Source organism: Diospyros lotus, chromosome 4 (genome assembly GCF_014633365.1).
Source record: "Diospyros lotus cultivar Yz01 chromosome 4, ASM1463336v1, whole genome shotgun sequence".
In the NCBI taxonomy this organism is placed as follows: domain Eukaryota; kingdom Viridiplantae; phylum Streptophyta; class Magnoliopsida; order Ericales; family Ebenaceae; genus Diospyros; species Diospyros lotus.
Genome location: NC_068341.1, coordinates 30,060,965 through 30,188,019, shown reverse-complemented (window position 1 = coordinate 30,188,019; position 127,055 = coordinate 30,060,965). Strand labels below are relative to the sequence as shown.

The 127,055-nt window shown below is 36.8% G+C and overlaps 1 protein-coding gene, 1 long non-coding RNA gene, 1 other non-coding gene and 1 pseudogene across 3 annotated transcripts; 1 reads left to right on the top strand and 3 right to left on the bottom strand.

The window, feature by feature from the left end:
• Window positions 1-6,273: 6,273 nt before the first annotated feature.
• Window positions 6,274-68,154, bottom strand: LOC127799770 (uncharacterized; annotated as a pseudogene).
• On the top strand, window positions 41,800-41,904 carry LOC127800865 (small nucleolar RNA R71). The gene has a single exon (XR_008022887.1). It is a non-coding gene; the product is annotated as a small nucleolar RNA R71 (small nucleolar RNA).
• Window positions 68,153-87,209, bottom strand: LOC127799769 (uncharacterized). Its single transcript, XM_052333995.1, has 4 exons — window positions 87,092-87,209; window positions 86,556-86,645; window positions 77,770-77,854; window positions 68,153-69,495 (listed from the first exon to the last, which is right to left on the bottom strand). Exons 1-4 carry the CDS (start codon window positions 87,207-87,209, stop codon window positions 69,408-69,410), a joined length of 381 nt encoding a protein of 126 aa, XP_052189955.1. The 3' UTR covers window positions 68,153-69,407.
• A 3,979-nt stretch (window positions 87,210-91,188) lies between these two features.
• Window positions 91,189-95,271, bottom strand: LOC127800529 (uncharacterized). The gene is made up of 5 exons (XR_008022828.1): window positions 94,938-95,271; window positions 92,851-93,163; window positions 92,633-92,756; window positions 91,716-91,820; window positions 91,189-91,617 (listed from the first exon to the last, which is right to left on the bottom strand). It is a non-coding gene; the product is annotated as an uncharacterized LOC127800529 (long non-coding RNA).
• Window positions 95,272-127,055: the final 31,784 nt, after the last annotated feature.

Below are 127,055 nucleotides of genomic sequence, written 5' to 3'. Positions count from 1 at the left end.
TTGTCAAGAGTTGACAGGCATGCCATTAAGAGTTAACGAATCAGGTTTTGAATTAATTGGAGTAACTGTCAAGAGTTGATGGGCATGCCATTAAGAGTTAATGGGGGTCTCGGTTTCATCATGAGATGGTGAAAAGTGTCATTAAGAGTTAATGGTAGAGTCTAGATGCAATTTGGAGAAACTTAAAGCAAAGAGAAGAAACTATCAACAGCCCTATATGAACTATCAATAGTTTGCTGGAAATATGAAGGAAACTGTCAACAGTTTCCTTTGAACTGTCAACAGTTTTTATCGCGAACCAACACGTCTCTTTTGTTGTTTCTAAGTCGATTTGGACGACGCGTGGCTGAGGGCTTCGACAAGAAGGACGCCCTTCATCCTTGGAGGTCTGAGTGGTCTCTCATTTGTCCCCTCATGCTTCCTTGTGGTCTTTTGTCCATATTAAGCATTTTAGGGTTTTTGGTATTGCGTATAAAAGGGAAAAGAGAGCAGAAACGAGATAAAGCTTCTTGGCATTGGCTGCTGAGGTTTTTCTCTCGACCATTATGCCTTTCTCCTTTTTTCTTCCAATCCGAGAAACCCTAGCCTGTGTTTCCATTTGTTGCTTCATCTATTTCCTATTTGCTTGAGTACCAATGAAAGAGTTTATTGAATTGGGAACCCTTTGTTTGAACCCTATATCCAGCTTGAATCACCCATAGGAGATTTGTCTAACACATGGGTCTTCCTATGGGGTTCATCCACATGAGGAGTGTGGACTAACTAGGTCTCCCGTATTTTTGGAAGACAGGCTAGTCACCAGGCTTGCTGATTCGAGGCAGTAGGAGACGACTGCTCGGTGGACCGTTCGAGAGCTATTGGAGACAAGAGTTGTTGCCATTGGAGGTTTGTTCAACACCTGCATCGAAATCGATATCTCCATAAGGTATATTTCTAAACACCCTATGTAATGGTTTCAGTTTTATGCATATGATTGTATGAAATCGAGTCTTGTAAGGTGGTTTTTGTGCCTTATTTTTGCTGCGCACTTGATTTGTTTTTCAAAAAAGTTTTAAAATCCAAAAAACTTTACATTTGGTATACCAAGAGTTAGCGTTCCTCAATAACAATGTCTACCTATAGAAGTGCAATTTAGCCACATAATATATTTGTTTTTATGGGTCTTTTATGTTTGTCAAAATTCGGTGCTTACTGATACTGTATATGACATTATATAAGCCTTGGATTTGGTTAAAAGATGGTTTGATATTGTTTGGCAGATTATGGAGTGTAGTGTATGTTTATATTTTCAAGGGTTTTAGGAGGGATTCGAGCTTATGTGGAAATAGCGGTTTCCACTGGTATTGTGCCATTGACAAATTCTTTACATTCAGTTAATATTCCATCAATATTTAGTGTTTAGTGAGCATGAGTGATAGGACTTAATTATATATATATTTTTATTTAATTTTTTTTAATCATGTACTATTATTTTTACTTAAAATATGTGTTTATATAGATTTTGCATTATTTGAATCTCTTTTTTGTAAGAAGCAAGTAAAAAAAATTAAATTTGAAGATTTAGGTAGAAAAAGAAAAAGTATATATATTATAAATTAATTTATAAAGTTATTTCAAAATTAATATTATATTATACAGTATTATAAAGTTAAAAAGACGTCTACGTTGAGGGGAAGATTTGTGCTACGGCTCCATGCGCATATATACATAATATATAAAGGACTTGCGGGAAGGAATTAAGAGGAGCAGCGGCCGCATGCTATATACACACACACATATATATATATATAATAACAGGAGGAGATGGGAAGAAATTCAAGAAAAGACGCACAGGAGCAATTGGAGACGGAAGGAGGAATTGAAGAACGCCTCACGCACAGTAGCCAAGGTTGAAGATGGACGTGGGCAAACGGCGCAGATCTGTCCGACTCAGATCTGTTTTAGATTTGGAAGTTCTTTTTTTTCCTTTCAATTTTAATATTTATTTTTATTTTAATTATATCTAACTAAATTATTTTAGTTAAGATTCAAATAAATAATTATATAATTTAGATTAAATGAAATCTAAACCCTATTAGATTCATTAATTAGTTTTTCTCTTATAATAGAATTTAGTTTTTTCTTTATTTTTTTATTTATCTAATTAATTAATTAGTTTAACTTAAGTTAAATTAAAATTATTTTAATATTGTGAATATCTTGTGAGATTAACATTCGTTTTATCATTATATACATATTTGATTAGAGTACACTTGTCTGAATTAATTGTGTACAAATCACACATCAAGTTTTTGGCATTGTTACCGAAAACTAATTTATTGCATATCAAAACTACATAAGTTCAACTTAGATTGAACATCAATTTGTTTTACTTTAAGGTTTAAATATTTTTATTTTATTTTATTTTTATTACTATTATTTTTAGCTTTTATGAATTTTATTTTTTAATTTAATTCCTTCTTTTCTTTTTATTTATAAATTTTGTAAAGATTTTTATTTTTAATTCATTATTTTTTTCTTTTTCCTTGTAGGTTTCATGATGCATGACACGCACTAGAGGTAAAGAATTGATACCCTTTGATCAAAAAATTGAATTTTTTTTAAAAAAAGCAAAAGAAAGAGAAAAAGAATAAGATGGAGCAAGAACAAGAAGCTCAAAATAATCCAAGAAAGTGAGTATTATATTATTATGGTTTAAATCTAGGAATTTGGTGGGTGTCAAATCTAACAAATAATAAATTCTTGCTCTTAAAAATATAAATTGTGATAGTGATGAGCAAGGTCATACCCACAGAGATTGGTTAGATCCATTCCTTTGAAAAATTAAAATAAATAGAAGAAACGATTGTGGGTTTTTGAATTTTGAAATTTAAATAATTTAAAATAAAATAAATGCAGGCATATGAATTAATGGAAAATCAGTTTAAGCAAGTATCCAGTCCAAGGTATAATCTTAGAATTGATTCAAGAAATTGATCATCGATGCAAAAATAAAACCCTCCATTCTTTCACTAAATTGGTTATGGATATTAAAATGCTCTAATAACCTGTCTCTCTTTACTTTGCTGATAATCAAGACAAGCTCATTAATTATTTTCCTTGTTAATAAATAACCCTAAACAAGCTCTTAAGGTTTAATTTACCAATAACGTTAATTACTAGAAAGACGACCAATTCAAACCAATGAATACACAAGCTCGATTCATTTAAGCTAGATTATATATCTCCATAACATAAATTGAAATCTCATTTGTAATCAATTATGTTAATTGCCACCAATATTAGAACATCTAAACAATTACGGATTTGGATTTCTAATTGGCAATATATTATTCTGACAATTATACAACGAGCCATTTTGTATTAATTAATCGAAACAATAATTTCAACAAACATAGAAGATATATAAATAAAAAAAAAAAAGAGAATAATAAAAATCAATTCGATCTCACAATTAATGTAGAATCAAAACTTCGATTATCCTTGTAGTGAAATAAAAGTTTAGCAACCCATCAAAAATAAGAGAAAACACCTAAGGGAGAAAGAAAATGATTTGTTGTGTGCGCCACTACTGTGCTCGTGAATCTTCTGCTCCGCTCTCCTCAATTGCTCGACTTTGCTGCCTCTACGTACGTTTTGAGCTACTTTCATTGATGTATATATGCCTATGCAGTGCCCTTCGTCTTCAACTCCATGGGCCTTGAATTATCCAATCACATTGCACATGCGTGGGCCTCCAATTGAAATATCATATTATTATAATATTCTTGCTTTCAATTGCACCTTCAACGTCACAGCTTCCTAGACTTCAATTTTAACTTCAATTGCACATGTGGGCCTTTGATTAAAGTATTATATTCAGTCTTCAATTCAACTCCAATTCCAACTCTAATTTCATGCATGACTCAGTGCTTCACTTTTGCTCCAATTCTTCATTATCTTTCTTGCAAAATTAATATATAACTTTTATATAAATACATATAAGAAACTAATAATAAATAATAAATAATAAATGTGTGAGATTTATTTTTATTTTTCTATTTTTTTATTTTTTAAACATAATTTATTAAACTTTGTCACTAATATTTTATATATAAAATATTATTATAAACAAGCACTATAAGACTTAAAACATGCTAAATTGATTAAATGTTGAATAAAATTATAAAATTACGAATTTATCAAATTCCCCGACACTTAGCTTTTGCACGTGCTCGGGCAAAACAACAAGACATGACACAATCACACTAATTCCCCCAATGACACAAAAAACATCACATATCATAATCAAAGACAACCAAAGGAATCAAACATTATAATACGTCGTGAACTAAAAACACTCAACAAACTCAAATTAAAATAAACAAGAGATTTTCATTCAAAAAGCAATTAACAAGTATGGTAGACCCTCACACGTCACTCAAATGTTTAAGGATTGGAAAGATTCACTCAAAATTCAATTCATGCTCAATTACTACCATAAACTTGCTTGTTCATCCAATTTTTGTTGCCGATGTCACATGCCATACACAAATCCAATAGTCTTTAATAGGTTGTAATGGAGCTAAGGCAAATGTAGGATATAAAAGGGAAAAAGGTTAAAACCTAAGAAACTAATAGAACATTTAGAAACAACTTAGGTTAACTAGGCATGAAGGACCTGACACCTCAACCAATAATTAAACACTCTTCGTTTCTTCCTTATTCATTTCTTTAAAAAAAATCATATATTATGTCCCGGCGCTTCTTCTTCTTCTTTTTTCAACATATTTTTTTCTCTAAGCATTACTTGGTTTTTGACACAAATGTTGACATTTGTGATGAAGACACCCAGTTACTCCCCTAAATAATTGCTTAGGGTGCATATGCATACTTATATTTTGAACCACTGTTTGACATGAAGGATGATGCAGGAGCATACTATCAACCCCCAATTACAACTAAGTAGTTCAAAACATAGGAGTAGATAAATAGCAATAACTTTTTCTTTTTTTTGCTACAAGGACATAACATCATAAGCATTCCCCAAATACATTCCACTTCATCAATAATATAGTCATAACAAATCAACAATAGCATCTCCACACTCATTCAATTCATCGTCCTTTTCATAACTCATCAAATAATTTCAAGTGCTCTAGTAGTCCAAATGTGGGTAAACAAAATAAAGATAACAAATGAAAACGGTTTACGGCTTATTAACAAGGGTTGTTGAACAAAGAAAAGGACAATAGGCTCAAAATAGGTATACTAAAGTCAATTATGTAAGGTTGATTTTTTAAGTCAAGTGGTAATAAATCCTATATGGCATCTTCATCTTTATGCATGCATATGAATCTACAACTTTGACTAGTATTAGAAGCAAGTTTTATAGCAATCTTACATGAATGAACATCACTCCAAAAGAAAACACAAGATTGTCGTGCATGTTTCAATCTCAAAAGCTCAAAGGCTCATCCAATAATGGTTTTTTGGTCTACCAACACAAGTTAACACTCTTCAAAATCAAACTCGAGTCAATTCTAGCCTAAGTATGCAAGTATTTTGTTCAATCATGTTATAACATTCTCACCTCAAGTCAATCTAAGTTTATAACATGTGAATCCTTGAATATCATTGGGAAAACATCCTAGACATCCTAAAAAAAAAAAATCAAAAGGTATCCTCTACACTCTCTAAATGCAATCACTCCCCCACACTTAAAACTTACATTGTCCCCAATGTAAGGCTAAATGCAAGAAAATGGCACACAAAAAAAAAAAAAAAAAAATAATACATTTGAAAAGAAAAAGGGATAAAGAAAGCAAATCTAATCATCTTGGATTGCCTCCCAAGTGCCTTTGTTTAACGTCTTTAGCTAGACTTTGTCACTTCTCAATCTGTATAAGTTGGACAATCCAAATTAATTTGATCAATATTGTACACTTGAAAACCTTCATAAAAATGTTTCAAGCGATGGCCATTAACCTTAAAAGTTTTACTAGTGTCCAAGCTTTGTATTTCAACTGCACCATGAGAAAACACGTTAGTAATAAGAAAATGTCCTATCCATCTAGAACGCAATTTATCAGGAAATAATTTTAATCTAGAGTGATAAAGTAGAACTTTGTGACCAATAGAAAAATGTTTCCTGGAGATCATTTGATCATGGAAGGCCTTTGTCTTTTCTTTATAGATTCTCGAGCTCTCATAGGCATCATTACGGATTTCCTCCAACTCTTGCAATTGTAATTTCCTTTGTGCACCCGATTCATTCATTTTCATATTGCAATACTAGATAGCCCAATATGCTTTGTGCTCTAACTGCACCGGAAGGTGACACAATTTTCCAAATACCAAACGGTAAGGAGACATACTTATAGGAGTTTTGTATGCTGCTCTGTAAGCCCAAAGTGCATCATCAAGCCTTAGACTCCAATCCTTCCTATTTAGGTTAACAGTCTTCTCGAGTATGGATTTGATTTCTCTGTTGGATACCTCAGCTTGTCCACTTGTTTGTGGGTGATAAGCAATAGAGATGCGGTGGGTAACATTGTATTTCTTTAATAAAGTGGCCACAACTCTATTGCAAAAATGAGTCCCGCAATCACTGATCATAGCCTTTGGTGTCTCGAACTTAACAAAAATATGAGATTTGACAAAATCTACAACCACTTTAGCATCATCAGTTCGGGTAGCCTTAGCTTCTACCCACTTTGAAACATAATCCACAGCAAGAATGATGTAAACATTATTATAAGAAGAAAGGAAAGGGCCCATGAAATCAATACCCCACACATCAAATATTTCACAAACAAGAATAGCGGTAAGTGGCATTTGATCTCTATGCCCTATGTTTCCTGTTTTTTGACATTGTTCACAAGACTTGCAAAACATATATGAATCAAGGAACAAAGTAGGCCAAAACAATCCACACTCTAATATCTTACGGGCTGTTCTCTTAGGACCAAAATGTCCTCCACATGCATATGAATGACAAAATGTAAGAATGCATGGAATTTCTTGCTGAGATACACACTTGCGAATAATTTGGTCAGAACAATGTTTCCACAAGTAAGGGTCATCCCAAACATAATATTTAGCATCACTTTTTATTTTATTTTTTTTGAGCTCTAGACAAGTCATCTGGTAGTGTTCTAGTAACTAAATAATTAACTATATCAGCATACCAGGGGACTGTCTCTTGAAGAGAAAAGAGATACTCATCTGAGAAGTTGTCCTGTAACGGGGATGGCTCTTCATTTGTGGTTAATCTACTGAGATGATCAACAACCAAATTTTTTGTACCTTTTTTATCACGTATCTCCAGGTCAAATTCTTGCTGCAAGAGAATCCATCGAATGAGTCTAGGTTTTGCCTCCTTCTTTGAAAATAAGTACTTGAGAGCTGCATGATCAAAATAAATAATCACTTTAGTGCCAAGAAAATAAGAACGAAATTTTTCCAAAGCAAAAACAACAGCTAAAAGTTCTTTTTCAGTTGTGGAATAGTTGCTTTATGCATCATCAAGTGTCCTGGAGGCATAGTAAATGGCATGATGGGCTTTTCCAACTTTTTGTCCAAGCACAATACCAACTGCACGATTACTTGCATCACACATGATTTCAAATGGAAGACTCCAATTCGCAGGTTGGATAACTGGTGCTAAAGTGAGCATATCTTTCAATTTGTCAAATGCTCCTTTGCATGCCTCACCAAATTTGAAAACCATATCTTTTTGTAGTAGCCTACATAGGGGTTGAGTGATCTTGGAAAAGTCTTTGATAAAGCGCCGATAGAATCCTGCATGTCCAAGAAAAGAGCGAACTTCCCGCACATTTGTGGGGTAAGGCAAGGATTTAATGACTTCTATCTTAGCTTTATCAACTTCAATTCCCCTATAGGATACAATATAGCCTAGAATAATGCCCTGGTCAACCATAAAGTGACACTTCTCATAGTTCAAAACTAAGTTTGTTTCTATGCATCTTCTAAGCACTTTTGTGAGGTTAGTTAAACATGCATCAAAAGAATTACCATAGATTGTAAAATCATCCATAAATACCTCTATGATGCTCTCCACATAATCTGAAAATATACTAACCATGCACCTTTGAAATGTGTCAGGAGTGTTACGAAGTCCAAATGGCATTCGTCGATATGCAAAAGTTCCAAACGAGCACGTGAATGTAGTTTTATCTTGGTCCTCTGGTGCAACTGGAATCTGATGAAAACCTGAATAAACATTAAGACAACAATAATGAGTATGGACTACTAAACGTTCAAGCATTTGGACAATAAATGGGAGGGGGAAGTGATCTTTCCTAGTTGATGCATTTAACTTCCTATAATCGATACACACTCGCCATCCATTTTGAACATGAGTAAGCACCATCTCATCTTTAGAATTTTTAACCACTGTTATACCTGTTTTCTTTGGGACAACCTTAACTGGACTCACCCATTTGCTATCAGAAATTGGATAGATCATACCTGCATCTAGAAGTTTCAAGATTTCTTTCTTTACCACTTCCATCATGGGTGGATTCAATCTACGTTGGGCTTCTCTAGAAGGCTTGCAATCATTTTCCAGTAGTATTCTATGCATGCATGTAGAAGGGCTCAATCCTTTAATATCGGCCATGGTCCATCCAATAGCTTCTTTATACTCTCTAAGCACCCGAATTAATTTTTCTTCTTCCAAAGTAGAGAGCTTTGTGGAGATTATCATTGGAAGAGTTTCTCCTTTCCCTAAGAATACATACTTTAAATGACCTGGAAAGAGTTTCAATTCCAATTTTGGTGCCTGCACCACAAAAGGAAAGAGTTTTGGGTGAGAAAGAGGCAAATCAATTTCAGACACATTATACTTCACAGGTTTAAGTGACTCCAGTTCATGGATTGTATCTTGCAAGTCAGAATCCAATACAAATTTCTTCATAACTTTTTCTAATCCTTCAAGAGTGAAGTTCTTGCTAAGTGCAATTTTCAACTTATCATCATCAAGAAGATCAAAAATTTCTTATGCTAAAGGGTCAATAACATCCATAACATAAACAGGGGACACATCACTAGGATATCTCATGGCTTCATAAATATTAAATTTAATAATTTCACCATCAAATTCCATAGTGAGAATTCCATCATGCACATCAATTTTTGTTCTAGATGTTTTTAGAAATGGTCTTCCTAATAAGATTGGTGCTAGATTAGATGAGTCATCTTCTTCCATGTTAAGCACATAAAAATCAACAGGAAAAATCAATTCATTAACTTGCACTAAAACATCCTTAAGAACTCACTCAAGATACACATTAGATCTATCAGCAAGTTGAATAATCACACCTGTTTCTTTCAATGGACCAATATTCAAAGATGATTAAATAGAAAGAGGTATGACATTTATTAAAGCTCCTAGATTTAACATTGCTTCTTAATCCTGACATTACCTACTTTGTAAGGGATAGTGAACATACCTGGGTTCTTGCATTTGGGAGGTAATTTCTTTTGAAAGACGGTTGAAACATTCTCTCCCATACTTACCTTCTCATTACCTTTCAACTCTCTTTTGTTGGTGCACAATTCCTTGATAAATTTAGCATACGAGGCACCTGTTTAATTGCATAAAGTAATGAAATATTTACCTTAATTTTACAAAGGTTTCTAGGATTTCCTTCTCCTCATCATTTTTCTTGGATTTATTTAATCTAGTAGGAAAATGAGGATTTGTCACAAATGCCTTGGGTTGTTCAATATTAAGTCCTTTAGGCTTATCAGTTTGAGATTGGGGAACAACTTCTTTTTCAGTTTCTTCTCCTAAAATTCTTTGCTTCGTCTTGGTGGGTTCTTCTAACTCCTCAAGGTGATTACACTAGCATTTTGTTTTGGGTTAACAACAGTTTGTGAAGGTAATTTACCTTGAGTCTCCAACCTGCTCATTGAAGATGCCAATTGACTTACTTGATTCTCCAATTGCTCGATGCTTGTTCTTGTCTCCTGTTGAAATTGTTGTGTGTTAGTTGTAAGTGATTTAACAATTTCTTTTAGAGACATACTTGAACTTGAGGAAGGCTGTTGTGGTGGAATATGTGGTTTAGGCTGGTAATGTTGGAATTGTGGTCTTGCTCCATAATTGAAGTTAGGATGATCCCTCCACCCTGAATTGTAAGGATTGTACTTCCTTTGTGGTGGGCCTGGGAATCCTCCAATTGCATTGGCATGCTCTAAAGAATCTTTTTGAAGTGTAGGACACATATCCGTTGGATGACCAGTAGCAGCACAAATTCCACAAGCTTTAACTTGTTGCAAATTTTCTATAGCCAATTGTTGAACAAGAGAAGTTAGATTGGATATTTGATTTTCAAGAGAAGATATACTTATTTCATTCACCCTTCTCAAAGGGGTGTCTTGTCTGAATCCAAACTGTTGTGAATTAGCGGCCATGATGGAGATCAAATCTCTAGCGGCACTAGGGGTTTTATTCACTATAGCATCTCCACTAGCTGGGTCTATCATTTTCCTCTCCATAGGTAGTTGCCTTTCATAGAAATACTAAATGAGAATTTGTTCAAAAATTTCATGTTGAGGACAGCTGGCACACAATTGTTTAAATCTTTCCCAATACTCGTGAAGAGTTTCTGTATCTTTTTGCCTTATTCCACATATCTCCCTTTTGATGCTAGCAGCTCGTGAAGCAGGGAAAATTTTATCAAGAAACAATCTGACCATCCCAATCCATGTAGTTATAGAACCTGGAGGTAAGTAAAACCGCCAATCCTTTGCTGTATCGGCCAACGAGAATGGAAAAGTGTAATACCCCAGAATTTAATATAAAGCTTGGATGTTATAATAAAGTGAATGGTATTTTGTAAATGTGGAAAAGAGGTCAGGAGTACCTAGGAAAAGAATTAACAAGATAGGATCTTATGATTAAAGTATTTCAAATGGAAGTTTAGGGCCAAAGTATAAATAGAAATGGTTTCAAGGCATTAACGTAATAAGGAAAAGGAAGAAACCGGACCTAAGTGCAAATGCCACAACTTGTAAAAGGGTTAGTTTGTTCCATTTAGATGGAATAATTGCGATGATGATTCCTTATCCTAGAAGACATGAGTTGGAGAGATAGGATTGGATTTGGGAATTTTACCCTAAAGTCTTAAGGAAGAATGATTGTAATGATTAATTTTACCCTAAAATCTAAGATGACATAACTTGGAAGACTAGTATTGGCTTGCAAAAGAAGAAGATAATAGTGCTTATCCTAAAGGCCACGTGGGGGTGCATTTGGAGGCTTGGGATTGGAAGGAGTGGAGACTTGCATTGAAAGATAGAATCAAAGGAGGAAAAAATCAAAGATTGTAATGATAGCTAGGGTAGAAAATGAGGTAACTTAAGGGCTAAGAGAAATCTTGAGATTTGGGACTTGAGAGACTATAAAAGGAGAGGAGAAGAGGCCCACGTGAAACTAAAAGCATAGGAAAAGAACAAGTGCAACAAGGAAAGAAAGAAATCCAAAGAAAAAGCAAAGAAGGAAATATAGAGATACCTGGTCGGAAAGTAGCAAAAATAGAAAAGAAATCAAAGAGGTAAGCCAATTTTCTTTCTGTAGGGTTGTAGAGCACGAAAAAGGGGAGTCCATAGGTTCAAATGGAAGGTAAATCGGTGTAACGCCCCGCTCCCACTTACGGGTGTTACTCATGAACAATTACCCGAATTGTCCACCTGTTCGGCCTTTGGTGAAGGGTGGACCATGTTTCAAGAAGAAACGCCCTAAGTGGGAACTAGGCTTGTCCTTCCCTTCCCTCAACCCTAAGATTCACTAGCGGAATTGGGCTTTAACCACACTGCATTGGCTATAAAGAAAATCTCCTTAAGATGCCCAATTTCAATTTTCCCATTTATTTTTAATTCTTTTTCCATCCAAGAATTTCACTGGGCTCCAAAATCCACCATTTCAATCCATACATTGATTGATTACCAATTTTGGAGGAAAAACTCAAATTTTCATTTTTCGAATTTCAGCATTTATCTCCAAAAATGCCTGAAAAATCCCTTTTTTTGGAAAATTCATCCGGGGCCCAAAATCAATTTAGAAATGCCCCAAATTCCCCAATTTTTTAGAAATTTAAAAAAAAATTGGTCGGCGGGGCCCAGCTGCGCATTGGCAGCGGGCCTTGGCCGCAAGCCCACGCGAGTGCCCCCGCGCGGCCGCCCGCACCTGCGTGCGACCACCCGTGCACGCCCGCGCGCGCCTGTGCGGCCCAGCAGCAGCTTCTGCCATCTGCTGCTTCCAAAATCTTTTTTTTTTTTTTTTTTGTTGGGCCTTTCTAGCCCAAAATTTTCCAGAATTCCTACCCTCATACATGCTTCAAAACATCCACCTTTCACAACCCCAAAGCCTCATTTCACAACAAAAATCATTGGATTTAATTGCTTTGGTGCTTCCCACAACACACCAAAATAAGGCTTTCACCAAAACTTAGGCTTCAACATGCCATAAGCCACAATCTCATTTTCACAATAAGGCTAAACATTCTCAAAATATAAAATACACCCATGATCTTAAGTTTTAACAAGCCATTTCCAAACAAATAAATTACAAGACATGAACTAAACACAACAACATAGGCCTTTCAATGCTATACACTATTCTTGGATCTTCTTTCCATGCTTCACAAGCCATTCCACCTTGTCTTGATTTTTCCCATGCTTCCACAACCTATATGTGAGGGTAAAACCTCATGAGCTATTAAGCTCAATAAGGGTGCAATGCAAAATAAATATGAACATAATAAGATTATATGATGTCAAATGCATGCAAGTGTGGCTAGGTTTCTTTGCCCTCACAACCCTCTAAGGTTAGAGGCATCAACCCACCATTTCAACCATGTTCCCAAACTAACCTATGGCCATAAGTCTCATGAACATAAAAGAACATGCCAAATGTAACATATACATTTATGAAACATACTTACAAACCATTGCAAGACCACTCTCCCATGGGGCCATCCCTTACCTCTTCTTGAATCTTCAAATCTTAATTTCAAGAGAGCTTCCATCTTCATCTTCTCCCATCTAAGATGGCATTCAAACTAGAACTCACTTTACATTCAAGCATATTTAAAATAAAGAGAAGAAAGAACAAAGCTTACCTTGATCCCTTCTCTTCTTCTTCACTTTTTCTTCCATGGAAGACTTTCTCATCTCTCTTTCTTTCTTTCCTTCTTCATTCCTTTCTCCAAATGGCCAAAGGAAGACAAGTCCTCCTCACTTGCCCTTAAATACTACCCTTTCCCATTTTCAAGAATGGATCTCCACCATTCATTAAAAGCACAATCCATGTGCTTAAGGAGAATTAAATCTCCACCATTCATTTCAAATAAACAAGTCTCCTCTCTAGGAGAAAGCACAATCCATGCTCTTTATCTTGATTAATCTCATCCATTGGATTATTTTTCCCTTTTAAGACTTAAGCACAACCATTGGATCACTTGGAAATTTCCTTTTATTTCCAATTAATTTAATTTGACTATTTTCCAACCATCACATGAGAGACCATTTTGAAAGACATAAATACTTTCTTTCCCATTTAAATAAATCCCACAATTTTCAACCATTAATGGGTGACTAATTTTTCATTTCATTTGGATTTATTTAATTCTCCTTAATCATGCTTAATATTAAATGCTTGAAAGACTAATTAGAATTTCCTTTGCATTTAATTTAATCTCTTCATTTAACTTGGACTACACTAAGCCATGTGTCATTCCAAGACACTAACCTTGGCTTCCAAGCTCTAATCTCCTCCATCCATGTGGCATCACCACATTTATTCTCCAATATAGGGAAAATTAATTACTTTACCCCATAATTGAATATCCACCATTTTTCTCATTTTTCATAATTAAATTCCTTTATGGAATTAATTCCAAAATTCCCAAAATATTCTTTGTGAATTTTTTAACCCCATATATCTCCACATAATTGCAAAACTGAAATTTAATTCACTTACTCACCTAATTCTACATAGGAATTATTTTCAATTTATCAAAATACCCTTTTTAATGGACTTCACTATCCAAATTACCAAAATGCCCCTCTCATAGGGCACCATCATTCTCAAAATCTTTCACATTCACAAGGGCATTTTTGGAATTTTCTCACTTCCTTTCTCATTCTCTTAACACCGGTAACACTGGGTGTTACAATCGAGGTTAAAATGAATAAGATATAGCCGTTTTAATTTCTAGGTGCAGAGTCCGTAAGAAGGAAGGAGACGATGCGTACATCACACCCGCCAGCCACTGCTGCACGTGGCCACCCTTTTGGTGGTGCGTGAGGGCGCGTGACATGGTCTCTTCCTCTGTAATTTTGTGGTTTTGCTCCTTAAATCATTCTCTATGATTATATGTAAAAATATATTGGATTGGTGACTTGTACTGTATGAAACTACAGCTAAATCGGGCCAAAATTCTTATAAACGGTGAACCGTCAAGACCAACAGCTAGTGTGAGTGGTTTCTTGCATTAGTTGTGCTTCATATTGTTCATTTCTTGAATCATTTGTGTTGAATGTGGACCTACTCACTTGCTCTCTTTGTTTAGCATGTTTCTTATCTTATTTCATCACTTCATGGCATGTGGTTTTTGTGGCAAGCTAGTGGCCGCCATGAGTGGCTCTTGGAGTCATATATGCGTGTTTGAGGTGAGCATGGCATGCCTGGGGGTGATTGCAACACCCTGGCATGGCTTCCACAAAGGGGGTTCCATTTTGCATATTTGCATTTCATGCATGATCTATTTCTTTCTTAAAACCATCTCACTTAGATTTGTGTAATCTAACTTGGGTTGATGCTCCTGGAACGTTCCATGTTCCAGGTATGTTTGGTATGTTAGGAGCTAAGAAGGCGAGCGAGGCAAACGGGAAAGAAACTATGGACGCTTAATACTTTTCTGTTATTTTATGTAATCTTATTTAGAAGTGTTGTAATAATTCGAAGATTATACTTCTTTTTCTTATGTTAGACTTAAATCCTATCGTAATGAAAGGCTTGTGCATGTTATGCTTGTATGGGAACCCTTTCAAACTTTCTGGCAAGTTCGATCCATGGTTTTCGCTGTTTAGGGTTTCCTAACACCTCTTGGGTGATTGGGTGTATACCTACCTGTGATACTTGAGTCGAGGAGGTATTACAAAAAGCACGCAATTTGATTTGTTCTTCAGTCACTCCTTGTGGTTTCAGGCTTGAACACACCACGTGGAATTCCTTTAGATGCTTGTGGGGATCTTTATTCTCACGGCCATGGAATTTAGGAAGCAAATGGATCAATCCAGATTTTAATTCAAAATCTACCTCTAAGGTTGGATACTGAATGCAGAGTGGCTGTTGGTTCTCATTTGGTGCAGCCAATTCCCTTAAGGTTATTTCTTCGTTGGCCATCTCCTGTTCCGTTTCAATATCTCTAGATGAATCAACCAAGTCCACTGGTAAATCCAATCTGGGGGATGAAGATGGAGATACTTGTTTGCTTAATTTAACTTCCTTCCTCAACTTTTGAGCTTTCTTCTCAACCTCAGGATCATATTGGAGTTCACCTGTATGAGAAGAATGAGGCATAAAATAATTAAGAAAATAAAATAAAAATAAAAATAAAAAGAATAGATCTATTTGACACCAATCCCCAGTAACGATGTCAAAAATTTGGTGGGTGTCAAATCCAACAAATAATAAATTCTTGCTCTTAAAAATATAAATTGTGATAGTGATGAGCAAGGTCGTATTCACAGGGATTGGTTAAATCTATTCCTTTGAAAAATTAAAATAAATAGAAGAAACGATTGGGGGAGGGGGGGTTTGAATTTTGGAATTTAAACAATTTAAAATAAAACAAATGCAGGGATTTGAATTAACGGAAAATCAGTTTAAGCAAGTATCCAGTCTAAGGTATAATCTTAGAATTGATTCAAGGAATTGATCATCGATGCAAAAATAAAACCCTATATTCTTTCACTAAATTGGTTATGGATATTAACAAGCTCTAAAACCTGTCTCTCCTTACTTTGCTAATAATCAAGACAAGCTCATTGATTATTTTTCTTGTTAATAAACAACCCTAAATAAGCTCTTAAGGTTTAATTTACCAACAGCGTTAATTACTAGAAAGATGACCAATTTAAACCAATGAATACACAAGCTGGATTCATTTAAGTTAGATTATATATCTCCATAACATAAATTGAAGATCTATCCATAATTAATTATGTTAATTGCCACCAATATTAGAACATCTAAACAATTACGGATTCAGATTTCTAATTGGCGATATATTGTTCTGGCAATTATACAACGAACTCTTTTGTATTAATTAATCGAAACAATAATTTTAACAAACATAGAAGATATATAAATAGAGAAAGAATAAGAGAATAATGAAAATCAATTCAATCTCACAATTCCTGCAAAATCAAAACTTTGATTATCCTTGTACTAGAATAAAAGTTTAGCAACCCATCGAAAATAAAAGAAAACAGCTAAGGGAGAAAGAAAAGGATCTGTCGCATGCGCCACTACTGTGCCCGTGAATCTTCTGCTCCGTTCTCCTCAATTGCTCTGCTTTGCTGCCTCTACATTTTGTGCTGCTTTCATTAATGTATATATGCGTATGCAGTGCCCTTCTTCTTCAACTCCATGGGCCTTGAATTATCCAATCACATTGCACATGCGTGGGCCTCCAATTGAAATATCATTTTATTATAATATTCTTGCTTTCAATTGCACCTTCAAAGTCACAGCTTCCTGGACTTTAATTTTAACTTCAATCGCACATGTGGGCTCTTGATTAAAGTATTATATTCAGTCTTCAATTCAACTCCAATTACAACTCTAATTCCATGCCTGGCTCACTGCTTCACTTTTGCTCCAATTCTTCGTTATCTTTTCTGCAAAATTAATATATAACATTTATATAAATACATATAAGAAAATAATAATAAATAATAAATGTGTGAGATTTATTTTTATTTTTCTATTTTTTTTAAACATAATTTATTAAACTTTGCCACTAATGTCTTATATATAAAATATTATTATAAACAAGCACTATAAGACCTAAAACATGCTAAATAAACTAAATGCTAAGAGAATAAAATTATAAAATTATGAGTTTATCAAATTCCCCCACACTTAACTTTTGCACGTCCTCAGACAAAACAACAAGACATGTCACAATCACACTAATTCCCCCAATGACACCAAAAACATCACATATCATAATCAAAGACAACCAAAGGAATCAATATTATAATACGTCATGAACTTAAAACACTTAACAAACTCAAATTAAAATAAACAAGAGATTTTCATTCAAAAAACAATTAACAAGTATGGTAGACCCTTACACATCACTCAAATGTTTAAGGATTGAAAAAATTCACTCAAAATTCAATTCATGCTCAATTACTACCATAAACTTTCTTGTTCATCCAATCTTTGTTGTTGATGTCACATGCCATACACAAATCCAATGGTCTTTAATAATTAAGGTTGTAATGGGGCTAAGGAAAAGGTAGGATATAAAAGGGAAAAAGGTTAAGACCTAAAAAATTAGTAGAGTATTTAGAAACAACTTGGGTTAATTAGGCATGAAGGACCCAACACCTTAACCAATAATCAAACACTCTTCATTTCTTCCTTCCTTATTTCTTTCTTTAAAAAAATCATATATTATGTCTTGGCACCTTTTTTTTTCTCTTTTTCTCAACATATTCTTTTCTCTAAGCATTACTTGGTTTTTGACGCAAATGTTGACATTTATGATGAAGACACCCAATTACTTGGAAAAAAGGTTCAATTAGAGAAAGTGATATAGATTTTTCGAAATATAAAAGTTCTAGGCATTTTTTCACTTTTTATTATGTGAGAAGACTATGAAATGGGGAAACTTGTGATAGAATATAGTTGGAATATTCAAAGGATTTTGACAAAGTTTATTACTTTTGTTGCAAACTGTTTGATAGAAAACCTAGTGGGAGCCAATTTGGCAATGAAAGAACTAAAGATTGGAAAAATCTTAGTACTAAGTTGAAAAGTCATGAAACAAGTGGGGAGCACTTACTTAACATGAATGCTTGATTTGATTTAGAATTGGGATTTTTTAAGAGTAAAGAAATTGACAAGGATGTGCGAGTAAGAATTAATAAAGAAAAAGAACATTGAAGTAATGTTTTAAAAAGAATTATTGTCGTGCTCTAGCTGAAAATAATTTGGCATTTCGTGGAATTAATGAAAAGATTTATCATGTGAATGATAATTTTTTTTTAAGTATTATTGAGATTATAGCTAAATTTGATCCAATATTACAAGAACATGTTCGACATATTCAAAATGGTGGAATTCATAATCATTACTTGAGACATAATATCCAAAATGAATTGATACAGATGTTAGCATATGAAGTCAAGAGTATGAGTTTGAAGAAAATTAAAGAGGCAAAATATTTTTCCATTATACTTGATTGTACTCCAGATTTAAGTCACTAAGAACAAATGTCTCTCATATTAAGCTATGTGGATATTTCAACTAGTCCAATAATAATTAAAGAATACTTTGTAGGTTATTGTGACGCCCCGCTCCCACTTATCGGTGCCACTCGTGAATAATCATTCAAACTGCTCACATGCCAGGCCATTTGTGAAAGGCGGACTATGTTTCAACATGAAACGCCCTAGGTGGGAACTAGGGTTCGGCTTTCCCTTCCCTCAATCTCAGGATCAACTAGCAGATTTGGGCTTTAAATGTACCACACTTGGCTAATTAATTTTCATTAAGCTTGCCCAATCATCATGATTAGTATTTTAATTCTTTTTCTTTCCAAGAATTCCTCCGGGCTCCAAATATTTTTAAAATTCCAAACATCCCATTGGTTTTCCAAAATTTGAGGAAAAACTCATATAATTTAAGTTTCCATAAATTTTGGCATTTTCTCCAAAAATACCCAAAATTCCTTTATTTCTGAAAATTCCCCCAGTGCCTGCCGCGCTCGGTCGTACGCTCGCCTGCGCCCGCGCTCCCTGGCCCGAGCTGCGCCACCCATGTGCACCCATTACCGCCTGCTGTGGCCCCAGCAGCTACCACTAGCTTCTACACCCCCCTTTTTTTTTTCTTCTCTTGGGCTTCCCAACCCAAATTTTCCAAAAACATAATTTAATAAATAAATCCCACAAACGTCACATTTCCAACTAAAAATCATTCTTTTACAATACCAAAGTAAATCTCAACATACATCCAAAATTTCCTTCCATTTCACAAATGAGGCTTACACAAATCTATTGATGCTTACATAGCAAACATCAAAATAAAATACAACACATGAATCAAATATAACTAGAATAGGCTTTCCATAAGCCATGAACCCACAAAATAAATAAAACACATGCTTAGGCTTCTATAAGCCATAAATTAACAAAATCTACCATGAGCTTCCCAACTTTAAGTTTGCACCACTCTCTTTTTCTCTTGGCACATGAACAACCTACAAGTTGAGAGTAAAAACCTGATGAGCTATTAAGTTCAGTAAGGGTGCAATGACAGTAAATATGAACATGAATATAAAATGTAATGCCAATGCATGCAATGCAACAAAGTTAGGGTTTTCTCATTCTCACAACCACCTTGGTTTGAGGATTTAATCTACCCTACCCCACACAACCTCATGGCCATAAGTCCTTGAACACAAACAACATGCCAATGCACACATATTAAATCATGAACCATACTTACAACCTTGATAGCCACCATCTCGTGGGGCTATCCCTTACCTTAGCATTCTTTGAAGCTTCAAAAACTTCCTAACTTCATTGCCACTCTTCGCCTTAAGAGATTCCTTGAAACAAAATTTTTAAAGAAACTAAGCTACCATTAAATGGAACAAAAGGAACTTACATGCTCCCAAAGGAAGAATACTTACCTTATTCTCCATCTTCCTCCTTGGAAGACATTATTCCTTTCTCCATTCTTCTTCTTCCTCTCCACAAAATGGGAGACTTCTTCCATTTCTCTCACTAACTTTGCCAAAAAGATTAGGGTTTCCATAAACTAGCCCATTTATACTAGCACCCAATCCTTCAAGAATAATTCCTAGCCATTGGATTTATTTGGTGAGAATAAATCTCAACCACACAAATAGCTTTGTCCACGCCACTTAATCTTGTGAAATATCCACCATTGGATTATATCTCACTTTACAAGGTTAGATCTCAACCATCCAAAGAAAGCACAATCCATGTGCTTTTTGCCTTCTTTAATCTCATCCATCCATTTTGGAAGAACTAATCTCCACCCTTAAGAGAAAACACACTCTTAGCCTTTTTTTATCCACTTGGCAATCCATGCCAACTTGAAGGATTTTATCTATCCCTTAGATCAATTCCAATTTTCAAGAATAATCCTCCACCCTTGGATCATTTTGAATTTCCATTTCCTTTTCATTTAATTAAATCCCCATATTTTCCAAGGCATTAATGGTTGACTAATTACCATTTTCTTTTGGATTTTCTTTAATTTACCATAATCATGCCTCTCATTAAATGCTTGAAAGACTAATATCATTTCTTTTGCATTTATTTAAATATCTCCATTTTACTTGAACAAGGCTTTGCCAAGTGTCATCCCTAGACACTAACCTTGGCTTCTATGTTTCCATCCAAGCTATCCATGTGGCATTACCACATTAATTCACCAATTTAGGGAGAAATTAATTATTTCCTCACATAATTGAATATTCCTCATTTTCCCTATTTTCCATAACTAAATTCCTTTATGAAATTTCACTCCAAATTACTAAAATGCCCTTTGTGAATTATTAATTCCATTTATCTCCACATAAATACAAAATGGGGAATTTAATTCACTTACATACTTAATTCCACCTAGGAATTATTTTCAATTTACCAAAATACCCTTTATTGGACTTCACTATCCAAATTACCAAAATGCCCATCTCATAGGGCACCATTATTCTTAAGGATCCATCACCTTCTTAAGGTCATTTTTTAAAGTTTATCACTTCCTTTCTCATTCTCAAACTAGTAACACCTGGTGTTATAGTTGTTATACCCCTTCCTCTCTCTATGAGAGAGCTCCCTCAAAGAAAGGAACCCTCGGGGAGAGGGCCGCGAAAGCCTTCCCAAGCCTTCCGACAGGCTCTCTCCAAAAGCCTTTCGAAGGGGCAAGTCCAAGAGTCTACTCTCTCGGGAAGCCTCTCGGAGCATCCTTTCCGAGAGGCCAGCAAGGCCTCATACACATGTCCTAATCAATCATCAAGACGTGGACTTTTATAAAAGGCAAGACACAACAATATTGATGGGACCTAAACATCTGGTAATTAATCTCAATTATCTTAAATTTCCCTTTCCAAAGTCATTTTCATTTCCTTTCGCGGCTTTTCCTTTTCATGCATACTGACTTGATCGTCAAATCAGTTGTGTCCCTCCGAGAGAACCCTGTACTCTCTTCTAGGCCCTTGAAACACCTTCTCGAAAGAGTTGCATTTCCTTTCCGAAAGCCAATCTATTCCTCTCCGAGAGGTGTACCAGATCCCTTCCGAGAGCTGTTAACTGAATCAGGCACCAAGCTAGTCAATTCTTTTCGAGAGACCCATTTCTCTTCGAGAGACTAGTTCCCTACGAGAGGCTCCCTCTCTCTAAGAGACCCCTGTCTGCCAAGCTTTATCCTCCATTCCTTGACTCCTTTCTCTTAGGAAGCATTCTCTCCGAGAAAGCTCTTTCAACAGCTTTACTTTTGGACATCAACATCTCACACGACTTCAGACGACGGTTTCCCTCACCCTATAGAAGTTTTTATTGTTGTATTTTTAGCAACACCATAGGTTTTTTAAAAGTTGATGACATTTTTGAAGAAGACCTCTTTAGTGAACTAATAAGAGAAATTGAAAATTTAAATCTTGATGTTATTGATAAAAGCGGGCAAGGACATGATATCGATTTTAACATGAAGGGAAAGCAACAAGATGTGCAAAAAAGACTATTGGAGATAAATTCTGGAGCATTATATATACCATGTGGTTGTCATAGTCTTAATTTAGTAATTTTTTATATTGTCTCCTCTTATCTTAGAGCTGTATTATTTTTTTTGAGTTCTACAATGCATATATTCATTATTCTCTTCTTCACCCAAAAGATGGAAAATATTAAAGAATAACATATCTAATTTAACTGTTAAAGTATTATCACAAACTCACTGGAAAAGTTGTATTGAAAGTGTCAAGTCAATCAGATTTCAAGCTCCAAAAATACGAGATGTTTTGTTTGAATTAGCAGAAAGTAGTAGAAAGTAGTGATGATCCTAAAATAAAGAGTGAAGCTAAATGTCTTGCATTGTATCAATTAGAGAATTTTGAATTTTTGTTGGGCATGACTATTTGGTTTGATATTTTGTTTGCGATTAATTCAGTTAGTAAGAGCTTTTAAAGTGAAAATATGCATATTGACATTGCTATAGATCAATTAAAAGGTCTTCTTTATTTTTTTTGAAACTTATAGGGAAAAATGATTTCAATCTGCTATACTTTCTGCCAAAGAACTTGCAAATGAAATAGAAGTAAAACCTATATTTCGTGAAAAATCTGTGATTTGTAGGAAAAAACAATTTGATGAAAATGTCAAATTATTTTATTTACATGGTTGATCAAGTCATTTCTCCACTTTGAAATAGGTTTAAGCAATTTGGAATATATGAAAAAAATTAAATTTCTGTAATACCCGATATTACATGGTGTTGGAAAAATATGATTTCCAGCAATTTTAAAGGACCTTGGGTGGTCCGGAGAGCCCAAGAAATGAATTTCAAGAAATTAATTAATAAAATTGCCAAATCGACTGCAGGGAATGCCCCAGGATGTGGATGTCCAGGGAAGAGAGTATGAGATTGGTGAGAGTCTCGAGGTGAGGTTAATGACGCTAGAAGCGATCAGATCGGGGATAATTTTTGAAATAATTTCCATATAAACCTGAATGGGTGTCGATACCAAATGGTTGTAAGGGACCTCCAAGAAGTTAAGAGGACTCTAGGGGTGGTTCGATTTTGTGAGTAAGGAAACCCTAAAGTGTTTTCGGGTGGAATAAAGGTCCCATGCAGGCGTACGGATGAAATTGATATTACCGAGTAGATGCCGATTATTAATTTTGGGAAAATCAACAATTTGGAGACTTGATGGTATTTATTTTAAAGCTTGGAGGATCCAAGTGCAATTATAAGAATTCTCAAGTGAAATTATTAAATTCTTTAAGTGGAATTATGAGAAAATAAAAGGATTAAATGTGTAATTATGTGTATATATATATATATATAGGCGTGAGCTTGGGAGGAACCTTCCTATTCTTGTTTCTGAAATTTAAAATAAAAGAGAAAGAGAGAGAGAGAGAGAGCTCGGGAGGCTGGGAGCCGAGAGTAGGTGTAACACCCAGTGTAACCGGTGTTAAGAGAATAAGAAAGGAAGTGTGAAATTTCCAAAAATACCCTTGAGAAGGTGATGGATCCTTGAGAATTAGGGTGCCCTATGAGAGAAGTGTTTTGGTAATTTGGATAGTGAAATCTAATAAAGGGTATTTTGGTAAATTGGAAATAATTCCTATGTGGAATTAGGTGAGTAAGTGAATTTAATCCCAATTTTGTATTTATGTGGAGATATGGGATTAATAATTCATGAAAGGGGTATTTTGGTAATTTGGAGTGATTCCATAAAGGAAATTTAATTATGGAAAATAGGAAAAATGGTGGATATTGAATTATTTGAGAAAATAATTATGTTTTCCCTAAATTGGTGAATAAATGTGGTAATGCCACATGGATGGATGAGATGAGAACTTGAGAGCCAAGTATGGGTTTAAAAGGTGACACTTGGCAAAGTTTTGTTCAAGTATAAATGGGTGATTTAATTAAATGCAAAAAGAAATGATTTTGGTCTTTTAAGCATTTAATGAGAAGCATGATGGTATTGGATTAAAAAAAAATCCAAAAAAGAAAAGTAAATGGTCACCATTAATGCTTGAAATTATGGTGAATTAAATATATCCCAAGGAAAATGGGAAATTAGTCACCATTAATGTTTGATAAAAATGGTGATATAAATAAATGGAAACTGAAGGATTTATGTCTTTCAAAGTAGTCTCTTATGTAATGGGGTGAAAATAGTCCCATTAATTTAAATGGGAAGGAAATGAAAAATTGGAAGGATGAGATTGATTCTTGGAATTGGAAATGATCTAAGGGCCACCATTTAGTCTTGAAAGTTGGCAAGGATTGCCAACATATTAATGATTTAATTTAAAGACTAATTTTGGATGGCTAAGATTAATTCTTTGAAAGGCACATGGATTGTGTTTCCTTTTAAGGGTGGAGATTAAGTCTTGTAAAGGCAAAATAATCCAATTGTTGAAATTTAAAGAGAGGAAATGGCATGGATTGTGTTTCCTTGTGTGGTTGGGATTTTCTCTCATAAAGCAAATGGAAATCAAGGGCCAAGATGAAGTCTTGAAAGTGAGATTTCAAGACAAGAGTAGTATAAAAGGGAATAAAGTGCTTTAGTCTCAAATTTTTGCCATTTGAAGAGTCTTGAAGGAAGAAAGAAGAGTGATAGGAAGAAGTCTCTCATGGAAGAAATAAATGAAGAGAAGAAGGAAAGGAAAGAAGAAAAAGAAGAATGTAAGTATTCTTCCTTAGGCTTGTTTAAGTTTCTTCCACTTCTTTTATTGGTAGCTTAGCTTCTTTAAATTTTTGTTTTAAGGAGCTCTTAAGGAGAAGAGTGGGAAATGAAGCTAAGAGATTCTTGAAGCTTCAAAAAAAAGAATGAGGTAAGGGATAGCCCCATGGGATGGTGGCTTTGCAAGTTGTAAGTATGTATTTAAACTTTGAGTGTGTGCATTGACATGTTGTTTGTGCTCAAGGACCTATGGCCATGAGGTTGTGTGTGGTAGGGTAGTTTAAAGCCTCAAACCAAGGTGGTTGTGAGGATGTGGAAGCCCTAACCATGTTGCATACATGCATTTGGCATCACATATTATGTTTTTATTCATACTTATGTTCATTGCACCCTTATTGAGCTTTATGACTCATGAGGTTTTATCCTCCCCTTGTAGGTTGTTCTTATGTCAAAAGAGAAAAGGAAGAGTTGCAAGCTTGTGGTTGAAAGCTCATGGTGTTTATTTATTTGTTGTAAATTCATGGCTTATGGAAGCCTAAGTTGTGGTGTTGATTTAAGAAATGTAAAATTATTTGATTGGTGATGGCTTGTTAAAGCCCAAGTTTATGAGTGTATTTTCTATTGAAGTGTTGATTTTAAATTGAAATGAGATAGTGGCTTATGGCATGTTGAAGCCTAGGTTAAATCTCACTTTTGGTATGAATTGTTGTGGAAGCATCAAGAGTGTTGTTTAAGCCTTAATTATGGAGAAATAAAGGCAAAAATTGAATGAATACGAGGTATTTTATTTAATTTATTTTTCTGGAAAGTTTTGGTTAGGAAGACCCAAGAAAAAGAAAAAAAAATAAAAATAAAATAAGGTGAAGTTGCAGCAGCAGGGGGGCAGCAACCCCACGCGCGGGCAGGGCCGTTGGTCGGCCACGCGCGCGTGCGGGCGAGCAGGCACACGAGGGGCTGAGCGCGCGGGCGTGTGGCATGTGAGGCCAGCGCACAGCGAGGCCCCGGGTGCGTTAGCAGGCCCTGCCGGCCATTTTTTTTCAAAAAGTTGGAGTTTTGGGGGCATTTCTTAATTGATTTTTGGCCCTGGAGGAATTTTCAAATTTAAGGGATTTTTCGGGCATTTTGGAGAATAATGCTGAAATTTTGAAAAATTATAAATTTTGAGTGGACAGTGGTGGCAGATCTGCCATGGCAACCACAGCCAGAGGCGTTGCAGCGATGACAATGGAGCAACAGCGGCGACAGACCAGCAGTGGCGCGCGGTGGAGCACGCGGAGGCTGCAACGTTGATGGCTGGAGGAGCTAGAGCAGCTGGTTGCAGCGGGCCATGGCAGATGGTAGTGCTACCCGTGCGCAGGGGCGTCAGTCGCAATGGCTCGCTGTGGCTGCTCGCGGTGATGCCGATAACTGGTGGTGGCTTGACTGTTGGTGGAGATTGACCAGAGCCTAGAGACAGGTGATGGTGGCGGAGGCCAAGGTGGCCAGTGGTAAGCGCGCGCGTAGGAGCTGTGCGCGGGAGGAAGAAGAAGATGGGAAGAAAGAGAGGAAAAAAAAAAGAAAAAGAAAGGAAAAATAAAAGAAATATGGAAATAGGAAAAAAGGGAGAAAAAAATAGAAAAAAAGTCAAAAAATTCCAGACAAATGGGAAAAAATTCTAGAAATTAACTTAGGACTCAAGGAGTATGCTGAGAACTCAAAAATGGGGTTTTGAGCATAAAATGGCATCCCATGGGCGGTTGGCTGGATTTCTCCTCCAGAGGGTAAGGTAAATTAATTAAATTTCTTTTCGAGTTAAAGCATTATGTGATATAGTGTAATGTGAAGTGATGGTTGGATTATACCTGTGATTGGGATTGTTTGGAAGTTATTGATGGGTGGGTTTTTGCGGTGTTTGGCCAAGAACGAAGGCCCTGGTTTGGTTTAATTTATGATATTGTTGGGTTTTGTGATTGCATCTGGGGTGACCGAGGTGGCGGTGATCCTAGAAGAGTTCAAAATTTGGGCTAGCGTTCTTGCTCGTGGCAGAGAAGAGGCTTCGAGCCAGGTAAAGGATGACCCCAAGGGTGGTGGTCTTGTATGCATTTGTAAATGTTTTTATTTATGAGTTGCATGTAATAGTTAACACTTGCATGGTATGAGTTCTAGTGTACCTATGGCCATATGGAGGACTTGTTAGTTCCTAATAATGGCAAATATATCACAAGAGAGGGGGTGAATTGGGATTTGTATAAAGTTTCGATAATTTAAAACTTTAATTGATGGCAGAATACTAAGTTTCGAAATATAGGGGTTATGTTTTGAAATAAGACTTTCTATTAAGTAGGTTTTGAAACCTACTATATATGTTGCGAGATATACCTTACTGTTATAGCTTGTTTCGAAATATAGATTGTATATTTTGAAATACACTTTTCTATTTTGCTTGATTCGAAATCTTTTGGCTTGTATTTCAAACTAATGATCTTTGGAAAAAATGATTTACAAAAGTAAGAGTATACCAAAGATATTTGTATATCAAAGATATGTTTTATATGTATATATATGTTTAAGCTCAAGGAAACTTTATTTTGGTCTTTGAAAACAACTCTTTTAAAAGCATGAGCAATAGGCAATAATGATAAGCAAAAGCGAAATAATAATTACACACAAGATATATAGTGGTTCGGCACCCTGCCTAGTCCACTACCTTTAAGTTTACCCACTTGAAGGATTTTTCAATCCCAATCACTTTTACTAGTGATTAACCACAACAAAGTTTTACCACAGTTCACCCCAAAACCTTGTACAATGAGTTTTTATGGTTCAACTCAAACCTTTCACTAAGTGAGTTTTTACCAGCTTAACTCAAATCTTACAACAAGTGAGTTTTTATTAACTTAACTCAAACCTTACAACAAGTGAGTTTTAGGCTCAACTCAAACCTTTTCCACAATGAGTTTTAAGCTCAACTCAAACCTTACAACAATTACAACAATAACAAGATAAATAAAACTTATCTTTACAGCCCAATGAAATTTGTAGCAATGAAATGCCTCACCAATGGTTGCACAAACCTCTAAGCTTGAGGTGAGGAGAGCTGAAGAGATGAGACTCGTTGTTTACACTTGCTTCTCCTTTCACACTTTCAATGCACAAGATTAAGATGTAGATAGATCTTCTTTGAGAGCTTGAATAAATGATTTGATCACCACTTGTGCTTGTGTATGTGTCTCTAGTGTGTTTTCTTCTGTTGTAAGTTGTTCTTATCTTCAAACACTTGCTATTTATATCAAGAGATAGAAATCTAGTCGTTTTATAGTCGTTAGAGACAAGATAGAAAAGTAGATTTCGAAACATAGCACACATGTTTTGAAACATCACAATTTTACACTTAGGTTTCAAAACATACTCCTCATGTTTCGAAACATACAGCCTTTCCAGCTGTACTTGCACTTAGAGACAACATTGAGTGGGAGACAAAGTCTTATGCCCACTATGATTAATTAAAAGCACTTACATTCAAATTTGAATTTGAATCTCATAGCATGGAGAATGAATTAAACAATAATTGAGAAGCTTTTAGATAAATACAAAAATGCAAAACAAAAGCATCTCAGATTTCTGCTGATAGAATTGTCAAAGGTTTCAAAACATAGAATGAAGGTTTCGAAACATACTTCAGAGGTTTTGAAACATGATATACAAGTTTTGAAACATAGTCCAAAACCTGATTTGAAAACATATGCATTACATAGATGTTTTGAAATAACATATACACTTGAAAACATTGAAAACCTTTTCAAAGGGGTTTCAAAACATGACAGATTTTTAGAAGGATTTACTTGAAAGCATAATCCATAGCATGTATACATCATAACTTATTTACATGCACAGAAACATGTACAGAAACATGACAGATTTCAAGTAAATGTCCACATTTTCTTTTATTTCTATTTTATCTTCCATTTACTTTAATATATAAATGTAAATAAGAAAGTACCCCTATTTGGATTCAATAAAAATATCTAGAAAATCAAAATCCATAACAATAAGAAAGTAGAATTTGGGTTTTAGTATAAACTCAAGATTTAACAATAATACCATCTCCAAAATATATACTTTCTATTTAATAAAAAAATCATTAAAAATCGTTTTAATACCAATGGATATTAGATATCAAGATATTGGGAGATAGTTTTCTAAAAAGAAAATATTTTCTTATTTATCTCCTTATAAGGTGCTAACCTTCCAGACTTAGAAAAAATAAGGGTTTGTAAACCTCGATACTTGGAATTCATTTGGTTTTCATTTTCGCAAAGTAATACTTGATATTGAAATTGATATATGTTAAAAACCACAACCTTGACTTATGACTTAGGGATTAAGCTAATAGATGTTTTTTTCATCATCAAAACTATTATACAAAAAGGTGCAACATCAAGACTAGTGTGTGGGAAGGGTTGGTTGATGCCTTAACCTATAAAGGTTATGAGGGCAGGGAAGACTACCCATTTTGCATTGCATTTTTGCATTACATGCTCTCTCATACTTCATTTACTTATGCATTTGCACCCTTACTGAGTCTTTATGACTCATGAGGTTTTACCTCATGTTGTAGATGTTGCGAGCCTAGATGCAAGCAGGGATGGTGTCGGGAGGATGATGTGGCAACTAGTGTTTTCGCCTGAGTTTGTATGTGGTATATAGTCATATATGTAGTGATGTGATTTAATGTAAATGTTGTTGTACGCTAGATGTATCTAGTTGTTGTAATCATCATGGTGTGATGGGTGATTGTGAGATTGCTTGATGTATATGGTTTTAGTTGGTGAAGCCGAGTTTGGATCAGGTGAGGATCGAAAAGGTATGATCCCATAAATCCCAGTACTCAGTGGATGTTTGATGAGCTAGTTTTTTTCCTGGGTCACCTTTGGCTTACTGTGAGGGGAGCTGAAGAAAGGTGAAGCTCACTTGGGTTTCGGGTCCCGTTCTACTGTGTTTCCTTATCTATGTTTGGGACCAATTCTTTGAGTGGAGCAAAGGGAAGAACGAAGTCTAGTGCTCACCTAGGGCGTTTCCTGTTGAAACATAGTCCAACCCTTCAGTGTTGGTTTGTCATGTGAGTAATCCGGTCGATTATTCATTGATAGCGCCCGTAGGTGGGAGTGGGTCGTTACAATTTCTATGCAATTTCAAGAAATTAAAATCAATGGATGAAGATGTTTTAAAAGGGTATTGTTCAAATTTTGAAAACGTTCTTAAATATGATGGACTTTTTGATATAGATGGTTTTGATTTATTTTTAGAATTAAAAGTGTTAAGAGAAACTTTTCAAGAGGAAAAAAATAGTCCAATGAAAATTCTTCATTACATCAAAACAGTCAATTATTTTCTAAATGCTTATATTGCTTATAGAACATAATTCACAATTTGAGTTTCAGTACTTTTTGCAAAAAAGAGTTTTTCAAAATAGAAATTGATAAAGTCATATTTGAGGTCAACCATGTCACAAGAAAGATTGAATGAATTAATTATATTATCCATTGAATATAATTTATTAGATAAACTTGATTATGAAGATTTAATCAACAATTTTGCATCTCAAAAGGTAAGAAAAATTGATTTTTATAAAAAACTGAACATTGTTCAACACATGTTAGTGAAATAAAAATTTGCTTATTATTGGTAAAATTTATTTTTTTAGCTATCAGTTTAATGCTTTGTTTTGTTTCCTTTTATAAGAGAAATAGGAATGGATAGATTTTTGCTCGACTTGCAGTAACCTTCTTAGAGTTTCAAGAAAAAATTAGTTTTGTTTTTTCTTTGTTTATTATAGTAGATTGTTTAACTTCTTTTGATCTTTCAAACATTATATTTTAGTTGAAAATTGACTATCATTAAGAGATCATCGTATTTCGTAGTTGATTGAAGTTCCACTTTTTTATTTTTTTATTTTATGAAATGATAGAATTTTCTTGTAAAAATGTGTATTATTTATTTTTTTTGCAAAAAAATTAATACTCTTGAGAAGGCCCCAAGAAACTTTTTTGCCAAGGCCGCCCAAATTGGTTGAGCGGGATTTGATTGCAAGAATGAAAAAGACATATTACTGTTGCTCCCTTTGAGAATGGCCACTCAAGAGGAGGATGAATTGAGTTATTAAAACTTTTATCAATTTTAAAGAAGATTCTTGATTAATGAATTTATAAAAAATATATTTGGTAAATATGTATAAATGATGTTTGAGATATGAAAGTATATGCTACAAGATATAGCAGGACAAGTAAAAACAAGAAAATAGGAAATGCACGATATATAGTGGTTCAGTATATCCCACATAGTTACTCCACTCTCCCAAGGTCTAACCACCCTTGGGGTTCCACTAAATCTAATAACAATATCAAGGTTTCCACATTAGCTCTTCTTGAAAAGTAGATACACAAACCTAGATTTTAAGGGTTCTAAGCAACTAACACAATCCACAACAAATTTAATAGGCACAATACTTATCCACACTTGGACACAAATGAATCAACAAATAAGATCAATAATACAAGGAAAATGAACACAAATAAATTCAATAACCTCAGTTTGATGAAGAAATTTGAAATAGACTTGAGAACCCTTTTTCTCCACTTGCCTTGTGGCACTTTGATGGATGTGCAATGGAGCTTGAGAGCCTTTGGATTGCTTGGTGATTGAATGAGAGCTTCTAGAGAGTTGGTAGAAGCTTTAGATGTTCAAGAGTGCGAAACTTCTTCTTCATTTCAAGCATCATGTATTTATAAGCAAGGCTGGATGACTTGCATAATGTTCAAAAATATGATCCTTGGGCTCGGGCAGTCGACTTTCCTAAAGTTGGAGTTGACTGTCACTTGAACTGGAGTAGACTTTCAGAGGCTAGGAGTTGACTTCTGTAACGCCCCGCTCCCACTTACGGGTGTTACTCGTGAACAATCACCCGAATTGTCCACCTGCCCGGCCTTTGGCGAAGGATGGGCCATGTTTCAAGACGAAACACCCTAGGTGGGAACTAGGCTCGACCTTCCCTTCGCGGAATCCCAGGATTCGCTAGCAGAATTGGGCTTTAGCCACACTGCATTGGCTATAAGGAAAATCTCCTTCAGGCGCCCAATCGCCATTTTCTCGTTAATTCTTTTTCATCGAAGAATTTTACCGGGCTCCAAAAAAATCATCATTTAAACCAATCCATTGATGGATCACCAATTTTGGAGGAAAAACTCATCATTTTCAATTTTCCAAATTTTCGGTGTTTTCTCCAAAAATGCCCGAAAATCCATTTGCTTTGAAAATTCCTCCGGGGCCCAAAATCGATTTAGAAATGCCCCAATTTCTCCCAAAATTCCAATTTTTTTAAAAAAATTGGCCGGCGGGGCCCACTGGCACGCCCGGGGCCCCGCTGGGCGTTGGCTGCGCGGGCTGGCCGCGCATGCCGGGCAACCGCCCGCGCGCGCCCGTACGCGGGCGCGGCCGCCTGCGCGCGTGCCTGCCCGCGGGCGCGCTCGCGCGTAGGCAAAGCCACCCGCGCGCGGCCGCGGCAGCCCGCGCGCGCGCTGCCGCCCATGCGGCCCAGCCCGCGCGCAGGCTGCAGCCTGCTGCTGCTGATTTCCAGCAGCTTCCAGCTGCTGGTTTCCCTCCTTTTCGCTTCTTTTTTTTTTCTTTTCTTTGGGCTATAAAACCCCAAATTTTCCAAAAATTCCACTCCAAAAAAATGCATTGAAAATTTCCACATTTCCAATTTCCAAGCCTATTTTTACAACAAAAATTCTTTTCTCCAAACTCACAATTTATTCCAAAATAAATTACATTCATGGTTCTAGGCCTTCACAAGCCCTTGCAACCCTTAACATACATCACATGAAGCACTTACCAATAATAGGCTTCCCTAAGCCATTAAACCACAAATTGAACACCACAAACCTAGGCTTCTCAAGCCATAACCTTAGCTTTACAACAAAAATAAAATGATACACCATGAGCTTCAACCACAAGCTTCCAACACATTCCCTTTTCTTCTTTGGCATAAGAACAACCTACAAGGGGAGGATAAAACCTCATGAGCTCAAAAGCTCAGTAAGGGTGCATATGCAAAGTAAATACAAGCATAACAAGTCTATGTAATAACAAATGCATGCAAGTATGGTTAGGTCATTCCATCCTCACAACCCAACATGGTTTGAGGCATCAACCTACCACTTCTTCCCACCCCCCATGGCCATAGGTCTCATGAACAAGTAAAGCATGCAAAAAGATACATAAAGATTTATGCAACCTACTTACAATGTAATGCAAGGCCTCCACCACTTGGGGCCATCCCTTACCTTAACAATCTTCTCTTTGAAGCTTTAAATCTTCTTCTCAAGAGAGCTTCCCCATTCTCTTCTCCCATCTAGGATGGCATTAAAACAAAAACTCACTTTCCTTGCATATAAGATCACTAAGTAGAGAAGAGAAGAATGGAACTTACCTTGATTTGATCTTCCTTTCTTCTCCATTCTTTCATTTTCTCCCTTTCTTCTTCTTGGAAGACAACTCTTCCTTCCTCTCATTTTCTTTCTCTCTTTGAAATGGCAAAACTTGAGACAAGGGCTTACTTTCCCTTTAAATACTACTCTTGTCTTGAAATCTCAATTTCAAGACTTGATCTTAGCCCTTGATTTCCATTTTCTTTTTGAAAGAAAATCCCAACCACACAAGAAAGCACAATCCATGTGCTTTGGTCTTGATTACTCTCATCCATTGGATTTTATTCACTTTATAAGAGAAGATCTCAACCTTCAATTTAAAGCACAATCCAAGTGCTTTTGAAAGATTTAATCTCAACCACTCATCTCTTAATATTTGGCAATCCATGCCATTTCTTCTCTTTGAATCCTCACCTTTGGATTCATTCTACTTCTCAAGAATGCATCTAAGCCCTTAGATCACTTGCATTTTTCATTTATTTCTCATTTACTTAAATGAGACTATTTTCATAACCATCACATGAGAGACCACTTGAAAGACATAATACTTTCTTTCTCATTTAAATAAATCCCTCATATTTTCCAAGGCATTAATGGTGACCATTTACCATTTTCTTTTGGATTTACTTTAATCCATATAATTATGCCTCTCATTAAATGCTTACAAGACCAATTATCATAACTTTTGCATTTATTTAATTCACCCAATTATACTTGAACCACAAAATGCCAAGTGTCACAACAAGACACTAACCTTGGCTTCCAAGTTTAATCTCATATCTCCAAGTGGCATTACCACATTAATTCACAACTTAGGGAAAATATAATTATTCTCCTCAAATAATTTAATATCCACCATTTTCCCTATTTCAAAATTAAATTTCCTTTATGGAATTAAATTCCAAAATTCCCAATTACTCTTTGTGAATTTATTAATCCCATATATCTCCACATAAATACCAAATTGGGATTTTTATTCACTTACACACCTAATTCTTCATAGGAATTATTTTTAATTTACCAAAATACCCCTTTATTGGATTTCTCTATCCAAATTACCGAAATACCCTTCTCATGGGCATTCTCAATCTCAAGGATCATCACTTCCTCAAGGGCATTTTTGGAAGTATACTTACTTCTTTTCCTATTCTCTTAACACCGGTTACACCGGGTGTTACAACTTCCAACAAGCGGGAGTCGATTGTCCAGAAAGGCTCTTGACTAGGTGGCCAGCGATTGTCGAACCGCTCCAGAATTAGAGATCTATGAATCTCTTCTCTAGTTTGCAGCAAAGTGCACCCTAGGTCATCTCTCACAAGGAGCCTCACCTTCTTCTACCAACAAGGAGAACCAATACAAATAACAGTTTGTTTGGGGGGGGGGGTTTTGACAGAAAACTAATTAACAAAACAGAAAGATAAAGATGATGAAAAAATCAGTAAAAGATATGCAACCGGCTGTGTATTTGTCTCCTATGTGGAATCTTCCTTGTCCAACCTATATGTCTTGGCTTGCTAGATGTTTTGATCTCCGGAAAACAAACTCAAAGCATCCCCAACAACCGTCCAAGGATTAGAATGATTGGAAATAACAAAATGAATGCAGAAATCTCTTGCAAACAAAATGCAACCATTCACTCTCTATTCAACCTATCCGGACCTATGCAAGAACAACCGTTCAAGCACACAATATTCATTTCCGAGATGTTATACCAACCGGCTATAACATTCTGTTCTCTTAAGCATTTAACAGAAAGTGAAACCATGCAAGTTCACACAAACCTGCCATGAACTCCATGCATTCACAAATCTGCTCAAACTAAACCAAATAGAAATGAATAAGAAACAAACAACAAACCAGATTCTTGTAGCTCATCCGGGACTCAAATTCCACATGGATTCAAGACACACAACCGGTTACAAAATGTTCTAGCCTATCATTACAGCAAGGAAAACAGAATGGAACAAAAGATGTAGAAAACAGAAAAATGCTACAATAACAAAAACGGGCAGAATCCTCTCTATTTTCTCCTCTCCTTCTATATCATCTTTTTCTGAAAATTAATGCTAAGAGGCCTTAAATACATGGCTAAGAAAGGAAAGCTAGGAAGGCTAGGGTTGGGCCTGGCCCAACAGAAAACAAGTAAGCCCAAAAACAGCATAATTTGAGTAGCCCAAGTTTGCTCCTTGAAAGTAAGCCCAAGCTCCTTTAGCCACTTCTCTAGCCCATCCAATATTCCCTAAAGCCTGGATCCATAGAGGTAAGATAGAAAATAGTGTAAGGACAATTTGAAGCATAATAAAATAGAAACAATGAAATATCAGCAAAAATTACTTCAAATGGCCTAATAAGAATGAAGTGAAATGCCAAAATATGGTATAAATATGCATGCTATCAATTCCCCCATACTTAGACTTTTGCACTCCTGGGCAAAACACTAGACTCTATGACTCAAGAATAGAAATGTGGAAAAACACAAATTAGATGCAAGGTAGGTAAGTCTTCAAGAATTCATCATTCAAAGATCATCTTTCCTCTACTTCCAAGAAAACAAGTGACATGACAATTCATTCAATAAGACAAATCAAAAGTAGAAGCCTCTCACAGGACAAGTGTATGCTCAAAAATCTCTCAAGAGGTGGTGGTGACTGTTTCGCTCAAATTCACCCAATCACAATTCCACTACCATAAGCTTGTTTATCTTCTCAATCTCCACTATCCATGTCACATGCATGTCACAAATCAAAAGGGCTTATTCAGGGTTGTAATGTGGGGAAGAAAGAAATGGAAAGACAACAATGAAGGAAAACATGCCTTAGGTTGAGAAAACATTTCATGCAACTCCAAGATCAAGAGATAGAATTTCCAAGCATTATGAAGAACATTGCATCTTTATTCGGTTGAGTGCGTTTTACGCTCTGTCTCAACTTTGCTTTCTTCTTTTTCTCATCAATTTTTTTTTTTTTTGAAAGAGGTGAGTGCGTTTTCCTTCTCACCATTCTATCCTTTTCTTGCTTTTCTTTTTCTTTTTCATGGATGCAAATGGCCTTTGGCCTTATGACTTGCTCAATGAATTCAATCTCTCTCACTAGAATGCACTTACTATTCCTCTTCCTAAGGTTGGAAGGTCCAAAAAGGGTGTATGAGAATGAAGGGTAAAAATGATGGCTCTAAGTGGCAAGCGAAAGGGATTGATTGATTTTTTTTTTTTTTTTTTTTTTTTTTTTTTGTATAACAAAATGGCTAAATGGGGACAAGAAAGAATGCCTTAATCATGTTTGAGTCATGCATGAACAAATATAGCCTCAACCAAGAATCAAAACAAGTTCTAGAGTGGAGATCATGATAGGTGAATGCACACACAAGAAAGACAATAGGCTCAAAATCCTCACGGCTGTAGACTACCCAATCAATCTATCAAATTAAACTCATTGCCAAGTCACTCGAAATTAAGGAAGATAAGATCGAAGTTCTAATCATGATGGGTTCTTTTAGACTTAATTGCTTAACTTGCATTTCCACGCAAAACAAACTCAACTAAACCCAAGGAAAAAGAAATATGAAAAGATAAAGAAAATGTTGCTAAAATAAGAATGCTGCCTCCCCCCACACTTAGACTTTACATTGCCCTCAATGTAAACATGCAATTCCAATCAAGAATAAGACAAGTAAATGTAAAATACTAGGGAGAGAGAAACAGCCTGATGTATCAAATGTAGGTGGCGTTGAGGAGATGCAGCTCCTCCACAATATGCTCCTGAAAGCTCTCGTAGAATGGCTTAAGTCGCTGCCCGTTCACTGTGAATTGCTTTGCATTGGACTCGTCCTTGATTGCAACTGCACCAAAGGGAAAAACATGAATAACTATGAAAGGACCAGTCCAACGAGAACGTAACTTACCGGGCATCAACTTGAGACGGGAATTGTATAGCAGAACTTTCTGGCCAACTTCGAATGTCTTCCTCACAATAAGCTTGTCATGCACAGCCTTGGTCTTCTCCTTGTAGATGCGTGAGTTCTCATATGCGTCCATCCTAATCTCCTCAAGCTCTTGAAGTTGGAGCTTTCTTTGGGTCCCCGATTGACTGATGTCCATATTGCATTGCTTCACCGCCCAATATGCCTTATGCTCCACCTCCACCGGCAAGTGACACGCTTTTCCAAAAACCAACCTATAAGGGGACATGCCGATGGGGGTTTTGTAGGCCGTGCGGTAGGCCCAAAGTGCATCTTCTAATCTCGTGCTCCAGTCTTTCCTATTGGGCTGGACAGTCTTCTCCAAAATCTGCTTGATCTCCCTATTTGAGACTTCAGCTTGCCCATTAGTCTGTGGATGATAAGCAGTCGCCACTTTGTGTAATATCCCATATTTACGAAGTAGGGTGTCCATCTTTCTATTGCAAAAGTGGGATCCTTGGTCGCTGATGATGGCCCTAGGCATGCCAAACCTGCAAAAGATGTGAGAACGAACAAAATCTGCAACCACAGAAGCATCATCAGTCCTGGTGGCTTTAGCTTCCACCCACTTAGAAACATAATCCACAGCTAACAGAATGTACAAATAACCAAATGACACAGGAAATGGACCCATGAAGTCAATGCCCCAAACATCAAAGATTTCACAAAACAATAAGGGTTGTTGAGGCATTTCATTCCTACGTGATATAGTGCCTGTGTGTTGACAACGTGTGCAATTCTTACAGAACTCATATGAATCCTTAAAGAGTGAAGGCCAATATAATCCAGAATCTAGGACTTTCCTAGCTGTACGTTGGGGACCAAAGTGACCACCACATGCAAGTGTGTGACAAAAATTTAAGACAGATGCAAACTCATGGTTAGGCACACATCTCCTAATGACCTGGTCACTACACATGCGCCACAGATAGGGATCATCTCACACATAATACCGAGCCTGACTCTTAAATTTATTTAGCTGTTCCTTCTTAAAATATGCAGGTAATTCAGAAGCAACTAAATAATTGACTAAATCAGCATACCAGGGCTCAACACCATGAATGTGGTATAATAACTCATCTGGGAAATCATCCCTGATAGGCTGGGAGTCCATGACTGTGGAATCTGAAGAAGGAGGGACCCTGCTCAAATGATCAGCTACTAGGTTCTCGGCTCCACTCTTGTCTTTTATCTCCACATTGAACTCCTGAAGTAGGAGCATCCATCGTATCAACCTGGGCTTAGCATCGGGCTTCTTCAATAGGTATTTTAGGGCTGCATGGTCAGAAAACACGACAACATTAGAACCCAGAAGATAGGAGCGAAATTTATCTAAAGCAAACACAATAGCTAAAAGCTCCTTCTCAGTCGTGGTGTAGTTTGCTTGAGCAGCATCCAAGGTGCGCGAGGCATAGGCAATGACATGTGACTTCTTCTCCACACGTTGTGAAAGGACGGCGCCCACTGCAAAGTTGGAGGCGTCGCACATCAGCTCGAAGGGTAACTCCCAGTCGGGTGGCTGTATGATGGGTGGAGAAATCAATCGACTCTTCAGTTCCTCGAATGCTCGCTTGCACTGCTCATCAAAGTGGAAGGTTACTTCTTTCTGGAGAAGGTGGGAAAGTGGAAGTGCAATCTTGCTGAAATCCTTGATGAACCTCCTGTAAAATCCTGCATGGCCAAGGAAAGAACGCACCTCCCTCACAGAGGTGGGGTAAGGCAATGAAGCAATAACATCAACCTTAGACCGATCCACTTCTATACCCTTCTTAGACAGAACATGCCCTAAAACAATTCCTTGTTCTACCATGAAATGACATTTTTCGAAATTTAAAACAAGGTTCTTTTCAATGCATCTCTCTAGGACTCTACCCAAGCTAACCAAGCAATCATCAAAAGAAGTACCATAAACTGAAAAATCATCCATGAATACTTCCATGCAATGCTCTAGAAAATCTGAAAATATACTTACCATGCATCGCTGAAAGGTACCTGGAGCATTACATAGACCGAAAGGCATTCTTCTATAAGCGAATGTGCCAAAGGGGCAGGTGAAGGTGGTCTTCTCTTGATCCTCTGGGGCTATGCAAATCTGAAAGTATCCAGAAAAACCGTCAAGGAAACAATAGTGTGACTTACCAGCCAACCTCTCCAACATCTGATCAATGAATGGAAGGGGGAAATGATCTTTTCTGGTTGCTTGGTTCAGCTTTCTATAATCAATGCAGACTCTCCAACTGTTCTGCACTCTCATGGGGATGAGCTCATTGTGCTCATTTGGGACCACCGTGATGCCCGTCTTTTTTGGAACAACCTGCACGGGACTCACCCACTTGCTGTCAGAAATAGGGTAAATAATACCGGCTGCAAGTAATTTACTTACCTCCTGTTTTACCACATCAAGGATGGTTGGGTTAAGTCTTCTTTGAGGCTGCCTTGCTGGTTTTGCTCCTTCCTCCAATAAGATACGATGCATGCAAACAGATGGGCTGATTCCAGTTATGTCCGCTAAAGTCCACCCAATTGCTTTCTTATTATTTTTCAGCACATCCAGCAACTTTCTCTCTTGGTCAGGCTGCAAGTTGTTTGCAATGATGACTGGCAGCTTCTCATCTTTCTCCAAGAATGCATACTTGAGGTGCTGAGGCAAAGGCTTGCACTGAATGGTGGGTGGCTGCTGCAAAGAGAGGGCTGATCTATTTGACTGGAACTCTAACTCCAAGGCACTATCAACCTGCTCAACAAGGTTAGCAGCACTATCTTCCACTTGGGAAATGTTAGCATCAAAATCAAACTCATGTCTATGCAAAAATTCAGCAATCTCTAAGCATGCAGCACATTGACTCTCTCCATCACTACAATTAGTGCAATTAATCGTATCTGGGAACTCATGCACAGTGGGGAATTCATCAATTAAATCAGAAGACTCAGAACATGCTTCATTCACTAACAGGTCAACTCTATTTACTTGAAAAGTGGAATGATCCTCGGCAGGGAATTTCATGGCATCAAGTATCTTGAAGTTAATTGTGTTACCAGCAAATTCCATGGAAAGTGTACCCTCATGCACATTGATAATAGTTCTAGCAGTTTTTAAGAATGGTCTCCCTAGGATCAAGGGTGCATGCTCAAGTGTGCTGTTATCTTCCATATTCAAAACATAAAAATCTGCTGGAAAGATTAAATCCTTAACCTTAACCAGCACATCTTCTAGGACTCCAGTGGGGTGTGCAGTACTTCTATTGGCTAGTTGGACAACCACTCCTGTTGGCTTCAAAGGACCACACTGCAATGAAGCATAAATAGAGTTAGGCATGACATTAATGGATGCACCTAAATCTAGTAAAGCATTGCTAAATTGCATGTCTCCTATAGTACAAGGAATGGAGAACATCCCTGGATCTTTACACTTTGCTGGCATGGCAGGTTGGATAAGGGCAGAGACATTTCTCCCAAGGTTGATCTTCTCATTCCCCATAAGCTTCCTCTTGTGAGTACACAAATCCTTGAGAAATTTTGCATACTTGGGGATCTGTCTAATGGCTTCAAGGAGGGGAATGTTGACTTCAACTTTCTGGAATGTTTCCAGAATCTCTTTATCCACTTCGGCCTCTGCTCTTTTCTTGTTTTGTGTTGCTCGATGTGGGAATGGCAGGGGCTGGATGTTGGAAGACTCTCCTTGTTCTTGATAGCTGGAGTTTGGTTGCTTGGCTTCTTGGACTGAGGAGGGTTGCTGCTCTTTGCTACCCTCTACATTCTGCTTCTCTACATGCTGCTCCATGTTTGATGATGGTGGAGGGGTTTGGTTGATTACTTCTTTCCCATTTCGAAGCATGATGGCACTAACATTACCCCTTGGATTGGCAACTGGTTGTGAAGGAAGCTGCCCCGAACCTTGACTCCTTAACTCATTGATGTTTGTGGCTAGCTGGCCTATTTGGGTCTCCAAATTTTGAATTGTGGTTTCTGTTTTCTGTTGGAATTGGAGTGTGTTGGCTGCTAGTTGCTTAACAAGATCATCTAAGGTAGGTTCTGACTTGGGTAATGGTGGTGCTTGTTGCATGGCTTGATTCTGCCTTGGTGGTGGAGCATGGTTGCTTGAAGGATGGAACCTCTGCTGAAATGGTTGATTCTGGTATGGCTGCTGTTGGTGCACATGTTGATTGGAAGGGCTGCCATATCTGAGGTTTGGATGGTCTCTCCAACCTGGATTGTAGGTGGCTGAGTATGGATCATACTTGTGTTGTGGATGCTGCTGGAAAGGTGGATTGTGCTGCTGGAAAGGTCTACCAGGGAAGATGCCAGCAACAGATTCATTATTTTCTTGCAACTGTGGGCATTGATCTGTTGTATGGGATGGCAAGGAGCAAATGCCACAAAGTTGCTGCTGGGGTTGCTTTCTCTCTAATGCCAACTGCCTGACCATGGAAGCCAATTCCTCAAGCTTGTTTTCCATCCTTTGCTGGTCCATAGTGGCAGCCACATTGACTTCATTGATGGCTTTTGTAGGAGTGTTAATTCTGGTGCCAAATTGCTGGGCATTTTGTGCCATCTTTGATATCAGCTCTTGTGCAGCTGCTGGGGTCTTCTCTGCCAAAGCTCCTCCACTTGCAGCATCTACCAAGTACCTGTCCATGGGGATTAGACCTTCATAGAGATACTGAATTAGGAGTTGGTCACTTATCTGATGGTGAGGACAGCTGGAACACAACTTCTTGAACCTCTCCCAATACTCATGTAGAGTTTCACCACTCATCTGCCTTATACCACAAATTTCCTTCCTTATTGATGCTGTTCTGGAGGCTGGAAAGAATTTTTCCAGGAAGATCCTTTTCAATCCATCCCAGCTGGTAATAGCAGCTGGTGGTAGGTAGTAGAGCCAATCTTTGGCGGATCCATCAAGTGAGAATGGAAAGGCTCTTAGCTTGATTTGCTCTTCATCTACTCCTTGTGGCCGCATGGTTGAGCAAACCACATGAAACTCTTTCAGATGCTTGTGTGGATCCTCTCCTGCAAGGCCATGAAACTTGGGCAACAAATGGATCAGTCCAGACTTAAGTTCGAAGTTGGCATCTAGCTGTGGGTATTGAATACATAGGGGCTGGTAATGCACATCAGGTGCAGCCAGCTCTCTAATAGTTCTACCATCCAAATGACCATGATTTGCATTATTTCCATGATTTCCATTATTGCCATTACCATTATTTCCATTATTTGCATTGTTTGCATTATCTCCATTACCATTATCTGCCATATTGATGAATGCTGGAATAGGTTCGGATGAAGTATTAGAAGTACTGTTAGGGTCAATCCTATCCCGAGACTTAAGTTCTCTAGCTTGCCTTCTAAGAGTAGTCTCTAATTCAAGATCCAAATCAAGTAATTTTTCCTTAGAGGATCTGGTCATGCACTTAGAGATCAGCTCAAAAACAGCACACAAAATGGCCTATGCATACCAAGAACTCAAAAACTCAAAAACACAAAAAAAAAAACACAAGCACAAAAACACAAAAACAGGTCAAACAATAAGCCCTTAGATGATTTTTTTTATGCAATTTTTCACAGAATTTCAACACAAAAACACTGAGGGACCTAAAAACACTAAAAACCACACAAAATTAAGCACTAAGAAACACAAAATGGCCCAAAAAGTGGTCTAAACGTTGGAATTTGGCCAAAAAAGGGTCTCCTCACTGCATAGCAGTGACTCTTTATCCCCACACCCCCTTTTCTTTGGACACCAAAAATCAGCTCAATCGGAGAAAGTAGGAAGCTGTGAACAGTAACTGTCAAAATCGTTTTCTTATCAAATCAGCTCCTATTTTGCCTCAAAGACCACTCTAAATGCAAGAAAACATCAAGGAAAGCATATGGACATGAAAGAACATCAAGTAAGGATGAGAAAGGAAGAGGATAGCACCGGTATCTCGAGCTCAATCCTTAAATAATGCTATCTGTTATGGAGATGGTCAAAACAGCTGTTGAATGGGAAAGCTGCTGGGGTCTTCTCCTCTTGGTTGCAGCTGCAGGGTTGTCTATCTGCCAAACGAAAAGAAGATTAGTGGGAACGTTAAAAGGAATGCTAGAAGTGAAAATAAAAGGAATGCTAAAAGGGAAAAATAAAAGGAATGTCCTCTGTCAGGTGATCTGCTGTCAGATGCAGAAAAGGTGGGATTCAGCTTTCTAAGAATGGTTATGCTCTCCTGATCTGCTGCAGGCTTGTCTACTTGCTGTGTGAGCTTGCTTTTCAGCGCCTATCAGAGCACATGAAGACCAGAGAAGGACTGCAGGTGTGCTACTGAAAACCAGAGAAGGACTGCAGGTGTTTTGTGCTTTTTCAGTTGCTGCAGGGCTGCAGGGTTGCTTTTCCAGAAGATCAGGTCGTCCAGCCCTCTCCAACAGCCACTTCTTTGTTCAAAAATAATACTAGAAACAAGAAAACAGAAAAGGAAAACACAAACACACAAAAAGAAGATCGAAAAGGTAAATAAGGCTTTTCTGTTGCTGCTTGCTATCAGTTCATCTCAAGAACAGAACAGAATTTCTCTTCACCAAGAACACAAAAACTGATAACCTTATCAACAGCTGATAACCTTATCACCAAGAACACAAAACAGAGAAAACACTCGAACAAGAAAACAAAACAAAAAGAGAATAGGGTCGGTCCTCTATGTTTTTAGAAGAAAAACTTGGCTCCCCGGCAACGGCGCCAAAATTCTGGCCAGCGATTGTCGAACCGCTCCAGAATTAGAGATCTATGAATCTCTTCTCTAGTTTGCAGCAAAGTGCACCCTAGGTCATCTCTCACAAGGAGCCTCACCTTCTTCTACCAACAAGGAGAACCAATACAAATAACAGTTTGTTTGGGGGGGGGGGGTTTGACAGAAAACTAATTAACAAAACAGAAAGATAAAGATGATGAAAAAATCAGTAAAAGATATGCAACCGGCTGTGTATTTGTCTCCTATGTGGAATCTTCCTTGTCCAACCTATATGTCTTGGCTTGCTAGATGTTTTGATCTCCGGAAAACAAACTCAAAGCATCCCCAACAACCGTCCAAGGATTAGAATGATTGGAAATAACAAAATGAATGCAGAAATCTCTTGCAAACAAAATGCAACCATTCACTCTCTATTCAACCTATCCGGACCTATGCAAGAACAACCGTTCAAGCACACAATATTCATTTCCGAGATGTTATACCAACCGGCTATAACATTCTGTTCTCTTAAGCATTTAACAGAAAGTGAAACCATGCAAGTTCACACAAACCTGCCATGAACTCCATGCATTCACAAATCTGCTCAAACTAAACCAAATAGAAATGAATAAGAAACAAACAACAAACCAGATTCTTGTAGCTCATCCGGGACTCAAATTCCACATGGATTCAAGACACACAACCGGTTACAAAATGTTCTAGCCTATCATTACAGCAAGGAAAACAGAATGGAACAAAAGATGTAGAAAACAGAAAAATGCTACAATAACAAAAACGGGCAGAATCCTCTCTATTTTCTCCTCTCCTTCTATATCATCTTTTTCTGAAAATTAATGCTAAGAGGCCTTAAATACATGGCTAAGAAAGGAAAGCTAGGAAGGCTAGGGTTGGGCCTGGCCCAACAGAAAACAAGTAAGCCCAAAAACAGCATAATTTGAGTAGCCCAAGTTTGCTCCTTGAAAGTAAGCCCAAGCTCCTTTAGCCACTTCTCTAGCCCATCCAATATTCCCTAAAGCCTGGATCCATAGAGGTAAGATAGAAAATAGTGTAAGGACAATTTGAAGCATAATAAAATAGAAACAATGAAATATCAGCAAAAATTACTTCAAATGGCCTAATAAGAATGAAGTGAAATGCCAAAATATGGTATAAATATGCATGCTATCACTAGGTTGACTCTGCATAACATGTTCTCAGCTAGGTTGACTTTGGCACATCAAGAATAACACCATTCTCTCCAAAGAGGTATGATATTTTACTCTTGTGTTTAGTTTTTAGTGATGAAAACAAATTGATTTATACCCTAACTCATAAGTCAAGTTTATAGTTTTTAACAAAAATCAATTTCATATACTTAGTTAAAATAGAGCTATATTCATATATATCTTAAATGGAAATTTGCAACAACTTGCATTTTGAATTCAACAAATCTCCTAAGTGTTTTTCAAATATTAGGTTTGAACCGTTGGTTAAAATGAAGTTAACAATTTTCAAAGGTAAATGACCATTTGTCGATCGGTTTTAAGAACCTGTTGACCGTTTTGGCATTTTGGACCAAACTATCGATAGATTAAAAATGACTGTGAACCGTTGTTGATTTTATGCTTTTGGCTATTAACCAATTGCCTTAGGGCTGTTGATTGATAGAATGTTTATTTTCGATGTTTTGTAATTTGCCTTTCATCTGTCGACCATTCTACTATGAACTATTGACCGATGGAATGCATGTTGATGATAGATTAATGTTTTGCCTCTGATATGATTTTGATGATGAAATTATTTTATTAATGGTTATTAACTTGGTGCTTAAGATTACTTTGATATGATCTATTAAGCACCAAAATTAAAATCAATTTCATCATGCATTCCAATGTTAAAAATTTTGTAATAAATTTTTTGATGACATTTGGAATATTATGTTCCTATTTGATTAAAATATTGTATAAAAAATACTTTAGAAAATAATTTTTAAGTGGAGCAAAAGTTTTAAATTAATTTTTTGACATTTGCTGCAGTGATTTTTGTTCGCTATAGTATTTTTTGTTGCTATAGTGCTACAGTACTGTTAGGACAATATGTTCTATGGCACATACCAAGAGGGCGGGGGGGGGGGGGGTGAATTGGTTATTTTAAAAAAAAACTTGATTTAAAACTTTGAAATCCTTTTGATTGAAAGTATAAATTCAATGCAAGTGAGGATAATGAAATGCTAGCAATGATAAATATATCAAAGAACACAAGCATAAGAAAACACAAGGATTTATAGTAGTTCGGCTTAACCAAGCCTAATCCACTACCTTAGCTCCTCACTAAGGATTTTTCAAACCATCCACTAAAACCCCCTACTTAAACCAAGTAGGTCCTCTAGTCCAAGACTAGGAATTACAACCTCTTGCTTATACAAGCAAGCCCTCTAGCACTTAGCTAGGAATTACAGCCACTTGCTTCAACGAGCAAGTCTTCTAGCACAAAGCTAGGAAAATAACAACGATATAAATAAAAGAGAGAAGTTAAGAGTTAACACTCTTAGTTACAAGTTCTCTCACAATGAAAACAAGGTTTAATAATAAATTTACAATGATAGAATAACAAAGCCTTGGATAGAAAATATAACAGTGAAAGCGCAAAGATTGTAAGCTTCGAGTAAAAATGATTTGAACTCTTTAGATCAACTCGTTCCCATCCATTAGCCTTCTCTTGATGCTCCTTGAGTTGTATATATAGGCTTCCCAAAAGATTGAAGAGAAATGTAGCCGTTTGTGACCGTTGAAGTTTGAAAAACTAGCCGTTATAGATTTCTGCAAAAAGAAATAGTCGACAGAAGAAAATGCATAGTTGACTATTTTTACAAGTAAAGCAAGAAATAGTCGACAGACAAAAACAAATAGTTGACTATCTTATAACACAAATTTTCAATAGTTGACAGAAACATTCCAATAGTCGACAGATGCAAAAATGTGAAGAAAATTTTGAAACTTATGAACAAAAATAGTCGACAGATGAAAAACCATAGTCGACTATCCTTATATGATAGTGGACAGATCCAAAAATAGTCGACAGATGCTATAAATAGTCGACAGATCAAAAACAGCATAGTCGACTATCCTTTTGCATAGTTGACTATCCTTAACAGCATAGTCGACTATTCTCAGGCATAGTCAACAGAATGAAATGCATAGTCGACTATCCTTTAGACAACTTTGAAAACTTAACAAATCCTCATTTGATTCTTTTGAAAACAAGTTGAGATTATTAAAAAAATATTTATTTTGAATCTAAACACACTCAAACACACTTCAACATTTCTCCTATATAAATTTTCATAACTTTGCTTTAAGGAGATTTAAAGATTGTTTTTCACATTCATGTAAATTGATTAAAAATAAACTTATCCATAAAGATTTACTCATAAAGATTTAGATATTGATTTTCATATAGTCATTATCAAAACCACTATTTTATTATCCAAGAGTAAAATATCAATCTCCCCCTTTTTGATGATGACAAAACAAAAATGAAAATCAATGAATTCATCACTTTATCTCCCCCTTTTTGTCAAAATCAAAAAGACAATACTTAAAAAAAATAATAGAATCCTCCTTAAACCAAAAGATAATATCGCTTTCCCTTTTTAACTCTACCCCAACGATAGTTTGAAAAACTTCATTTTTAGATAAAAACATTTCACACGATTTTACAAATCACAAGACTTTTTCAATGTTTCTTTTAAAACATTAGAGATAACTCCCCCTTAAGATGGCATAATTAGCATCATAGAAGATTTTTTAGCACACTCCATATACAGAAGCCTTATTCATGAGATGCCAAAAAAATGAAAAAAATTCATACCATATTGCATACTCATGATCATATTAGAGCCAATCTATACCTTTTCAAGGTAATCACTCATATTTAAACAATCAAAGCACTAGATCAAATGCATAGCCATTCATCATATAAGAGGCATATACATTAAATGATCAATATAGGAGTGAAATAAATCATTTCAAGCAAATAGAAAGACTCTTTTTGAAAAAACTCCCCCTTAAACTTACACGAGAGATTTTAGCCATAGAGACATTTTTCATATAAAAATAGTAATTGTCTCAATTCAAATGATTTTCACAAGGGTAAAAACATATCAATGGCCAAGTTTTTGAGGAATGAACCACATGAACTTACTTTCCATATATTCAAACAATAAGTGGTCATCCAAAAACATAAATCTTAACAAGTTATGGCAGATTTAATGCAAGACATATTAAGGATAGGCTTTAAGAGCATACATTTGTCTTTTGATAATCTTAGCCATACTTGTAATTACATAGGATCATTACATATAGATAACTTCAAGAAGCAAGATGATCCTTTAGCAAATAAAGCATGATTTCATACTCAAGTATTCATTTGTCTCACAAAGATAATCAAGCTATTTCATACAAAAAAAATAGCATTATAAATGATTCAAGACATGAATACTAAATGCCATCAAGAATATATCATTGATAGGGATTTATCTAGAGTTTGATTTCCAATAGAATTGGACATCATACCAATTGATATTTTCTTTTTGAGCAAGATCCCTTATGAATAGATGATTAATTTTCATATGTTGAGTCATGAAATCTAGAATTTTTGATAGGACTATAGCATTTGTATTGGCACATTTGATTTGGAATATTGTGGGGATTTATGCCATAGTTTTTTTTTTTTTGTTCAATCCATAGGATTCGAGCAACTATATAATCACTTTTAGTGAAAGAGAATGGAATGGAAATTCACTTCCTTCTAAACAAAGACACTAGGAAATTTCTTATAACTTGCCATGGATCACTAGTGTTCTTTTAGTTATTTTGCCTCCAAGATGGGATTTCTTAGGATTGGATTAAAGTCTAGCACATAGGCAAACACTAAACATGATGTTTGTCCTAGTAGCTATCAAATGTAGCAAAAGTCCAATCATATTTCTATATAGCTCATTTTCCACCATTTGGCTTTTCTCATTTTTGTTTAGGCTTGATGTACTATTCTTTTGAGATGCAACTTTTCAAAAATATTAAATTTCTTAAGAATATGTAATTTTTTGCTTAGACATAAGGATCCCTTCATCTTCTTTATACTATACTTATCTCAAGTTCCCTTTGCATTGGATTGGCAACTTTGATTCCATAGGGATTTATTTGAGGATTTGAAAAAAAATGTTATCTACATAGATTATTTGTAGATTCATAAAATGTCCTTGCTATGAGGCTTAGAGTAATGTTATATCTATTTGACCTCTTTTAGATTCTTCCTCTAGAATAAACTTGTTAGGACTTTCATGTCATGACTTAGGGGCTTGTTTTCAATAATATAGTGCCTTGGAGAGTTTGAGCACATGATTCTCATATTGAGGATTCTTAAGATTGGGAGTTTGTTCCGCATACCTTTCCTCATTTATAACCACTTATAGAGGCACTCTTAATTTTCTTTTGATATAGCTTAAAGAATTATGGAATGCAAATGCCAACAACTTTCTTATGGTTTCTAGACTTGCTATGGAAGCCTAGGTTTCATTGTGATCTTCCCCTTTTACTTGACTATACTCTTAAGCTACTAATTTAGCTTTATTCCTCTTTCATCCATTTTCTTCCTAAACACCCATTTGGTGTGAGAATGGTAAAAAGAATTTCCATAAGAGAGGATTGAATTTAAAAAAAATAAAAACCTTTTTTTTTTAAAGAAAATCTTTTTCAAATGAAAGGATGTCACCGGTGAAGGCTACGGTTTTGTTAAACCTCAAGACCTTGAAATGGCACGATGAGGTATCAACCGTGTAAAGACAATCCCTTTTTGCAAGTAATACACCTAGATTTGAAATACAAAGAGACAAGTTTCGAAATATAGATAAGAAGATTTTGAAATAGAAGTTTTTGTTTATGATGTTTCTATTTGAGATAAGAAGGTTACAAATTGACATTCATTCTAAATAAATGATCTAGTCCTTATTTCTTTAAAAAAAAAATCTTCTATGATCTCATTATCTTGCACATATTTTCTTTAGAAATGATGATTCTCTTTCTTCATAAGATATATTAGCATATTGTCCTTTGATAGATTTGATTCCTTTTGATCTAATGGGAATTTTTCAGATTTTTATCCTAATTCTTCATCACCAACTTCCATAGGTTTTGGAAATTCAACACTCACATAATTAACTATAACTGGAATAGATTCTTCTACCGTTAGAGTCATATTATTAAATACTCTATATGCTTTATTTTGAGTAGAATATCCTAAGAAAATTTCTTGCTCACTCTTACCATCAAATTTGTCTAGAGTGTCTTTACCATTGTTAAGCATAAAATATGTACTACCAAAAAACATGAAAATATGAAATCTTTGGTTTCCTTTCTCTATATAACTCATAGGGGTTTTCTTTAAGATAAGCTTTATAGAAATCCTATTCAACATATAGCATGAGGTGTTAATGGCTTAGACTAAAAATGAATTTTGTCACATAGCACAATTCTAGCCATTTCTTGTAAAGATCTATTTTTCTTTTCAAGTACCTCATTTTGTTCTAGCACTAGAAAATTATGATCAATACCATTTTCATCACAATAGTGCTTGAATTGTTCATTTCAAAATTCTCCCCATGATCACTTGAAATTTTTGAAATATATATATATATTCATTTATTAGAAGATTTCAAATTTGACTAAACATTTGACTTATTTTAAGCAAGAAACATTACCTATTGAATCAAGAGTAGTCATCTAAAATGACAAGAGTAAAATGTTTTCCATCTAGGCTATTGATACTCATAGGTCCAAAAAGATCTAAATGAAGTAAACTTAGAGGCCTAAGGGTTGAACCCTCATTTTTAAGCATAAACTTATTTATTTGCCTTTCATTCATGCACCACAAATGTGGTTTCTTTCATATTTGTTCTTAGGCAATCAAAATCACGTTGGATAGATAGTCAACAATATTCATGCTCACATGACCTAGTCTTTTATGACCTAGCCAAGTTTTGAAGGCTTAAATGATATACTTATTTGTTAGCCTTTCATGGATGCCTCAAATATTTTTCATATTTAAGCTTTAGGCAATTTCTCAACAAGATCATGTTTGGATAGATTATAGAAGCATATTCATATTTGCATGACTTAGTTCATTATGCCATAGATAAATAGATGGGAGATGAATGATACTAGGCATTTCTCTTATACTGGATGAGAATAAGTCTATGCATAATTTTTTATCCTATTTTCTATGATCTTCATTTTATTTGCTTAGTGAGAAGATACTTCACATGAATTAGCATTAAAGCATATTTGATATCTTTTGTCACACGATTAACATATGCTAATTAGGTTGAGCTTAAGACCATTTATCAAGACAATATTTTCTAGCACAAAATTTAGGGAAACAAATTTTATTCTCCCCCTTAGTCACTGCCTATATCATAACACTATAAATATCCCTTAATTTTGAGAAACCAATATATTTGACATTATGAATAGAAATTTTCAACAAAATCATAATGGCACACTTATAATTCAAAATCATCAAAATTATTAAACATAGAGAATTTAGGGATAGAAATGTACCACCAAGATTTTAATTAATAAAATCTTACTCTTTGATGACAATACATCTTTTAGGGATAGAAATCCCCTTTTCCCCTTTTCCTTCATGCTTGACTCATCCACAAGAATTTCTCTTTAAAGTTCATTTGGATGTCAAGCAACCTGCACAAATAACTATCCACAAGCCTTTGGTGCCCAAACCACATTGAGATCACCATTGTTAGCATAGAGCTCTTCCTTAGGAACCCAAATTTGTTTAAACCTATGTGGACTATTTCTTTCAAAGCCTTTGCTTCTAAAATGATACCAATAGCTAGGATGTGAAGTAGAGAATTTTTGTTTCCTTTTTATGACAATTGTTTGCTTCTTATCCTTATGCACATTTCTCTTAAAATAAGAGTTTTTAGGTATCAAAACATGCTTGGATCCTTGGGGTTTAATATTGGAGACAGTAGACACCTTAATTCCCTTAGGAATCCATTTCAAATTAGGACCACTAGTTGATTTCCTTTTAAAAGGACAACAAAATGCCATGTGGCCTATTTTGCAACAATAAAAACATTTAATTTCACAATAGGTGTGTAAATGTGAGCTTTTAACTTTTGCCCTTGAACTATGAAAGATTTCAACACCTTTGTCATGATCATATGAATTAGTAATCTCCTCTTTTAAACTGGATTTTTCATTTAATGCACTATTTGAGGATTTCGATTCAAGTTCTTCCAGAACACTTTCCTTTGAAAATTCTTTATTGGAAGTAATCAAATATTCATTCTTAGATTTTGAAACTTCCAATTCTTTTGACAATAAATCTAATTTCTTTTGAACAGTTTTATTTTTCAAACATAGCTTTTCAAAATTTTCATATAAATCATTCAAAGCATTCAATAACTCTTTATTTGTAAAAGAATCATGGTCATTATTTTTAGCATTCAAAGAACCAGACTCATGATCATTTTCAATATCATTACAATCATTAAAATCGACAGTAGAAGTAGAGGTTACCTCATCTTCTTCATTTACCATGAGGCACGTGTTTGAGCTTTCTTCACTAGAGGTATGGGAACTTTCTTTCTCCTTTATTTGTTGATGATTCAATGGATTTTTAACCTGTAAATTTTCATCAACATGCTCACAAGACTTGTCAGAGAGATATAATGAATCAAGAGTACTCAATATCTCTTTAGCACTAGAGCACTTAGAAATTTTTGCATAAACATTTTCAAGTAAAGCTTAATGCAAAATTTTCATAGCTTTGATATTTAAAACAAAACTATTTTTATCATCTTCACTCCAAACGGATTTTGGTTTTGAAACAAATCCTTTTTCTACAATATACCACAAATTAAAATCAATAGATTGCAAGTAAATACAAATCCTTTTTCTCCAAAAATCATAATAAGAACCATCAAAGTACGGTGCCACATTTGTAGGATAACCTTCCTTAAGAGCCATGGATCTCTCCCTAGGTTGTTAGACCTTGAAATAGGGAGTTAGGCTCTGATACCAATTGTTAGAACAGTAGGTTCTATGGCACATACCAATTCACCCCCCCTCTTGGTGTGTGCCATAGCATCTCCCGTTCTAACAAGTACTATCGACTGATTTGGTCCCATCTGTCAACCGACAAAATGAATTTTTGCATCTATCAATTGTTATCTTCAATCTTTCGACCATTTGCTTCAATCTGTCGACCGACAGTAACTTTGCATTGAAATTGTCGACCATTTTTCACTAAACTGTTGACCTAGTTTCAAAATTTCACTAATTTGTTGATCGATGCTCTTCATATGTTGATCATTTCTATTGCAGGAGCCTCCAATGGCTAGTTTCTCCGCTCATCCAAAGTGCTATTCCTACTACCAACGACTATATTTTTGAAAGCTCTATAAATAAAGGTCTTATGGATCTTCCAAGCCAACAAAGAGGATCGATTTCAAGTTTTCAAGTGTTTATTCATTCAAGAGCTTAATTGTTTCATTTATTTTTCTCTCAAAGGCTTTGCATTCATTTTATATCATTTGATTTCAAGTCTTGTATTCTTGAGAGATCTTGTAACTAAGAGATTCATCTCTTAGACTTTCTTTCTTCGTAAATCTCTTACATTACCTAGCTTTTTGCTAGAGGGCCTACATTGATTTTAGGAGGTTGCATTTCCTAGTTTGTTGCTATTGGGCTTGCTTGTCTAAGCAAGAGGTTGTAAGTTCCTAACTTGTTACTAGAGGGCCTATTTGGAGAGATAGGAGGATTATAGTGGATTGGTTGAAAAGTTCTTAATGAGGATCTAAGGGAGTGGATTAGGCTTGGTTTAAGCCAAACCACTATATATTGTTGTGTCTCTCTTTTTGTTCTTGTTCTTGTTCTTGTTTTATTTATTATGCCAAACAACTCATCACTTGTGTTAAAATCACATTATTCATAAAAAAGGATTTCAAATTCAATCAAATTTTTAAATAACCCAATTCAACCCCCTCTTGGGTTGTGGTGCCATTACTATACAATTCTAACAAGGTTTTTTCTCCAGACAAAGCACGAGTAACACCAAGCTTGTGTAGATGCACGCCATGTGTCTTCTTGACATCCTTGGGAATCGTGCGCTACAAATACCCAGCTATACAATTCAAAAAGGGACTTCTACTTTCATTAAATTTGTAGCATACATGCTGCACTTTTACTATTTCTCTTGAGTAATTCACCTATTTCGAGTACTGACTTAAGTATCGGAGGGTCATTGTGGGTGAACATTCCCCCCGAGCCTTTTAATCTTTTTGTTGGTATTCACAGTTCTACGAGGGAGCCAGCACCATCCTTCTCGATAGACTCACAACTCTCTTTGAAAGCCCAGACCTCATTCTCAGAAAAATCAAAAGTCTTCCCAAAAGCCACACGTTGGAGTAAGTCTAGCCTGAAGTTGAAACCTTTTTGGAAATACATTCTCTTAGGAGCATCATCCTTTAAGGGGCCTCATTCTCACAGGAGTTCTTTCAAGAGACCTATCCCTCTCCGGAGGCACATTCTCTTGGGTGACTCAGATTCGATAGGTGACACAACTCTTTCCAGATATTCAAGCTTACTAGGGGACCCATTCTCAGATCTGACCCAACCGCAGACATTCAATATCTCTTCCCACGTTATATATTTTGATTATTGTATTTTGACTACAACAATTTGACGTCGTCTGTGAGAAATGCTGTCCCATTAGAGGGCCCAGTATTTATTCAGGAATTATTTAATTAATTATTGAAGTATTGATTAAGAGATTTTGCCAATTAATTATTTAATGTGGCAATTTAGAGATTTTGAAGGAAAAGAATAGCATTTATTTCTTTTTAATGTTGGAGTTAAAGGAATTTGCCAAGGTGGCAATTTAGATTTTTAATTGAGAGAATAGTATTTAAATAGCATTTAAATGGAATTTATTTTGTGGAAATTAAATGCAAGGGCATGAAAGTAATTTTGGTGTTTTATTTTTAATTGAGAATGTTAATAATAATTTTTGTATTATTATTAATCAAGTGAGATTATGTATTTAAAGGAGAATGAGAATCCATGTATGAGATGGATTTAGATTGAGAGTCTCCTAGTTAGATTTGGAGAAGGAATCCAAGTTGTAGAAGAAGTGTGATCTAGGGCTTTATGTCTATATATAGAGCCCATTAGCTTAGCTTTTCTTCACGCCATGTGAAGAACCAAGAGGCCAAGAGATAGCAGAGGCTTGCTAGAGTCTTCAGGATCGCTCCAGGGTTCGATCAGAGAGTTCTATCAGGCAAGTATTCTTCCTGTAGTCCCTTCCATTACAGGTTCATACCAGTTTTTCAGATTATTCTAGTTCTTCATTGAGTTCTAAGATTTTATATCAGTAAGCAGAGACGTATATATATATATGCGTATAACAGTGAAGTTATGAGCAAGTTTTATTAATCCTTATCCATTTTGGATTGCAAGTTCTATTAATCCTTATCCATTTTGGATTGCAAGTTCTATTAATCCTTATCCATTTTGGATTGTAAGTTCTATTAATCCTCATCCATTTTGGATTACAAGTTCTATAAATCCTTATCCATTTTGGATTGCAAGTTCTATTAATCCTTATCCATTTTGGATTGTAAGTTCTATTAATCCTCATCCTTTTTGGATTGCAAGTTCTATTAATCTCTATCCATTTTGGATTACAAGTTCTATAAATTCTTATCCATTTTGGATTGCAAGTTCTATTAATCCTCATCCATTTTGGATTGCAAGTTCCATTAATCCTTTTCCATTTTGGATTGCAAGTTCTATAAATCCTTATCCATTTTGGATTGCAAGTTCCATTAATCATTATCTATTTTGGATTGCAAGTTCTATTAATCCTCATCCATTTTGGATTGTAAGTTCTATTAATCCTGATCCATTTTGGATTGCAAGTTCCATTAATCCTTATCCATTTTGGATTGCAAGTTCTATTACTCTAAGTTTTAATATCCAGATACCTTGTATCGTATCCGGATGTATCTAAAGTTCTTCGAGTATGATATCCGGATGGTTTGTTTATACATTCAGAAAGGTCAAGATAATATCCGGATGTCTCGCCTGATATCCGGATGCCTCCCTCAAAAGTTGAATTTTTCATTCGAATAGTCCCCAGTTATATCAGAATGCATCAGTGAGATATCCGGATGACTAGAATCATATTCGGATGTCCTAGTTCATATCTGAATACATCCCAGCATATCCGAATAGCTTCTGCTTTGAATGTCAGTGTATCCGGATGAGCCTTTTTCATATCTAGATGTCTTTCATCATATCCAGATATCCTTCCTGATATCCGGATGACTTTTCTAGAAATCCAATTTTAGCTTCTAGTGATATTTTAATCCAAGTTTTAATCAAAGTAATGTATTTCAATACCTCCAAATATTGAATTTAAAGGCTAGAATCTATCAAGTTAATCATGCCCATACCATAAATCATAATTCATAGAATCTTTGTATTCCAATATATAGATGAAGATCATATCATGTTCTGCATTATTGTATTATAACATGATTAGCATTATTTTGTGAGATTATGTGCATACATTTTGGTATGAGCATTGAGCATGACTTTATATGGAGCACTACATATCATGTGCAAGCATTTATGTGAGCATTGCATTGCATTATGCGCGCTAGGCGGCTTAGTCCGCGGGGATCCCATCAGTTTCAGTTTCAGCTCAGTTTATGAGTTGCTCGCCTGGTGGTAACCAGGGGGCTAGGGGCTTTGCCCACAGTATGTGCTTACAGTTTTTATGTATGTCGGTTTCAGATCAGACATGTATGTATTATCAGATTATGTGGGCCTATGAGACAAAGTTGCATAATTGCATTTAATTTACAGTTTATGTGCATTACATTTTTATTAATACAATCAAACAATGATTATACAGTACAAGTTCAGTGAGTTATTTATCAATATCGATATTCTTCGATTCAGCTTCAGTATTCTTTCTAGCTTATTACTTGCTGAGCTTTTGTAGCTCACCTTGTACTCTTCACCCCTCCAGGTTCTAGTAGGGGAGTATCAGATGTGGGGCCTAGCAGCAATATTTAGTAGTGTGTGTACGTGGAGCCGCTCAAGATAAAAGATGTCTGGGAGTCTGTTGAGTTTATAGTGTTTTCTCAGTTTAGATCTATTTTACATTTCAGTTGAGGGATTGTCCCTTAGACAGAGTTTATGGTTTTCAGTCTATATTGACTCAGAGCTTTTATTCCAGTTGATTGAGATGTTCAGTTATGGTATCAGATTTCAGTTTATCAGTCAGTTTATTTTATGTTTCCCCATAGCACCTATTCTCGGGCAGTTCTAGGAGAGGGGGTGTTACAGTATTGGTATCAGAGCAGGGTTTTGAGGAGTCTCCCGTACACACATAGGATGTTGGGTAGAGTTAGGACTTGTGTCCGTCAGTTAGATAAGTTAACCCAATTAACAGTATTCTAACCCTAAGTGGTGATGCAGAAAGATGAGTAGTAGAGGTGGATGACCCCGTACTCGCAGTCAGACTGCTTCTATGCAAGACGAGGTTCTAGTGTCCACACCAGGTTCACCAAGAGAGTCTAGTCATGATCTATGACAGGGAATGGTCGAGATGCAAGGTATGTTAGTAGGATTGATGAGGGTGATAGATACCCTAGTAACCAATCAAGTCAGGGAATCACAAGTTCCCCAAGAAGTAAGAGGTAGTAGAGGCGATAAGCCAGTCGCTCCAACAACTCCAGTTGTGTAGGCAGATACAGGGAGTTAGTTATTAAAGGATTTCATGGCCATCCGACCACCAGCATTCCAGGGGGGCATGGCTGCGCTTAACCTTGTGCATTTATTTCAAACAAACACATACAAAATAAACAAAGAAGAAATAAGCATGCAAGCACAAGGTGTTTATACTCGCCAGTGTACGAGTGTGCGCTGTAGCATAATTTAATTTTCTGGGTAAGTCCAGGTCGATTCACTGGGAGATCGTTAATAAAATGAAAATAGAGCCACGATATAAATTGGGTTGTCAGGCCAATTCATTTGATTTTAAGTGAACAAAAATGAAGTACTGTAACTGTAAGAAGTCTTGAGTCAAGGCAATGTTCAGTGCCAATTCCATAACTTCCCAACAGATAGATAGGTACCAAAAACATATGTCTGAATTAATTTGAGGTTTTGATATTAAAATGCATCTCAAGATGATGGTAGTTCTTGGTCTAGCAATCTCCATACATGGCATGAGAGATTCTACGTTAAGCAACTACCATAAATTAAAATACAGTTAATATGTAGTAATCAGATAACCCATTTGGATTTGGATATGATAGCATCTCCAGTTTAAGTAACCTCCATACATGGCATAGAGACTCTAAGTTAGGCTTATGCTCCACTCCAAATTCAAAGATTCAATGAACGCGCAATACTCAAATTAAATCAGGTTTCTGGTAATGCATTTGAAGTTCGGCTATCTTGGGAAATCTATGGCATTGGACATTGTCCGCGCCTTGGCCTAAGTTTAAGCTTAGCCACACATCTCCAAAGAAAAAATTAAAGAGACAGGAATTAAAGTTCTGGAATGTAAATACTGAAATTGAAATTAGAGAAATGTAGATGAACAATGAATTAAAGTTACAGAATAAAAAGAACAGAAACGAAAACTGCAGAATGTAAGTAACTGAAATGAAGAACACTGGAACAACATGAAGAAATAAAAAACTACTGGAATTTAAGAACAAAAAGAAAGGAATAGAACAGTGGGCTTTTCCCCTTATTCTAGTTAAAATGGTGGATGGGGATCTCTTTTTGTGAAGCCGACGATAGATATATATATATATTCATCTCCTGCAAATGGCCCTCGTCAAAGAAGAAATTACATCGCGTGCCACTACGGTCATTTGCGTGTGCTCTGACAAAAGATCGCATCCTGAAGCTGCTGTGCGCATGCTGATTTCAGGAGCTGGGCTTCCTTTTTAATTCCAATTTAATTTCATGGGTTGCTTGGAGCTGGGCCTTCTTTTGCTTTGGACTTTGATGAGCCTCCAAGTCCACGCATGTTGCTTCCAATTCATTATAATATGTTATAATATTATATATATTATATGATATATTATATGCTTATTTATTATATTATATATATGCTTCACGCATGCACTTATATGATATATATATGTTTTATATTTATATAGGTATTATATATTATATATTATATTTACTTACTATTTTATTATTATTATATATATATTTGGGAAATCTACATATAACCACGAAAGGCATATAAATATTCAATTAAAGCCAATTTTAAGGTCAAAATAAGGGTGAAAATATAATAAAATTTTGACATTTTTGAGCATCAATCAGGGCACAGATGCAACAGTGGCTGAGAATTGGATGTTATCGATTGTTCAGACGATCGCCGAGTATGACTTAGCTCATTTTTATTCAGAGGCGATGCTGAGAGATGGTGGAAGACTGCCTGCCAAAGGTTTTATAATCAAGAACTCACATGGGTCAAATTTCAGCAAGTGTTCAATGACGCTTATTATTCAACATGGGTCAAGGACCAAAAAGTTTTTGAGTTTGATGAGTTGGTGTAAGGTACCAAGACAGTGGCCCAAAGTGAGGCACAATTTACAGTCTTAACTAGATAGGCCTCAGAGTTGGTGTCCACTAAAGCTAAGAAGGCTACTAAATTTCAGAGAGGGTTGCGTGCTGATATTTGCCACGCTTTTAGAGGGGCTCTAGACTCCATAATTGGCCTTTGAATTTGAGCAATAAAAAATGGGTAATCCAATGTCTTCGATTATGCCCCTAATTAATTGTAGAAGCCAACTTCCTTGTTTCATCCTGAAATAATATGTAATACGAATAATTATTTACTTTAAGCATAAATATAAAGCCAAAATAGGGATATAATTCATTAGGATATAGGAAATATTGACCCTTATCACACCCCCCAACTTGAATATTGTTAGTCCCTTAGCAATTAGATTATACACCAGCCATGATCTAATCGCAATACTTGCATGAATATAAAAATTTCAAATTCGAAACCAAAATGCGTAGAGTAGTTTGGCATACAGTCGGATATTCAAAATTAGATTTCTGGTTAAAGGTCATACAATCTCAGGAATGACAATCAGGATGACCAATACACAGATTTACTCCCTCGAAGTTTTGACTTTAAATCTTATTGTGGATTTTCCCTCCAATAAAACGATTCCTCAGGTGTACACACTAGGGGGTGCACCGTTATAAGAGTAAATGTAAAACAAGTTCAAAACTCAGTGTCATCCCAAATACAAGGAACTAATTTTCATGAAAGAACGGGAAAATTGACATAGCTTCTTGACTGGAATAATGCCCTAGATGAATAACTTCTGAATTTAAACATAATTCCCTACTCCGAACTCGAATTCTGAGATCACATAATTTATAGCATCAAAAGAGATCAGACCTGGTTATAATGGGGTTATGAGGTTAATATAGGTTGTCAAAGAAAATGATAGAGTATGCAAATGGTGTGCTGGGATTTTTTTTTTTTTTTTTAACATTTGTTTTGAAACAATTGTGTTGAATAGCTAAGAGAATTTTTCTTTTTTCTTTCTTTTTTCTTTTTTTTTTCTTCTTTTTTTTTCTCTCTTTTTTTTCTTAACATGAAAATAGCTAGATAGACTAATTCCCAAAATCACACTAGGTTGGACAAAATTCATATGGTTATGGGTTAAACGATAGTAACGAAAGAAATTGTACTACAAATGGCTCACATGGGCTAGCAATGGAGGTTAATGTAAAGAAAGAAAAAGGTTAATAGGCCCAAAATAAAAGAAATTGATCCCCCTATCATGCTTCTACAAAACAATGTTACTCGGTCATCCAATTCGGAATTTGAAACCAGTCAAATTCATCCGCTATCATACTAGACATTCAAGACAAATTGATGTTTTGAACCCATTAAAAAGATGAGATAAACAATAAAACATATTTATAGTAAGTGTTATTTCACTCAGAATTAAGGTTATTAGGCTCAAACACTCACTTGGGAAATAGTCTCCACTTCTGTTGAGGGATCATACAGTGTACTAATCAGCTAATTACTATCACCTTTGTCTTTATGACCGATAACCAATTTTTTTTTTTAAATTTTGAATACCCGATGAATGCAAATTACTTGTTCCAATGCATTTACGTTTTCAAATAAGAAATCAATGCATTCATGTTTCGTATTGCAAACTTAACCAGCTATTAGTGTATAACTCTAAAGCTTTAGGAATAATGTTATTTAAAACACATTTATTTTTTATTTTTTATTTATTTAATTTTTTTTTATAAGATCAGATAAGGATAATCAATTCACATAAGACTACAAGTTAGCAATAGCAAACTCATAGTTAAATATGAACCAGATAATTCATAACTAGACCTTACACCCTCTAACTTGAATTGCAGTAATAAATTAGGGTCGTTAGGAATACCTGTAACTTCACAAGTCCATAGATTTACTGTGAATTGTTAAACTCAAACAAACAAATGAGCATACCATATATATATTTTTTATATTTTCACACCAAAATAAAAATTTCATGCAAGTCATAAGATAAACAAAATGCGTCTCAAAAGTACAAAAAGTACTCCTTACTCAGCCATTTTATCATAGACTCATCTAATAACATTCCACAGTTTTTTTTTTTAAGAACACAAGAAAAGAAATTTCATACAAGTCATAGGAGATGCGTCTCAAGAGTACAAAAAATACTCCTTACTCAGCCATCTTATCATAGACTTGCCTTATAGAGATAAATCTAAATTAATCGAACCATCTTGGCGCTTGTTTTTGATTACCTTAGACCAATCTATCCGAGGCTCATAAGGATCGTGCTGTGGAACATAAGCGTGTAATTTTTCTAGCAGCTCCTCAATGGTAGATGGAAAAATGAGAATCTTTCTTATTGAAAGAGAAATGAACTTTTGTTCCACAGCCTGATCAAGAAAAGAGAGCTACCCATCAAAAAAATGGTTAACATTTAAAAGTTTAATGGGTTTGGTATGGAGATTGCTCTTGGCCCATGAGATTATATAGAAGATTTCTTCAAGTGTACCAAAACCTCCTGATAAAGTGATGAAGGCATCTGACTGATAAATTTTACAAGCCATGCGCTCGGACATAGAAGTCGTTTCTATAAGTTGACCGTGTGTAATCCTGGAAATACGTGGTTCAGCCAAAGGGATTGGTATTACACCTACCACATATGTTTTTCCAAGATGTGCAGCTTGTGAAACACAACCATTCAATCCACGACTTCCCCCTCCGTATATCAAATTAATTTTTCTTTCTCCTAATTTTAGGCCTAGTTCACTTGTTGCAAGTGTGTAACTACTGTCGCTCCTGAGTTGAGAGCCGCATAGTACACATATGGTGTTGATTCAACGAACTAACTGACCTTCCATTTATATTTGTTCTTTATGTATGCCCTGAAAAGAGATTTGGTGATCAAAAGTAGGTATACAAAAATTCAACAAGAAATAAACACAAACAAAAATTATGCATATGTACAAATAGTTGTGATTGTGGCTCACATCTTCCTCTAGTTTTACATCTAGAAATGGCTTAAACACCTTCTATGAAGTGGGGATAAGCTTCCCATCCAATTTTCTTAAAGATTGGCAAACAGGGTCGTTTTTAGTCAGATTCCCAAGACTATAGCGTTGGTGGTCACTTATGAACTGGGTCCATAAAGTAAGAAGTTCTCTTTGCACTATTCCACACGGATGCGTCTCAAGAGTCAATCGGATATCATCCAAAGACTCCTTACTCAGCCCATCCTTTATGAAACTAATTTTATCTTCTCGATTTACGGACGTAAATCCCACAGATTTGCATCGTGTGTTACAGGTCCAACGAGCACATTTGTGACAACCATTCACTCTTTTTGCTCTTCATTTCTTCACAAAACTACTCTTTCCCAAACCTGGAAAGTGCTTAAAACTAGGTGAAGTTTCGCCTAGTAATCGAACTTTTGCTTCGATCAACTAGCGAATATCTTCAGGGATGTTATTATACATCAACATTCTAAGTCTTTCACACCTAGCGGCATAAAGTTTTTTCAAATCATTCATTGGGAGAGATGGATAGTACTTGCGAATTTTTGAGAGTTGAAGATCCATTTTTTTTTTTTATTAAAACACAACTATAATAAAATAAAACTAAAAACTATGAATCTTGCAAAATGAACGAGAGTACCTAATCGGAGAACAACATGAAGGAAAGGAGACTGAGCTTGCTTGCAGAAGTGTGGCTTACCTCATACAGATATGGAGTCTCTTATAGAGCAATGGATATCACTATTCTACACTCGGCTCGAGGCAAGCCATAATTGTAGGGTCAGGCGCGTCTCTTTTTTCAACGCTCGGTGCCTCATTTTTCAACATTTGGCAGTGTGCCTCTTTCTTTATAGGACAATGTGATTGTACAGCCCGAGAAAAATGGCTACCACCAGTGCTAATTCTGTCTCTCTCAATTCAATTTTTTTTTATTTTTTTAATTTAATTTTTTTATTATTTTTCTTTTTTTAGGGTTTTTTATTTTTTATTTTTTTAGAGGCCTAATAAAATTATATATATATATCACACAAGACAATATTATCGAGTCAAACAAAATTATTTGCACAATGGATCAATTTCAAACACCAATAAATCAATTTTTAAGTACACCTTACCCCCCAACTTGAATTGCGCATTGTCCTCAATCGGCAATAAAAGAATAGAAGATAGGCATACTTGGCAGTCTTCAGTGCATGAACTTGTATGCAAAAATTTTATTTAGACTGCACACCGAGAAACACTATTTAAGTAATGCAGAAAAGAAACAATTTATATATATATATATATATTTACATTTTTTTTTTCAAATCTAGAAACATCCATTTAACCTAAATGGAAAGGTGGTCTTTTAACGTCAGATTCCCAAACAACATGAAACGTCCCTTACTCATCAGATGATGGTGGATCATCTAAATCCACAACACCTTGATTCTCCTCAACATTACCCTGGTATGGTTTCAACCTATGACCATTGACTGTAAGAAGTTGTCCTGACTCCGGATTTTCTATCTCAAAGACCACATATTCTGAGATAGACTTGATTACAAAGGGACCGACTCATTGAGACTTCAATTTTCCTGAAAATAGATGCAATCGAGAATCATACAAGAGTACTTGTTACCCTACCTGAAAGCTTTTTCGATTGATATGCCGATCATGTAACTCTTTCATGCGAACCTTGGCCAATCGTGCATTTTCAAATGCCTCGTTCCGAATTTCCTCAAGCTCATTCAATTGGAGCTTCCTAAATAGGCCTACTTCAGTTAGACTCTTGTTAATATTTTGAATTTCCCAATATGCTCTATGCTCAATTTCCACTGGTAGATGACAAGATTTACTGTATACTAACCTATAGGGAGACATTCCTAAAATTGTTTTGTAAGCTATCTTGTATGCCCAAAAAGCGTCTACTAGTCTTAAGGACCAATCCTTATGATTAGCAGCAACAGTCTTTTCCAATATGCGCTTAGTCTCCCTATTGGCTAGCTCGGCTTGACCATTAGTTTGGAGATGGTATGGTGTTGCAACCTTAGGCAGTACACCATATTTCTTCATTAATCCTGCCATAACTTTATTACAAAAATGGGAACCCCCATCACTAATGATTGCTCGTGGTATCCCAAATCAACTGAATATGTTTTCTTTCAAAAATTTCACAACAGTCCTATGGTCATTTGTTCTAGCCGGGATTGCTTCGACCCATTTGGACACATAGTCGACAGCAAGTAAGATGTATTCATGACCAAATGAATTGACAAATGGGCCCATAAAATCCATACCCCAACAGTCAAAAACTTCTAACACTTGGATCGGATGTAATGGCATCATGTTTCTCCTTGATAGGCTTCCTAACCTTTGACATGAATCGCAACTTGAACAGAATTTGTACACATCCTAGAATAGTGTCGGCCAATAAAATCCACTCTGAAAAATTTTTGCAACTGTTTTCTTAACAGAAAAATGGCCTCCACATGCAAGAGTATGACAGAAATTAATGACACTTTGTTGCTCATGATCGGGTATGCATCTACGGATGATTTGGTCAGGACAATACTTGAAGAGGTAGGGCTTATCCCAAAAAAAGGTTATGACTTTTCTTAAGAATTTATGCCTATCTAGCTTACTCCAATGGTTTGGGATCAGACCAGTTGCTAGGTAGTTCGCAATGTCGGCATACCAAGGGACAATAGATGATGCATGAATAGCATTCACTTCAAACAGTTGCTCATCAAGGAAATTGTCATGGATTGGTTCATCAAATTGTGTGAGATCTTGACCTGGAATCCTTGACAAATGATCAGCCACGACATTCTCTACTCCCTTCTTGTCTCCAATTTCAATGTTGAATTCTTGTAGGAGTAAGATCCATCGGAGGAGATGGGGTTTTGCATTTTGCTTTGTGAACAGATACTTCAGAGCAGCGTGATCAGTAAAAATGATCACTAGTGACCCTACGAGGTAAGATCGAAACTTTTCTAGGGCAAAGACAATTGCTAGTAACTTTTCTCTGTAGTTGTATAATTCTTTTGTGCCTCATTAAGAGTTTTGCTAGCATAGTATATCACATGAGGTTTCTTATCCTTCCTCTGCCCTAACACAGCTCCTACCGCGTAATCACTAGCATCGCACATAAGTTCAAATGGGAGGGACCAATCAGGGGACTGAATGATAGGTGTTGAAATGAGTGCATCTTTCAATTTATCAAAAGCATTTTGACAAGCAGGAGTCCATTCAAACAGAACATCCTGGGACAACAAATGGCACAAGGGCCTTGTTATGGTGCTAAAGGAAGCAATGAATCTCCTATAAAACCCTGCATGTCCTAAAAAAATTCTAATTTCTTTCACATTCCTAGGGGTGGGGAGTTTTTGAATGGTTTCAATTTTTGACCTGTCTACCTCCATCCCCCTAGATGAAACAATATGCCCCAAGACTATGCCCTGTTTCACCATGAAGTGACACTTTTCCCAGTTGAGTATCAGATTTGTTTCCTCACATCTTGCTAAAACCTTTTTCAGATTCTCCAAATATGCCTCAAAGTTACTTCCATAAACAGAAAAGTCATCCATGAATACTTCAACAATCTGCTCAACCATTTCACTAAAAATGCTCATCATACACATTTGAAAGGTGGCTGGAGCATTGCATAACCCAAATGGCATGCGCCTGTATGCAAATGTCCCAAATGGACATGTGAAAGTAGTCTTCTCTTGATCTTCTAGTGCAATTTCTATCTGATTGTACCCTGAGTACCCATCTAAGAAATAATAGTAGGCTTGGCCTCCTATTCTCTCTAGAACTTGATCCAAGAAAGGTAAAGGAAAATGATCTTTCCTTGTCACAGAATTGAGCTTTCTATAATCAATGCACATACGCCATCCTGTCTGGATGTGCGTGGGAATCAGTTCATTGTTCTCATTTTTTACAACAGTGACTCCGGACTTTTTTGGTACTACCTGTGTTAGACTTACCCACTTAGAATCAGAGATTAGGTAAATTATTCCAGCATCTAATAACTTAAGCACTTCTTTTCTGACAACTTCTTTCATATTGGGATTTAATCTCATTTGCATTTGCCTAACTAGTTTTGCTCCTTCCAAGAATATCTTATGAGTACAGATCAAATGGCTAATACCTTGCAAATTTGAAATGGTCCATCCTAATGACTTCCTGTGTGTTTTTAGAACTTCTATCAGTTGTTGCTCTTGCTGAGGTGTCAAACTAGAAGAGATCACCACTGGGAATGCTTCCCCTTCTCCTAGAAAGATATACTTCAAATCACTGGGCAACGGCTTTCTCTCAGGCGTGGACTGATGGCTATCAGAAGCTGTGAGCTTACTGTCTAAGTTCCTTAATGGCTCTAAACTAGGCATCCATTTAGGCTTCTCACTTTCTTTGCCTATGACTTCCACTTCTCTTATTTCCTCAAGATCTTGATTTCCTTCTTTGGGTCTTCTCATGACCTCTTCAAAATAATCATCGGTAAGTGTTTGGATCAAGTCTACCTCCTCCACTTCACTCTCAGTGTCCTGATGTTTGGCTACCCTGAAGATATTCATTTCTACAGTCATGTTCTCAAAAGATAGCTTTAACACACCATTCCTACAGTTGATGATGGCAAGGAATGGTCGACCTAAGATGACTGGAACAGGAGGTTGAGGCTCCTGATGCGGCTGGGTGTCCAAAACGATAAAGTCCACCGGAAAGTAGAACTTATCGATTTGTACCAGAACATCCTCCACAATTCCTCGTGGAACTTTGACTGATCGATCAGCCAGCTGAAGGGTCACTCTAGTGGGTTTGAGTTCACTTAATCCCAATTGTTGATACACACTGTATGGCAACAAATTGACACTAGCTCCTAAATCCAAGAGTGCCTGATCAACCTTTTGACTTTCTATGATACAAGTAATGGTTGGACAACCTGGGTCCTTGTATTTGGGAGGAGCTTTCAATTGGAGAATGGCACTGACTTGTTCAGTCAGGAAAGCCTTTTCATGCACATTTGTTCTTCTTTTGACAGTGCACAGATCTTTCAAAAATTTTGCATATGAAGGTGTTTGTTTGATTGCATCCAACAACGGGATGTTGATTCTCACTTGCTTAAACACTTCATATATATTTGTATTTTGTTGCTCTTTTTTCAAATGATTCAACCTTTGTGGAAAAGGTAGTTTGGGCCTGTATTGAATTTCTTTCCCATCTTTTTTTTTGTTTTTCATTTTTCTCATTTTTTTTCATTTTTTTCCACGGTGGATTCATGATCTTTTTGTTCTTCCTCTTCAGCAGCAGGTTGGTTTATCCTAGGATCAGTTGGTTTTTCAATTAATCTTCCACTTCTTAGGGCAGTCATCGCTTGCACTTGTTCATGAGTGTTGGTTTCACTATTTGAAGCTTCTACCTGGTTGGTTTGCTTAATTGGGTTAGGATTAGTTTGGGATGGAAACCTTCTGGGTTCTCTCACACTCAATGTTTGTATTAGCTTGGTCAACTGGCTCCTAATGTCTTCCGTGCCTTTGTTAGTTTGCTTTTGAGTTTTGGCAACTTGATTATTAATGCCTATTTGACTTTGGATGAACTGGTGCAAGGTATCTTCCAAAGATCTCCTATGAGGAGGTTGGTAAGTATTGGATGAAGAACCTTGATTCTGTTGGAAAGTGTGTTATTGTGCAGGGAAGTGAGGTTGAGAATGATTTCCAGAATCATTTCTCCAAGAAAAATTAGGGTGATTTCTATTATTGGGATGATATGAATTGTAGTTCTGATTATTCCCATAATAGGCTCCACTTTGATTTTGATTTTGTCTCCCCTCAAAGTTGTGTGAATGATTGTTATTAGTCTGCCCATACAATACCTCCTTGAAAGCAGGTATGGTAGGACATTCTTCAGTTGAATGATCTGTTGCATCACACACAACACACTTTACTTCCACTTGATTAACGGATTGCACCTTTTTGGGTTGCATGTTTTCAACTTTCTTTGTTAAAGCAGTTAGTCTTGCATTTAAATCGTCACTCTCACTCAGTTGGTATCTCCCTCTAGGTTGTGGATTTTCTCTTGAATCAAGAGCAGATGTTGGACCAACTTCCCAGTTCCTTGTATTCTCAGCCAATGTGTCAAAGAAGTGAAAAGCTTCTTCTGGAGTCTTCTCATAGAATTCTCCATTGCACATTGTAGAAACTAGCATTTTCAATTGGGGAGTGAGTGAATCATAAAAGAAACTGACCACTCTCCATTGCTCAAAAGCATGGTGCGGACAAGTGTGAAGAAGGTCTTTAAACCTTTCCCACGCTTGAGCCAAATTCTCATTTGGTTTACAGGCAAAATTCATGATTTGTCTTTGAAGAGTAGCAGTTCTGTTGGTAGGGAAATATTTTTTTAAGAAAGTTTCTTGCATTTCTCTCCAAGTTCCTATAGATCTAGGTGGGAGAGTGCCTAACCACATTTTTGCCTTATCTTTCAGTGAGAATGGAAAGAGTTTTAATCTTATGACATCCTCATTTGTTGTATGGTCCATGCAAGTGCTACATACTTCCTCAAATTCTTTCATATGAGTATATGGATTTTCAGAATCCATACCATGAAAAGTTGGCAACAATTGGATTATGCCAGGTTTAAAGTTAAACCTATGATGGTTGATGGGAAGAATAATGCATGAAGGGGTTGTCTGCCTAGGAGGATGAAGATACTCCTTAAGGGGTCTGATCATCTCTTGATCAATGGGGTCAGGGTCACCGTGATCACTACCACGTGCAGACATGTTGTGTGTAAGATGCATGTTCTCGTTGTGTTGAGACATGGGTGATTGATATTCTGTAGTTTTACCTGACCTAAGTATCATACACCATATACAAACAAAAATAAAGTAAAAAGAAAAAAAAAGAAGAAACAGAGTTACCGAATTTATCAGGAGATGCTTATTCTTATTTTTTTTCTTTTTGTTTTTGCCTCAATCTCCCCGGCAACGGCGCCAAAATTTGGCTGCACTCTCACCCTGCAATTAAAACACAAAACAAAACACAATAAAAATTTTATATATATATATTTTTTGTTTATTTAGGTGAGAGGTTTATACTCGTCAGTGTACGAGTGCAATTGTAGTCCAAATTTAAATTTATACTTTCTGGATGAGTCCAGGTCGTCCACTGAGAGATTTATTTATGGTAAAAGAAAAAGAATGTCACACACACACACACACACACATTTAAATGGATTGGTAACAAGATTTTTTTTTATGATTTTTAGATAACAAATATAGTGTTGGTGGATGAAACAAAAGAAGGAGTGAACACTAAGCTTGAGTTATGGAGAAACAATTTAGAATCTAAGGGATTTAAATTAAGCAAAAAGAAAATAGAATATATGGAATGTAAATTTAGTAAGAATGCAAGAGTGGAGGATGTTATAATAAAATTGGAAGACCAAATCTTACAAAGAAAATACCATTTTCGATATTTGGGATCAGTGATTCAAAAAGATGGAGAAATTCACGAGGATGTCACACATAGAATTAAGGCAGGTTGGCTAAAATGGAGAAATGCATCGGGGGTGCTATGTGATGATAAAATCCCATTAAAATTGAAAGGAAAATTCTATAGGACAGCTATAAGACCAGTTTTGTTGTGCGGCTCAGAATGTTGGGCAGTCAAATACCAACATGAGCAAAAGATGAGTGTAGCGGAGATGAGGATGTTAAGATGGATGTGTGGCCATACAAGAAAAGATAAAATTAGAAATGAAGTTAGTCGTAATAAGATAGGAGTAGTGCCAATAGAGGAGAAGATGAGAGAGACTAAACTAAGATGGTTTGGTCATGTGAGAAGGAGACCAAGAGACACTCCTGTGAGGAGAGTTGATGAAATGGAACAATTAATCAAAAAAAGAGGTAGAGGCAAACCTAAGAAGACTTTGAGGGAGACATTAAAGTTTGATATGAAGTGTATGGATCTCAATGAAGATATGACAAAAGATAGAAATACATGGAAGTCTAGAATTCATGTAGCCGACCCCACATAGTGGGATAAAGGTTGGATATGTTATTATTGTTATTGTTTTAGATAACAGATACTAGAAAATAAAGCAAGGTAGAAGTTGAAATAAATGCTTAATGTGAGGATATAAAATTGGATAGCACTTGAGTTAAGACAATTTCAGTACCAACCCGTTGATTCCCAAATTTTAGCAAACAAAGTTAGTAACATTAATTTAATTTCAGATATGAGGGTTTGTTACTAAATGTAATTAGAGATGATGATAGTTATAGTTTAAGCAATCCCTATACATGATATGTGAGATTCTAATTTAAGCAACTACCATAAATCCAATTACAATTAATATACAAAACAATTAAATTAATCATCCAGATTTGGGTATGATAGCGTTTCCAGTTCTAGTAACTCCCATGCGTGATATGAAAGCTCTAAGTTAGGCTTACGCTCCAATCCAAATCTAGTGATTTTTCAATAATTAAAACACACTCATACTAAAATTTAAATTAATGTTACTCATTTAAAGCGTAGTTTTCTTTGGGAATCATTGGCGTTGGACACTGTCATTGCCTTAACCTAAGATTAGATTTAGCTACTCATTTCTATTTAAAAGTTAATTAACAAGAATTTAAATGGTGTAATTTAAATAACAAAATTTAAATGACAAGAATTAAGATAGCATAAACTAACCGGCCATTTAGGCGGTGGATAATTAAAAGACAAGAATTAAAATTGCAGAAATTTAAAGGCAGAAATTAACCGGCCATTTAGGCGGTGGATAATAAAGTAACAATAAATGACATAAGAATTTAAAAGAAGAAAGGAATGAAGTAAGATTACGAGAGAAAACAAGAGAGAGAATAAGAGTAATTCTCTAAGAGAAACTTTAAGAACAAAACTAAACTTTGATTCAAGTAATAACCACCTCCTTCACAAATGCACCCAAGTGAGCTATTTATAACCCACAAGATGCAATACAAACCACACAATTATTCAACTAAACATAATTATATCTAATACTCACAAAACATTCACCTAACTAATGGAAGAAAATTAGGTAAAAGACAAAAAATACCAAAGACTTTAGGTGGTGGACTACTCATAAGAATACAAAAGACTTTATGTGGTAAATCACTTATAAAAAAATACAAAACAAAGAAAAGTCTTCTACAAATTGGGCTTTGTTGGGCCTTTGATTGGTCTTGGGCCTCTGGTTGGATTCCATTTGATAGTTGGGCCAAGTGCACTTGAAACATCCTCTAGACTATATAATTGGCCTTTGAATTTGAGCAATAAAAAATGGGTAATCCAATGTTTTCGATTATGCCCCTAATTAATTGTAGAAGCCAACTTCCTTGCTTTATCCTGAAATAATATGTAATACGAATAATTATTTACTTTAAGCATAAATATAAAGCCAAAATAGGGATATAATTCATTAGAATATAGGAAATATTGACCTTTATTATCGCCATGGGTGATCTGTAATTAAGATTTATTTAGCAGTATTTAATGGAATTACTCGTGTGCCTTGCTATATTAATTTGTGATAATTTATGTTAAAGGAATGGAAATAATATCTGTGATTCCGATGTTATGGAGAAATATTTTCAAAGAGGCTATCAAGACATGGTATCAGTACACTCAATGGCTTAACAAGAGTAGACGATTAATCCTGAATCGGTAAGGGTTTAATATGCTCTGCGTATAAATTATTTTTGTCATGGCTTGCGTAAGATGTTGAGGAAATGCCTGGGCATGGGGCTTAGAGATCAATGTTTTTACTCTTATGATTGATTATGGTTTTGATGATGAAAATATTCCAAGCAAGTTATTCTAAAAGTATCAAAATAATTTATCAAAATATATATATGTATAGTTACAAATCTAATAAATGTTTTTGGGATTAAATCTTTCAGTTTATTAATATCAGGATAAAATCCAAAGTATATGTGATTTGTTGAAATTATTGCTTTTGGACATTGAATTTACAAGATATAGTCATTCGTTGTTTATAGAAATTATCTTGAGGAGTGCTCTAGCCTATTGGTCGATAGTTTTAAAGAAAATTGCTTGAGATTGTCGATAGTCCTCTAGTCAACTGTTGATAGATAGAGAGCATACTATGTTTTTTTTCATGAAATTGTTGACTGTTTGGCAAGCAACTGTCGATAGACAGTATGCTTCTAAAGGCATCTGTCGACAGTTTATCAGCATTTGTCGACTAAGCCTTTGTTTTTATGTTATATTTGTCGACTAACCTTCTTAATTTGTTAACAGTTTGTTGTACATAAAATTATAATGGCTAGTTTTTGGCACATTTAGTGCTCGCCCAACCACTCCAATGGTTTGATTTTTAAAAGTATCCACCAACAACTATATATATGGTATTGAAGAGCATTGAATGTGATTCTTTTTCTTGGACTATTAATTGCTCAACGACCATGCATCACATCCTTCAATCGCACTTTAATTTTTTGTTCTCTCATTTACTATTGTATTGAGGCTTTATACTTAATCGATTTCATTTATTTAAAGTCTCAAGTTGTTTGTAGAGAGAACTTGTAACTAAGAGTATTCACTCTTAGCTTCTCTTAATTGTTCTCTTATTTTTACCTAATGTAAGCTAGAGGGCCCATTTGAGTGAGAGGCTTGTAATCTTCCTAGTCGCGGACTAGAGGACCTACTTGGCTTAAGTAGGTGGTTTTTAGTGGATTGATTTCAAAATTCTTGGAGGGAAGCTAAGGTAGTGGACTAGGATTGGAAAGCCGAACCACTATAAATCATTGTCTCTTGTGGTTGTTTTTTATTTCCGTATTTTCCTTAAGCATTGCTCATTAATTATCATTTTCATTTCTTTAAACATCATTGTCGATCAAGATGTTATCAAGTAAAATCAATTTTATTAAATTATCCCAATTCACCCCATCTTGGGTTTTGGTACCATTGCTATACGTTTATATCAGGGGTAGTGGATTTTTGACTATGGAAGTCTCAAGATAGGGTCTTAAAAGGAACCATTAGGGGCCACCAAGAGCCTAAGATAGGTGAGGTGGACAGTTTTGCATGCATGCGACACTTCACATTTATCTATGATGTCATGCTTATTAATTTACTGCATTGCATATTACCTTTATTGAGTCCCAAGACTCACCTCTTTCATTCCCACTAATCACATAGATGGCTTGGGGTCCAGTAAGGGAAAGACGGTGTATGTCAGCGACTAGGCAGATGATGAGGGTAACAATCCATGATAAGGATGCTGGTCAAGTGGCTTGCAATTATTTTGTTTAATAGGGCACATGTCAGATACAAGACTCGAGTGTCCTTCCACTGTTTATGAATCTTAGACCTTGAGTTCTTGATGGTTGGAGGCGGTGAAGCATGGACCCTACTTAGGGCACCCATATTATTTTATTCCCCTGCTATTAGGGCATAGCCGATCTTCGAAATAGGACGTCTTAATGTAACCTTGGGTTACGATGACACTCGGTAGTAGGGCTGGGGCGTCACACGATCCAGCTAGATCCACCCCCAAGTGCCTCGACCTTTAAAAGACAACATGAATGAAGAAGTCCATTCGAGAGATGTTCCTTATCTTGGGGAAAACTTGATTGCCGGAATGGGGGGGTAGGGATCGTCTAAGCAAGGAGAAGTGCACCTTGCTAAACTTATGGGGCATGTCACAAGGCAATGATGCCCTATTCCACTAGTAGTGCTGATAATCTAAAAGCATAATTCTATTGGGTAATCTTCGATTCCGAGGAGTAACCCAATGGCTATTTCATGCCATCTTGGCCTCTATGGGGTAGCTCTACCTACAATCATTCTAATGGATTATGAGCAGCTCAAATAGAACTACAAGATGCTGAAATGAATAAATGACGAACTTTAAAGAAGCAATGAAGAGAATGCACAGAAGATGTAGGGGATCATCTCCTTGCTACACGAGATGATGCTTTATATCCAACTGCCCTACATGGGACCCTTGGTCATGGAAGGAGGGAGGCAACCTTCTTACGCTGGCTGTCAAAGGGTAACCCAACATAGGGCGTGAATGGAAATGTCTCGGCCAAACAATTAGGCCCTGGGTCAAACAAACTCTCAAGCTAAATGTGGCTGACGGTCGAGGAGATCGCCCATGTACGAAGAAACTGTAAAAGTACCTCGTCCAAAGCCCTCTACATACCTTCTCCTCAGAAAGAAGATGCCCAACTGGAGTTACTTAAGGCTGGAGATGTGAAGCGAATCATCGAGGAGGTGATGACCGCCCCTAAGGAGGCACCCTCAAAAGGATTCCCTTTATCTGATGAACTCTTGTGATAGCCAGTACAACCAGGATTCAAATTACCTCAGCTGCCAGTGTATTTTAGAAGGAAAGATCCAAAGCAACATGTGAAGCATTTTGTGGTTGTAGTTGTATTGCACGGATGGAATAAGGTTACCCAGTGCCAAGCCTTCCCCTTCTCCCTTACTAGGTAAGCTTAGCAGTGGTTCACTGAGTTACTCGCTCGCCACATTGGTTCTTTTGAGCAATTAAAGAAAGTGTTCTTGGAAGTATTTGTCACTCACATCTCGAAAAAGAAGAATGTTATGTATCTAATAAGTCTACAATAAAAGCTAAATGAGCCACTAAAGTAGTATGTAGACCATTTTCGAAGTGTTGCCTAAGAAGTGAAAGATCTCTCAGTTAGCCTGGCAGTATCCGCGTTACTTCATGGGACCACCTTTACTCCGCTTAGGGAGTTCTTGGCATTCACCCAGCCAACCTCAATGATAGAAATGTATGCCTGAGCAGACTAGTTTGTGGTGTAGATGGAGATTTTGGGATTATACGAGGTTAAGAAAAGAGTGAGACAAAGGAAAATACTATTATGTAATTTCACTGCCCTCAACTAGCCAAGGGCTTCCTTACTCTCATCTATAGCGCACATCAGATTGATCAGTTTTCCTCCCTGCTCGAGCCAGCCCTTGGGCAGGAATATGGAGGCCTTTTGCAAATTCCATGATGCCCGGGGCATGCTATTAAACAGTGTTGAGAGTTGCGCAACCGGATTGAGAAGTTGATCAGACAGGGGAAGTTGGATAGGTGTTTGCTTGATAAACCCAAACTATAATCTGGTAGGAGATAAGAGCCATGCTAGGGGAATCACATGGGGCCTCCTCGTCCTAGGCAAGACAATCGAAGAGAAGGAATAATCTACATCCCAGGAAAGATAAGGGAGAAAGAAACCAAAGATGAAATGAGATAGCCCTGGCCCATGAAAGGGACGACAATGAGCCCATGGTGGAAATGATCTATGTCATTTTTGGAGGTGAGAACTTGGCAGGTGATTCCTCGACAACATGAAAAACCTATGCTCACCAGGCCTTGCACAGATTGAGGAAGAGGAAGATCTGATCAATTTCACCCCGAAAGAGTAGGGTGATAAAATGATTCCCCATAATGATCATGGATGTGATTGCTAAGCACCCAATCAAGCGAATTCTGGTGGACAGCAAAAGTTCAATCAATCTTCTTTATTGGAATTGTTTTGAGAAGATGTGCATTGTGCATGACCAATTGAGAGTCGTTTCATCCATTCTTTATAGCTTTATTGGAGAAGCAGTCCTAGTAGTGGGGTCAGTATAGTTTCCCATCACCCTATGAGACCATCCCCAAGTTACCACGCAATAAGTTGACTTCATGGTTGTATGAGCACACTTGCTAGCTTACAACTAATATTGGGATTGATGAGAATGTAAAATGCCATATTTTACTCCCTTAATGTTTAGTCTTTTATATTCATTTGGTGTCTAAATGTACTCATTATTCTTATATTTTGATTTAGGAGGCAAAATGAGGCATTAAATGAAAAATGGAGTTAATTATGCTATTCTAGATAGTTTCGGCATTGCTCCGTAATCTGGGCATAACTCTTTTATCCGAGCTTTGATTGAGATTATTCAAGTTGCTATGGAACGAAAAGACAAAGATCTAAAACTTTCATATTTAGATTTTTGAGATATTCTAGCTGAATAAAGGTTAAAATCGGGGTTAAAGTTGTTGTAATTGCACAATTGGAAGAGAAATTAATGAAGAATGGGTCATGCACATGCTTTATATATTAATTATGAAGGCCTAATTGAAAAGCAACATCCATGAGAACTTAAAGTCCAAGAAGGAACTAAACATGTCATGGAGAAATTGGGGGTCCACATATTAATTATATTATAAAATGGAAAGGTTAATCGGAAGAAGGAAATTGAAGGCCCAAAAAAAAGTTGCGTGCACTTGAAGTCCAATTGCAATTGATGTGGGGCCCATGGAGCAATTAGAGCTAGGGTTCTGCACATATGCTATTATATATTATCACGAAGGCTTTTAGAAAAGGAGGGGAGATTGAACAGAGGTAGCAAGCAGGCTGTAACGACCCGCTCCCACTTACAGGCGCCACCGGTAAATAATCGACCAGATTACTCACCCATTGAACCATAACTGAAGGGTTGGACTATGTTTCAACAGGAAACGCCCTAGGTGGGAACTAGGCTTCGTTCTTCCCTTCGCTCCACTCGGAAATCGGTCCCAACTCAAATAAGAAAACTCAACGGACCGTGACCCAAAACCCGAGCGAGCTTCACCTCTCTCCAGCTCGCCTCATCGCAAGCCAAAGGTGACCCAGGCACAAAGCTAGCATAACAACCACATCGCTGAGTATTGGGGGTTTATGAGAACATACCTCGCTGTGGTTACTCGGTCCGAAACTCGGCTTCTCTAACTAAGCCATATACCACGAACAATCTCACAATCATTTATCACACTACGATGATTTCAACAATTAAATACATCTAGTGCTCAATATCGCTTACATTCAATTACATGAATACATATAAAAATTATAGGGGAATACACAACAACACATCTCAGGCAACAAGGCTAATTGCCACAACAGCCTCCCGGCACCATCCCTGCTTGCATCTCGACTTGCATCATCTACACATGAGGTAAAACCTCATGAGTCATAAAGACTCAGTAAGGGTGCAATGCATGTAAATATGAATATAACGATGTTTATGTATGCCAATGCATGCAAATGAGGCTACGCTCACACATCCTCACAACCCACTAAGGTTTGAGGCATCAACCTATCAACCCCCACCACTAGTCCTCCTCATGGCCACAGGTCCACTAGAGCTTGCATCACACAAGATATAACCACTACATGCCAATGCAACATAAAAACATTATCAAACGTATTTACCGACTTGCAAAGCCACCTCCACATGGGGCTATCCCTTACCTGGCTCGAAGCCTCATCTTTGCCTCGGCCCGAATTCCAACCCGAACCTCTAGTTCCTCTAGGATCACCGCCTCCCCGGTCAAACCTAGATGCAAAACACACAAAACCCCAACTCCATTAACATCCGGCATTTAACCAATGCCCTCAACTACGCCGCACATCGCCAAAATCATCCATCAACAAGATTTCAAATAACCCCAACACAGGGTTTAATCCAATAATTAATTGTTCTACATTAACTCGCTTAATGTAAATAATTTGGGAAGAAATATTAATTTACCTCGGACAATTTGGAAACGAAAATCGGCCAACCGCCCACATCGGCATCGCCTCGAGAGCTGCCACTTGCGCTCAAAATCCCATTCTCGAGCTTCTAGTATGCTCCACGAGTCTCGAAATAATTTCTAGAACTTTTCTGGATTTTTCTGGAATTTTTCTCCTATTTTTCCCTTTTTTTTCAGAATTTCCATTTTTTTTCTTTTCTTTTATTTTCTTTTTCTTTTTATTTTCTTTTTCCATTCTTCTTCCCTGTCCTTCTTCTTCAGCGCGCGCGGCTACTATTCACCTTCTTCTTCTTTCTTCCCAAGCACCCACGCACAGCAACTTGGTTGCGCATGCCGGCTGCTGCTGCCACTTGCTCGCCCTCACCATCAGCTTCTCGCCTCCAAGCCATTGCTGGCCGCACCGCACCAGCTACCCGCGCGCCTCAGCCGCTGCTACAAGCTTCCAAAATCGGCCATGGCAGCCACGAGCAGCCTTCTTGCGCAACCAGTAGCTGCCCCTGCAATCGCCGCAACTAACCGCTGCCGACTTCAACCTCCACCGTGCGCCACCGGGCCTTGCTGCTTCCTCTCCATCACCGCCTAGCTCGCCTCCTCTGCATCACCGCCGCTGCTTCATCATCGGCTATGGCAGCTGCTGCCATGGCCGAGCGACCCCCACCTCTTAATCTCTTACGCATCGCTCTCTTACATTCTCGTGATCTCTCTCTCAATTGCTCGATCTCTCTCGGCCGATCTCGATGCCTCGGCCCTGCTCTCTCTCATTGCCATTTCTCTTCTCTCGGCCAAGACTCAAATGAGAGGAGAAAATCAGATTTCTTAATGGCCAAGCACTGTATCTAGCTTGCCCTCCAAGCTCACGTGTATACTTATATATATACACCATTACACATTTAATCCTCTCTGATTTTTAAATAGCAGAGGCAAACTCCTAGGAAGCTTCAAGGAAGTTTCCTCTCGTGGCACACACATATATACACATATATATAATACATAAATTATATTATTGCCCCCAATTTCACATTAATCCCACTTAAGGAATTTAATAATTACACTTAGGGATTTTCTAAAATTGCTCTTGGACCCTCCCAAGACTTTAAATTATACCACCAAGCTACACCAAATCTCGATTTATCAAAATTAATAACCGACCGCTACTCGGGAATACCGACCTCATCCCTGCACCTGCACGGGACCTTTATTCGACCCGAAAACACTTAAGGGTTGCCTTAGACAGAAAACCGAACAACCCCTAGGGTCCCCTCAGCTTCCGGGAGGTCCCCTGCAACCATTTGGGACTAGCCCCCATTCGGACTTATACCGAAATTATTTCGAAAATTATTCCCGGTTGGACCACTTCCAGCGTCATTATTCTCATCTCGAGACGCTCACCAATCCCTTGCCTTCTTCCCTGGACATCCAAGTCCCGAGGCACTCCCAGCTGCCAATTCGGCAATTTTATTAATTAATTTCTCAAAATTTACCCTTGGGCTTCCCGGGCCACCCGGGATCCTTTCAAACTAATCCAAAATTTATTTATTTTCAATACCATGTAATACCAGGTATTACATTCCACCCTCCTTAAATAATTTCGTCCTCGAAATTCACTTTGCCTTAATCTCTTACCCAAGATAATCACGTTCTCCGGCTACTCTCCGAATCCCCTGCTTGAGAATCTCGTAGCCGAACCACTTCTCAACTTTTACCTCAGGTTATTCCCACCTCAAGGCTTCACTTAAGCATTTGGTCCTCCACTTCTCGAGGACATTTATCAACCAAACACCGCTTTGGCCTCTCGCCAAACCGCACCACTGGTCGCTGGTCATGCTTACTGCAACGATGTCCATCACCAGATGGATTTTCTCTGCCTCGAAGCATCGCTTTGCAGGTTTACTTCCCATTTCCCCTTTTTCGCATCAACCGAAACAACTCTCACTAACATTGCATTACTGATCAGTCTACCACGATTTTACGCCGATCACACACGGCAACGTTTCCCACTGCCAATCACACATGGCTACGATTTTACGCTGGTCCAACCAGCAACGTCTTAGCACTGTTCATCAGCCGCAATGTTTCTTTTAGTGCCCACAAGACACTCAGACACCCATTTATCATGGCATACCGTCATTAATCATACACATGCATAGCTTGAGTTGATCCTCATGGCAATCACTCATTACCGATCAACTTATCACGCTAGCACTACATGGGAAGCACCCATTTAGCCCACCCTGCCAACTTCGACCATTTCATACATGGTCTTCTACTTTGACCAGTCGACCCTCATTTATCGATACGATTACGCAAAATCGATATACCTAACACCATGTCAGGTAATTACACATTTCAATCCATACGTGCACTGCCCGAGTTCACCTCGAGCTTGGCGATGCATGCACCATTACAATCTCACCTCGAGCTCAACCATGCTCGGGCCACAACCTTCTCCCAACCGGGAGTTCTTCACATTAAGCACACAGAGACACTTAGGCCTTTCTTACTAGCCGATTTCACACGCTAGTAGGGGTCTCATACCCATACCAGGGGACTCTTTATTGAGCAATCCCTTTCAGATCTTCACCTCATTTCAGCCTTCACAATCATGCCCCATGCTAGGCCTTACCTTGGCTATTAAACCCTACCGTGAGTCAAGGGTCCTACCATTTCGCTTAAAGTCGCGAACCATTAATCGACGCTCGTCATCACCCACCGTGCGTGGCATAAGTGATTGGCTTATTACCATCTGCACAAACACTTATTGCATCGCACTTGTGGGATGACTCGTGCCTTTGGTTCGCACCACAACAAGCCAACATGGTTACACCCTCACTTTAGTAGCGATCTTCTAGCCAAATTTACTCGCCCAGCTTCAATTTCATTGGGACTTTTCAAATCTCACATTTCTCAACAAAGCCTCTTACTCTTGAAGCACGGAACTTTTCGGCAATCCCAAAATCAGGTTCGTTCTCAATTTGCGATAAACACCTGATTTAAACCATACATAATGGTTCCCTTTGTTCTACTGGGCAAGGACAACACCATGACAGTAATGAATTCTCTGATAGCGACGATGACACCACCACGTCATCTCAAAAGACTCGCTGCTCCCTGAATCTCATTGGTCATCGCAACAAACACGACCCCACCCTTAGGCCATTTTTCACAAATCACTTTGCTATACTTATAGCAGCTAGCTAATTCCCTGAGAAACTTTGGCTTCTCCCAGGTTTCTTATAACTTTTGCTACAACCAGCTCACATAACTCAGTGAGCGACCACATTAGCTTTAACGCCATCATCATCAGCTAAACGATCTCTTGCCATCGCTTAGCGCCACATCTAGCCACAACCGCGACTCAGGAGTCACCTATGCCACTGGCCGACTACTTCCACGCCACTACACGACCATGGCCAACAACTGCTTGCCGCTGCCGTTATCACCAGACGGCGCCTTCAGTCGCTACTGGCTATTCTCAGCTGATCGCCAATCGACTCCACTAGTTGATTTCTTTCACACCCATTAACCCCTAACCACGAGGTTAAATCTCATCAATTTCCCACACTCCAAGGCATCCCTCTAGTTGTATGACTCGCAACTATCTGGTGATCTCATCACCTAAACACCATATCTAGGAACCAACCTTGTCCCAAAAGCTCTTCTTTCGAGCTCTCGTCACCCACTGGCGACATCTTAATTTCGCTCTCATCTTCCATCTAACCAACTCGATTAGCTTTAGCCGGATCGCCCGGCTCGACCAACACAACCTTCCTCCAGGCACTACACTTGCAATCATCAACTATGACTTCGTTTTAAACTCTACCCACTGGAAATCACCCATGTCCCTCCTGTGGAACTCACACTTCCACACGATGCCGTAGGACTCACATTCCTTACTCAGGCACTTGACATCACCCTGGTTTTCCCCGAGTGATCTATCCTGTTAGAGTGGTAGTGCCTTAGGAGGTCCATTTCATGTTATTGCCCTATGCTCAACTTTTCTCGGGAGAACCTCTCACGTTCTACCCAGGACACATTTCAACTCCACCATTTATAACTCTCGTTGCGGAGTAGCACTCCTTCAAGCGGCACAACTTTGCCTTGACCAACCATCTTTTATCCCCTTGGATCTCTTTCTCAAAATTCGCCTGGTCTAACCACCAGGACCCGCTGAACCTTTATACTAGAGGCATACACGACACCCAACAAGGCTTTACTTCACAGTCCTCGAGCCCCACGCTCCTATCATTGCCATCAGGTGCTACCACCTGGCAACTGATCCTGTGTCATCAACTGGAAATCCATCCAGTGCTACATGAGGATACTTCCTCATTTTCGCATCGACACATCAGGACTAATACTAGACCATGCAATTGCGAGCCTTCATGAATTTCAAATCGTGCCTCAGCCACACGTTCAGCCTGCCATAACTCACATCGCAGGATTAGAGATCCCTATACTTGAAACTTCACGCGCTTCAATATTCCCATCTCATGGTTGGTTTCCAACTCGTAAGTCTCGCCCTCCACGGCACTTACATAGCATTCTCGAGTCATTTACCGACTCTACCAATCAACCCTTCTTCTTGCATCACTGCAAGGTCACATAGGGTTCATCATCTCAATTTACCATAATCCTTTCGGTTAAATTTAACCACAACTGCGTTAGCATCCTTTAACAAGGAGCATCGCCACACCTCTTGTTGTCACACCTCAAGATATCATCCCCCCACGATTCACAACCTTCTTGCTGCCAAGACAACGAAGGCACTACCATGATTTTTCAACCCTTACGGAATTTTAGGTCTGGCTCAGGCATAACCTACAGCATGCCTCAGGTCTTCGGCGTCTAATCGTCTCCACTACAGACGAGTTACTCCATGTAGAGGGCTGCAGTCCCTCCTATGGACTAACTGTCTGCATCCAGTGGTCCCTAGCATTAGACCCGTCACTGATAGGCGTCAACCGTAGCATTATTCCCACGCTAGACCCATTTCTTTTCCCCGGGTTTCTTTCTCAAACATCTCATAGATCTTTAGTCCCTGACCATTTGCATAGTCACTGTGTTGCCCTGTGTTTTAAGGAGTCAACACTCAATCATGTGTCACTCCCATACACTGGACCAATAACAGTTTCCAACAGCATGGCTCAGGTCCCACTCTGATCTGTTTCACATCTCGTAATGTGACTTTCAGCCTTCCAGTTACACCTCTGATATCAAACCCGGCATGACTATCTCGCCACGCTCGCAGCCACTATTTTTATCAGGCGTCCTACTCGACAACAATCTATCAGATCCCTAACGCGCTACGCATTTCCTCCTTAGGGCTACTCTAGATGTCATATCCTTTACAGGAGATTCTCGGTCTCACCTGACCAAATTTCCTAAGGTGCTCCTCCAGCTCTTCGGAATCTGACCGTCACCTACAGTTCACTAAATTGCTCAGGCCCATGGGTCATTTTCCCTCAACACGAGCCAACTCATTAGTCCTCTGCCACACGGTCCATAGCATCAAATTCGTCACATCGAGCCTTGTACCCATAGCATCAAAGCTACTGAAAGCCTTCCCGAACTACGATGGTTCCACCACAATCTTACCAAAGCCATCTTACTTGGTTATCCTTGCCTTGATAACCTCAAGCTCATACCATGAGCCTCGCTCTTCCAGACTCTACATCTCTTACCGCTTACGAGACTCTCAAACCACTTTTCCTCTTGAGGCCTCATGATCTTACCCCACGAGATCATACCTCAAGCCCCGGTACCCATAACCATAGAGCACCTACCATTACCTTCCAGGTAAATCGAGACCCCTCGTCTCTCCTTGCATACCCACAGTGCATTTAGTCACGACGCCCAGCTTGGCTTTCCAACAGGCCTCTCTCAGGCTCCCATGACTTGGAATATAAAATTCGAGGCCTTCACATTGCTCACCATGCCTCTGCCCTACTAGGCATCCGAAGTTGGCATTTCCATTGTGTGCATAGCCTATGGATGTTCTGTTGCCACAACTCATCGCCCTAGGCCCACACACCCGTTCATACCCTTCATTGGGTGACCTCCTCGTCTCCCATCAAGGGTCTCAAGACCTTAGGCGTCATCACGACCCCAAGCATCATAATGAGGGTCTATTCACCTCTCATCTCCCGACCTTAGGAGTCCCACCAGACCCCAAGCGTTCTAATGAGAGTTTTGATTGACCCCTCATCCACCAATCACATGAACGGTCCGTTGGCCCTTCACAACTAGGACTTCTAACCCAATGGCTCTCACACGCTTATCAACGCATGCTCAACTTCTTAACCCCAATCTGGATTCCCCTAGATTCCAGCTCGACTCTCTTGGGACTTTCATCTCATGCAAACACCCACTGGGGTCCACTTGCCACACGCCTATCATTCCCAAGGATAGACCTTATCTCATCATGAAACCTACTAGGGTCCACTCATACCCTAGGCACATCCCCTCCAGGATCGCCATAGCGATACAATCACATGGCACCGTATGCATCTCTTGTGCATAACTCACACCCAACTCCCCTCGGGGTCCTTCCTGATTCTACTTACGTCATGCCTTCACTAGCCATGACATACAAATGCATTACATGCACACTCCCCATAGAGCCTCACTACAGGCAACCTTACTCCTAGGAGCTCATCACATAACCAGTTGACGACTCATTTCCTTGAGTCTCGAGCTAACTCCCACTATAGCTCACTCTATCTCAAGCGCTCAAGCCTTGCTGCACCACTTCCAAGGGACAACTCTATTCCCTCGAACATGCTCGACGAATCCCTGGCATAAGGACGCTCTACTAATCCCCTCTCGGATTAGTCATGCTTCAGCTTCGTGTCCCCACACGAGCCTCAACACTTCAATCCCAAGGAGTTCCCATCCTTAAAACACTTCATATCCCCGAAATGCCACATTCGAGTTTTCTTGACACCAACACCCACACTCAAGTTTCTGGTCCCTCTTACTCGACTTGTATACCCCTTACAGGTATATCATCTCAATCTAGGGTATTTTCTCATCCCAAGAACAGGAATATCCAAACATACCATTGTAAGCCTCAATGACTTGACCCAATCCCTTAGGGTCCTCGGTCCACATGTCTAACTTTCAAGGTTATCGGACCAACCTTACATTGAAATCTCAAAATTTCAAATCAATTGTTCTCGACCCTAACTCAACAGTTACGACATTTCGACTTGCATTCACGTCATGCCAGACATCCTCTAATCCAAAACTCCGGTAGTCGCTCACATAAATCACTTAACCGACCATACTTAACACCCAAGCACGCTAGCCTTCCTCACTTATATAGCTAGCCATGCTCTGATACCAAACTGTAACGACCCGCTCCCACTTACGGGCGCCACCGGTAAATAATCGACCAGATTACTCACCCATTGAACCATAACTGAAGGGTTGGACTATGTTTCAACAGGAAACGCCCTAGGTGGGAACTAGGCTTCGTTCTTCCCTTCGCTCCACTCGAAAATCGGTCCCAACTCAAATAAGAAAACTCAGTGGACCGGGACCCAAAACCCGAGCGAGCTTCACCTCTCTCCAGCTCGCCTCATCGCAAGCCAAAGGTGACCCAGGCACAAAGCTAGCATAACAACCACATCGCTGAGTATTGGGGATTTATGAGAACATACCTCGCTGTGGTTACTCGGTCCGAAACTCGGCTTCTCTAACTAAGCCATATACCACGAACAATCTCACAATCATTTATCACACTACGATGATTTCAACAATTAAATACATCTAGTGCTCAATATCGCTTACATTCAATTACATGAATACATATAAAAATTACAGGGGAATACACAACAACACATCTCAGGCAACAAGGCTAATTGCCACAACAGCCTCCCGGCACCATCCCTGCTTGCATCTCGACTTGCATCATCTACACATGAGGTAAAACCTCATGAGTCATAAAGACTCAGTAAGGGTGCAATGCATGTAAATATGAATATAACGATGTTTATGTATGCCAATGCATGCAAATGAGGCTAGGCTCACAGATCCTCATAACCCACTAAGGTTTCAGGCATCAACCTATCAGCCCCCACCACTAGTCCTCCTCATGGCCACAGGTCCACTAGAGCTTGCATCACACAAGATATAACCACTACATGCCAATGCAACATAAAAACATTATCAAACGTATTTACCGACTTGCAAAGCCACCTCCACATGGGGCTATCCCTTACCTGGCTCGAAGCCTTATCTCTGCCTCGGCCCGAATTCCAACCCGAACCTCTAGTTCCTCTAGGATCACCGCCTCCCCGGTCAAACCTAGATGCAAAACACACAAAACCCCAACTCCATTAACATCCGGCATTTAACCAATGCCCTCAACTACGCCGCACATCGCCAAAATCATCCATCAACAAGATTTCAAATAACCCCAACACAGGGTTTAATCCAATAATTAATTGTTCTACATTAACTCGCTTAATGTAAATAATTTGGGAAGAAATATTAATTTACCTCGGACAATTTGGAAACGAAAATCGGCCAACCGCCCACATCGGCATCGCCTCGAGAGCTGCCACTTGCGCTCAAAATCCCATTCTCGAGCTTCCAATATGCTCCACGAGTCTCGAAATAATTTCTAGAACTTTTCTGGATTTTTCTAGAATTTTTCTCCTATTTTTCCCCTTTTTTCAGAATTTCCAATTTTTTTCTTTTCTTTTATTTTCTTTTTCTTTTTATTGTCTTTTTCCATTCTTCTCCCCTGTCCTTCTTCTCCAGCGCGCGTGGCTGCTATTCACCTTCTTCTTCTTTCTTCCCAAGCACCCGTACACAACAACTTGGTTGCGCACGCCGGCTGCTGCTGCCACTTGCTCGCCCTCACCATCAGCTTCTCGCCTCCAAGCCATTGCTGGCCGCACCGCACCAGCTACCCGTGCGCCTCAGCCGCTGCTACAAGCTTCCAAAATCGGCCATGGCAGCCACGAGCAGCCTTCTTGCGCAACCAGTAGATGCCCCTGCAATCGCCGCAACTAACCGCTGCCGACTTCAACCTCCACCATGCGCCACCGGGCCTTGCTGCTTCCTCTCCATCGCCGCCGCTGCTTCATCATCGGCCATGGCAGCTGCTGCCATGGCCGAGCGACCCCCACCTCTTAATCTCTTACGCATCGCTCTCTTACATTCTCGTGATCTCTCTCTCAATTGCTCGATCTCTCTCGGCCGATCTCGATGCCTCAGCCCTGCTCTCTCTCATTGCCATTCCTCTTCTCTCGGCCAAGACTCAAATGAGAGGAGAAAATCAGATTTCTTAATGGCCAAGCACTGTATCTAGCTTGCCCTCCAAGCTCACGTGTATACTTATATATATATACACCATTACACATTTAATCCTCTCTGATTTTTAAATAGCAGAGGCAAACTCCTAAGAAGCTTCAAGGAAGTTTCCTCTCGTGGCACACACATATATACACATATATATAATACATAAATTATATTATTTCCCCCAATTTCACATTAATCCCACTTAAGGAATTTAATAATTACACTTAGGGATTTTCTAAAATTGCTCTTGGACCCTCCCAAGACTTTAAATTATACCACCAAGCTATACCAAATCTCGATTTATCAAAATTAATAACCGACCGCTACTCGGGAATACCGACCTCATCTTTGCGCCTGCACGGGACCTTTATTCGACCTAAAAATACTTAAGGGTTGCCTTAGACAGAAAATCGAACAACCCCTAGGGTCCCCTCAGCTTCCGGGAGGTCCCCTGCAACCATTTGGGACTGGCCCCCATTCGGACTTATACCAAAATTATTCTGAAAATTATTCCCGGTTGGACCATTTCCGACGTCATTATTCTCATCTCGAGACGCTCACCAATCCCTTGCTTTCTTCCCTGGACATCCAAGTCCCAAGGCACTCCCAGCTGCCAATTCGGCAATTTTATTAATTAATTTCTCGAAATTTACCCTTGGGCTTCCCGGGCCACCCGGGATCCTTTCAAACTAATCTAAAATTTATTTATTTTCAATACCATGTAATACCAAGTATTACACAGGCGCGCAGGAACGTCGCATAGGAGGCGCACAGAAGTTCTCTTTTATCTTTTATTTTCATTATTTTCTTTTGAGTTTTAATCCATGGCCATGTGTGGCTAAGTTTTTATACTTGGTTTAAGGAAATGGAAGCCTCAGAATCAATAAAGCTGTGAGATTTAATTTGTTTTTATCATTCAATTTATGCTTTAAATATCGTATGTTCTTCTGTATCTATCTTCATGATTGTTTCATTTAATTACTAGGAGGCCTACTAGTTTATTATTCATTGCAATCTACTGCTAAGTTAGATATCAAATATGTAATTGTTTGATCCCTCTAATTTGTGATGCAACTAAGATTTAATGATTTGATGCGTTAGAAATTATTAGATCTTAGGAAGAATGCTCGACTAAATTAAATGCAACCGCTTGTCCTTGTGTTGTTTAGTTTCATTGATCTCTCTAACTCATAAGGCTGCTATTAGATTAAACCTTTAGCGCTTTTCTTGGGTTATTTAATAGTTAGGGTTGATTAAATCGCTTGTTTTCTAATTAACTATGCCTAAGGAGAGATAAGAAAATAATTCTAACAGTGAATACTTAGAGTGTGAATTGATATATATTTGTATCGATGATCAGATGTAAGATTCTGATGGTGGATGTTAACTTAGACCAAGGTTTGTTCTTTTAATTGATTTTGCTAATTTAATTTGATTGATTAGTTGTTATTCTTAAAATTGATTAGAGTACAGACTCTTAACAATGCTAAGCCTCAGCTTGTCAAAACTCCTGAGCCAATCCCCTTAGAGGATAACAATAAAGAGCAACCGGTGTATGTGGGGAGCCACTCTACTGGATAGGAGAAGGACGAGATCCTGTAATGCCTCAGGTCCTACGTTGACATATTTGCATGAACACTCTCTGACATGCCTGAGATAGACCATGAGGTGATTTCCCACAACTTAAAGGTTCACCTCGAGGCATTACTGATAAAGCAAAAAAAAAGGCACATTAATCTGAAGAGTCTTAAATGTTTAGAAGAAAATGTGGACAAGCTCCTCGAGATTGGATTTATCTAGGAAGTACAATACCTTGATTGGTTGGCCAATGTTGTGATGGTTAAGAAAGCCAACGAGAAATGGCGGGTGTGTGTTGACTTTACTGATCTTAACAAGGCATGCCCTAAAGATTCCTATCCCCTTCCTTGAATTAATTGCTTGGTTGATAAGACCTCGGGATAGGCCAGGTTGAGATTCCTCAATGATTTTTTTGGTTACAATCTGATCAGTATGTATTCGCCTGATGTGGAGAAAACGGTCTTCATTACAGAGAAAGGGACTTATTGTTATAAGATAATGCCATTCGGGCTGAAAAATGTAGGTGCAACCTACCAGTGCATGGTGAACAAAGCCTTCATGGATTTGCTAGGGGACTTAATGGAAGCCTCTATTGATAACACGATCATTAAGAGCAAGCAAGGGGAGTCACATGCTAAAAAGTTGGCAAAAGTTTTTGTAGTTTTTTAAGAAAACTAAATGCACCTGAACCCTAGCAAATGCACGTTCAGAGTTTGGTCAGAAAAGTTTCTGGGGTGTATGATTACTCATCGGGGGATAGAGGCTAATCCAGAAAAAGTCCAGGCGGTGATTGATATGTAGTCTCCCTCATTAGTAAAAGAGGTTTAGCGATTAATAGGACGCCTAGCAGCTTTGGGGAGATTTCTTTCCAAGTTAGCGGAGCGAAGCCTTTTATTCTTTGTAGCCGTAAAGAAGGGCAAGAATTTTCAGTGGATAGAAAAATGTGAGAAAGCGTTCCAAGAATTGAAAACCTACTTAAAGGGGATACTTTTGTTGACATGACTAGAAATAGGGGAACCTTTGAATCTATACTTGAGCGTTAGCCACTACGCAATTAGTGCTATTTTGATTAAGCAGGCAAAGCAAACTAATACTGTAACACCCCATCTCCTAAAACTGCCCGAGAAGAGGTGTTACAGGGAAAATAGATCAAATAAAATGAAACTCTCTGATAAACTGAAATCTAATACCATAACTAAATATCTTAGTCAAACTGAAATAAAAACTCCGAGTTAAAATAAACTGAAAAGCATAAACTCTATCTAAAGGAAAATCACTCAGCTGAAATATAAAATAATCCTAAACTGATAAGACACTATAAACTAATAAACTCCCATACATCTTTTGATCTTGAGCGATTCCACATACACATAATATTAACCACTGCTGTTAGGCCCCGCATCTGGTACTCCTCTGCTAGGACCTGGAATGGTGAAGAGTACAAGGTGAGCTACAAAACTCAGTAAGTAATAAGTTGGAAAGAATAACTGAAGCTGAATCGAAGAATATCAATACTGAAAAATACTTACTGAACTTGTACTGAGTATAATCACTGTCTGATTGCATTCATAAAAATGTAATGCACATAAACTGCAAACTAAATGCAGGTATGCAACTTTCATTATAAGAAAACAATGTATTTGAGACGGATTTCTGGTTTGAGACGGATTTTGAGATGGATTTTGGTTCGTTGGTAAAATGCCCCTTGGTAAATTTGAGACGGATTTTGAGACGAAATTTTTCCATTTGCAATTGAGACGGATTTTGAGACAGAATTTTTTCGTCTGTAATTGAGACAGATTTTGAGATGGAATTTTTTCGTCTGTAATTGAGACAGATTTTGAGATGGAATTTTTTCGTCTATAATTGAGACGGATTTTTTCGTCTCTAATTGAGACTGATTTTCAGACGGATTTTTGAGACGAATTTTGAGAGGGATTTTTTCGTCTCAAAATTCAGACGAATTTAGAGACGAGATTTAGACGAATATTAAGACGGATTTAGAGACAGAAATATCCATCTCAAAATTCGTCTCAATTTTGAGGCTGATTTGGAGAAATTGAGACAGATTTAGAGACGTATATTTTTCGTCTCAAATTTAAAAAAAAAATAAAATAAAATTTATCGCATTGTGAGATGAATTTTAGATACAAAAAAAAGTTGTCTCTAAATCCGTCTCAAATTTAGATATAATTAAAAAAAATAAAATATTTTTTTAAAAAAAATTAAAATTCAACCCGATAACAATTACAAATAACATATCATGCATACAAATAACGTCTACAAATCCATAATCGTCTATAATTCCATATTACATATGCATCTAGGGCGACGAAGATGAAGAACAGTGATATAGTCTATCTTCAATAGCCGAGATTCGCTAGTTGAAGGGTTTTATTGCTACCCGAACAGCTTCTTGTATTTGATCTAATAGTGAGATGGACGACGACGGCTGTGGCGGTGGCTGTGGTGTCGGTACATAGTAGGAATTGGGGATTATATGTGCCTCTGACCCCATTCCATAAACACGACCCTTTTTCTTACCACCTGCAACCTCCAACCAAAAGGATCTATCGTCAATAGTTGGGTGTGAGGGTCGGCTAGCATCACTATCTTCTGAATGGCCAACAGCCGATGACTGTGATGATGCCTCATGTTGTCGCATCTAAAAGTTAGCCTGCAAGCATCATGGATACATGTATGAAATACTAATACTATAAAAAGGCCAATTAAGCATAATAAAATAATATAAAGACACAAGTAATGTATACTTACATAAGTATTCTCGGACCTTCTATCAACGAATCCGGAATTGTCTTTCCTTCTATAAGTCGCGAGGAATAACTCAGCTTGTGTAGGTGGGCGACCAAATTGTCTTAACTACAAAGAAAAAAGAAAGTGTTAATGCAAAAATTATTATTTCTTAAAAATTCATAAAGTAAAATATAATATTAAACATTAAATATTACCAATCTCTTTTTATGCTCAGACATGGGTACGAAACCACATGTATGCATACTACCTCCTACGTCTGAAGTCCAATTTTTCTTTCCTTTTTCAGACTTATCATTGAATTCTGCAGAATTCCAGTACTACTTTAGGGCTTCAAATACAGAAAGCGACATCCACGAGGATTTTTTTATTCAAATCCTTTCTGACATGAAATAAAATATCGGTCATACGATTAGAAGTCGTCTTTTCAAAATTAACTCTAATTTGATGTTCCAAAACACTATCCCAAGACTAATTTTTTTGTAATGTTAAGACAAAATAAAAGTTTTAAAAAATAAATTATATATCAAAATGCAAGGGTTTTTCATAGCAAGCATCTATAACTCATATAATACACATGGTGCAAAATATTCTTATCTACACTTGTGGGACATTTATTTCTAAGCATTTTTATTCTCGAGACTTTAAGTTGAATACATATACTAAGAAAAACCTTTTCTAAGCAATAATAGCAGAGGTCGACATGCATAAATGGATACTATAATTAAAAAAAATACAAGGATACAAAAAATAAAAAAACATTTAAATAAAAGACATGAGTATTGTTTTATTGTGAATATGGATCAGTTTTTACCAAACTGTCTCCATACCATTCACTTGATTATAAGCCATAGGTAATTTAAATTTAGACATTACTAAAGTAAACCATCAACCATAGATATACTAAAGAAACACATTACCTTAAACTCATCATATCACACCTCCCTAACAACAGGATTTGTCTTCTTCCAACTGAGGTATGGCCCCTCAAACTTACTTTGGATAATTCGAGAAATATCTCGTTTGCACAAATTATTATTAAACCTGTTAAAACACACATTAATTTGTAAAGTAATGTGTTAAAATGAAAATTTCTTTGTTTAAGTTAAAATTGATTAGTAAGATAAGGGAGACTTACGAAAAATCCAATGGACATATCATCGGACGATTATCAGGGGTGGCAGTGGATGTGGATGAACCCCCGACTTCAGTAGGCGTGGAAGAAGGCCCATCATAGTTGGGGTGGGGTGTCTGTGGGCTAAGGGAATCAAATCTCATATCAATGGACGGAGATGATTGTCCCCCTGCAAAAACATATAATTGTGAAGGATTTAATATGCAAAGTAATGAATAAGTTAAAGATAGGGTGTAACGATATGGTCCTCCCTATCAATGTCTCTGAACTGATGACGACGCATAGACTGACCATATGATGATCTGTGTGCCATATTCTACCATACAAGACAAATAACAGTTAATAGGCATGTGATGAGAACTTTTAAATACTTTTAAAATAAAATATGATTTATCATGTACAAAAATGGTTTATATTATATTTATGATCTCGTGTTTAAAATTGTGTCTTTGAACTAATAGAAATATTACAATTCAACATCTTATAAGAAAAGAACATCCCACAAAAAAATTATAATTCAATATATGCAACATCATCAATTCTCAATGCATTAGATACTTCATAAAATCACAACAAAATTCATCTCATATATCTCAACAAGTCATTATACTATAATTTCATCGAACAAAAAATATAATTTTAGTGATATTATAACAAAAAATATATTAATAAGAGATAAATGAAACTAGAACATGCAAATGAAGAAGCGACAGTAACATATCCTATGTAGACAATATATTCTTAGGTAATATTTAGTCCTCTAATTTCAATAACTTTATAAATAGTCCCAGTGCATCGCCCCTTCAACCAAAGCCCCTTGAACCAAAGCATTCCTTTTACATTTAACAAAAAATATTTTTTGATTATTTGACAACATAATTTGTGCGTATGTTTACTAGCAAGTCAAAAACTCCACTCAAAGTTGGAAAAAACACAAATGCTACTATATTAGTATTTGAACATTTAACAACCCCCCCCAAGAAAAAAAAAAAAGATTAGAAAAGTTTCTAACGTTTGGAAATATATATATAAAAAAAACTAATTTCCAAGTGTTTGACTACAACTACATAGTTGATTATGAGTTCCTTTTACCTTAACCAAAAACTAAAAAAACAAAAAAGAAACCATCATTTTCATATGTAACTAAAACTCTTGATTACTCCAAACAAAGTTTTCAAAAAGCTACCCAACTCATGATATACACACACACACACACTAATTGCTGTTAAAATTATATGAAGTAACATTCAAAAACACGTTACATATGTATCCAAAATGAAAGAAAGTTCGTGGCACACATGTAGCAGCAGCAGGCAAGTTGCTAGGTTAGAGGGAAAGATGACCAACTCTTAAGGAAATAATTAATTAGATTAAACTTAGCCATTTTATGAGCACAAATCAGAATGTTTGTTCAGGACCCACCCAAACAAACCCAATTAATGACTTTAATAGATTTATATATGTAAAGAAAAATAGATTGAATTGATCAGTTCACCAATTTGATGAGCTAATCTTTATTTTATTTCATAACAATATTTTTCATACTATTTATTTTAATTTTAATCTATTTTATTTCATTACTAGGTGTCTCCCGGCCCAAACAATACATTACATGAGATTTACAATATAAATTATTATAACTCTCTAATTAACTTACATTTGAAAATACATATTAAATTACCGAAACATCAACAACGAACAAAGAAGGAGATCGATTACTAATTTATAGAAAGTTAGGTAACAAAAAAATCCCTTTTCTAAAGATATAATTCAATAATTTCAAATTAATTCATAAAAACAACTTAAAAATGAGTCACTTAAACCAAATCATCTAGATGAAAGAATGTTTGTACATATACGTACATCTTAAACCAAATTTGACGGGATACAATATTCCAGCAAACATTAAGATTTAATTCCAGCAAACATACATATAGCGTACATACATTTAGTATACATAAATGAGCAGCAAACACACAAAATATATGTATACACACAAAAATAAGCAGCGAACACCATCGTTTCTGGGATACATACATACATACATAGAAATATATGTATGTAAACACACAAAATGCATACGCATATACCAGAGAATGGCGTTGGCAAGGGCGACGGGGATGGTGAGGGCGGCGACGGGGAGCGACAGAGGCTGAGAGAGAAGGTGAGGGTGAGCAACAGAGGACGAGGGAGAAGGTGAGGGCGGCGGCGGCGAGCGGCGAGGCCAAGGGCAGCGACGGCAAGCGCGGGCGAGAGACGAAGTTGAGGACGACGAGCGACTGCGGCCAGCAAGGGAGCGGCGAGGGCGCCTATGGCGAGTGGTGAGAGACAGAGAGAGGGGCACTGAGACATAGGCTTGGTAGGGGAGATGGGAAAATGGGATGGGTTTGCAGTAGGGAGGGAATTGAAAAAATTTTTGCGGGGAAGGAGGGGATTTCGTGATTGACAGGAGGAGGGGATGGGTTTGCAGGGCGCATGGGAAACAGGAGAGAAGAGGGGATGGGTTTGCAGGTAGGCTTTTTTATTTTTTATTTTTTTTAATTAATTAATTATTAATTAAATTTGAATATTTTTTAAAGTGTTTTTTTATAAAAAGAAATTATAAGAAATATTATATTTTAAAATTTTAATATTTAAAATATAGGCTTGTAGGGGAGGGGAATGTGCTTGCATGGGAGGGGGGGGGGGGGACATTTCATAATTTAATACATATTTTAAATTATGAAAATATTTTATTATTTTATTAATATTTTTTTACATATCAAAAATTTATTATAAAAATACTGTAATAAAATTAAAAAAATTATTCATATGCACACATTTTCCCTTTCATGTTTTATAAGAAATAAAATTTGATGGTTTATTATTTTTATTTATAAATAAATTAAAACTAAATAAATATTTTTAAATTATAAAAATTAAAATGACGTAATTTTGTAATTTAAGTATAATATCATTATTATTATTAAATTATGTGTGGGTAATTTATAAACAATTACTCACACATTTGTAACATTTAAAAAACATATTTTTAAGATAATAATAATAATATTAATAATTTTATATGTTAAAAGGTAACATATTTAAAATATTATATATTGATATGTTATTTATTTATAAACTTATAACTTATTTATAGGTTTATTTGAAAATTAAAATTTTTAAATTTATTTTTTAAGTATACTATTCATATTATTATGAATAATAATTAAATATATGTGTTTGTTCTACTAATTAGATATAAATAAAAAGGATAATAATAGTATCAAAATTAACTGTCTAACTTGTTTGTTGAATTAATAAAAAATTAAAATATCAAAATACATTATTACATAAATGTACAAGTTTGATATATATAAAGTATACTATTAATTCAAAATCTTAATACAACATTCAAAGTATATTGATATAAGATCAAAATATAAACACATGCACCAGACGAAAAAAAATATTAGAATAATTTTAAATTATAAAAATATTATATTAGGATAATAATATACTTATAAAGTCAATCAATTAACTAAAAGAATAATATATGTGTTACTTTAAAATTAGTTGATGACTCATTGAATATACGTGTTATACTAGTATACAAATTAATATAAATAATTGAGAAATTTCATAAAATTAAGATCAATAATTTATATAATTAAATTACTGGCTCAAATAAATCTGTTAAGTAACTAATTATAATCTTGTTGTATAGAAAAAATATAGTTATCGTTCTATTTTCTAACGAATTATTTACTTTTTCTATTTCAATGACTAATAAGATTATTAAATAAATTATAATTAGATTTAAATTGTTCCAATAGAATAAATCAACGAGTAGAGTGCTAGCTTAGCCTAATTAAATTGTTATGTAATCCTTTAATTCTATAATGTATAATATTTAATGATATTAGTTAAATATATTCAATATGAATTAAGTATTTATAATTAAAAAATTATTTTATCATTTAAGATATTAATTAAAATAAACATATATTAGTAATGTACCTCGACCATATGAATTTCATTTACTTGTTGTTTAGGATTACTTCAAAATCAAATTATTCTGAAAGAATTTTTAAAAGAAAATTGATTAAACAAATAGAAATTAAAATTTATTATTAACTAATAAAAGGTCTTATTTTTAGTGTTAACTTTGTAATATATCAAGATTTTAAATTTTGATGTATTTTTCTTGGTTTCATCTTTTTACTTTAAGAATACTATTTATATTTAATATATTAATCTCATTCTATCATATAATTGAGTAAGACAAGTATATAATCAATTGACACCTTAAATGTTTATGTTTATTTCATTACAAATAAAATTAATAATTTTATTAATTTTAAGTCACAACAAATATTTTTATCAACACATTCTATTAATGATATATTGATATTATTTAATAATATCAAGTTTGATTCTTTTATATTAAACAATATCTTTATAAAATTATGGATCATTTTATTAATGTATTTATAAACAAATATATTCAAACTTATGAATTGTTTTCTTAATGTGGTTATAAAAAAATATATTTAAAATTATATATAATTTGATGAGTAATCAAAATTATGTTCGATATATACTACATAGACATTAATTTATAGAGAAATGTACAGTCTCATTATGTTTGTTTGATATATTTATTGTTAATTTTAATTTAAAATGTTATTACGAAATTCAAAGTAAATACTAAAAACATATGCATGTAGTTTAAAAATAGAAACATATGTACGTGAAGTGCTACTAAATTATAGTGGACGAAAAAAAAAAAAAACTAGTATTCATATTTTTAAGCAAATGATTAATTAATTATGCCAAAACTCAAAGTTATTGAGTGAAATGACAAATATTAATTAATATATGCTAAATAAATACTTATGTCGAATTTAAAAAAATTATCATTAACTACTAAATCTATGTTAGAAATAGTTTTAAGTTTAAATATTATTAACAATAAATTATTTATTTTATATGTAAAATATATACAAATTATCTTTTAAACAATTACTTTATTTATTGATTTTTATAATATTAAAATATAAGTTTTTTTTACATTTAATAAATATTATCGATAGTTAACTATTGCATAGTTCATATATTTTTTATTTTTTTATACACATAAATATAAATTAATATTTTGGGTTCATTTTAACTTAATATATTTATATCAGTTATTTATTATTTTTATTTATATTTAATTTTTTTAACTTAATATATTGTTAATCTTAATATATATATATATATATTAAATTTGTTATATATTTTGGAGTTTTTTAGTTTTGTAGTTTTTTTTATTTTGTCACTTAACATATTTTTTATATATTTTTAATTAGAGACAAATTTTTCCCTTTTCTAAATCCATCTCAAATTAGAGACGGATTTAGAGACGATTTAAAATCCTTCTCTAATTAGAGAAGGATTAATATCCGTTTCTAAATCCGTCTCTAATTAGAGATGGATTTAGAGAGGGGAGAAAATCCATCTTTAATTTAAGACGGATTTTCTGGCGAAAATTAATTATTTTCTAATTAGAGACGGATTTTAATCCGTCTCTAAATCCATCTCTAATTTGAGATGAATTTTTTCCGTCTCAAATTATAGACGGATTTTTTTCCGTCTCAAAATAATCTGTCTCAAATTTGAGACGGAAAAAATTCGTCTCTAAATTGTTGTTTTCTTGTAGTGTTTGGCACATAGGCCTACATAACTGTAAAATATACTTGTCTAATATGAATCCTTTATACATAAAAATTATAAGCATATACTGTGGGCAAAGCCCCTAGTCCCCTGGTCGTCACCAGGCGAGCAACTCATAACTAAGTTGAAATTGATACTATGGGATCCCTGCGGACTAAGTCGCCTGACGCACATAATGCAATGTAATGCTCACATACATGCTAGCACACGATATGAAGTGCTCCATATAAAGTCATGCTCTATGCTCATACCAAGATGTATGCATATAATCTCACGAAATAATGCTGATCATGTCATAATAAATGCTAAACATATAGTCTGATCTTCAATATATTAGAATACAAGGATTCTATGAATTATGTATTATGGTACGGGGATGATTAACTTGTTATATTCTGTCATATATATTGAATATTTGGAGCTATTGAATATTTTTATTTGAATAAAATTGGAATTAAGCTGTATTGGAAGTTTAATTGAATTTCTGGAAAAGCCATCTGCATATCAGGAAGGATATCCGGATATGAGGAGGGACATTCAGATATGAAGAAGGCTCATTCGGATACACTAGCGCTCAAATTAAAAGCTATTTGGATATGCTGGGATGTATTCAGATATGAACTAGGATATCCGGATATGATTCAGGTCATTCGGATATCTCACTGAGGCATTTGGATATGAAATTCCAAAACTTGAGAGGGACATCTGGATATAAAACAAGGCATCCGGATATATTAGGCCTATCCAAATAGAAGGGAAGTGCATCCTGATGTGAGCTATCCGGATGTACGAAGAACCATCTAGATATCACATGCACAAGACTTGGAACTTATTCGGATATGGGAAGACCCATTCAGATATCTACAATTAAATTTGATGAATATGAACGCTAACAGAGACTGAAATCTGTAACAAAACTTAATGATTCTATACCATTCTAAATAAAATTTTGGGAAAATGAATCCTAATAGATATGGAACAACTTTAAGGATGATTCAAAGATAATATTTGATTGAACTTGCCTCTAAAAGAAATAAAAGAAGGAAGGAACTTGTAACTCAAAAGAAATAAGAAATAATAGGACTTGCACTCCTAATGGGAGGAGGAGTAATAGAACTCACAATCCAAAATGGAGAAGGAGTAATAGAACTTGCTCATAACTTCACTATTATACGCATATATATATACATATACGTCTCTGTTTATTGATATAAATCTAAAAACTACAATGAAGAACTGGAATAATTTGAAAACAAAATTAATATGAACTTGTAATGAAAGGGATTACATGGAAGATACTTGCCTCCATAAATCTTAATCGACTCATATGATCTCAACCAGAAATCTCCTATGCAAAGCAACTTCTGCAACTCATAGACTTCTTGGCTCTCTGCTCCTCACGCTGCGTGAAGAACACTATGGCTTATGTGTTTTTATATAGATAAAGAAATAGCCTTACAAGCCCATCTCCTTCTCCTTTTATAATTTGGAGTCCTTATCCTTAATTAACTTGGAGACTTCAAACCTAAACCTTCTCACATATGGATTCTCCCAATTACATAATATCTCTAATTAAATAATTCCTAATAATAGAAAATTATTATTTAAAACTCTAAAATTACTTTCATGCCCTTGCATTTAATTTTCACATAATATAAACCCCTTTAAATGCTATTCTCTCATTTAAAAATTCCTAAATTGCCACATTAAATATTTAATTGACAAATTCTCTTAAGCAAAAAATTAGCTAAATAATTCTCAATAATTCTAGGCCCTTTTGACGGGTCGTTACAGATCAGCCAGTCTATTATGTGAGCAGGGTACTATAAGGAGCTAAATTGCGCTGCCCGTATGCTAAAAAGGTAACCCTGGTGTTGGTGACAACAGTAAAAAGGTTGAGGCCTTACTTCTAAGTTCACACGGTAACTGTTTTAATAGATCAGCCCTTGCGATAGGTTCTACACAAGAGTGTCCAGGGTGGTTAACCAAGTGGGCTATCAGGTCTAGTGACTATGACATTAGTTTTGAACCAAGGAAAGCCATTAAAGGGCAAGCCCTGACAGACTTCATTGTTGAGTGCACCCATGCTCTAGCGTAAGAAGGCGTCCCTCTTACCAAGTGGTTACTTTTTGTTGATGGGGTAGCAAATTCCAAAAGAAGTGGGGATGGAATTGTGTTGGTCTCACCAGAAAAAGAAATTTTGGAATATTCACTCCACTTCATCTTTCCCAATTCCAACTGTTGGATATGAGCCCTTAAGATCAATTCTAGTGACATAAAAGGGCTTGATCTTGTAATTCTTTAAGTATTATTTAAATGATAAATTTATGTTTTATTTAAATTACAATATAGTTTAAATTAAACATATCCTTTAGTATAATGAGTATATACCATTCATAAGCGTTAAGAATATGCACGACAGATAATGTTGATGGAATTCTCATACAAGATAGGTGTAACTAATCCTTGGACCTGAAGTTGTCATGGTCATCTCATAAGAAGACTGATATGCTTTAACATTGTTTTGATGGGCTTAGACAAAGGTTGCATGTGGGTGATCGCTGGACATATCGTGAGGTTTATGGAGATGGGTGCATAACCAAGATGGGACTTGTCTATCCCTTGATAGAGGATGATGTATCTAAGGCGCATTCGGTGGATATTCACTTTAAATCCATGATCATGATGAAAAAGATCAATAAGGAGTTATTGATTCACTTTTTATCGAGTGAGGATATCTGAATGACTGAAGAAAACTCATGTGATCGTAATCAAGCAACACATCGCCAGACTTGAGATAATAGAAGATACATTGAAGAGAGAATCGAATTATACGGTAACCATACTCGTGAAAGGTTGTTTATGGATTATGAATCCTTCTGAATAATTGGGTAGGCATGACGTCTTGTTAGAGGTCAATCTTGTCTTATGTGTTCATACTAACACATTGCCAACATATTCGAAAACTTAATGAGTCATATGCAAAAGGTACGGTCCCTAGCTTAAACTAGGAGAGCAGACATGTGGTTAAGTGGGACACATCGGTAAGAAGTTATGTTGTCGTAGATTCTCACGGAAGGAGAACAAATAAACATAATGACATTAATATGACGAGGGGTCGTTATAAAGGAAAGAGTTTCCTAAAATGACAACTGATTAAATTAGAAAAGAGTTTCTAATTTAATAATTTTCTATATTTGTTGGAGTGACAAATAAGAAATAAAAATAAAATATATATTATTTGAACTTAAATTAATATTTGGGCTAAATAAAGTATTTGGGTCAAATATTAAATTAAATATTAAATTTGGGCTTAAATTAGATTTGAACCAAATATTTTATTTAAAATCATAATTGGATTTGGGTCATTTAATTATGTTCCTAGTTTGACTAGGATAAAAGGGCTGACCCATATCCATTAGGGTTTAGGAAACCCTAGGTTGCTCCACTATAAATACCCTTTTAAGAGTTGTCCAAATTAATAGACAGTTTTGTAGTTTTTCAAGAGTTGAAAAAAAAATTGTCATTCACTCTTTCTCATTTCTTTTCCGCATTGATTTGAAATGAGAGGTTCTTTGTCTCCATACACAGGCCATGAAAAGGAGAGAGAGCTAGCACTCCCATTTTTCTTTCCCCACCAAAGGACGTGTGTCGCGTATCACGAGTTAGAGGCCGGATGCTTGGACGGCTCGGATCCGCAAACGATTCAGAAAGCTAAAGGTTAGATTTATTTTATTATGTATGTGATTGTTTTGATTTGGACATTAATCCAATCGTCGGGATTAGGGTAAGATTCAAAATTTTTGAACTACGCTACTTGCCCTGTAGCGATCTTACTTTACTTTCACCCTTAAGATCAATTCTAGTGACACAAATGGGCTTAATTTTGTAATTCTTTAAATATTATTTAAATGATAAGTTTATGTTTTTATTTAAATTGCAATATGGTTTAAATTAAACTATATCCTTTAGTATAATAAGGAATAGATACCATTCTTAAGTGTTAAGAATATGCATGATGGATAATCCACGATTGATTATACTATAAACATGTTCTTGGCCATAGAGTTCTTAACCTGGATAGTAGCAACTCACAAAAGCCAGCACATTGTCTTCCTCCTTATTTAGTATGAGATATTGAAAGATAAGGTTGGTGAGTCGTACCATTCCATATGAAATATAGAAGGAAGATGAGTGGGTGCTCGTTATAGGAACGAATTCACTAAACATGACTGTTAATATTAAATCATATAAGTTTTATCTCATGGGTCAATGATTCAATGTTAACTACAGATGTGCAACTAGTCCTTAAACCTGAGATGATATGGATATCTATGTATTGGTTGATTAGGATATCAACGATATTATATGGTTGTTTTAATAAAAAATGATTGTATGTATCTATGTGTCTAGTTCAATGATGTATCAGGTATGTGTGCATCAGATTTGGAATCTATCACCTCAATATTTAGGAGGAGGATATCTTGTGCAATCCAATAATCACTTGACGATAAATCCATGGCCGAGGTAATATAACGATGAAATATGTGTTCAATAAAGATTGTGTCATATTAGTCAAGATTAATTTTGGATTTGGTCATATGACAAGAATAAGAGATTTGACTTGCTGACCATGAAGTCATATCTTGTCAGAATATAAGATGATAGAAGGACCGTATTGCATGATATCATAGTAAAAGGTTTACAATACCCACTTCACATTAAATTGGGTAATTGTAATCACCCGCTCCCACTTACGAGCGCCACTGGAAAATAATCGTCCGGATTACTTATCCGACGAACCACAACTGAAGGGTTAGACTATGTTTCAATAGGAAACTCCCTAGGTGGGAACTAGGCTTTGTCCTTCCCTTCGCTCCACTTAGGAATCTGTAAGGGCCCACTCTCGAATATTCCCGCTAGCATAGGATATTCGAAAGGAGGTCATCACAGAGATGATATAGAACAACCACAATTAAACAAACAACTCATTTCATTCATTAGCAGGGGAAACCATGCTTAAGTTCAATGACACTTTCAATAGCTCAAGAGTCGGGCTCAACGGCCATACAAAATAGATAAGAGACTCTAATGTTAACTAACAAAATAAGACTCATTTTGTAGTGGCCCACTACCGGATAGTCCCGCTAGCATAGGATATCCGAAAGGAGGTCATCACAAGTGTGATATAGAACAATAACATACAACACCATAATACTATCCTTAGATAAACTCAGCGGAAGCTAACATAAAGGTTTACAACATCTTAGACCATAGTCTAAACAAAATGAAATACAAGGGCACTAACAAATTTTACAACATAAAATTTCCTCACACTTGCCCTCATCACAAATGCTAACATAGACCATCTAATTTGGAAGGTCTCTGTACACTTCTAACCCTGGGCTTTAGCCCCACTGGGCTCGCCCTCAACCACTGCTCTACTTGTACCTAGAATGACATGAGAGTAAACAAGGTGAGCCACAAGGCTCAGCAAGTGTATTTATAAAGCATGGAGATATAGAATCAAAGGCAGGGATAATCAAGATAGAATAAACAACTCTATGAGGAGATATTAGTATAACGCGACTCATAAGTTCTCGGTTTACATTAATTTCCCATGCCGTGATTATTACATATATTATGCACTCGTTCCCATGCTCATGCATATGCACCAATAGTAGGGAATTTTTCTGCATAATTCTCAAGGCTCTCACGGCCTATATATATATATATCCATTCATTAATATATATGCATCATGAAAATACATCAACAAATGATAACAATTTGAGCCACGCCTTCTGGGTTGATGGCCACCTCACCCGCGTCAAACGCTCATAGGATATCCTTTCTCATCCACGGACTTAGCCGTCGCGCAAAATAATAGGTGCGCAAATCAGTATAATCATGCATCACATATGCATATCCCCATTTCATGTCAATCCTCAATGATTAAGAAAAATCTCAAATCATGCTTAACATGCACAATTACATAAATTAAAGTGTGCACTATCTTATGATCACAGGGTAAATTTTAATACATTTATTGACTCATACTTATAGAAATGCCCAAACCAATATTTACGGTATATTTTTACCCCAATAATAATCGCAAGGAATCAAAATTTATACATTCAAGAAACACTAAATCTTGCATGACACTAGACCCTAATGAATAAATGTCATTCCTTAAGAAATGTAGGGTGACACAAAACCCTATTTAGATTTTTGCAATGTTCAATAAGAAAACGAATTAATATTGCAAGATTTATCGAAATAAGGAAAATAAAACCCTTTTATCCAACAATGAGGGTTATCAAGAATAATTCAAAAAAATAATGGAAAAACTATACAAAAATCATAATTTTAAACGTAGGAAGGATAGACTACATAGGAAGAGTTGAATAACAACATATTTCAGAAATTTTCAGATTTCAAGCATATTTTCAAAAATCCAATCTGGGCTCAATATTTGGTCAAATACCACAAACGATATACCAAATCAAATCCTAATGAGTCTAGTTTCTGGAACATCAACTGGATTTGAAATCGGAAATAACCACAAGGAGATATTCCACAAAAACCGAAACAAGGCAGAATTTGTAACAGTAATTTACAGAATTCTACATAGAATTCAACAAGGTTGTTATGGGTACAAATCATAACCAAAAATTTTAAATCTTATACTGAATCGAAGCCCATGAAGTCTATTTTATAGAAAAAATAAATGGATCACAATTTGGATATAACCACAGAGCATTATACCTCAAAAACCGAAGCAAGAACAGATTATTCAAAAACAGAGCAGAAAATTTCCAGATTCTGGGCAAGAATTTACAAGGATACTGTAGGCTCAAAACACAGCCAAAAATTCTAAAAAATTTACCAAATTAAGATTATCAAGTCTAGTTTATATAGAAACAAACGTATCTTGAATCGGATATAACCACAGAGAGTTATACCCTAAAGAGTACAACAAGGTCAGTTTACTCGAAAGCAGTAAAATTTCCAGATCTTAGCAGGGATTTACAAGGCTATAACATGATCAAATCTTAGTCAAAAAATTCGATTCTTGTGTCTAAAATGAATCTTAAGATGTCTAGTTTACAACCCAACAAACGGATCTCAATTTGGATATAAACACAAGGAGTTATAGACCAAAGAACATAACATGGTCAGTGAATCCGAGAATAAGAATTTAAGAGCAACAACTTAAAAATGAAGGAAACAAGCCTTCTAAGATGGAAACAAGGTTGAAGAACTTGCATTAAAATATAATCAAGAGAAGAAGAACTTACACAATCATAAGGAGAAGAAGAAGAAGAAGATCTTGAATTTGAAACAAGAAGGAAGGGAACTTGCCTTAGATGGTTGCAAATCCAAAGAGATGAAGACACCCCTTGAAATTGAAAATTCCATAGTCTCCACTTAAAGCTTCAATGAAGAAGAACAATGGAGGAAGAAGAGACAATCGGGAGAGGGAGAAGAAGAAGGGAACAAGAAAGTAAGAAGAAAGAAAAGGAGGGAAAAAATGTGGGAGACTTGTCTCCCAACTCCTTTCAATCCATCTCCCTTTTAATTTTCTCTAATTTGCCCTTCATACTAACACACACAATTCACATATCTCTTACCCATTTTGGTCATTTTACCATTTTCTTAATCTCTTTTTCTTTTTAATTAAGATACCATTCTCTATGCCCATAGCCCAAGCCCAAGTCAAAATATATATATAGCCCAATCCAACTAAGGCCCAATGGACTTTTCTTGAGATTTGGGTTCAACCCAATTCATTTACACTTAAGATTTAATTATTTATCAATGGTCTAATTCAAATAAGGTCCAAACCCATTTAGCCCACAACTTTGAGACTTTTTCACACCAAATATTATTTTCATTAATTTACCCCCATTACCAACTCATATAATATTTTTAACAATTAATTAATAAAGGCAACAACTCTAATGTGCAAACTAAAATACCCATAACACCTAGACCCACTAACGGGTCGTTACACATTTCATCTCAAGTCTCACCAAAATGCTAACAGGATCTTCAAGTTAGGACGCGTCCCCGTACACCTCTATCCTCAGGCCTTAGTCCCACTGGACTCACCCCCAATAATAGCTTTCCCTTTACCTGGAATGGCAAAGAAGATCAAGTGAGCCACAAGGCTCAGCAAGTTCTAGGGTAATAAACAATGATCATGAACCAAGAATAAGGTGACACCAAAGAGAGTACTCCAGAACATCACTGATGTATACAAATATCACATTTTAAGACTTGATCAATTTCAAGTTAAATGTATCATGCCACCATGTACTATTATGCAAATGTGCATATAAATGTAGTATCAAAATCAAGTCTCATAGGCTCGCGAGCCATAAATCAACACATGCCAAAGTGTATCACATAGACAAAACCTCACAATAAATATGGAGCCAACTTGCCGGGCTATGGCCACCTCGTCCCGTGCCAAGTGCTCTAGGGTACCCTTTCTCCCTCCGCGCAAAATAATAGGTGCGCAAAACATATATATATGGAACCTATACATGTATGCATCATGTATGCATTTGCCAACCACATGTATTTAAATTCCTGATTTTGCGATATTCATGCTGTTAACATCACTTACCCATACCGGGTATTTTTCCCATCATCAGATAATTTCAACATATCTTACTTCATAATGTTTACCACATTCAAGATGTAATTTATGGCACAAAAATGCTTAATGTAATTTACAACACAAGAATACTTATTTGAGAGATGCTATTTAATATTAAATCTCGATTCACCAGTTGAGGTGTATTATAAATTTAATAACTATTATTCCCATCATATGATTGTTGTGATTTCACTTAACCAGTGATAGTATGCATTTACTTGCATTCATGCTCATAGCTCAAATTCATTATTCGACCCCATGCAATCAAATGACCACACCACGTGAAATTGCTGACCAAACATAATCCTGAAATTTTTCTAAGGTAATGGACCAAATAGAACATTTTTTTGAAAATGTCTTCATCTTAAAAAACTAACTCCCGGTAATTTGATTACTAGCATTTATTGTTGTAAAAATGATTTTTAATGAATTTTTCAAGAAACGGAAACTATGTATTTCGATGGTGGTAAAATTGCAAATTCATGGATTTGTACTAAAACCAAAATTCTAACTTTTTATTTTTATGGATTTTAATTTTTTTGATATTTTTATTGAATCCAAATGGGGGGTACTTTCTTATTTACATTTATGTATTAAAGTAAAGGAAAGTAAAATATAAATTAAGGAAAATGAAAACATTCAAGGCATATGGGACGAGCTCGGGAACAGCTCGAGGTCTTGAGGTCGCAGCTTACGGAGAGAGCTCAAGAGACCTCGCGGGAAGGACAAGCGAACGAGCTCGGGGTCATGAGGTGAACGAGCTCGCGGTCAAGGGGTTGAGCAAGAGCTCGCTGGACGAGCTTCAGGTCAGGCGCGCGCAAGAGCTCGCGGCCAAGAGCTTGACAGATGAGCTCGCGATTAAGCGGCCAGGGAGCTTATAGGTGTGAGCTCGCGGCAAAGAGCTGGAACGAGCTCGCGGAAAGAACTGGAACGAGCTCGCTAGAACATCAATGAAGTTGAACGTGTGTATATATATAACTGGGTTTGCCGAACAGAACAAAATAGGGGCATTCGAATGACTGTTTAAGCATAATATATTGTGGATTAGCTAGGCAGGGCATGCTTTAATAAGTATTTACAAGTGAGTCTCATATATATAGGCGAACAGTTTATATATATTTTCAGTTGAGGCTTTTGCTGTTTGCTCCAAATACCTTAATGAAATCATTTAATGGTGACTTAGCACTCTACATTCAGCTATGGGTGAGAGCTTCCAAAAGTGATGCAACATGTACATATACAAATGCCTGAACAGGGAGCAACGAGCTAAACAAAAACCCAGCTGTAAGTAAGAAGGAAAGCCATTCACTGAACAAATATTAGGGTGAATCAAACCCCGCTTGAGACATCAAATGGACTTCACAGCAACTAGGAACTTTATAAACAAAATAGACACAGTGGAAAACACTAACAGCGAGGTGACACAATAAGCAACAGTTTGCAAATCAAGGAAACTTGCATTTCAATATAGAATATATCTAAGAGGGAGCTCTCACTGAAAGATAACGTGGTTGCATTGGAATAAAAATGGGTAAGAGAACTTGCCTGTTGAGAATGAAATCAGAAAGAGTTCCACCCGCGCATATGAAGCAAACAGCAGCAGCAAACAGAAGTGATGGAATAGGATGGAGAGGGTGAAGAAGAAGAAGAGCACGGAGATGGACTAAATAAGCAATGGAACAGTGCATTCAAAAAGAAGGGATACACCTTGCACTGAAATAGGATATTTGTGCACAAAGGCTGCTGGGAAAAAGGAGCGCGCACAGGTCTGCACGCCAGCTCCAGAATTTACTGAAATAACCCTCTTTTCATATTACAAACAAAAAATATCCAGGGGCTTGAGTGACAAATGCTACTTAATTTATTTTCTTTTCCCCATTTTCTTATTACACTATCAAGCCCATTATTTCCAAATAATTTCTCACCATGGGCCTAAGCCCAAATCACATATATCCCATATACATATATTCCAAGCCCACCAGGCTTAATTTTCTACTTGGGTTAGACATCTCATTAACTATTTAATTGAGGCCCTTTCACTTAAATTTCTGATTCCATGCACCATAGAATAAAATTATGTAATCTAAATTATTTCTGTGCCACCAAGGAAATTAACATTAAGCATTAATAAAAATATTTAGTCCAACATTCTAATTGCGAAACACTGACGTCAAGTATTAAAACACCTAGACCCACTTTAGGATCGTTACAGAATCGGTCCCAACTCAAACAAGAAAAACTCAGCGGACCGAGACCCAAAACCAGAGCGAGCTTCACTTCTCTTCAGTTCGCTTCATAGCAAGCCAGAGGTGACTCAGGCACAAAGCTAGCATAACAAACACTTCGCTGAGTATTGGGGATTTATGAGAACATACCTCGCTAATCTTTACTTGGTCCGAAACTCGGCTTGTCCAACTAAGCCATATGCAATGAACAATCTCACAATCATTTATCACACTAAGATGATTACAATAATTAAATACATTTAACGCTCAACAACACATACATTTACTATCAAGGGTCTACATACATAACACCACATGGCTACGTACAAGAAATAATAAAATACACAACTCGGGCAACACTGCTAGTTGCCACAACAGCCTCCCGGTGCCATCCCTGCTTGCATCTGGACTTGCAACATCTACACATGAGGTGAAACCTCATGAGTCATAAAGACTCAGTAAGGGTGCAATGCATGTAAACATGAATATAAAGATGTTTATGTATGCCCAATGCATGCAAATGAGGCTAGGCCCACGCATCCTCACAACCTACCAAGGTTTGAGGCATTAACCTATCAGCCCCCACACACTAGTCCTCTATATGGCCACAGGTCCACTAGATCTTGCATCACACAAGTGTTAACCACTACATGCAAATGCAATATAAAAACATTATCAAACACATTTACCAACTTACAAGGCCACCTCCACATGGGGCCGTCCCTTACCTGGCTCGAAGCCTCATCTCTGCCTCAGCACAAATTCTAGCCTGAATCTCAAGTTCCTCTAGGATCACGGCCTTCCCGGTTGAACCTAGAGGCAAACACACAAAAACCAACCATACATCAGACATTAACCGATGTCTTTGCTTTTGCTTACACCGCAAAATCACTTATCAACACTATCTCCAAACAACCAACCATGGCATAAACCAGCCGTCAATAATTTCCAAACAACTCCGACCCAAGGGTTTAATCCAACAAATAATTATTCTACATTAAATCGCTTAATGCAAATAATTTGGGAAGGAAACATTAATTTACCTCGACTCATCTGGAGAGAAAATTCGAAAAACGCCCACACCAACATTGCCTCCAGAGAGACCATTTGCGCTCAAAATCCCATTTTGAACTTCCGATACGCACTTCAAGCCCCAAATTAATTTCCAGAACTTTCTCCTATTTTTCTGGAATTTTTCCTATTTTTCTTTTCTTTTCTTTCTTTCTTTCTCTTCTCCCCTGTTTCTTTCTCCCGCGTGCAGCCACTGTTCATGCTTCTTTTTCCTCGCGCGGCTGCCCTTCCTTCTTCCTCAACACCGACCAACCCTCACGGCCTCCGCCGGCCGTGGCCACGCCTAGCCCCGCTGTCGCTGGGGCCACCACCGCCGGCCGCTCCAAGATGCTCCGCAACCACCGTAAGCGACCGCTGCCGCCACAAGCAACCACGATCTAGCTTCCCCTGAGCGCAACCTACTGCCATAGCCGACGCCAGCCTCCGTCGCTGCTCACGCGACCCCGCCGGCCACCTCAACTCACTGACTCCGAGCGCTCCTCCGCTGAGCCGCCGCCGCTGCTCCATCGCCTTCGGCCGCCTTGCTGTGGGGGTGCTTCTTCATCGGCCATGGCAGCGGCTGCCATGGCCGAATGCCTTCAAGCTCTCTCTCACTCTCTCTCTCTCTCTCGCGTGATCACTCTCTTCCTCACTCGGCAATGCTCTCTCTATCCCTCGTGAGCTTTCTCTATGGATTGCTTCATCTCGGCCATTTCAAAAATGGCAGAGGCGCACGAAGCTTCCTCGAAGCTTCCCTCACCCGCCACTTTATATATATATATATGTGTAATATACACATTTAACCCCTCAATTTCTCATTAATATCACTTGAGGGTTTTAATAATTCCACTTGGAGATCTTCTTATTACACTTAAGCCCTCCAAACTTTAATTTAAATTCCATCAAACCACATAATTTCTTGATTTCTCAAAAATTAATTGTCGACATTTACTCGGGAATATCAATTTCATCATTGTGCTTGCACGGGACCTGTATTCGACCTGAAAACACTCAAGGGTTGCCTTACTCAGAAAACCGAACCACCCTTAGGGTCCCCTACGACTATTCGGTACTGACACCCATTTAGGCTGATACAAAATTTATTCCGAAATTTATTTCCATTTAAATTGCTTCTAGCGTCATTAGCCTCGCCTTGAGATGCTCACCAGTCTCATGCCCTCTTCCCTGGACATCCAAGTCCCGAGGCACTTCCTGCCGCCAACTCGGCAAAATTTCATTAATTAATTTCTCGAACCCGACTCTTGGGCTTCCCAGACCACCCAAGATCCTTTCAAAATAATCAAAATTTATTTATTTCAATGCCATGTAATACTGGGTATTACAGTAATCATGACATATTGTTAGATGTCACTCACGATTTATGAGAATTAATAATTTTTTAATTCTCATTGCTAATTTAATTGTGAATCTAGAAAGTCCCACCCAATAAGAAATCACTTTTAAAGAGAAGAAGAATAAATTAGTAATTACTAATTATGGTGAATTTATTTATTGGATAAATAATAATAATTAAATGATTATATTATGAATATAATTATTTAATTACAAATAATTGGATCGAGTTTTTTGCTAACACTTTAAACCCGACCCAATAGCACCTAGGTTTTCAATGGTGCTATATAAATAGGATCATAAACCCTAAATTAGAAACAAGGGAATCTAGATTCAATCAGAAACCACTTTGATCCAAGAGTCTCGAGAGAAGAAACAAAAAGTTTTTAGAAAAAATTATATTCCTTCTCTTTAGACTCTTAGATCAAAGTGGTTTCAGATGGATCAACTCGGCATCCTACACTTGGATGATTTTATGGCGGGTAACCAAATGGTAAAATTGAATTTCGTCAATAAGTATTCCTCCACCTAGTCTTCAGGTTTTGTAAACCATATTTTGTTAAAAAATGTGATACCTATAAAAAATTAATTTTTATTCCATTGCATATGATCAGATCTATGTTTTCTAACACCAACAACACATCAGAGTACGAAGCCTTCCTTGTCGACATAAAGTTGGCAAAGAAATGGGGAGTCGCAAGGCTAATAGCTCACAATAACTCACAGTTTGTTGTGCAGCAATTCTAGGTGTCTTACAAAGCTAGAGAGCCTATGTTGGCCCGTTACTTGTAGAAAGTACTAGAGTTGGCACATGGTTTTGAACATTTTGAGTTGATACAGATAAACAGATCTCTTAACCAACATGCGGGTGCGTTATCCAAGTTGGTAGCCGCGAAGGATATACCAAGGAGATTAATTCATATGGAGGTCCTCGAAAAGTTGAGTATAGAGGAAAAAAAAGAGGCAACCATGATTCATTGTGTGGCCACCCAAGAAGATTGGAGGATGTTGATATTGAGATATTTTCTTAACGAGGAACTCCTAGATTCTTCCCTGGAAGCAAGGTGATTAAAGACTAGCGCAATACGTTTCACAGTGGTGGGGCAAGACTTGTATAAGAGAGGATACTCTATGCCCCTATTGAAATGCTTGGGACCCCCGGAAGCCTAACATGCATTAAAGGAAGTGCATGAGGGAGACTGCAGGGAACATCTTGGAGGGAGAGCCTTGGAGGGAAAAATTTTGCAAGCAGGATTCTTTTGGTCTACCATACAACAGGATGCAACAAAGAAAGTTCGAACATATGACAAGTGTCAAAGGCATGCACCACTAACAATGAGGCCTCTTGTTTCCATCCAGCCCATATTCCAACCATTGCCTAGTGGGGGCTAGATATATTAGGCCCGTTTCCTATAGCTTCAGCTCAAAGGAAGTTCTTGCTGGTAGCTACCGATTATTTCATGAAATGGGTGGAAGCTAAACCTTTGGCCACTATAACGGAGAATAAAGTAGAGAACATGGTATGGAAGGATATCATCTGTCGATTCAGTATTCCTTGCACCCTTAACACCATTCATGGCAAACAATTGATTCTGGGGCATTTAAGGCTTTCTGTTAGCGATAGGGAATCAGCTTAAGAATGGTGTCTGTGGCATACCCGCAAGCAAACGGGCAAGCAAAGGCAAGTAACAAGACTATTGTACACGGTTGAAAACCCACTTAGCAAAGGCTAAGGGCAGATGGGTAGATAAGCTCCCCAGCATCCTATGGACATACCGTACTACTAGCCGCGTGCCTACAGGAGAGACCCTATTTAGCCTGGTATACGGGATTGAAGCTCTCATCCCAATAGAGGTGTACCTCCAATCGCCAAGGGTTATGGCTTTCTACGAAGAAGGGAATTCTGATATGTTAAGGGAAAACCTAGATATGATGGATGAGCTGAGAGAAAAAGCATTTATTCAATTGACGGCATACCAAAGAAGAGTCTCTAGATACTATAACGAAAGGGTACGTCGTTGAGCACTTGAAGAGGGTGATTTGGTGGTAGAAAGTCGGCCATTACAAATGCTCTTAGAGACGAGGGGAAATTTTGGCCCAACTGGGAAGGACCGTATAAGATCTAAAGGATGTTGGGACCCAATACATGTGTACTGCAGACACTGCAGGGGGAGATGATGAGTAAGATGTGGAACACTATACACCTAAAGAAGTACACTTCCTCGTGAGCCGAAGTTCTTTAAGTTTTCATGTGCTGTTACTCCCCATTTAAATAAAAAATAATAATAATAGCACCCCCTGTATTTTTGTGGATGTCGGTGAACTATAAGCTAAACCACATAAAATATCTTGTGTACTATGATAGTGTGTGCTTATTGTGAGCCCTATGCAGGTACTACAACTTGAACCCAACTAAGCCTAGTGGCTGCATAACATGTCAGCCTAGAAGTTGACTACACCACAACTCCACCCTTGAGGGAAGGCTCACCAGTAGCGATTTGGTGCCATAGTTACGGACCAACTCGAATTTCTTGCTGTGGTTCAATGCTATGGCGCGAGTCTAACCTAGATCCCTTGTAAAAGTTTGGTGTTTAAGCCCACGGACCAAGTTGGACTCTTTAGTAAATCTGGAGCCAAGTCTCTAGGAAAAACTTGGATGCTCAAAATTTGATACAAGCCCCTAGACAAACTCAGATTCTCTAATGTGGGTGAACTTGGGAAGATGGAATGAAAGGTGAAGCCACGTTGAGATAGTCAACCTTTAAATAGAGTGGCCATCCTAGATTCTTGGAGGTGATCTAGCGCCCTACCCACAGACTTGATATAAACGTAGCAATGACACCAAAAACCCAAGAGGGGTGATGAATTGGGTTATTAAAATTTAAGTTTTAAAAAATCCTTGATTGAAAACAATGTAATATAAATTGAAAATGATCCTTGATTGAAAATAATGTAATATAAATTAAAAATGAATATCGATATGTAATGCTAGATGAAGAGAGAATAAGAAGCAATAACAGGAGACAATAATTTATAGTGGTTCTGCTTTCCAAGCCTAGTCCACTACCTTAGTTCCTCACTAAGGATTTTGCAAACAAATCTATTTAAAACCCCTTACTTAATGAAGTAGATCCTCTAGTCCGAGACTAGGAAGAGATACAACCCTCTTACACATGTAGGCCCTCTACCTACAACTAGGTAAAACACGGTACAAAGAGATAAGAGAATCTAAGAGTAAAAACTCTTAGTTACAAGTTCTCTCTACAGAAAATAAGAGGCTTGAAATCAATATGAACACTTAGGTACAAATCCTTAAACATAAAATAACAGAGAGAATAAAATATAAAGTGCGAGTATGACTTGAATGCTTGGTAGTTAGGAAATGAATGTTCAAAGCGAGCTTTAATAAATCTTCAACCACTTATTTATAGTTGATGGTTGAAAAATCCAAAAATCATACCGTTGAGGGTGGTTGGGCAAGCATTTAATGCTTTAAAAACTAGCCATTGTGGCTTTCTAAGAAACAAACTATCAACAGGCAAATTGGTTAGTCGACAGATAAGAACCATTTGTCGATAGATTTGATATAAGCAATCTGTTAGTCGATAAAGCAATAGGCTTAGTAGAGAAAGTAATGGGCTTAGTTGACAACAACACAAGATAGTTGATAGAGCCAAGGCTTTAGTTGACAGAACAAGGCAAGAAATCAATTTAAGCATACTAGTGGTCGATAACAATATGACATTGTCGACAAAATGAAAACAATTTGAAAACTAGACTTACTGTTAGTTGACAAAGACAATGTCTTCTGTCGACAAAGACAATTTTAAAAAAACACTAATAGTTGACAAATGTGTTTTACTTTATTGACAGACTGAAAGACGTGTTTGATACTTAGTTCAAAATATCTAAAAACTATTTCAAGATCACTCCAACTAATTTAACTAGGATTTCATCCTATGAAATCATTTAATTTTGAAATCACTTAGCTTAATTTCTTTTGAATTCAAGATGAGATAAAATGAATTTGATTTTGAATGCAACTAGGCATTAACTCCTTGATTTTCATATTGATTGAATCCATTGAAAAAAAATTGAATGAAACATCAAATTCATAAAATCAAATTATGTGTTATCTCCCATTTTTTGTCAAAATAAAAAAGATGTGGAGTGAAACTCCCTCTTAAGAGATCATAAGAAGTCAAAAGACTCCCCCTTAAGCCAATAAATTTGTTTTAGTTGAGACAAATTAATAAGAATTGAGTACATGCAGAGATTCATAAGATACATTTGAAACAACATATAAAGAAAGAGTAAAATATAAATTCATCCATGGCATTCATTTACATTCATAAAAACCAACATGATAAAATATTCATTCATAATTCATAATCATTCGTCCATGAAATAGAAGAGTTAATCATTCGGCCACTACAAACAAAAAACCACCATATGCCAAAGAGTTAAAGCAAAAGTCATACATCCATGTGTGCAACATAATCAACCATATATATTGAAAATATATGATAAGGGAAATAGTAGGGATCAGGAGAAATGGATGATGGAGAAGACTGAGATGATGTAGGAGAAGTAGCTGAGGGAAGAGAAGATGATTAAAGAGGAGAAGGGAATTGAGAGGTCATCATCTGCATGAGGTGTCCCAACTGAGATGAAATCTCCTTTTGTTACTGGTGAAGATTCTACAAATCTGCTCGAACCTCCTTTCTAAAATTAGAAAAATTTACTTCGATCCTTGAAAGCCCTAACTTAAGATCAGCTAGGCCTTGAACAACTAATTCATCCTGAGAACTTGGAGATGATGATGATGGCCTTTCTGACTTCTTTTTCTTCTTTTGAGGCTTTTCTTACTTGTCAGTTTTGACCCATTCGCCTTCTTTATTCACATACCCAATTCTAATAGCCATGATTCAAGTAATACGCTGAGATGGGTTTAGGTAGACTTTTCTTGCATTTCCTAACTGACCAACACCTTTATCCAATAACTCACTTATGGCCATTCCATAAGGAAGTGACTTATTTTTCCCAGAGAATAATTTGATCATCAGATTTATCATTAATAGGCAAAGATTCGGTCTTCTCTTAGCCTTAATGCATTGCAAAAGCCAAAGATCTAATCTAGTGACCGAGGAGAAACTGCCACTCCTAGGGTAAATCATTTGACAATAGATAAGATAAAGTATCCTAGTGTTTAGATCCATCCTATTTGTATCAGTGATGCGAGTGGAAATGGTGTCATCCCCAATGACCTCTTTACTAGCTTGGACAAAGTCTTGTGTCCAGGAAGCATTGTCTTCACCATCCAATGGGATTCCAAAATAATTTTGGATCATTAAAATAGTAACTTCAAAATGAGTTGCTCCAATGTTGGTTTTGAATTTCTTATCCGATTATCGCTTGGGATATGTATTGTTGGCATTTGAATAAAAAGTCCTAACAACATCCTCATATATTCTTCTATGGATAGTCAAGAAATTCCACCAACAAAAATCCTTAAAAGTGTGAATATATGGAAAATCAGTAGATTCTAAGAATGTTAAATCCAAATAGCAGCCTTCTAAGACTTCTTAAGATTCAAAATACCTTTCTTGTTGACTCTCGGAGTCAAACAACTGGATTTGAGGCCTAGGTTGAGATGGTGGTCGGCTCGAAGAAGTCGGTTCCTTCCCTTTTTCTTTTCCCTTGCCAGAGTTCTTCGTCCTAGCCATTAGTTTTCTTTGAAATAGAAACCAGAGACTTGGATTTGATTGACCAATCGATTGAGAGAGAGAACGAGAGAGCTGAGAACATGAGAGAGAGTGAAGTGAGGTATGTTCATCCAAAATAAAGAAATTTTCTAGGGCTTGGAACACGGATGGTCGCCCGATGTTTAAATAGATTGACCTAGATACTCGACAAATAGATGGTCTTTCTATCGATAGATGGAGAATTATGTCGATTAATTTCACAAGGATATGACAACTTAGTCAATAGGGGAAGGACTTCTATCGATCGATGTGAAGAATAAAAAGGATTTAATTGATTCAAATGTGCCCAATATCATTTAAAGATTTTGGCCTAGATACATTTTGTCAATAGTTCATTTTATTTAGACAACACATTAGATACTTGGCCTTATAAAATATTCAAACAAATTTAATTTCAACTAAAATATACCAAGAGACAATTTCCAGAAAATAATCATTGATTAAAAATAAATTATTCATCAGGATATAATTAAACCTAATTCACTTCTGAAGTGTTAGAATTTTTCTTGTTAAGAGGTTTTGTAAAGATATTAGCTGTTTGAAGGTTAGTATCAACAAATTCTAGGCTTATATCCCCTTTTTGAACATGGTCTCTAATAAAATGATGTTTTACTTCAATATGCTTAGTTCTTGAATGAAATACATGATTTTTTGTTAGAGCAATAGCACTTGTGTTATCACATTTTATTGGGATGATTTGAAGCCTTATACCATAATCTTCTAGTTGATATTTCATCCACAATATTTGAGTATAAGAACTACCAGTTGTAACATATTCAGCCTCAGTAGATGATAGTGCAACAGTATTTTGCTTTCTACTTGACCAAAACACTAAGAATTGACATAAACCACTTGAAGATCCTTTTAGATATTAAAGATTATTTTCACAACTCTGAAATGAGATTCTTTGGGATTAGATTGTAATCTAGCACACAAACAAACACTAAACATGATATCAGGCCTACTAGCTATTTAATAGAGTAAAGATCCAATCATACTTCTATAAAGCTTGTTATCTATAGCCTTGCCTAACTCATCTTTATCTATACTTAAAGAACCACTCATAGATGTAGCCATAGGAGTGGCTAATGGTTTTCTTTTATGAATGTTGAATTTCTTAAGAAGATCCCTTATATATATTTTTGTTGCGATAAATAAATTTCTTCTTTTTCTTACCTAATTTGTAGTCCTAGAAAACACTTTAACTCTCATCATATTCATCTCAAATTCTTTAGGGATTTATTTGTAGATCCAAATATAATGTCTCTACATAAATTTGAACTAATAAAATGTTCTTGCCATGAGTTCTAATAAACAATGTGGTATCTATTTATTCTCTCTTTTGAAACCTTTTTCTGGAAGATATTTTCTTTCATACCATGCTCTAGGGGCTTATCTTAGATCACATTTTGCCTTTGTAAATTTGAACATATGATCCTCACATTGAGGGTTCTCAAAACCAAGAGGTTGTTCCACATATACTTTCTCATTTATTTCCATTCAAAAAGACACTCTTAACATTCATTTGATGTAGTTTGAAATATTTATGGCATGCAAATGTCAACAACATTCTTATGGCTTCCAATCTTGCTACGCGGGCATAGGTTTCATCATAACCTATCCTTTTTTCTTAACTATACCCTTGAGATACTAATCTAGCTTTGTTTCTAACAACAATTCCATTTTCATCTATTTTGTTCCTAAACACCCATTTGGTTACTATGTTTGGGTGATTCTTAGGTCTTGGAACCAATTGCCACACTTCACTTCTTTCAAATTGATTTAGCTCTTCTTGCATGGCAATGATCCAATTTTCATCACTTAAGGATTCCTTGATGTTTTTATGATCTACTTGAGATAAGAAGGCAACAAATTGACACTTATTTCTAAGCGATGATCATGTTCTAATTTCTCTAGAAAGATCTCTTATGAATTCATTTTTCTACATTCTTTCTTTTTCTATGAAATGATGGTTCTCTTTCTTTATGAGATACATGTTCTTCATTTGGAATATTATCATTTAATGAATTTTTATCTTCACGATCTAATGATAATTTTTTTTTTTTTTTAAGTTTTGACCTAATCCAATATCATAATCTTCATAAGGTTTTAGAATTTCAACACCCACATTGTTAACTATAACTTGAATTGAATCCTCTACAACAAGAGTTATTTTGTTAAATACTCTATATGTTTTACTTTGAGTATAATATCTTAAGACATTCCTTTATCACTTTTAGAATTACATTTTCCCAAAGAGTTTTTACCATTGTTAAGGATAAAAAATGCACTACCAAAAACATGAAAATATGAAATATTTGGTTTTCTTACTTTGTATAACTCACAGGGGTTTTCTTTAAGATAGACTTTATGAATCCTTATTCAACATGTAGCATGAGGTGTTAATGGCTTACACCAAAAAAAAAATTAGATTTTTGTCACAAAGCATAATTCTAGCCATTTCTTCTAGAGATCTATTTTTCGATTCAACTACTCCATTTTGTTGAGGTGATCTAGCACTAGAAAATTATGATCAATATCATTTTCCTCACAATGGTGCTTGAATTGTTCATTTTAAAATTCTCCCCCATGATCACTTCTAATTTTTGAAATACATATACCTTTAACTTTTTAAGCTATTTTACAAAAATATTTCAAATAATTTAAATGTTTCACTTTTAGATGCAACAAAATTTTTCCAAGTGAATTTAGAGAAGTCATCTACAATGACAAGAGCATAATGTTTTCCACCTAGGGTTTGGGTTCTCATTAGGTTTAAAAAGATTTAAATGAAGTACGGTTGAAGACCTAGAGGTTGAGACTTTAGTTGTAGGTTTAAAATATACACTTAGTTGTTTGTCTTTCATACATGCACCACAAATGTGGTCTATTTCATATTTTGACCTTAGGAAATCTTCTAACAAGATCATGTTTGCATAATTTATTAATGACATTTGTACTAGCATGCCTTAGCCTATTATGCCTTAATTTTATCTTATTTGTTTTTAGACATGTAACCTTACAAGAATTAGTATCTGTGCATACTTTATGATTTATATCACATAATTGGTAACACTAACCAAGTTATGTTTTAAGGCCGTCTACCACAAACACATTTTCTAGCACATATCAACAAATTTTGTTCTCCCTCTTAATCAATGCATATATCAAAGATTTAAAAATCACTATAACTAATTAAAATTTTCAACAAAAACATAAAGTCAAACATATAATTCATTATCATCAAAATTATAAACATATAGTTTAGGGAAAGAAATGTACCACCAAGATTTTAGTTAATAAAATCTTACTTCTTGGGTGGCAATTTTGTAATTTTTCATTTGGTGTTGAATCTCTTCTTCATTCCCCTTTCCTTATTGCTTGATTCATCCAGAGTAATTTTGACATTGAGCTCCATTTGGATGTCAAGCAATCTGCAAAAAGAGATCATCCACAAGCTTTTGGTGCCCAAACCACTTTGTGTTCACCAATGTTAGCATAGAAGGTTCCCTTTGGAACCCATACTTGTTTAAGAACCTTGGGATAGTTCCTTATAGAATCTTTGTTAAAAACATGATACTAATAGTTAGGATGTGAAGCAAAGGACTTTTGTCTTCTCTTTATGAAAATAGTTTGCTTTTATTCCTTATGCACATTCCTATCCTATTATCATGAAAAATTTTTGGTATCAAAACAAGCTTGGATCCTTGAGGATTAGTTATGAGAAACATTAAAAATCTTAGTTTCCTTAGGAATCCATTTCATTTCAGGATCAACTAGGGTCTACTCATGTAACGAACCACTCCCACAACACGGGCGCCACCAGTGAAAAATCAACCTGATTACTCACCTGACACACCAATAACCGAAGGGTTGGACTATGTTTCATCATGAAACGCCCTAGGTGGGCACTAGGCTTTGTCCTTCCTTTCGCTCTGCTTGAGGAATCGGTCCCAAACAAACAAGGAAATATAGCGGATTGGGACCCGAAACCCGAGTGAGCTTCACCTTTCTACAGCTCGCCTCACAACAAGCCAAAGGTGTCCCAGGCACAAAGCTAGCACATCAACATCCACTAAGTACTGGGGTTTTATGGGAACATACATTTTCGATCGTTACCTGATCCGGAACTTGGATCCACCAACTAAAGCCATATACATCAAGCAATCTCACAATCATCCATCATATTATGATAGTTACAACAACTAGATCCCAACCCAAGCCCAACAACACATTCATTCACACACAAGGGTATATATACATGCCACCACATGAATACATACAAGAGATAATACAATACACAAACTCAGGCAACACCGCTAATTGCCACAACAGCCTCTCGGCGCCATCCGTGCTTGCATCAGGACTTGCACATCTACAACATGAGGTAAAACCTCATGAGTCATAAAGACTTAGTAAGGGTGCAATGCATGAGTAAATGAAGCATGAGAGAGCATGTAATGCAAAAATGTAATGCAAAACGGGTAGTCTTCCATGCCCTCAAACCCTTCATAGGATACGACATCGACTAACCCTTCCCACAACACTAGACCTCCATATGGCCACAGGTACATTAGAACTCATACCATGCAAGTGTTACCCCTACATGCAACTCATAAAGACAATCATTTACAAATACATGCAAGACCACCACCCTTGGGGTTATCCCTTACCTGGCTCGAGCCTCATCTCTGCTTCGGCGAGAACGCCAGCCCGAACTCCGAGCTCTTCTAGGATCATCGTCTCCTAGGTTGACCCTAAATACAATCACACAAAACCCAACTCTATTAACATCAGACATTAAACCAGGGCCTTCAATTCTACCATACTCCGAAAAACCACCCAACAATAATTCAACCAAAACAACCTGAACCACGGCCATAAACCAACCAACAACTCACATTTCATTATCTCCCATAACGAAATAACTTAGAAATGAATTAAATCAATTTACCTCGATTAATATGGAATAGAAATCTAGAAAATGCCCACACTGGCGTTGCCTTCCGAGCTGCAACTCGCGCCCAAAACTCCATTTTCAAGCTTCCAACACGCTCCTTGAGTCCCAAAATAATTTCCATATATTCCCCAATTTTTCAGGATTTTCCTTTATTTTTTCTCCTTTTTCCCATTTCTTTTTATTTCTTTTCTTTTATTTTCTTTTTCTTTTATTTTTTTCCTCTCATTCTCCACTGTTCACCATCTTCTTCATTTCTTCTCTCCCACGGCTGCTTCGTCACCGCACGCGTACAGGGCCGCGCCAGTTGCTGCGCACGGCCGCCCACTAGCCACCGCTGCTGAACTTCGCTGCCATCACCTCTGACCAATGGCCGGTTGCCTTTGATTGCCGTCATCACTCGCCCACTTCACCGTTTGCAACTGCTGCGCATTGCCATGGCCGCGTCTCCGGCCATCTCTGACGATTCCTCGCCCCACCGCGCGCTTGCTGCCGCTACTGGACCACCACTGCGACTGCTATTGGCCTCCTCCGTGCGTCCTCTACAGCTGACCAGCTGCTGCAATAGCAGCGAAGCTGCTGCCATGGCCGCTCGCCCTTGCTGCCTTCGGCCCACATCTCCATTTCTCGAGCTTTCTTTGCTCTCTCCCGAGCTCTTTCTCATTCCCTTGCAATGCCTTGGCTCAACTCTCCTGAGCTCTCCTCTCTACTTCAAAATTTCAGAGAAAATGAGAGGGGCAGACTGTTGCAAGCTTGGGTAGCAAGCTTGCATGCGCCTATATATATATATAATTTACATATAAACACCACTATTTTTCATTAATTGCACTTGAGAACCTCTTAATTCCACTTAGGAATTTTAATAATATCACTTGGGCCCTCCAAAGCCTAATTGAATTATCCTTAAACCACACCAAGTCTTGATTTTCTAAAAATTAATAATCGACATTTACTCGAAAATGTCAATTTCATTCCTGTGCCTGCACGGGACCTTTTCTCTACCCGAAAACACCCCAGGGTTGCCTTACTCGCAAAATCGGACCACCCCTAGGGTCCCCTTAGCTTCCCGGAGGTCCCCTACAACCATTCGGTACTAGCACCGATTCAGACTTATACATAAATTATTGCAAAAATTATTTCCAGTCGGATTGCTTCTAGCATCCTTAGTCTCACCTCGGGACACTCACTAATCTTATGCCCTCTCCAATAGACATCCAAGTCTTGGGGCATTCCCTATCGTCGATTCGACAAATTTTATTAATTAATTTCTCAAAATCAACCCTTGGGCTTCTCGGACCACCCGCGGTCCTTTCAAATAATCGAAATTTATTTATTTTTCAATACCATGTAACACGGGGTATTACAAGGTGAGGATAAAAATCTCATGAGCTATAAAGCTTAGTAAGGGTGCAATGCATGTAAATATGAATATAGACATAATTATGTATGCCAAGTGCATGCAAATGAGGCTAGGTCCTTCCATCCTCACAACCCACCAAGGTTTGAGGTATTAACCTACCCCTCTCACAACACTAGTCCTCCATATGGCCATAAGTACACTAGAACTCATATCATGTAAGTGTTAACCACTACATGCAAATGTTACATAAAAATTTATAAATCATATTTACCAACTTGCAAAGCCACCTCCACATGGGGTCATCCCTTACCTTCAGATTCTTGAAAGCCTCTAATGCTTGCATCAAGAAAACCCTTGCCACCATCTTCTCCCACCTAAGGAGAATTTCTTAAAATAAGACTTTTTCCTTCTATCATAACATCAAAGATGAAAAAAGCTTGAAACTTACCTTGCTCTCTTCTTTTCCTTTCCTTTGTCTTCATGGAAGACTTCTCTTTTCTCTCCTATTTCCTTCTCTCCACTTGCAAATCTTAACATTGGAAGATTTCTTCCAATTTCTCTCTTCCATTTTTCTTTTATATCTAATAGCCTCAAAATTAAATCTTAGCCTTTGGATTTACTTTAGGAGAGCAAATCTCATCCTTCAAAATTAGCACAATCCAAGTTCTTTTGGGAGATCAAACCTTAACCATTGGATCTACTTTTGAGATTAAATCTCATCCACACAAACAAACACAATCCATGCCTTTTTGGAAACTTTAATCTCCACCCTTGGATTCTTTTGCCTTTTCCAAGACTTAATCTCAACCGCTCAAAGAAAGCACAATCCATGTGCCTATCCTAGATTAAATCTTCTCCATTGATTTATTTTGGAGAATAAATATCCACCATCCATCTCATCTCCCTTTATAAATATTTACACATTTGGCAATCCATGCCAATCTTCAAGAATCAACTATGGCCCTTGGATCAAATCCTATTCCAAGACCAAATCTCAACCATTGGATCTTCTTGAATTTCCCATTTCTTTCTCATTTATTTTAATGAGACTATTTTCCATCATAAATGCTTGACAACTTTTCATTTTCTTTTCTATTTAAATAAATCCCACATTTTCACACATTAAATGGGAGACTAATTTTCATTTTCTTTTGAATTTATTTATTTCTCCCATAATCATTCCTTCCATAAATGCTAGAATGACTATTTCTCATTTCTTTTTGATTTAATTAAATCATTTCTTTCTCTTGGACATGAGCTTGCTAAGTGTCACTCTTAGACACCACCCTTGGCTTCCAAACTTTAATCCAAGCCATCCATTTGGCTTTATCACATTTATCCTCCATTTTAGAGAAAATGGATTTCTTCTCACATATAAAAAAAATATAATTAATTTTCCTCTTTGATAATTAAATTCCTTCATAGAATTATACTCCAAATTACCAAAATACCCTTAGGAATTACCAATTCCTTTAATTCCATTCAATTGCACAAATGAGAATAATTCCTAACAAATTCTCATTCCAACTAGGAAATACTCTCCAAATTTCCCAATTAGCCTTCATTGGGTCTCGTTATCCAATTTACCAAAATGCCCCTCCCCGAGGGCACACCATTATTTCCATAGATCCACTTATCTCAAGGGATCTTTTTCGTAAGTTTCTATCAACCTTCCATATTTTTTAACACCAATGACAACAGAGTATTACATTCCACCCCCCTTAAAAGAATTTCGTCCTCAAAATTCACTTTACCTTACTCCTTTGCTCAAGGCAAATATATTCTCGAGCTATTTCTCAAATTCCCATTCTCGAGAATCTCAAAGCTTAGCCATTGCTCACCTTTTCCCCCTCAGGCTATTCCCACCTCGAGGTTTCACTTAAGCTTTTGGTCTCTAACTCTCAAGGACATTCATCAACCAATGCCACTTTGGCCTCCCGCCAAATCTCACCACTAGTCGCTGGTCATATCTATTGCAATGATGTCCATCTCTTGATGGATTTCAACTGCTTTAAATCATTACTTTGCAGTTAACTTCCCATTTCCCACATCAACTGAAACCAACACATGCTAACATTGCATCATTGATCATTCTACAACGATTTTACGCGGCTCACCCATGACAACGTTTCCCTTACCAATCACACATGGCCACGATTTTACGTTGATTAAACACAACAACGTCTTAGCACTGATCATCCGCCGCAATGTCACTTGTAGTGCCCACAAGACACTCTGACACCAATTCCCCCATGGCATTCCGACATCAATCATACGCATGCATAGCTTGAGTTGATCCTCATGGCAACTTCTCATTACCGATCAACTATAACCACGCTAGCACAAAATGGGAAGCAACCATCTGGCTCACTTAGCCATACTCGACCATTCATCACATGGTCTGCTGTCTTGACCAGTTGACCTTTAGATATCGTTGGCTCATGCATAACTCACATACCCACACCTCATAGTGGGTAATTTCATGCTTCATCCAACAAATTGCACTACTTGAGTCCCCCTCGAGCTTAATAATGCACGTGCAATAACACTCTCCCAACCATGGATTCTTTCCCTACTCAACAAAGATACCAAAGCCCTTCTTATTAGCCAATACCCCTTGCCAACTAGGGTCACTTATCCACATCTGAGAACTCTCATTGAGCAACCCCTCTTAAATAGGTTTGCACCCAGTCCTCAAATCTCTATCCTACTAGGCTTTACCTTGGCTTTCCAACCTTACATGTGTGAGTGGTCCTACCATTTCGCCTTTTGGTTGTGGAACCCTTTAACCACATCCCCTGTCACGTTTGTCGTGTTTACCACAGGTCTTCGGCCCCTGACCACCTGCACAATCACTGATGTTGCCCAGTGCATTAGGTGAGCCAACCCTAGTCCACACAATTGTGTTGCTCCCACGCAACCACACCGGCCCAACACTGGTTCCCAGCAACATGGCTCAGGTCTGTCACTGCTTGCATTACACCCGTAGTATGACTCTTGGCCTTCGGATCCCACCTCCACTACCTCAAGCCATCATGGTTACACTACTACCCCTGTAACGGTTTTCTTGCCAAGTTTACCATTCTAGCCTCAATCTTATAGGAATATTTTCGATCTCCACAATTCCTTGCCATA

Coding starts and splice junctions, on each gene's coding strand:
- LOC127799769 (XM_052333995.1), bottom strand. CDS start 87,209: ATGCGTAAGAGATTAAGAGGTGGGGGTCGCTCGGCCATGGCAGCAGCT. Junction 86,646..87,091: donor CCCGGTGGCGCATGGTGGAG/GTTGAAGTCGGC, acceptor GCATATTGGAAG/CTCGAGAATGGGATTTTGAG. Junction 69,496..77,769: donor AAGATGAGGCTTCGAGCCAG/GTAAGGGATAGC, acceptor TTTTAATTGCAG/GGTGAGAGTGCAGCCAAATT.